This window comes from Hevea brasiliensis, chromosome 2, assembly GCF_030052815.1.
Source record: "Hevea brasiliensis isolate MT/VB/25A 57/8 chromosome 2, ASM3005281v1, whole genome shotgun sequence".
In the NCBI taxonomy this organism is placed as follows: Eukaryota; Viridiplantae; Streptophyta; class Magnoliopsida; order Malpighiales; family Euphorbiaceae; genus Hevea; species Hevea brasiliensis.
In genome coordinates, this window is record NC_079494.1 from 111059059 (window position 1) to 111201406 (window position 142348).

Here is a 142348-nt window from a genome sequence, read left to right on the forward strand (position 1 = left end):
ACGATAATTTTAATAGTAATATTTTTTATAGGATTAAAACTCAGTTTCACCTCCTTACTTATTGTAGGAGCTCAATTTAATTTATTTTTAATTTTTTATCTAATTTAATTTAAAAATTTTAATTTAAATTTAATTTAACTTAAAAATAAAAAAATAAATAAATTAAACTTAATAATTTTTAAATTTAAATTAAGAAATTAAAAATTTTTATCATAAAAAAAATTGAATTTCTTAATTTTTTAATTAAATTAAAAAATTTATCTCATAAATTTTAAAATTTAAGTTAAATTAATCTTAAATTAAAAATTTTAAAATAAATTAAATTAAAAATTTCAAATAAATATAAAGAATAAATTAAGCAGTTTGCCGTTCTTTATATATAGATAAAAATAAAGGGAAAGTGGAATAGAGAATAAGGAATGGAAGAAGTGGGTAAGCATGTGCCACACACACACTCTCAATACCATAACTTATTTGCCGTGTTGCTTTACAATTGCTTTACTTGCTTTCCCTTTCAATGCCTACCCTTTGTATCTTTCCTTATTATTATTATTATTAAGAAATAAATAAATTTTATTTTTGATTTTACGTCGGCCCGCACTAGGTTTGTCATCTTGTGCGTTAGGTCAACAACTAGAAAAAGCTTTTGTCTTCTTCTTCCGATTGGGGTCAATTTTCTCAATCCCACCATCCTTACCCCTAAATCATATATTTTCTTTTTTTTTTTTTTAAATATTATTGGGATTTATTTTGTTTTTCTTTTTTCTTTTTACTATATTTGGCTTTCATCTGTTTTATAGACATCCTTTTCTCCTCCTCCTCTTCTTCTTCTAGCTGTTCTTTATGCTATATTTAAATCGAGAAAAAAATAAGAGAAATTCACTTATTTGAAAATGAGAAAAAATTAAGAATGATAGAAAATAAAAATGAATAATAACAAATGAATAATAATATTATTATTCATTTTTTTCATTTTAAAGAGAAAATAGATAAAAAAAATAAATTTATTTTTTTATCACTATAATTATTTATTTTAATTTTAAATAAAATGATAAAATATATATTTTACTATTTAAAAAACTACTTTCTTTTCTTATTGTTCTCTCTAATATCCAAATAAAAATAACTTATACATCTCTTCCTTGTTTTCCCTCCTTTATTTTATTTTCTCTCTAACAAAACTCCCAAACATAGGCTTAGAGAAAGCATTTGTGAAGGGTAGGGAGGTTTTGACAATGTTTGAATTGATTGATCAAAGACAAAGGAAGAGCTATGGCCTATGTGCAATGAACATGGGATAGGGTTTTAATTGGATGATTGGGTCTCCCTTGAGTAAAACAAACATCACCAAACTCCTCTTTCTTTTTTTTTCTTTTTTTTTGGTCAGAATCTCACCACCAAACACAATACAGTGTATTTATGGCTTGTGAGGTCTCTGTTTAGTGATTAGGTTCTTAATTTTGACTAGAACCAAAGTGTCACATGCATGATTACTATCATCTTTGTGGGATTCTTCAGCATCCATTATTTGTGCCTTCCTTCAATTTTTGGATCATTTTACTTCAATTTTGTTCATAGCAACTTTACTTTTGTCCTCTTAATGGAATTAAATTTATTGAGAAGTTACTACTTTGGTCCATTTATTGATGCAAATTATCATTAATCCATTAAAAAAAAGTAAACTTTATGTTGCTTTCAATCATCCCTCTATTTATCACCCCTCTATTTTGCTTGACAATAAGAGGCATGTTTGCTTAGATTATGTGTATGTGTGTCTTTCATTGAACTTGCTAGTTTAAGTCCTGATTGTGATTTTCTTGCATTTTTTTTTGAAGATAAAAATTTATCTTGTAATGTTGAATTTTATTTTATGCATTGCTATCCTATTTTGTTAAGTTCAAATTAATAATTTATTGTCTTATCTAATTCACTCAGTCTAGTGATTGATTCTAGTTATTGAAGATATATTTCTCATTTGATATAATCAGATTCTCTCATTCTCTAATTTCTTTTTGAAAAAATAAGTTATTGTTATTGAATCGTAATCTAATAATTAAATTCTTATTTCGTAATATAAATTACTGAAGTTGCAACAACTTGGCTTAGTAATTTATATATATATATAGTATTGTGGTTTAAGTGCAAGCCACCTCTAATGTATAATAAGTGTGCATCTACCACCCATTTTGCAACTAGGTTTTAAATATAGATTGCAAGTTGGTAGCAATTTCGTGGTTGATGCTCTTAATTAGTGGGGGACTGTTGACAGTAAGTTTTGTCCATAATCTAATGCTTAATAAACATTTAATTTCGACAATTAATAAAGTATTTTGTTAACCAATTTTTTAAAAATAATTAATAGTCAATGGTATATATGATATTCATTTGGTTTTGGTCAGTTAGTACTCATTATCACCATTAAATTAATCCCAAAATATTTATTAATAAAATAGACCATGTGTTAGTTAACAAGAAATAGGATTATTAATGTCATTGGGTCTCAAGAAACCTTGCTATGGAGAATTTTATTATGGCTTTTGGATCCAAGCCCAGCTTTATTTTCCTTCTAGATGCATTGGATGACCACTTCTCCATTCCCTTGTTAAAGGAGTCAATAGTGCCTACGTTTGCATGATCACATCAACCCAAACCAATATAAAATTTGCAAGTGGCATAAAAAACCAACACCAAATAGGTAAGTTTTGGTCATCTCTTTCTTGCTTAAGTCAGTAAAAGGATATGAGAAAGTAAGTGAATGAAACTTAGATTTTTTTTTTTTTTTGTCGTTAAAAGGTGTATCTCAATTATTAGTCAATCAGATTAATCACCTCTTAAGTGTTCGTAATAGCTTGAAAACCACGAGAACCAGAAAAGCGAGCTGTAAGATCCCGGATCAAACGGTACGCTTATAAGCTCGAATCTGGGATCTATCTCAAACCCACCTCATCATTAACCATCAGACTAACGAATCATTAGTTAATGAAACTTAGATTTAGAAGCGTATCTATTTATCCTTTTTATATGCATTCTACAGAAATATGACCGAAAATACTAAATATGGTGGGATACGCTAAATAGTATTCATATTGAATTAGGAGTATCAAGATGTGAGGCGAGTATCATTGATCAATCCATAAGTCTCTGCAACTATCGCTTGTTGATGTTCGAAATATGATCTCTAGTTGAATCATCAAATAGTTTGGACTATGGGTGAAATAGCATCCCACTTAAGACTTTTACTATTTAGGATAGTATTTTATCACTCATTAAATAATTTAGGTAATATAAAATAAGACATATTCTTAATTATTATATTATTAATATTTATTATTCAAAGGCTATTTTTAATTGAAGAACACCTGCAGTGTAACGGATGATTGGATAAGAAGCATTGATAAATGAAATTAGAGCAACGAAAATGATAATTGACAGCAAGGATTAGTTATAAGAATGAAGAAACTAACAAGGGAAAGCATAATGTGGTTCCCTCTATTGACGCCAATCTCCACAACTTTTCTTCTAACATTCGCTCCATCCTTCTTGTCTACGCTTTCTCTTGGTTTCTGCAATACTGTTTCCTGCAATACTGTTTCCTGCAATTTTTTTTTTTTCTTTTTTCACTTTCTACAAGTGTATTCAAAATTAAATTTATTATAGAATTTATTTATTTATTTCTTTCTTTTACTATCCAAAGATAGTGAAGCAATGATAGAGCCCTAACATGTGCTAGAGGTCCAAAAGGAAGAGAAAATGGCCTTAATGCTTGTTCTGCATATGCTTATCTAATATCTTTATATTGATTTGATTTAACTAAAAAAACTAATTATTTTGCCCACACGTTACATAATGTATTTATTATTTTATTTTATTTTATTTTATATTTTTATAGTTATATTATAAAATTTTATTATGATAATTTTTTTAATTAATTATAATTTTATTCAAAGTGTTGATAAATAATTAATTTATTATTTTTTAAATTAATTAATACAATCATACATCAATAAAATGATAAACAAAGTAGGAAAAAAAGTCATGCCATGATAATTTTTTAAATATCATTATTAAAACTTTTAGACTTTAAATATGAAAAATGTTTTTAAAATTAATTTTTTAAATTATATAAATAATTTATTATATATGTAATTAAAAAAAATAATTTACCATTTTTAATCTAACCAAAATTTTAATTAAAAAATATATTATTTTTATAGATATATAATATGATAATTGTAAACTTAAGAATTTCAAAATTTTTTAAAAAGATTAGGATATGACATATGTTAATTTTTTATGTAATCTCATTAAATTATGTTACATATGCTTGTAAAGTTATTTATAAGGTTGTTGAACTATATATAATAAATTGATTAATATATTATTTTCTATTTTTTAAATTAATTGACATATATAATATTAAAAAGATAAATAAAATGAAAAAAAAAACATCTAAATCACGTGACAATTTTTAAAGTATTTTTATTAAAATTCTTAAACTTTAAATAGAAGAAAAGTTTATAAAATATATGTTTAAATTTTACAAATAATTTTTTATTGAATAATTATTTAAATATATATATTAATATAATTTTTTTAAAAAAATAAATCACCAAAAATATTATTTTTTAAAGATATATAATCAATATAATAAGCACAATTTTATAAAATTTTATAATATTTGAAGTTATAATCTTAAAAATTTTAAATTTCTTAAAAGATATAATAAAAAAAAATTATTATTAACATAAGTGGTACGCTACGCTGAAATCATTTTCCAATTTATATAGCTTGGATTCCAATTCCACCTTTTAAATGTAATTTGTACTGTTCCACCCACTCGTCTGTGACGGTTTGGGCTTCGGTTTGTAAGCCCTGTTTCTTCAGGCTTGTTTTTAACCATTTATAATTGAGATTTGGCCCATGTTTTATTTCAATTTAATGAATATCTTATCTTCTGAAAATTAAAACATAAAATTATTTGATTCGAAAATGAAATTAGGAATAAAAGTTGCTGAAAATCTCTCATTTTATTAAATATAATACAAGCATGGGTGTACACCGACTCAAAATAAGCAATAACTTTTGAATTTTTCTTGGTAAAATGTGGTCTGTTTTATGTTTGTTCCTGGAACCAATGGTCAAAATGAGGTTTATTTTATAAAAGTTTCAGGAAAAGAAAAAATGTGAGGCTACTAGTTTAGTCCAGTTAGACCTGGTTACAATCTGATTTGAAATTGAAATCAGTCTAATTTAAAATTAAATCAGATGGATCAAAATTGATGAATCGAGCCGAATCAAAATTAATTAATTTGATATGATTAGGTTTAATCAAAATTAAAATCAACCCAAAACTAAAACTGAAGGAATCTTGTGATTCGGTTCTGGCCACCCTCAGTCCACTCCATAGAATATCTGATTTAGGCAAGATTTTGGTAAACCCTAAAAGGTCTTGGTCCCTTGGAGCTTAGGAGACCGACACAAAATGTCACAGCCCAGCCCATTCCATAGAAAATTATAAAATTACAAGAATATCCCTCAAACCTGGAATAATATATTAGAGTTATCACTTGAATAAACAAAAAATGACTTAGAGATTCCAAACAGGCTTTGTCAAGTGATTCAGATCATAATTCTGAATTTTTCAATTCCTTAAAACATTTTCTTTCCTTAAGTTGAATGTTGTTCGAGTCTAATATGATAACTACCTAACCTAGCCTTGTAATATACTCTGCATTTGAAAATTCCAGCAAAATTGTAGCTGCTTATTTTTCTGCATGTAGCAAGAAAATCAGGACCTAAACCTGATTTTCTATGTGCTGATATGGTTGACTTTGAACGTGGAATAAGAAAGTTCTGTTTCAGTGACTAGAAGTTATTGCATCCTGATATATTTTCTGACAGGCCTGGAATTCATCTCACCCTTCTCAACCTTAAACACACCTGTAAATCATCCCACCTATGAAGAAAGGACCTTGGGTGTTCACACTTTCATCAGGAGCGGTTTAAAATCAACAAATCTTTTGAAATTGTTAAACCTAGCAGATTATCATCCTTTGAAATTGATGTTCATCGTTGAAAATGAATAATGTCATTATAAACATAATTGTCCCTCCTGAAAAATGTATTTTTTTTGCGCAGATGTCAGTAATCAGCTTATATTATATTCATAAAACAACTAAAGCTTTAACCCTTCAACAAGTAGCAGCCCGATTTAGAGTCAGCAAACCATTTCATGATTATAATACAGAATATTAAAATATAAGAAGCTAACACTAACAGACAAATGAGCACTTTTGGCCGTCGCAGATCAGTCTGCTTAAATTTCTTATACGAAAGGTGGTAGAATATTCCATGCAATACAGCAGGCCTTAATCCAACTAAACAAATCTGACCCTTCAACTAACACCTGTACAAAAAAGGGGGCAGTGGGTCAACCTAAGGATCCTGGTTATGAATTGATGATGTGACTAGGAAAAGCGAATAGAATGGAAGCATCGTGTTTATTTATTATAAAACGCATCGTAGAAGAGAAGCTGTCCAAACTTAAGTGAAACGGTGCGTTGAAGAAAGGGAAAGGAAGCTGCTTAAGCAGCGAAAAGGTGCGCAACTGATGCTGTAAACTTCCCGCGTGTTTTTATTATTCAGTTAGTTTGCTACACACAGCTGGCAAAGCTGTTGAATTAGTTAGAAAGTTTGTTATTCTTCTCTGCATATAAGACGATGTAAACCAGCAGTTTCAATTGATTCAATACAATTTTCTTTTGCTCCATATTCTGTTCATGGCATCAGAGCAAAAGTCCTGTGGTAACCGTCAATTAGTTCTTAATCTTTCTTTATTCTTATGAGAATTAGTATTCTCAGATTTACTTGATTGATCGTCTTTTTTGGTAGAAGATTTTTGAATGAAATGGAGACTTTTCATGATTTGCCGACTAAGGATTCAGAAGTTACTACTATAATTGATGCAGATATGCTTCAGTTGCAGAATTCTGACCATCCAGGTATGGTACTGGTCAGTGCTCCCTTGACTGCCTGTTATGTAGTAGATCTATGGCTGTTGCATTAAGGGCGATAAATTTGCATTTATTGAGGGCAACTGTGAGATACCTGAGGCGAATTCTGTGAATTTCGAGAAGTGGAGAAGGGTAGAGAGTATGGTCACATCTTGGATCTTGAATTCCTTGTCAAACGAGCTAGCTGAGGCATTTCTATATGCTACTTCTGTGAGATATCTGTTAGCATAATTACAGCAATTAGTATGATTATAGGAGATTTGTGTAGCATAATTACAGCAATTAATATGATTATAAGAGATTTGTATAGCATAATTATAACAATTATTATTTTTGTCTAAATTAGCTCATAGTCTCATATATAAATAAATGTAATATCTCTGTAAATAAGACACAGATAAATACACAATCCTTTCCTTCATTACTTGTATTCTTTCTTTTAACATGGTATCAGAGCCATAAAGCTTTTATTTTTAGTTTCTGGGGTCTCTCTTCTCTCTTTACAACCTGTTCTGGTTCATTCTTTCATTCCTGTTATTATACCATTATTTTTTTTCTCCTCATCTTATTATCAACAGAGAAATTTGATATTTCAAAACCTATTGTAACAGTTCTGACTGATTCCAACTATAATCTTTGGGTTCAAGCAATGAAAAGTTTTTTGATAGGTCGCAAGCTTTGGCGTATTGTTACCGGAGATATCACTATGCCGACGAGAGAGAACAATGAAACTGATGCAAAATTTACTGACCGTCTTGAGGATTGGGCTAGTAAAAATCATCAGATCATGTCTTGGTTTCGCAATACCTCTGTCTCGTACATCCACATCCAATTTGCTAATTATGACTTTGCAAAAGAAATCTAAGATTTTTTTGCTAGTAGATATCAGACCACTGGACTTGCCCACTATTATCAGTTGTGGACTACTCTTCATAATATGAAATAAGAAGCAGGTCAATCTGTGAATGATTTTCTTGCCCAGGTCAAACCCATTTGGAATCAAATATCTCAGGCCAAAATCAGTGAAGATCATCTTCATCTCATTCAAGTTCTAATGGCTCTTCGATCAGAATATGAGGCCGTTCGAGCGTCCCTGCTACATCGAAATCCACTCCCATCATTGGATACTGCTATTTAAGAGATTATTTTTTAAGAGACTCGTCTCAGTTTAGATAAAACTCCTTAATTTGAAACTACTCTTGCAACTACTCGATCCTCACATCATAAATCTGGCAATCAACTCTGTAAGAATTGTAATCAAATTGGTCATGCTTTTGCATATTGTCCTACTATAGAATGCAAATATTGTCATAGTTACGGTCATATTCTTGAACATTATCCCACACGCCCTCCAAGACCAAAAGGAGGGCATTCTAAATTCAAAAATGTCTCAAAGCCTGGATCTTCCTCTGTCACTGCTGTTGCTGCTACTGAGGGTTCTACTGCCATCACCATGAGTGATCTTGAGGCATTATTCAAACAAGTTATCTCTTCTAATTCTCCTGCTGCCATGTCTGTCACTCCGGGTAATTCTTATTGGCTTTTTGACTATGCATGTTGTAATCATATGACCACTAATCTTAAATTTTTGTCTTCTACAAAACCTGTATCTTCCTTACCACCAATCTATACTGCAAATGGTACTAAAATGAACATCACACATACTGGTCATGTGTCTACCTCAAATCTGCATCTCCCTGACACCTATTATATCCCTAATTTGGCATTCAATCTTATTTATGTTGGTCAGTTGCGTGAAAAAGGACTAAATGTTATTTTTTCTCCCCATGGTGTCCAGGTACAGGATCCACAAACGGGACAGATTATTGGAGAGGGTCACAGAGTGGATCGATTATTTGAGCTTGCATCTTTACATCTTCCTCAGAGATTTGTGTTTGCAGCTACAATCCTTAATTCCTCCATTCACCAATGGCATCTTCGTCTTGGTCATGCTTCTGCCAGTAAAATTCAACCTTTAATTTCTCGTGGATTATTAGGATCTACTAAGTTTGAGTTATTTAATTATTTAAATTGTCAACTTGCAAAACAACCTGCATTATCTTTTTCTCATAATAATACTACTTCAGACACTCCTTTTGGTTTAATTCATTCTGACATTTGGAGTCCTTCTCCTATTTCTTCAATAAAATAGTTTTCGTTATTTTGTGATATTTATTGATGATTATTCTGGGTTTACTTGGATATATTTTTTGAAATATCGATCTGAGTTATCACAAATTTACATCACATTTGCAAAAATGATTAAAACTCAGTTCTCTTGTGACATTAAAATTCTCCGAACAGACAATGCAATGGAATATCAGGATTCTTCTTTACTTCAGTTTCTTAGTCAACAAGGCACCGTTGTTCAACGTTCTTGTCCTCACACCTCTCAACAGAATGGGTGAGCCGAACGCAAGCATCGCCATATTCTTGATTCTGTACGTACTCTTCTTCTTTCTGTCTCATGTCCAGAAAAATTTTGGGGAGAAGCAGCTCTTCATGCTGTTTATATTATTAACCGTCTTTCTACCTTGGTTCTTCATAAAATATCTCCTTTTGAAAAGTTGTTTGGACAACCTCCTGACTATTCCATCCTTAAACCTTTTGGATATGTTTCTTTTATTCTTCTACAACCTCATGAACATACCAAATTAGAACCATGTGCTCATCTATGTTGTTTTCTTGGTTATGGCATTGAACACAAAGGGTATCGTTATTGGGATCCTGTTTCTAATAAGTTACGCATCTCTCATCATGTTACCTTTTGGGACAATACTATGTTCTCTTCTCTTTCCAAATTTCATCACTCTGTCAATACTGAGTCTCTATTTTTACTGACTCCTCCAAAGAGCTGTTTCCAAGTCCTAATCCAGGTGATTGTGATGTGCTCAATATTAGCCCAATTACACCTGCCCCTGTTGAATCTGCACCAGTTGTTGATCCAGTACTTGCGCTCGCATCTCCTCCTAGCACTACTCTTCATCGTTCTACCCGTGTAAGAGAAACTCCTCATTATCTTTTTGATTTTTACTGTTACTCTACTATTGCAACCCTTCATGAGCCTCATTCTTATCGTGAGGCAAGTACTGACCCTCTTTGACAGCAAGCTATGACTAATGAACTTCAGGCTTTAGAGAAAACTCATACTTGGGATTTAATTGATCTTCCACCAAACAAGACCCCTCTTGGTTGCAAATAGATTTACAAAATCAAGACCCATTTTGATGGAACTATTGAACGCTATAAAGCTCTCTTAGTAGCCAAAGGGTACACTCAAGAGTATGGTATCGACTATAAAGAAACTTTTGCTCCAGTGGCCCGTTTAACATCTATTCGCAGTCTCTTAGCTATTGCTGCAGTTCGTAAATGGAAACTTTTTCAAATGGATGTCAAAAATGCTTTTCTTCATGGTGATTTAACAGGAGAGATTTATATGCATCCTCCTCCTGGTTATCATTCTCCTCATAAGGTTTGTAAACTTCGGCGAGCCTTATATGGATTAAAACAAGCTCCCAGGGCCTGGTTTGCCAAATTTAGTTCCACTCTTGCTCAACTTGGTTTTCTCTCTAGTCCACATGATTCTGCATTATTCACTTGCCAAACTGACAGTGGTATTGTTCTTCTGTTGTTTTATGTTGATGATATGATAATAACAGGAGATGATTCATCTGGTATTTCAGAGTTACAACATTATCTCAATCAACATTTTGAAATAAAAGACCTGGGTTCTCTCAGCTATTTTTTGGGTCTTGAGGTTTCTCAAAATTCTGATGGCTATTATCTATCTCAAGCCAAGTATGCATCTGACTTACTTTCTTGAGCAGACATCACTGATAGCAAAACAGTATCAACCCCATTAGAGCTCAACTGCAAACTTACACCTCTTGATGGCACTCCTCTTGATGATCCTACTTTATATCAACAGCTTGTCGGGAGTCTTGTTTATCTCACAGTTACTCGACCTGATATTTCATATGCTGTTCATCTGGTCAGCCAGTTTATGTCTGCTCCTCGCTTAACTCATTTCTCTGCAGTACTTCGAATCCTTCGTTATATCAAAGGCACTCTTTTTCATGGTTTGTACTTTTCCACTACCTCCTTCCTAGTATTATCAGGCTACTCTGATGCTGATTGGGCTGGTGATCTGACAGATCGTCGCTCTACAACCGGTTATTGTTTCTTCTTGGGTAATTCTCTTATCTCTTGGCGTAGCAAAAAGTAAACTATTGTTGCACGTTCTAGCACAGAATCTGAATATCGTGCTTTTGCTTATGCTACATTTGAATTACTTTGGTTACGGTGGTTATTAACTGATTTGGGCGTCACTCATTTTTCTGCCACAATGCTTCATTGCGATAATAGAAGTGCCATACAGATTTTTCATAATGATGTATTTTATGAGCGTACTAAACACATCGAAATTGATTGTCATTTTGTATATCATCATATTGCTCATGGCACCATATGTTTGATTCTTGTCTCCTCTGTCAGCCAAACCGCTGATATATTCACCAAAACGCATCCTCCTGCTCGCTTTCAGGAAGCAAACTCAAGTTGGCACCTGTGCTACCACCTTGAGTTTGAGGGGGGGGGTGTTAGCATAATTACAATAATTAGCATGATTATAGAAGATTTATATAGCATAATTACATTAATTAGCATGATTATAGGAGATTTGTGTAGCATAATTACAGCAATTATTATTCTTGTCTAAATTAGCTCATATTCTCATGTATAAATAGATATAATATCTTTGTAAATAAGACACAGACAAATGCACAATCCTTTCCTGCATTACTTGTATTCTTTCTTCTAACAAGATCTATGGGAGGAAATCAGGCAAATGTTCAGGGAGAGTAAAGGACCATTCCTCTGTCAACTAAAAAGAGAGATAAGTCTATGTCTCAGTCAAATATGTCTCTTGTGATTTACTTTACAAAGTTAAAAAGGTTTTGGGATGAATTGATGTGTTTAAGGCCTTGATCTGTATGTGCATGTGATGAATCTAAAAGAGCTATTGAAATAAATAATTAGGACAAGTTAATGTAATTCTTAATGGGATTGAATGACTCTTATGATCATGTTAGGAATTAAACACTATTGATGGACCCACTCCCTAGCTTAAATAAAGCATACTCTATGGTTCTTACAGTTGAGAAGCAGAGGGAAGCCATACTTCTGTGAATGATGACTTTAATTATGCTATGATGGTCAGATCACCAAAAGATACAAGAAATGGTAAGCCTCAGTAAAAGAAAAAAGAGTATGGGAAAAAGGAAAATAGGTTTTGTAATTACTGCAATGCTGCTGGTCACACTAGGGACACATGTTTCAAACTGAATGGATATCCTGACTGGTATTAGGAATTGAAGGGCAAGAAAGGTCAGGTTGCCAGGTTAAGGCAAATGTAGCAGCATAAAACCTAGAGACACCACTGGATAGTGAGATCAATAGCAACCAGAAGACTGATAAATGGGGTATGCATTTTTCTAAAAGGTTTCAACAGGAACTTATGATGTATATGAAGTTTCCAAATCCAAATCTGAATGAAGCAGGATGTGTAGAGTTTTCTGAATTTTCAGGTAAACAACTAATTACTGTCCTAATAGCTATGCTGCTTTCGATAAAGGTAGATGGATTGTGGATACAGGAGCCACATCTCATGTGCAATGACTTGAAAATGTTTGTTGACCCCAAACCTTTATCTCAACCAAGTACTGTAGTACTTGAAAATGGAACCCTTAATCACATTTTTACCTTCGGGAACAGTTATCTTACATCCAAACCTTCATTTGAAGGATGTTCTTCACATACCTACCTTCAAACACATCCTATTATCAGTGAGCAAAATCACAGAGTCTGCTAATGTTAGTGCCAAAGGTCCAAAAGGGAGAGAGAATGGGCTTAATTTTTGCTCTTCATATGTTCTCCAATATTATTGATTTGGTTTTACTAATAGATGACAACTTTGATTCTAATTTCACACTCTCTTGACCAAAAAAACTTACTTAGACCCATAGACGGAGCCATGTGGTGGCCAAGGGGGGGTTGGACCCCCCTGGAATTTTAAAAATTTTCAAGGATTTAATGATAATTTTTCAAAAAAAAATTTCAATTCTTATATTAAATTTTGGTGAGTATGAGAGTTTGAGGGTTTTAAGAGTTTTAAGTGAGTTATGTAAAAAAAACTCTGAATTCTTTATTAAAAGAATGATACAATAAAATACAAATCATCGTACTAAAAAAATCCAAATCGTTATTGTTTATTGACCCTATATTTTTCATCAATTTTATTTTATTATTTTCTCATCTAACAAATTTACAGTCATCAATTTTTATTCTTTAAAATTTAAATTATTAGATAATATCATTAAAAAAAAATCTAACATAATTATCTCATATTTTTTTCATCAATTTAAAATCTTAGTAGCTTTTTTCTTGTAATCTCATTACTATTTTGAATTTTTTTTTTGCTAAAATGTCTTCGTACTCAAGTTAGAATAAAAAAAAATTATTTCATAATATTAGAAGTTAAACCACATTATTTATTTTATTTCATCTATAATTTTAACATAATTTGTTTTCATTATTTTTTATTTAATTTAATCTGTAATTTTAACTGAATTTGCTTTACAATTTTTTTATAAAGAAATAGATTTGAAATAAATTAAATAAATTTTTTAATATTAGGCCATCAATATATTTTAGTTTTAGCAATTTATAATATTAATTATTCATTATATTTTTAAACTAATAGCAATTCTATTTAATTTTTAGTAAATCAACCTTTTTAAAAAAAAAATAAATAAAGCATTTATTTTTATTATTAAATTTATTAAATATTTTTTGTAACATCCCTAATTTTCAAATAATTATTTTATATATATATTATTTTAACCCTGGTATTGTGGACTTCGCGTATGTACTTTCATTTCATGGAAATTCGATCGTCGCCCGGATCTGCAATTTCAGGCCGAACAGATAAGCTGTTGGAACCATTTCAGAATTGGGTCAAGATTATAGGCTACCCCACCATTTTCAGATGTTCTGGACGCGTTCCAGTTGTCAGATTTGGCATAGATAAACTTGAACTCTACATTACTCAATTTTTGCCTTGTACTGGGTTAAAATAAAATTTATAAAATATTCATGGATGATAAGAAAATTACGATTCCTATTGCAATAGCCTTATAATATTGTTAACGACCGCGGGGCAGGTTTATAGAATTTTTAAAGTTAGTTTGGATAGTTTTTGAAAAATATTAGTTTTGAAGTCTTATAATTGAGTTGTCTGATGATGTTGTGATTATTGTTTGGTTTGGAGGACCCAGGAGGGGCCATATAATGATGATGAAATATGAGTTGAGTTTAGAAGTGTTATTTGAACCATTTTGCAGGTTGGGTAGGTCATAGGTATAGGGGAGACTCTGCCGGATTTTCAGCACAACTTTGGGTGTCTTCGGTCTTTTCTTAGTTTATATTGAGTCAAATGTATTAAATAATTGTAATAAAATTATCAGGTGAGTCAGGACAGCCTTCCTCCTCCACTCAGCCGCCACAGTGACTTCGGTTAAGTCTGTGAGTAAAATATTAATTTTAATTGTAATTTCGATATTATTATATGTTTAAGCATGCCCATGCATCACTTATAAATATGTATCTATGTAGTTAAATACTAGACACGTTTTATATTGCATTCATAATTGTTGAAGTGCCATGGATGTTGTTTATGGTAATTTGAAGCAGTGTGTGTGCGTGGCGTGCGTGTAATATGGTATTGAATATGGACAGGACGGGTAGACACAGCTTGAGAGATACTCGGTAGACACGGCTTGAGAGACACTCGCTGGGACCCCGCATTTGGTTTATTAAGCGAAAGTCCGGCTTGAGAGACACTCGCTGGCAGAGGTTGGATTAAGAGGGTTGTATAGGGGATCAGCTCCCATATATGTATTGTTTGACAGTGTTGGGTGTGTGAGTGCTCCAATTTGTCTTTTCGCTGTTATGATATGAAAATTATGACGATATTGCATTTTACTCCACAGGGTGCATTAGCTTTAGATAGTTATAGAGATTATGGTTAAAATTGATATTTTACTATCTGAGTTGAACGCTCACTCCTGTTCATCTATTTTTTCAGGCTACAGAGGGATTATTTGTTGTGGCTAACCTGCTCTTCTTCTTCTCAGGTCCATTAATAGTATTTAATGTATTTTATTTAATTGAGTTAAATTTTAGACTCCGTGTAACATCCTCCTGGTAGCAATTTCGCATACCATCGTTCCGATGGTGGTGTTCGGTTGACTAGAACGTCCGGAAAAATATTTAAACTAAAGCGAGGAACCATAATTAACTCAAATATTAATAAGAAAAATTTAGTAAAAATGTTAGAAATAAAATACAACTAAATCAAATGAGCTGGTGCCCAAGCGATGGGTAACCAGAGGTAAGTTGCGGTTCTCGCAACGAGGAGCCATAGACCCGGGGGAAAAATTATAAAATAATTTTTGGGACTCCAGAGAAGGGTCATTAAGGTTCCTATGGCATTAGAATGCCAAGAAAATATTTAGAAAAATTTTACAATCGGTACAGACAATTTTGACCCGTTAAGCCAAACGGAGGGCATTTTGGTCATTTCGCCTTCAGAGACGATTTTTGGCCGACTTGTCCAGTCGAGTAAATAATTATTATGAACTAAAATATGAATTAATGTTGATGAAAAATTAATTTGAAGTTAGTAGAAGAGAAAAGAAAAGAAAATACAATAAAATGCCAATTATGACATATTATGAGGTCATTTAAAATTGTCCACCAATCACAATTAAGTAACCATCAAATTAACTAATAAAAAGAGTCAAAAGAGACCAAAGAATTAAAAAGCAAACAGCAGCCCTTCTTCTCCTTAGAAAAACGTTTTACACCCCCTCCCCTCTTCCTCCATTGAATCTCAACCAAAGCTCCATTTTCATCCTTATTTCACCACAAACTCTCCTAAGTCCCTTCACTAAAAACTTGTCTCTACCTCTTGGGAAGTGTTTGGCAGCCTAGAAAAGGAAGGAAAGTGAAGTTTTAGCTTGGAGAAATCTGCCCTACAAGAGGTTAAAGTGAGGTTAGTGCCTACTTATATATATACTTCTTTGATTCCATGTTAGAAGCTTGAAATAAGTGAGAAATTGTAAATTAAATGAATAAAAGTTAAGTGTATGCATCCCTTGAATTTTCGGCAGCCCTAGGAAGGAATGAGTTTGATTGTATTAATGGACTTAGAGTGAATTGGAGATTATGTTTAAAGTGTATACATATATATATACAAAGAATGAAAGAGTTAACTAAAGAAATTGTGAAAATCATGAATTTGAACTTATGGAATGTATTTTGAGGTTCATGTAAATAATGAAAAATCGTATTAATGAATGTAAAAGTGAATGTTTATCTGTGATTTATACATGATATCACATGAGATGAATGATTGAGAAATGAATGGTGAAAAATGTTGAGATTTTAATATTGAAGTTTGAGAGTGATGAGATGATTGAATATGATCATAGGAAGTGTTTTTCACAGGTTCCGAAGAACTGTTTTCTCCATTTTTAGCCGGTACTTTGCCGGATTTTCTATAAAATTCTCGGAACCTCAAATAAATTATAATTTCGATAAATGGCTTAAATAAATTATATTTCACAAGTTATATTCAAAAGGAAGAATAAAAATGAATTAAGATAAAATAGAGTGCTCGGCACACTGAGTGGCATAACTTGCTCGGCTACACTGTAGTCGGGTAAGGGTTGTCACACTCCGCATGTGTTAGAAGCACTTATTTTTATTTTGAGCCTGTATTATAAAAGTTATGTTGGACCTGTAAAATTATTAACTATATGCATGATGGGATTGAATGAGGGAACTGAGCTCCCATTTGAGTTATGACATTTTGATTATATGGAGGGTGAGCTGAGCTCTTCAATTTATTATATATTGTGTTTACAGGTCGGACGAGTCAAAAACTCCCCGTTAAATGGTCTATTTTATGGCTGGACTCTGTCCGGTTGAATTCTTGAAATTAGGCCCAAATGGGCCTTAGAGTTGGGTTGAGGAATAGTTAGGCTTACTACGGGCCTCAGGGGCTTTAGGCTGGCCCAGATTCTAGTGCCGGTCCGGCCCATAGGTTGAGTTGTGACATTTTTATTTTATAGTTATGAAACGGTTATCATCGTTAATTAATCAATCCCTTTAATAATTATTTACATGAGTAATTTATTAACAAATCATGCATTTTAATTGGGTCTCTCTAAGCTCAAATTCTGGCTTTGTCACTGCTCAGACCTTATTCATTATGATTCAAAATATAAATCTATGGATCTCAACTATTTAATATATAAGTGCCACTATATATAATGTCTTGAGTTCATAATGGATTAGTCTAGATAAAAATTTCCCTTCTTTGACATATTTGATTGACTTGAAATAGAATTAAGAATAAAAATTGCTGAAAATTTCGCTCATTTTATTAAATAATACAAGCATGGGTGTGCATGGACTCAAGATAAGTAGTAAACTCTCAGGCTTTTCTTGCCAAAGCGAGGTTTGCTTTATGTTCCCCATATATAGCTCCAGCCAATGGTCAAAATGAGGTTTATTTTATGGAAGTTTCGGGGAAAAAAATTTGCGAGCCTAGAAGCTTAGTCCAATTAGATCCGGTCATATTCTGATTTGAAATTGAAATCTGTTTAATTCAAAATTAAATTATATTGATTAAAATAGATGTGGGATTGAATCGAATCGAAGTTGATTTAATCTGATTAAATTGAATCAAAATTAAAATCAAACCACAATCAAACTAAAAGAATCTTGTGATTTGGTTCTGGTCCTTGGAAACTTGAGCCAAAATCAGCTAGGTGACCACCCTAAGTCCACTCCATAGAATATGATCTGGGCAAGAATTCTGATAATCCTAAAAAGTAGGTCCTGGTCCCTTGTAGCTTAGACCCCAAATTATTATTAGACATTGCAACCCAAAATGTCACAGCCCAGCCCATTCCATAGAAAACTGTAAAATTACAAGAATCCTGAAATAAGACATTAGACCCAAAAATCACTCGAATAAACACAAAATGACTTGCGAGATTCCAAAAAGGCTTTGCAAGTGATTTAGATCATAATTCTGAATTTCTCAGTTCCTTAAAACTCTTTCTTTCCTCAAGTTCAACGTTGTTTGAGTCAAATATGATACCTAACTAAGCTAGCCTTGTTATATACTCTGCATTTGAAAATTTCAGCAAAATAGTAGCCGCTTATTTTTCTGCAAGTAGCACGAAAATTAGGACCTAATTTTCTATGTGCTGATATGGTTGACTTTCAACGTGCAACAAAGAAAGTTTATTGTTTCAGTGACTACAAGTTAACAATCAAAGTTGCATTCTGATATATTTCTGACAGGCCTGGAATTCATCTCACCTTTCTCAACCTTAAACACACATGACACTTGTAAATCATCCCACCTATGAAGAAAGGATCTTGGGTGTTCACACCTTCAGGAATGGTTTAGAACCAACAAATCTCTTGAAATGGTTAAATCTAGTAGACAATCATCCTCTGAAACTGATGTTCATCATTAGAAATGAATAATGTCATTATAAACATTAATTGTCCCCCTTGAAAAATGTATTTTTTGGGCAGATGTCATTGCAGAAATCTGCTTATATTATTCCTAAAAACAACTAAACCTTCAACCACCCAACTAATTAACAACTCTCATACTAAATACTATTCAGTCAATTAGCAGCCTGATTTAGAATCAGCATACCAATTTCCTGATTATAATACAGAATATTAAATATAAGGACCTAACACTAACAGACAAATGAGCACTTTTGGCCGTCGCATTCTCAAGCCAGAATAGATCAGAAAATAACAGTTTTATGCGGATTCCATTGCTTGCATAGTCAGTCAGCTTAAATTTCTTGTACGAAAGCTGGTGGAGTATTCCATGCAATACCGCAGGCCCTAATCCGACTAAACAAATCTGATTCTGACCCTTTAACTAACACCTGTATAAAAAAATGGGAGCAATGGGTCAATTGTAAGGCCACCCATGGTTATCCTCCAACCTGTGGTTCCCGGTTATGAATGAATATGTAACTAGGAAAAGCTAACAGAAAAACAAGAACTTTTTATCCTGAACAGAATCAAGCAAGTGTTACAAGAAAATACTTATTTTTATGCAGATGCCACTTCTCAGCTGGTCAGCTTATATTCTTTTTAAGAAGGCTGATGAAGTATTTTGTGCAATATAAGAGGCCTATGATCAATTTTATAACACTGACCCTTCAACTAACCTCTAAAACTGTTAAACAATAATCGGTCAATTAGCATCCTACTTATTTATATTCTCTAACCAGGATTAAGGAAACCACAGCTCCTGTTAGAACTTGTTTATGATTAGCAAATATTTTTGAATTGATTAAGATTATTATTTAATGCTCTTCTGAATTCATATCTTTTACTTATTATGCCTGAATAATCTAAGCCTGAAACACTAAAAAAATTGAACCGAATTCTATTTAATTAAGCCTCATGTTTAGAAAGTATATAATTGTGATCATTCCATTATTTTGAGTTCAAAAATAATCATTTTGAAAGAAATAAAAAGTGGCATAATAAGACTACAAATAAAAACTCAAGATCCCCTATTTGAATTAAGCTCGTCTCTTGGAAAACAATAATAAAATAAGAAATAAAATATATCTATTTTTTTTTCAATTATTTCAAACAATGAAATTTAAATGAAATCTATGATTTTAAGATGTATTCCAAATATATGAATTATATTATAAAGTAATTTAAATCGTATTTTATAATAGAATTAAGTTGATTTATAATGGGGTGCAAAAGACAAGTAAACGCTTTTGGCCTTCAATTTGAAGCTGACATAATCATAGAATAAAAATCTATACAGAGGTTGAATAGCATCAATTAGACACCTTCTAGTAACTATTATTATATTGGGCGGTTTATAAGATATTATTTTTAAAGAATTTATTGCTACAAAATGTAAAAGATTAATCCTTTATTTTTTTTTTAAAAAGTCCAAATTATTGCTGTTTTAATGTGGTTGCAAACCCTTAAGAGTTTCAGGATTTATTCTGCAATTTTGAAATATGATATGAGCATCATTTCCAATTCAGTTGGGATATTAGCAAGTATTTGACTAATATTTTCTCTCAGAATTTCATTGTAAAAAACTAGTGCCATGAGGCAACTTTGTCTAAAATTTCTCCATCAATTTTAATGATTCCAGTTATGCAAATGCAAAACAAAACTTTTGTTAGTATAGGTACAAATATCCATATAAATGTGATAGAAATAAAACGGTGTCTGTGTGCTTGCCTAATGAATTGCAAGTGCCATGATGCTCCGGCTTACATGCTTGAAAATGCACCTTGACAGGCACTTTTAGTGTAAAATGAAAAAAAAAAAATGTATAAGCAGATGACTCTCTTGATTGCGAACTAAGTTTAAAAATGTAAATAAAGTCTCAACCTATTAGGAAAATGCAAACAAGCATTAGTGGGTTCTCCATTAGCACAACAAAATCCAAATTACGATTCAGGGTTCGCATCTATAGATAAGGGGAAAAAAACAACAATGGGGACATGCAAAGATGTTAACAGGATTAAACAATCTGATACAAGCATATGGTAATATTTGCCCTGTTTTCTAGCGCCAGAGTGGTCAATAAATAAGTAAAGGTAATTGTCTTCTATAGCTACAACCATCCAACATAAATGGCCCATGACAAATGATATTATTAGGATTAGTTCACTGGACTTATTGGAAGGATTGTGGTTACAGCCGATCAACCACTCACATTATTATCAGTCAATTTGGCAAGTTAATGTTTTGTATTGATAATATATTTGCAGGATCAATTTTTTTTGCACAATATGTCCCATGGAAACATCATGAAATTCACAACCCACCAAAATGAATTTGCATTGTTTATGAGTCAGCAATTTAATTTTTAATGTGGAACAAATCTTACAAAATTAAGATAAGCTATTGGTGTTGTATTTGAGGAACTTAAGAATCAAATGTTGAATCTGTATGAGTTGATCTATCTATTACCCAATACCCAGAATACGTATTTCAACGACAGCCACCCCCCACAGACCACAGTGAAGAAATAAGATGCATTTGTATCACAACAGCCTGCAAAAGTTTGCTGCAATGCTGCTACCCAGTTCCACTCAAATATCAGAATGGTGGAGTGGACTGCCTGTGGTCCTTGTTTTTGATAAGAATAGTGCAAAAACTTTCTTTCTAAACAGGACATATGTAATGGATCATCATGTATTTGAACAAAGAATAAATCACATTGCATATTATGTTTATGCATGTATTTTAAATAGTGTAAATTATAAGTTAGCCCCTATTTTCAGTAAACTAAGTTTCTCAAGTTTTGTTCAGTCAACAAAATAGTCATTCCATCTAAATTTGGTCTAATTTACTGCTAATTATAAGGTCATTTTAGTCATTTAATTTATAATTAACAGTAAAAATAAAAATAAAGAGATTGATCTGCTAAAAAAAAAGATTGATATGTAATTTTTCACACATACAGATATTAACATTTAATTAATCCTTTTAAACATAATTCCAATACCAAATCGTCCGATCAAAGAATATACTCAAGCAAAATGGCCTTACCTGGAAATTTCATCAAACTGTCCCACCAGACCAATATGAAACTAGGAAAAATTCAAAATAGCAAGTGGCAGGTCTTCATCCACCAATCAAGGATAGTACCTCGATTGTCCTCTTTTCTACCCAAGTCCTACTGCTTATTCAAACAACCCAATCAAGACTGCATCCTCTCATCGTCATTGTCCTCAACCTAAACCAACAACCAAAAAATAAATTAACCCACTAATCATTCAATCAATTAACAATAATTAAGACTAAGAAAGAATAAAACACACCAAGGCAAAAGGCAAAAGAAGCATTCAGCCAACACCATCACCATCTTCATCTGCTTTCTTTTCCTTCTCAGCCTGACAAACCCGACTTCCAATTTTCATGAGAAAGGGGGAAAACAGAGTTACAGAGAGGTTCTGTCACCATGGATAGACTGGTGAAGCCAGACGTGAAGGAAGTGGAAATTGCGTTCAAGAGAGGCCAAAAGGGCACCACAACTTTCAGGTTATCCAACCTCATGCACACCATGTCTGTAGCAGTTTCCTTGACCACCACAAATCCATCTGTTTTCTCTTTCACTCAGGCCTTCTCTATAATCCCACCCCTTTCCTCTTCATCTTATACTCTCGTCGTCTCTCAGTCTCCTGATCAACCCACTATCCGCGCTCCTCCTGATGTCATCACCGTTAAATCAGCCATGCTTCCCACCGGCAAGGCCCATGTGGAAGATCTCCGCCGCCTGTTTTCAAGACCCGGACCGCATATTTTTAAAGACGCCACCATACCCATCTCATTTGTGGGTCCCCAAGTTGCTGAATATCTAATCTCCAATCATGCCCAAATACCTGATGTCTCCTCCCATTTTAATAGGGCTATATCTGGGTGTTCGGGGTCCCAGATCACTGCCCTGCTAGAATCCGCTGTATTATCTGGTGATGCCAATTTGGTAGCGCAATTGATAGATGCCGGTGGAGATGTGAATTGTAAGGACTCAGAGGGACGGTCCATGATCACTCAGGCAGTTAAAGTAGGAAATACAGACGTCGTTAAGGTATTGATCGCCTCTGGTTGTTTGATTGATGAGTTAATAGATAAGGTTTTGTACGAGGCAGCAGCGATAAACAGAGTGGATCTGATTGAGGTTCTTTGTCGTAATTTCAAAGATATTGATGTGAATTCGATTGATTTACACGGTAGAACTCCAATTCATGTCGCTGCAAGTTGTGGGCATGTTGAAGTGATTCGGTTTTGTGCTTCAATTGGAGGAAGAGGCGACGTTGTGGACTGTAATGGGTGCACTCCGCTTCATTTAGCTGCAGAGAAAGGGCATTTAGAAGCTGTGGAGTGCTTATTAGAATGCTCAGGTTATATAAAATATGCAGTGAATAAAGAAGGAAAGACAGCTTTCGGTGTAGCAGTAGAAAATGGGAATTCACATTTATATGGGTTGCTGCAACTGGGAGATATGTTGCATAGAGCAGCGAGATTGGGCGATGTTAATGGGATAAGGAGTTGCCTTGCAGAGGGAGCGAACGTGAACGATAGAGACGAAAATGGATGGACGCCTCTGCACAGAGCTGCGTTTAAGGGGAGGATTGAGTGCGTAAAAGTATTGCTTAATCATGGTGGTCGAGTTGATGTGGTTGATGATGCTGGGTACAGCCCTCTTCACTGTGCAGTTGAAGCTGGGCATGTTCAGGTTGCTGTGTTGTTGATTTCTCATGGGGCTAAAGCCAATGTAAAGAGTCTCAAGGGTGCTTCCAATTTGAAGAAGGAATTGTGCCAAAACAAGTTATCCACTGAATTTTCTTCTTGTGTTTTGTAATAATCTGTAAAAAACCTAGATAGTATTTTTGGGGAAATTATTGAGTTTTTAGTGCTTCTTCTGCCCCCATAAACATGGATTTTTCTATAAATTATAGCGAAAGAGCACATAATCCCAAGTCCCATGTATTGTATAATTTACCTGTTTTTGCAACGCTGGGGAAAGCTTCGAGAAAAAGTGGTGAAACATGTGGCGTTGCACTCCTATTTTAGCTATGCTAATCCAATTTTCAGTTTTTCTTGTGTACCATTTGGAGGATCGATTTTATGATCAAATGAATGAGATTTAGCTTTAAAGTGGTTCTTCATTTTACTGAGTAAAGTTATATAATCAGCTATCGGATTGGAATTAGAAATTAGAAGCCTTGATTTTGGTTTAGAAGCTTTGATTTTTGTTTAGATCCAACAATCAGTATATAAAACTTTATAGTTACCAGCTAAAACATTCCAACACACACTTAACCTATTATTCTCTCTTTCAATATTTACTAACTTTATTATTAGGGTACTGCCGAAGAAATTGCTCCCTTCTAATCCTTTAACTCTTAGTCGTATTGCAAGAATAGATATTGATATTTTCCTACCAATTTAAGCCGGTCAGGCACAAACCTCTGCCACTTGGACAGCACGTTTTCTTCCAGATACTCCCTCATGTTTCCATACCCATAAACATACCAAGAGACAAACTCTTGGTATCAGAGAATGTCAATATTTTATATATTTTTTCACATAATCATAAGTTTCACTAAATGAAAATAACATACTAAATCTATTAAAATTGACCGATTTGATTAATCTCTTTTTTCACATTGATTTTTATAATTTTCAGTCGATAATTTAATTTTTATAATTTTTCTTGCTCATTTTATCCTTGATACATCTAGAATGACTAGTGTATACTGTAATCAAATAACTCGGTGCTCGAAATGTCTAAATTGAATGAATTCTCAACCCTTTTGGGCTCCTATTTATCATTATTCAAATTTGAATAATCGTGTGATTATTGCGAATAAACTTATGATGTATAATTTCATCAGATTTAATGTTTTTCATCGCTATTAAATTATATCAAAAAAATTATTCGTACAACGAGTAATTATATGAAATCATTATTGTTCTATGTAAAATGAACACATTAAATACTAAATTTATTATAAAATGACACCTACTATATATGATTCTTATTATTTTATATAAATCGCCCTATATAAAATCATAATTATATTATATAATTTATTATGTACAACAATTAGATATCATATCCCTTCAGAGTGTGTATGAATGTTATTTTTGATCTTGAAACATGTTTTTGAGACTCTTAAGTGTTTCTAAGACAGAAAATAATAATGTATTATTAATTTTAATTTAATTCATCAAAATATAAATCCAAAAGGGAGAACTAACCAAGTGCTAAAATAGGCTGTAAATGATCATTTAATACAAAATAAAAATGGCGAGACGTTGGGCTGGTTCGATTTCATTGGCCAACAATTTTCGGGCATCGGCCCGCTCCACGGCAGAGAAATTGTCCTCACAGAAAATGAACGACGTCGTTTAATATTCATAAGTCAAAAGCAATCAAGTTTTATTGCCCTCCCAATCGTAAAATTAGAAATCCATCGCCACGTTGGCAATCCTTCCCAAATTGAACCCATCCAATGGACTTCCTTCTTCCACCTTCAAATCTAAAAATTCCCGCCCAAAGTATTCTTACCGCGCTGGCGATCCTCGAGAAACTCAGGTTTGCCAATCAAAATGCTCCTCCATCACCTATTTAAACCCAAATCCCCTTCCTTCTCTTCTCAGTTCCATCCTATCAAACTCAAGTTCTCTTAGGCTTTCTAAAACTCATATCCAAAACAGCGAAGACAATGAGCTCCACTGCTGTACCTGCTGCTACTACTGCCAAGGGTGGCCGAGGCAAGTCCAAAGCCAAGTCGGTGTCCAGGTCTCTAAAGGCTGGTCTACAGTTTCCTGTTGGTCGAGTTGCCCGCTTCCTCAAGAAAGGCAGGTACGCTGAACGGCTCGGCTCTGGATCCCCTGTCTATCTCACTGCTGTTTTGGAGTACCTGGCTGCTGAGGTTTGTTAATTTCAAAATTTTTGCTTATTCTTTGCTTTTGTTTAAATTTGGGGGTTTTGTGACTGATTTTTGGGTCCTGTTTGTTTAGGTTTTGGAGCTTGCTGGGAATGCAGCTAGAGATAACAAGAAGAACAGGATTATTCCTAGGCATATTCAGCTTGCGGTGAGAAATGATGAGGAATTAAGCAAGCTCTTGGGATATGTGACCATTGCCAATGGAGGGGTTTTGCCTAATATTCACCAAAATTTACTGCCAAAGAAGACTGCAAAAGGGAAAGGTGAAATTGGGTCTGCGTCTCAGGAGTTTTAGGGTTCTAAATTAATCTATTTGTTTCTGAAGTTAGGGGTTTGTTAGGTAGGTTGCTCTTTCCATGGGATAGATTGTTGATAGCATGTAATGAAGCTGGGCTTGGATTTGTAAATCTCAGTTTGGACAATGAAATGGATGGGCTACTCTCATAATTTTTCTGTACTCTTAGGTAGCTTGGTCTTTCTGTGGGATAGATTGTTAATAGCATGTGATGAAATTGGCCTTGGAGTTTGTGAATCTCATTTTGGACAATGAAATGTATGGGCTACTGTTAATTTTGCTATACTCGTTGGCTTTCTTCGTATTTTTGGATTTGTTGCTTTGTCCTATATTGGGTTTTATGAAAAACAAAGGCGGATGATTTGTTTTTTAAGAGAAACAAAAAGAAGCTTGAAGGATAAGTATTAGCGTTGGACAATCCGTTTTTTGTTATCTGCAAATTTTATTTCAATTTGGTCAGTAAACAGGCTAAACTAGAGGGTTTTGATGCGAATCAAAAATTTACATGGTAGGACTTCATTTCATGTCGCTACAAGTTGTAGACTGTAATGGATGCACTCTGCTTTATTTAGCTGCAGAGAAAGGGGATTCAGAGATGATGTGCTTATTAGTTTGCTCAGGTCAGGATTGAGAGCGTAAAGGATCATGGTGCTCGGGTTGATGATGTTGGTTACAACCCCTTCATCGTGCAGTTGAAGCAGAGCATATTCAGGTTGCTGTGTTGATTTCTCATGGGGGCTAAAGCCATGTGTCTCAAGGGTGTTTTAATTTGACAAAGGGTATCGTTCGAAGAGTTGTCTATCGAATTTCCTTCTTGTACTTGGTAAGAATATGTGATAAAATGACTTTTCGCTCCTATTTCAGCCATACGATTCCAATTTTTAGTCTTTTCCTCTCCTGTGTACCCTTTTGATGATCGCATTACAAGCAAATTAATGAGATCTTGTAATTTACGGAGTGAAGTTGTATAATCAGCTGTAATAATCCATTTGTTTGAGTCGGAGATTACTTATAAGGCCGGCCCATGGAATTGAATTCATGACGGGCCAACCGAATGGCTGAGGAGGCCCATCGGGACAAAGTGAGTGGGTGAACCCGGAAGCATCAACCGCGTTTCACATCCCACCGCTCAAATCCTGCAAGTCGGCGATTCGTGGCCTTTACGCTCCCTCCTGCCTCCTTGTTTGCTGATTCCAATATATCTCACCCTTTCTCTCTCAAACCGCTAAAGCCAACACCGAACACCAGAGGTCTTCAATTTTTCATTTTTCTTCTGCGCAGGGTTAGGTTTCAATCCTTTAACAACTTAAGCCAGCCATGAGTTCCGCAGGGTCAACCAAGGGAGGCAGAGGCAAGCCTAAGTCATCCAAATCCGTGTCTAGATCTCAAAAGGCCGGTCTGCAGTTCCCCGTCGGTCGAATCGCCCGTTTTCTCAAAGCTGGAAAGTACGCCGATCGCGTGGGTGCCGGCGCTCCTGTCTATCTTTCCGCCGTCCTTGAGTACCTTGCTGCTGAGGTTAGTTTGACCTTGCCTTTTAATTTGATCTGGTCTTCCATTTTCTACAGACCTAGTGTATAGCAAAGAAATATATTTGGATATAAATGAGCAGGTTTTTGGGTTTCATTGTTGTTGAATATTAAATATTGAAGATCCTGTAACGATGAAATATGATTTCTAAATTTTCATTCAATCCAAGTGTAATGCAAATTGCAAAGGCCGAGTGGAAAACAAATTCAATTTTATCAAAAATCATTACTAATATTGAAAAATCAATAGGCTTGTAGCTATTGATTTTTAATGATTTTGGTGTTCGACATGTAATGCAGGTTCTTGAACTTGCTGGCAATGCAGCAAGGGACAACAAGAAGAACCGTATTGTTCCAAGGCACATTCAGCTAGCTGTGAGGAATGATGAGGAGCTTAGCAAACTATTGGGAACAGTTACCATTGCAAATGGTGGTGTTTTGCCCAACATCCATCAGAATTTGTTGCCAAAGAAAATTGGAAAAGGGAAGGGTGATATTGGTTCTGCGTCTCAGGAGTTTTAAGAGTATTTAATATGTGAGATTAATGTTTTCAAGATTTCATAAGTTGGCTGAGAGTGGGATCAGAGACCAGTTTTTGCCTGTGAATTGTGAACGCATAAATTTTTCGGTAGGGATCATGATTGAATGCAGGAAAGGAAGCGATTTTGTCATAAACCATCTATACGTGGTGGTATTGAACTTTTGATTTATATTATCAATGGAAATTATGTTTTTATGTTCTTAAACAGTCGCTGCATTTTGTTTACTAGTGTGATTTGAAAAGTCAATGTGACGTTCTTTTGCGTGGCAAGATTGTTAAACCCATCATCTGCAGTGGACAGGCATTCAAATCTTGTATTTTCTTCAAAACTGAATCTTTATTCTGATCAGAATATGAATCCCCAGGCCTCTAAGTCTTGTGCATGAAAAAGAAATTGATTTCACTCAAGAAAAACTGATTTTAAATGGAAAATCAGTTGGTGGAGATGCAGGGGATCGAACCCTGTACCTCTCGCATGCAAAGCGAGCGCTCTACCATTTGAGCTACATCCCCATGTTTGGATCATTGGCAAAAAATATTTTTATTAAAGACAATCTTAAGAGTCCGCCTCAACATTAACTCCCCTCTCTCCTCCATCGTTGAACGCGAGACTGCTTCCTATGGTTCTATCCACAATAGCAGAGACTTGCTACCAGCAGAACGTAGTGAATTTCCCGCCATCACAGTTGAAATGTCTGTTCCTTTCTTCAACCTCGCTCCTAATTTGACAGTTTCAAGGCTTTGCTTAGGTTTGATCCCTTTTTTCTTTAATCTTCTTCTCAATGAACTATATTTTTCGTCTCAACTTAATTCGAATTCCGATGAATGAGACTCTAAAACCCTTGTCCACTTGTCAGGAACAATGACATTTGGTGAGCAAAACTCGTTGCCTCAATCCTTTCGCCTTCTCGATGAAGTCTTCCATGCCGGAATCAACTTCTTCGATTCAGCAGAAATGTATTCTCCTCCCCTGGCTCTTTCTTTATCCTGTTTTGGGTTTTGAATGATTATTAAGCTTCCACTTTCTTCTGTGCTGTGCAAGCATTTTCTTCTTCTCACGTTGTTAATTGGAAATCACAGGTATCCAGTGCCTCAACGTGCTGAGACTCAGGGGAGGAGCGAGGAGTACCTTGGCCGTTGGATTAGAGAAAGGAAGATTCCACGGGACCGGGTTGTCTTAGCAACCAAGGTTTAACCTTTCAATTGCACTATGTACATTAGTTCCTGTCTCTCCATTATGTGGTTTTCCTGCTAGAAGAAATATTAAGTTTTGGCGTTGTGAAATTTGTTTGTGGCACCTGGTTGTAGCTTCAAAATATTTGTTTCATCTCGTCTGTTGTCCATAATATCATGGTGTATGCCCTTGCGCATCCCTCAATAGTCGTAGTGTGCTGCTTATCTTGTTGGAAAGTCGGTTATCGTTGATTGCATGTATGCTTTTGTCCATGAAAATTTAATTTGAATTTCTGATATTAAAAGCTCATCTTTACGCCTTACCAGTTACCGCAAACTTAAATCTTCCTATTTTTTGCTATTCCTGATTTGGTTATGATGGCTACTTTTTTTCCAGGTTACTGGACCGTCAGGACAAATGATTTGGATCCGAGGCGGACCTAAGCGTTTGGATGCCAAGAATATTACTGAGGCCATTGACAATAGGTTGGTTTGCATGTGTGCTTTCTGGCTGTTACGTCATCATTTGGAATAGATTACCGGTGCATTACTTGTCTAGTTTCAACTTATTTATGGTATGATTTGCATACCAGTTGAATTAACTATCATATCAAGCATGCTATAGTACTTTCTTTTTCTTTCTTCACTGCTTTGATCTATAATAATTTGGTGATCTCTTGTTTGACTTGACTTGTCTTTGCAAGTTCACTTTAGGGTTGCCATGCTTTGTGTTTGTTGTATATTTTACTTGTAGTAATTGGGTGCATCCATATTTTATTATGTAGTGAACAAGTTATTGCCTTTACCAAGGAAGTAGGAACGTTTTTCAAAATGATATTTTTGCTCAGAATTTTGCTTAAGACCTCAGAACTTATTAAGCTAGAGCGGGTGAAATGCTGATATTATCTTCCAAGAATTTACACTTAAAATACCAATGTTTAACCAACCAGGTTTTATTAAAAAACATCCATCAATCAAAATTTTGTGAATTTGGTGTTATTTGTTGACTATAACAAATGGTGTCTCATGGTGGTGAAGGTCATAGCATTTTCAAAGAAAGTTTGGTTTTGGGAAACATGTTGTCATATCAAATTCCATTTTATGGACCTTCATTTTGTATCTTTGCTATTATATCATATTCTTATAATTTTCTTTATTGTCTTGATGCAGTTTGCAACGAATGCAAATGGACTACATTGATCTCTATCAAATTCACTGGCCTGATCGGTTTGTATGTAGATCCTGCTCCTTTTTCTTTCTTCTGTAACTCATTAGTTTTTTGGTTGTGGATGGGAGGTGGCAGTAAGGTGGAGTGGTGTATTATTGAAAGCAGAGTAGATGTTACCAGTGAACATAATTGTAGTTCCTGCAAATAGTCTCTCTGCTATTTTAAAGTTCCCACTCTATGCTGTCTTTTTGAAGTGAATTATGGTTGTTTCTGTAGCTATGTTCCAATGTTTGGAGAAACAGAATATCATCCTACCCAACAGTTCTGTTCAATCAGTATAGAGGAACAACTTGATGCGCTTGGCCGAGCTGTTGATGCTGGCAAGGTAAGCGATAATATCATTGGCTTACAGTTATCACTATCATGACATCTCTGTAATACTGAGCTTGACATTTCATTTGTAGGTCAGATACATTGGACTTAGTAATGAAACACCATATGGTATCATGAAGTTCCTTCAGCTTGCTGAAAGGGCAGCTTGGTATCCGAAAATAGTTTCTGTGCAGGTAGTATCAGTTGTTCCTTGTCAGCGAGTGATGCTTGCTGCTCTTGTCCTTGTTCAACTGCCCCTCTCCTCTGTGTGTTTGTTTGTGGTCATGTGCGCACATGTGCATTATTCATGCTGAGGCTAATGCACAATCTATTGTCTTAATGATAGAACTCGTACAGCTTGCTCTGCCGGACTTTTGATTCTGCACTAGCTGAGTGCTGTCATCATGAGGGGTATGTTGTGTTCCTGTGAATACATACTAAGGTTAGAATTAAAATGTAGGGAAAAGTTTCATCTGCATTGTATGGAGAACATCATCATTGTTCTAGTAAAGGAATTTCTTGTGATGATCCTGAAACAAGGGAAATTTTCATTACATTTGATACTCTTTGTTGTTTAATTTTCATAGCAATTGGTGGTCCAACTTGTTTCAAACAAACATTAGGAAGCAAAACTACAATTCCAAGTTAAGACATGGTTTTTCTTTTATTATGGGTGGAGTTCAATGGGAAGTAGCTTTAGCACAATTTTTGTTCAGTAGAATCTGCTGTATGTGATCTAACATTGTGTGGGTTTTGTTATTGAAAATGGTTTCCAGAGATCCCCTCATTCTAATAATTGGACTTTCATTGTATTCTTGAATTCTTCAGGATCAGTTTATTGGCATACAGCCCCCTTGCAATGGGCATACTTTCTGGGAAGTATTTTGCACCTAATGGAGGTCCAGTAAATGCCCGGTTAAATCTTTTCAAAGGTTGACCATAAAATTTATTTTTCTTTATTATTTATGATATAAAAATTCTCTGTAGATTACAAACAATCCCTCCCACCCTTCTCTCTCTCTCTCTCTCTCTCTCTCTCTCTCTCTCTCTCTCTCTTCTCCAGTTCTTCTTTTGTAGATTATTTCTTTTTTCGCCTTTTCAGGAAGATATTCAGAAGGGGAATCAAGATACAACCTATCAAATAACATGGTAAAAGCAGCTACTATGGTGAGCAGATTCCTTTCAATTTTAAACTCCAATGCTGTTTGTTAAATGATTAAAGGAAGCAGGGGAGTCCTTTCTAAAAGTTACATGAATTATTTTAAATCTCCAATATTGACCAATGGCTAAAGACATTTAGTTTGAGGAATGCATAGTTGAATTGGAATATGGGAACTGCATCCACTACCTCTCCTCTCTCTTTCCCTCAACTGGTCTTTATCATGATACATGGTATAGGTGTATATTATCTTTTCTAAACTGATTAGAGAAATGCCCGTGTTGAAATATTGTCTAACACCATTAACTAGTGCTTAGAATCATGCATATTTTGGTTTTTAGCCCTTGAGCTGAATGTGAGTTATAGTACTAGTCCCTCAACTCCTTGATTTGGTCTAATTAATTATCAGTTTAACTCCAAGAAGTGAAATGTTGGATAAATAGCCTATGAAAGTCCATGTCAGCAAGGAAATGTATGAAAAGAATGCACAGGTGTATTTATTATTTGTTGAGGGAAAAAGAAAGTAAACTTAGAGGATGAAATGTTTAATTCGTTATTTTCGTATTTTTTTAATCCAAGTCATCATACTCAGTGAGTGACTACTTGCATTTTGTGGCATGCCTAGTAAGCATGTTCAAGGCTGGCTCAGCAGAATACAACTTTAGTTCAAGAACTTAATAGCAATGATGCACATAATTTAAAGGCTTTAAAGTTCTTTTTTTTTTTTTCCTTTATTTCTGAAAATAAGAAAACCTTTATGTGAAAGTGCAGGTGTGTATGCATGTTGTTTCTGACAATTTCGTTACTGCTTGACCTTGTATTATGGCTAAAAAAAGGACCGGATTTCAAAAAGGCTTATGGTTAACATGCAAATAATTCTGTACCCAGCTTATTTTTGTTAATTATATAACATTTCTTTACTTGAATCAGATCTCTAGTGAACTTTTAGCATTCTAATTGCTTTTTAATCTCTCCATCTCCTTATATTTCCAGGGATACCTTGATATTGCAAGAAAACATGGTCTTCATCCTGTATCTCTTGCAATTGGTATAATAGATCTCTCTATATGCTTTTGTTTTTGCAGTTGCTTGAGTGTGCATCGTAATTTTATATATATATATATATATATATATATATATATATATATATATATATATATATATATTATCTTCTAATACCATTTTCCCTAAAATACATATACTAAGTTTCCCATAATTGAATCTTCTCACAAATTAGGAAGACCTCTTGATGCATTCAAAGAAAACTAGATTTAGGAATTAATTTTGTTTAATTCTTAATTGAAAAACTAAGATATTTCATTTATATTTTATATTATAATCAGGAAGTTTATGTTTGTATTATTTAGGAAATTTAATTGGGAAGTAGTATTTTAATTATTTAGGAATTCTATTGTTAAGAATTTCTAAGTTAGTGTTGGTTTTATATTCCTAGTTAGATTAGTACAATATTTTCTTATTTTGGGATTCTTAATCCTAGAGGTGTAGTAGTAGGATTAATGTTATATTATAAAAACCTATATTATCTAGGTATTTTATTAGGGATCTTATTATTATTGATATTGACAATTGAGGATTAAATAAAATTTGAGAGTTTATTTTTCCCCCTTGGACTGTTTTTTTTGAGATCTCTCAGCGTTGGGAACTCCAACAACTTAAGTAATATTGAGTTAAAGTTCATTGATTACATAAACTCTCTTTTGATATTGAAATTAATCATTTAATAGATTTGTGCTTGTCAACGAACCTATCTGCCCTGCCAATTTTTAATCTTAACTTTACATATCTATTAATATTTCTTTTGCAGCTTTTGTTTTGAGACACCCTCTTGTTGCAAGCACTATATTTGGAGCTACCAGGTCATGGCAGCTCCGGGAGACTCTCAATGGTTGCAAGGTTGAGCTGACACCAGAAATAATTGAGGATATCAACAATGTTCATGCAAGGTTCCCTAATCCATGTCCGTGATAAATTTCTGTGCCTGTTCTATAAAGTATCTGCTCAGCATTTTCTTGAATATAGCATTTTAGATCTAACCATGAAACCATAACAAATTCCTCAAAGGACGCCCTCATTTCTTTTTTTTTGGAAATCAAAGGATGCTCATGTTGATACTGTAGTAGACAACATAAACAGCTTCCAGCATGTTGCTGCATCTTTTTTTTTTTTTTTTGAATTATTGTTTGTGTGCCGTGTTCAATATACTTGGGATTGAAGTTGATTCAGATTTAGGGGCTACCATTGAAATTGACAAAATTCAAGAAATTTCAGAATTTGTACTGAGATTAACAATGATTTTTTCGAGGGCCTGCTACATTGTGTTAATAACCTGGTTCAATGCAACATCATTAACCAGATAAATGGGTTGGATCTGCTAAAATTATATATATAGCCTTGGGTGATGCAAGACTGAATAAATATTTTCTGGGTCTATATTCACCTTGTTTTATAGTCTCGCAGTAATGTCTAAGAATGAATTGGCAACGTACGTACCATGAAAACCTTATCTAATTTGCATTGTATTGGAAGAAAAGGGTCCATCTCCATCAGGAGATTATTCTTCCCTGGACTATTGAACCTTTTCTATGCTGACTCAAGTTAATTCTCTAGAATAAAATTCCTCAATCTGGTGTCAGATATTCTAGTTTTTTGTAACATGCCAATTCAAAATCAAATATTTATCATCGTTGATCCCTGTTTATGACGTTTTCCTAAACTGAAAAATTCCATAAACATCCGTTTGCATTGAATGTTTTAGGGCTTTCCTCGTCGGGGACCATGCACACAAGTCATCATAGGTCCATTTATTTCGCATGTGCTACAGGGAATGTACACTATCGGTTTTTGAATGGATATAAATATGTATCCATCGAGATTTAATGCTCACTTTTTATATAATCGTAATTTACAGTTCATTAAATATATTTTGCATCCATTTTTCATTTAATTTATTATTAAAATTATAATGTACCATATAAATGGATGGATTATATTAAATGATTTTTAATGGGAGTAATAATTAAAAAAAAAGAAAAAAAACAGTGATTGCTTTTCCTTTCTGCCTTTGACAGTTGTATTAAATGTCAGTGAAATATCCCAGCACAGGGGGAACCACCTCAACGGTTGACTCAGGGCCCCTTTATTAATAGTTTCTTCGCATTCTCTCTCGGGGAGATATCAGCTTCGCTTCTCCAATCTTCAACCTAAGAACCCTTTTTAAATTCTATTTTATATTATTATAATTTTAATTACCACTAATTCGTAATTCCATTCCTTAATTACAATTATGATGCTTATTATTATACGCGACAAAATATATAATAATACGGAAAAGTAAGGAAAGTTGGTCCGGAGCGTTTAGCCCGGGCCGCGCCGCCACTATCACCACATCTGCCACCGTGGTTCTCCGATATTTAGGTTCTCTGTTCTGTTTATTAACGAGTCTCGGATTTCGTGATCCTTAATCCTCGTGGCCTTGCCTTGCCTTTGCAATGGCTTCGAAGCCGTGGCTTTACCCGGCTCCCTCCTATCGTCCCCTGGAGACGTTCTGGGATACAGATGAAGACGCTCCTGGTCCCCGATGCGGTCATACCTTAACGGCTGTTGCCGCCACCAGCACTCAAGGACCCCGGTTGATTCTCTTCGGAGGTGCCACCGCCATTGAGGGTGGTGGCTCTTCCTCCGCCCCCGGCATTAGTTAGGATTCCTCTCTTTCTCTCTCTCTCTTTCTGATAAGTTACACGAAAGTTGCTTGCTTGATCAATTGCTTTGTTTATTTCTTGTAGGATTGGCCGGAGTCACCAATTCGGTTCATTCTTACGACGTTCTCACTAGGAAATGGACTAGGTAGTTTATGCTTTTGTTTTTATTGGGGTTGGATGGGTTAAATAGTGCTGTTGAATTGATTTTAAGCTGCCCTTCTTGATGTCTTGTCTGATCAGAATACGACCTGCTGGGGAACCTCCATCTCCTAGGGCTGCGCACGGGGCAGCTGCAGTTGGTACCATGGTTGTCTTTCAGGTGATTGGACCAGGAATTGTGAAGGGGCATTGAAATAACTTTTATTTGGTTAGTGTGTTTTTGACATTAATAAATATTCTCTTTTCTAACACGAAAAGTGATCAATTTTAGGGCGGGATAGGTCCTGCTGGGCATTCAACTGATGATCTCTATGTGCTTGACTTTACCAATGATAAATTCAAGTGGCATCGGTGAGTTTCTCTTTTCTTATCGCTTAAGTTTTGGCTAACATATCTTTGTTGTGATTTGTGAATTGTGAACTCATTAGGATCTCTTGATGTGAGTGTAGAGTGGTTGTACAAGGACAGGGTCCTGGCCCTCGCTACGGCCATGTAATGGACTTGGTTGCCCAACGATTCCTTGTTACTGTCAGTGGCAATGATGGTAAGAAGTTTTGTTTTCCAAGCTTTTATATGTTTTTGTGTTCATGTTTATGTTGTCCTTGGCTTTACCTCTTATGGAGCACTACAGTGAAACAAAAATCTTATTTGTTTAATTACTCTTACTGAAAATAAATGTACAAGAAAATTCATTTGGAACTGAAGTCATTTTTCAATGGAGGTTCATTTGGAACAATAAATTTGTTTCCATGATATTCTCAGTTTGATCATTGGCCCTCAGTTGTGCATAGCCTTCCAGTTGTAAGAAACATCTTGGTTCGACCTATGTTCTCTGTCTGGCACGTGGATTGCATTTGCATTGATAATTTCACAATCCGTACATAAGATGCTGGGATTGATAAAAATAATTGTAGGTCTTAGAGGTTAGGACCCAAGCTGCTGGTATTTTTTGCATGTTAGTTGAGTTAACAAGAGTAGGTAGAATTCTGTCAATGTGAAGTCATTATGTAATGAATCAATATTGTTGATGTAGAAAATAGTTTTATTGGATAAGAGAAGTCGTAAACTCGCTATAACTTTGGCTAGGGAAAACGTGATAGGTTCCCATCCACTGTGCAGTGGATGTTGACCTTTCCATGTTAAATTTGCTTGATATGATTTGTCTGAGTTCTATTATTTTTTCTCTTACTAATAATAATGCGTGATTATGTCCAAGATTTCAGTGTATACTATTTTGTTAGGTGGTGTTCTAGAATGTAGTAGGCAAACTCATTAGGTTATGAAAACTTTAACCTAGCCTAAAATACTGTGTGGGAAGGGCAGTTGTTGATGCAAGCAATTGTTGGAGTAATAACTAGATTTAGATTGCTCATGCAAGGTTTTTACTCTACTTTGGTGTGGATAGGAATGTGTATGAGAAAATCTGTCATGATAGGAACTCATTCTGTTTTATGAGATCTGTCTTTTTATCTCTGTACTTCTGTGGTTAATTTTTTGCTGTTAAATTTATGGGCGATTTTGGGTTAACCAATGTGTCATCCTTCCTTTTGGTAGCTTCTGTGATGGACAATTGCATTAAATTTGTGTTCTGTAATTTTATTGTGAATGGTTTTCAGAAAATGCATCAATGCATCGAACTGATGATTTTGTATTTTTGGCTTGCATCCAAAGAAGTGTATTTACTTATTTCTCATTAATTCATAGGGAAAAGAGTTCTATCTGATGCGTGGGCTTTGGATACTGCCCAAAAGCCATATATATGGCAGCAACTAAATCCTGAAGGTGATAGGCCTTCTGCTAGAATGTAAGTTTGTTTAGTTTGCCAAATTTTCAAAATTGTCAGCTGTCTTTTCATTGATCATTATGTGTTTTATGTTTAACATGGTATAGCATTGCTTTGTAGGTATGCAACAGCTAGTGCCCGTTCAGATGGCATGTTTTTGCTATGTGGTGGAAGAGATTCTTCTGGCATGGTATGATCTCTTCTTTAGTTGTGGTTGTAAAGCAGTTGATTACAATAATTTATTTTATAGTCTTGTACTATAGCAGTTGACAGCATTGTATACTGTTTTCCGGTATGCCAACTCAGTATTTTTCTTTCTTTATTTTTAATTGTTTATCATGATAAAAAACTGGATTGGGCATGCCTAATCCTGGTGTGAGGCTGAGTTAATCAAAGTATATGAGGTATTCTGACTTCTGAGTCTAATTTGTACAATATAACATTTGTGATGCAGTCAAGGAAAACCAGCTTTATAGATTATTTTGATTTAGTTCTTAATTGTATAAGTTCAGATTTTTCTTGTAAATTTTTCTATTTAGGAAGTTCAGGGTTTTAGTATCATTTAGAAAATTTTCTTTTCATTAGGAATGATTCATAGTATTGTTTGCTTCTTATTTAGTGTTGGGCTAGAATTTTCCTAGTTTGGGGTTCCTAATCCTGATTAAGTCTCTATAATACCCATATAACTAGGTTTTATTTATGGATAATAAGTGTTTGATTTCAAGGCCTTGTTGTCTACTGTCCTTTTCTTTCCCCTCTTCTTTTTTCCTTCATCTGTTTCATTCAAGATATTGTTGTAGTGATGCTGCAGTGTGAGTTACTGTTCACAACCTCCAAAGAACCTTCCTTTTATTTATTTATTTTGTCTTTTTTCCCACTCTGATCATCTTAATTTGATTTTATAACCCCAATTGCTACCTCTTAAATCTGATGAACCCTAAAATCCTCAATTGCTTGAGATTTTCCCACCAAAGAGGCTTCAGGCAGGCATCATAAGCCGTCTTACTGCTTACGTTATTTTGACATGTTGTAACTTTTGTGTAGAACTAGAGCATTCCTAGTTAGTGTTGGTTTAGTGTTTTCCTACCTTGGGATTCCAAATCCTAGTATTAGTAGTAGTAGTTGTTAGTCTATAAATACCTATGTAATTTAGGTATTTTCCTAGAGAGTTATTATGATTATTATTGATAATTGGGAATGTTGAGATATCACTTGTGGGAACAAGTCCCACGTTGGTAGTGTACAAGAAAATTAAAGGCTATATAAGTGTTGGCAAATCAAATGGCGAGCCAGTTTCAAGCCCAGTTCAACTTGTAGCTTACTAATTTGAATTCACACTCTTGGGTCATAATTATCTACAAATCATATATATAAAATAGAACATTACATATTTATATATAAATATTCTATAATTACTCCACTAATTAAGAATATAAATCCTATCTAAATAGGGAATATAAATCCTACACTAAATAAGAATATAATATTGACTTTCCATAACGCCCACCTCCTCCTCCCCCCCCCCCCCCCAACACCCTAAAAAGGGAATCTCATCAATTCCAATAGAGAATTAATAGAAAATTTGAAATTTGTTTCGCTTCCCTTTTCAGTGTTCTTTGTGTTCAATATTAGATAATAGTTATTGAGGAACTCAAAAGTAGAACTCAGTAAAAGACATGTAATGAAATAGAAAAATGAAAATAAGTTGATTGATTGATAAAAACAAATTGGGACTCAGACAAATAGAAGTGTCGATAAAATGGGTAGAGCCTAACTCAACCCTAAAAGGTACCTTATGGGGGGAGGATTACCCAAGTCTTATATTAAGCATTTTTCTCCAATACATAACTAATGTGGAACTTTAACACACCCCCTTACTTCCAAGACTAGATATTTGGAGCAAGAAGTTTGGAGGACTGGATATATGTGTGTGGCCCAACGTTAAGATTGGGGTTGGCTCTACTACCATGTTGATAAAATGGACTGGGCTAACTCCACCCTAAAAGGTACCTTACATGGGGAGGATTGTCCAAGTCATATATTAAGCAATTTTCCTCAATATCCTGCTGATGTGAAACTTAATAGAAAGAACTGATTCTTTTTTTTTTTTTTTCTCCTTTCCAAATTTAATAAGAAGGTTGAAAAGTAACACGAAAATATGCCTACTGCTGTCTCTACTATTAGGAAATTGGAGTTCTATTCAATTTTTTTTAAATCATTTCTGATACATGCCTAGCACTCCAGTCCGGTTGACCAGGTTGGGTAAAATGGAAGAAGGGCTCTACCTCTTGATAGATAAGCTTCAAGGCTGTTAACCACCTTAATAGCCGAAGACCTCTAGGTTGGTAGCACATAATCTGGTTGCCCAGCTTAATTGAGGATCACCTTCCAAAAGCAGGTTACCTTTCATCCAAGCTTGGCAAGCGGACTTAAAGGAGATGCACACAATTATTCTTTTATCTTCCAAATTTAGGCAGTAACATATTCCCATGTTTTTAATTTAATTATCTGAATTATAGGACTCAATTAAGCAATCAATTGTAATTCCCAAAAATAAAGGATCTGCAATTTATGTATTTATACATAGAATGGAATAAGGGGATGGAAAAAAAAATTTCAGTCTTTGTTTTCTTTGAAACATGGATTAGATCTTTAGAAGTAAAGGAAGCACTTAAGAGAATGAAAGTAGGTAAAGCCTGTGGACCTGATGAAATACCAATTGAAGTGTGGAAGTATTTGGGAGATATGGGAGTGGCATGGTTAACTAAATTATTTAATAAGATTCTAAACTCAAAGAAAATGCCTGAAGAATTGAGGAAGAGTATTTTAGTACCTATTTTTAAAAATAAGGGAGACATACAGAGTTGCTCAAACTATAGGGGAATTAAACTCATGAGCCATACTATGAAGTTGTGGGAGAGAGTTGTGGAGCATCGACTACGTCATGATACTTCTATCTCTCTCAATCAATTTGGTTTCATGCCTGGTCGTTCAACTATGGAAGCGATCTTTCTCATTAGAAGCTTGATGGAGAAATATAGAGATGGGAAGAAAGATCTACACATAGTTTTTATTGATTTGGAGAAGGCTTATGATAGTGTTCCAAGAGAGGTCTTATGGAATGCGTTAGAACAAAAGAGGGTATCTATTAGGTATATACAAGTATTGAAAGATATGTATGAAGGAGCAACTACTATTGTGCACACAGTGGGAGGGGACACAAGAGATTTTCCGATCTCAATTGGATTACACCAAGGATCAGCCATAAGCCCTTACCTTTTTACATTAGTTTTAGATGAATTGACGAAACATATACAAGAGAGTATTCCTTGGTGCATGATGTTTGCGGATGATATTGTTCTGATAGATGAGACACGAGAAGGAGTCAATAGGAAGCTAGAACTTTGGAGAAGTACTCTAGAGTCAAAGGGTTTTAAGTTAAGTAGAACGAAAACAGAATACATGCATTGCAAGTTCAGTGAAGGCCAAACTGGTGATAGGGAAGGAGTTAGTTTGAATGAAGTGGCCTTTGTCCCAAAGCAATCACTTTAAATATCTAGGCTCAGTCCTTCAAGTAGATAGGGGATGTGAGGAGGATGTTAGTCATAGGATTAAAGCCGGATGGTTGAAGTAGAGACGTGCCACGGGAGTTTTATGTGATCGTAAGATTCCCAATAAATTAAAAGGAAAATTTTACCGCATGACCATACGACCGGCTATGCTATATGGTAGTGAGTGTTGGGCCTTTGAAAGAGTCCTACGCATCTAAGATAAGAGTTGCGAGAGATGAGAATGTTAAGGTGGATGAGTGGCCATACTAGACTAGATAAAGTCCGTAATGAAAGTATTAGAGAAAAGGTAGGAGTGGTGCCAATTGAAGATAAGTTGAGATGCACACAATTATTCTTTTATCTTCCAAATTTAGGCAGTAACATATTCCCATGTTTTTAATTTAATTATCTGAATTATAGGACTCAATTAAGCAATCAATTGTAATTCCCAAAAATAAAGGATCTGCAATTTATGTATTTATACATAGAATGGAATAAGGGGATGGAAAAAAAAATTTCAGTCTTTGTTTTCTTTGAAACATGTTGCAAGCTCCCTATTGAGGTTGTAGGTTGTGAGCTCCCTATTGAGCTTTTAGGTTGTGAGCTCCCTATTAAGCTTGAAGGTTGTGAGCTCCATTATTGAGCTTGTAGGTCAAGGATAGAATAAATCCAAGACCCCTTCTGCTTACGACCAATCTGTGACACGATCCATAACTTGGGGCCATATCAATTTCCCAACTGTTTCTAACCAATATTACTGTCATTCCCCTCTAGCAGTAAGCTTCCTCATAATATATTTTCAAATTATACCAACATTATGATGCTTCAATAGTAATAATTTTTTCTTGTAGCTACTTCCCTTTGAGCTACAGTTATTGATAATTGTATTTTTCCATCATGTTTAACTTTAATGCTTTATTGCTGTGTGCTTAAACAGGCACTTGGAGATGCTTATGGGCTTTTAATGCATAGAAATGGTCAGTGGGAGTGGACTCTTGCACCCGGGGTATCTCCTTCACCAAGGTACCAGCATGCTGCGGTGAGTGATCAGTAAAGACTAGAACTTTATGCCTACTAGGTTTATGTTCTCCAGTTCATCAATGGGATATTTTGAAGTATAATACTAAGTGTAGAACGTTCTCTGGGGTTCGGTCATTTGTTCAGAGCATCTAGAAGAGTGAGATTATAGGTGTTCACTCTTTTATGTGTTTAATTTATGTTTGTCCCCATAATGACATTGCTTGCTATCAGGTTTTTGTTGGTGCTCGATTACATGTTACAGGAGGTGCCCTGAGAGGGGGACGTTCAGTAGAAAGTGATGCGGCTGTTGCAGGTAAACTTTTGGTATTTTTGGCTCTTATCATCATAAAATATAAAATACAATTAACTTATTTTCTGTTTCTATTTTTGTAGTATTGGACACTGCTGCTGGTGTTTGGTTGGATAAAAATGGGCTTGTGACTTCACCAAAAACCACCAAGGGACATTTTGAAAATGATCCTGCTTTGGAGCTAATGCGTCGTTGTCGCCATGCATCTGCTTCTGTTGGCGTTCGAATATATGTTTATGGCGGTCTGAGAGGAGGTAATGATTGTATTAATTTGTTGAGTCTAGAACCATTCATCAATTGAGAATATATTTATTTAAGTTAGGAGTAGCAGAATCTATTCTGTTAAGCAGTGCAAGAAGATACTAGTTTTGATGTTTATTTGCATGTAGCACCCCTAGGTTTATGCTCCAATTCTACTAGACAATGTGACATTTGCTACTTGTGTGCACCCTCCCACATTTTATATCCCATGTCTTTTCTTTAGTTACACAGCTGACAGTAGTCATGTTGTGGCAACCATTAGAGAAGTGCTTGGATTGTGGGATTCATCTGGGAAGGAGGTGATGAGCAGGTTGGCATTATGTAGAATTACCTTAGTCTATAGGTAGTGATGCCAGATATTTTGTTGTTTTCTATGGTTAGATGTAATAATTGAGATATGAGTGGATATTTCAGTCATTGTCAATGGACTTCTGGTGAATGATATTGTTCATCTGTAAGAGATTGAATTTATCTTGACCAAAGTAGTCATTCTCCTTTTTGTATGGACTTGTGATGCCACCTCTGTGTCTGCTATCTGGTTTGATTATGCTTGTCATTTGGCTATATAGTCTGTCTTAATATTTTGAAGTAAGAATTTCCTTCCCTTACATAGCTTTTCATTCCATTCCATTGTATTATCTCAGTCTTCAGTGAATCATCAACTAAATGCATGCATATGTGCCGGGGTGTGTTTGTATACTTGGTAAAATAAACCTAAAATTAGACATGGAAAGAACACATGATGAACTTTTCTATGTATTTTGAGGGATGCATGAAATTACATCATGTATTAGAATATATAGAACCGTAAAGCTATGTGTATAACTTTGATGCTCAACAACATATACAATATGTGTGCATTGGTAAGTCCATGATCTGCTTAGTACTGCCATATACATTTACCTAAATATATTATAATGGATATTATGTTTTAATAACTTTTGTTTACTGTATGAAGAGTGGGATAAGTATGATATGGAGCCAAGTTACTCTTCCATGTAGCTCTTTTTACCACATATGGTTGCATTGAATTAGTAAACTAAAATAGAAGGCACGACAAGTGTAAAATTTGCATTATGAGTTCTGATTGTTTGCAACTATTTTAAGTAACCCCATCTTTCTTGCATTCCTTAATAAGCATTTCTGTTAGTTAACCAAAGCCAACTTGAAGACTCACATGCACTCCTGCTGCTAATCTAGTATCCATTATCGTATAACATATCCATAAATTTAAATATTTCTGATTTGGTCAGTAACCAATGAAGTTCACAACACAAATCGAAATTGAACTGAGCTAAAGAAATCAATAATTAAAACTGAAATTGAACTGATTTGGTTAACCATTTTTTTCAGTTATGATTTTGGTTTTTCCTTTTTTTTTTTTTTGCTCATTCCTAGTGGTGCTATGCTTGTCTGGCAGTTTTTGGCCAATCCCAACTTATTTGGTCTTAATTTTTGAGTTGTTAGTACTGATTATCTGCAAGTGAAGTGCTCATTTTGTGGGTTTGTTGCTGCCTAATGGTAATTGAACTTCTGTACAAGCATAGAGAAGTAATGGTATGATTGTATTTACCATATGAATTTTCATGTGCTTATGTCTTCTTGTTTGGTTGGGTAATACGCGTTCAGTAGTGTAACCTTAATTGTAAACCTCAAGGGAATTAAGTTTTGAATGTGGGGGTCTCATGATATTTAATTTGTGCAAGTTGAGATAAGATATTCATATTTCATACCAGTTTATTTGTTCTCTATAGATGTGCTGCTAGATGATTTTCTAGTTGCGGAAAGTTCCCCATTACAGTCAGACATGAATTCTCCTGTATTAACATCTGAGAGAGCCTCAACTATAACAAGTCCCAGAATAAATCATTCTAATGCTAATGCTTATGAAGCAAGTTCAGATGTTGGGCCAGAGATCCCTTTGTCTGGTGGAGTCAGGTTTTAACCATCTCTCTCTCTCTCTCTCTGTTGCATGTATTTCTGTGTGTGTACATACGTGTGTGCAAGGGTGTTTTATCATTGTTCAGCTTCTATAAAATTTCACTGATTTACATTCTTCTCGAGTAGCATGGACAAAAATTCTATGGAGAAACTTAGGGAGGCTTCTGCTGCTGAAGCCGAGGCTGCTAATGCTGTTTGGCAAGCAGCTCAGGCAGCATGTCTCAATTCTGCTGAAGAGACATCTGTATCTGATGACAACTCACAAGCTGCAGAAGCAACTTCAGATGGTAGTGATGCAGAGGCTGATGTTCGCCTTCATCCTAGAGCTGTATGTCCTCTCATTTTCCTTATAACTGATGGTACTTTAAATGGAATAGCTGCAAAATTATACTGCCTCACTGTTACAGGTTGTGGTAGCTAAAGAGGCTGTGGGGAACCTTGGTGGGATGGTGAGGCAGTTGTCACTAGATCAATTTGAAAATGAAAGCAGACGGATGGTACCTATGAATAGTGACACACCATATGCTGCCAAAAAGTTCACCAGGCAAAAGTCTCCTCAGGGCTTGCATAAGAAGGTAAGTTAGCAACTTTATTTTTATATGAAAGTTTAACAAAATTACGAGTATTCTTGATGTTTAAGGGCTAGCTCATAATTGTTTGTTTACTTGCAGATAATTTCTACATTGCTTAGGCCTCGGAATTGGAAAGCTCCTGCTAATCGGAGGTTTTTCCTGGATTCTTATGAAGTTGGCGAGCTTTGCTATGCAGCTGAACAGATCTTTATGCATGAGCCCACTGTTCTTCAATTGAAAGCCCCAATTAAAGTTTTTGGTGATCTTCATGGTCAGTTTGGTGACTTAATGCGTCTATTTGATGAATATGGATTTCCTTCCACTGCAGGAGACATCACGTGAGTGTCACACTAAACTAGAGCCTTAGCATTTACTTGTGGGAACAAAACTGCACAATGCAGGGAACTGATTAAATTAATAGCTGCTTTAAGTTTGATGCACTCTTGCTGCTTCCATTTTTTCCCCTCTTTTTTTGTGTGCATTGGCGGATACTGTTGCAATTTTCTCGAGTCTCATTGAGAAACTAAATGTTCTGTTTTATGATAATGTTATTCTGATTTTCTTTTTGAATCAGGTTTTTGTATATGTGGAATTGTTTAAACTGATCGGTTAACTGCTTTGGGGTGGTTTCTCTATGATCACGGATGTACATGGAATTGTTTAAAGTTTGGACTTTACCAGCCTAGGTAGCTGGATTCAAGCCTGTTGATTAATGAATCACATGGAAGGAAGCAAATTGCATTTGTCTTATCTATTATTTGGTGCTTCAATAAATTTTCAATGCATAGGCACTTTATAATTAAACTTCAAGCAATGCAGATTAACGTGCAATTAAAAGATATTAAATTCTTGTTGCAAAGAACGAAATTGGCAATAATAATGATACAAAGCAATAAAAACCTCTCTATATTCTATTTGCAATTTTGCACAGCAAATTACTCTTTTTGTGGCCCTTATTAATAGGTTAGGAAGAACATCTAAAAAACCATGTGCCATGTGTCGAACATTCATCTTTGCATATTTTCTGGTAGTAATTAGCTCATTAGAAGTGGAAAAAGCGCATGCATTTGCATGGTTTGCTCCTTATGGCACAATTGTGGTGGATTGTACTTTGATTTCAATATTTGGTTGTAGTGTATTCACCATTAATTTGGCTTTTTACATTTAGCTTCATGCCCGGTCGTTCAACTATGAAAGCGATCTTTCTTATTAGAAGTTTGATGGAGAAATATAAAAATGTGAAGAAAGATCTACATATGGTTTTTATAGATTTGGAGAAGGTTTATGATAGTGTTCTAAGAGATGTCTTATGGAGAGTGTTTGAATAAAAGAAAGTATCTATTAGGTACATACAAGTGTTGAAAGATATGTATGAAGGAGCAACTACTATTGTCCTCACAGTGGGAGGGGACACGAGATTTTCCTATCTCAGTTGGATCACACCAAGGTTCAACTGTGAGCCCTTACCTTTTTACATTAGTTTTAAATGAATTGACAAAACATATGCAAGAGAGTATCCCTTGGTGCATGATGTTTGCGGATGATATAGTTCTGATAGATGAGACGCGAGAAGGAGTCAATAGAAAGTTAGAGTTTTGGAGAAGTACTCTAGAGTCAAAGGGCTTTAAGTTAAGTAGAACGAAGACAGAATACATGCATTGCAAGTTCAGTGAAGACCGAACTGGTGAGAGGGAAGGAGTTAGTTTGGATGGAGTAGTATTGCCCCAAAGTAATTACTTCAAATATCTCGGCTTAATCTTTCAAGTAGATAGGGGATGTGAGGAGAATGTTAGTCATAGGATTAAAGTCGGATAGTTTTCCACGGGAGTTTTATCTGATCGCAAGATTCCCAATAAGTTGAAAGAAAAATTTTACCATACAGCCATACGACTGGCCATGTTATATGGTAGTGAGTGTTGGGCAATGAAGGAGCCGTATATGTCTAAGATGAGAGTTGCGGAGATGAGAATGTTAAAGTGGATGAGTGACCATACTAGACTAGATAAAGTCCGTAATGAGAGTATTAAAGAACAGGTAGGAGTGGTGCCAATTGAGAATAAGTTGAGAGAAGGGACATTGAAGTAGTTTGGTTATGTGAAGCGTAGACATACAGAGGCTCCAGTTAGACAAGTAGAGCACATTGGGTTAGAGGATAGAAAGAAAAGAAGGGGTAGACCTAATCTGACTTGAAGGAGAGTAGTACAACATGGCCTACAAGCATTACACATTTCCGAGGATTTAACTAAAAATCGTTTAGAGTGGAAAAAGAGAATCCATATAGCCGACCCAATAAATTTTTTGGATAAAGATTTAGTTAAGTTGAGTTGAGTGCATCTCAGTGTTATTAAAGGCGCCAAAAGGCGTCGGGCGAAGCGCCACGCAGTGCCTTGCTTGGGATGAGAGAGGCAGCGCCTCTCTTATATTATCTCTTTTTATTTATTTATTTATTTTATTTTTGTATTTTAAAAGGAAAAATACTCTACCTTTTCTCATTTCCACACAGCAGCAGCAAAAGAAACAGTAGTTTTCTGTGAAAATTAAAAAAAAAAAAAAAAAGAAAGGAAGGAGTAGATGGAAGAAGAAGAGAAGAAACAGAATGAAATGCAGCAGGTTGGTGGCAGTAAATTGATGGCAATAAAATGGAGTGAGAGTAATTGGTGGAGTAATTAGGTGACTTTACTTTATTGGTGGCTGGTGACAATAAATTGGAGTAATTGGTGGAGTAATTAGTTGACTTTACTATGTTAGTGGAGTCATTAGTGGCAGTAATTATAATAAATACAATTCCATAAAATAATTATAATAAAGACAAAGTAATTTATAAGCAGATTTGAAAATTATATTATTCTAGTAGTTAATAATAATAATAATAATAATAATAATAATAATAATAATAATAATAATAATAAAATGATTTTAAATTTACAACTCAACTCAACTAAGCCTTTATCCAAAAAAATTTGGGGTTGGCTATATGGATTCGCTTTCTCCACTCTAAACGATTTTGGGTTAAATCCTCAGAAATGTGTAATACTTCTAGGTCATGTTGTACTACTCTCCTTCAAGTCAATTTAGGTCTACCCCTTTTTTTCTTTTTATCCTCTAACCTAATGTGCTCTACTTGTCTAACTGGAGCCTCCGTATGTCTACGCTTCACATGACCAAACCACCTCAATCTCCCTTCTCTCAACTTATCTTCAATTGGCACCACTCCTACCTTTTCTCTAATACTCTCACTACGGACTTTATTTAGTCTAGTATGGCCACTCATCCACCTTAACATTCTCATCTCTGCAACTCTTATCTTAGACGCATACGACTCTTTCAGTGCCCAACACTCACTACCATATAACATAGCCGGTCGTGTGGCTGTACGGTAAAATTTTTCTTTCAGCGTATTGGGAATCTTACGATCACATAAAACTCCCGTGGCACGTCTCCACTTCAACCATCCGGCTTTAATCCTATGACTAACATCCTCCTCATATCCCCCATCTACTTGAAGGACTGAGCCTAGATATTTAAAGTGATTACTTGGGACAGTACTACTCCATTCAAACTAACTCCTTCCTTATCACCAGTTTGGTCTTTACTGAACTTGCAATGCATGTATTCTGTCTTCGTTCTACTTATCTTAAAATCCTTTGACTCTAGAATACTTCTCCAAAGCTCTAGCTTTCTATTGACTTCTTCTCGTGTCTCATCTATCAGAACAATATCATCCGTAAACATCATGCACCAAAGAGTACTCTCTTATATATGTTTCGTCAATTTATCTAAAACTAATGTAAAAAGGTAAGGGCTTATGGCTGATCCTTGGTGTAATCCAATTGAGATTGGAAAATCTCTTGTGTCTCCTCCCACTGTGCGCACAATAGTAGTTGCTCCTTCATACATATCTTTCAACACTTGTATGTACCTAATAGATATCCTCTTTTGTTCTAACACATTCCATAAGACATCTCTTGGAACACTATCATATCATAAGCCTTCTCCAAATCAATAAAAACCATGTGTAGATCTTTCTTCCCATCTCTATATTTCTCCTTCAAGCTTCTAATGAGAAAGATCACTTCCACAGTTGAACGACCGGGCATGAAACCAAATTGATTGAGAGAGATAGAAGTATCATGACGTAGTCGATGATTTTAAATTTAAATATGTATATATGCTATTATATATGTGTGTGTGTGTGCGCGCGCTAAAAAATATATATAATTTAGGCTATGTCACAACGGGGCGCCTCACTTTCTCTCGTCTCGCAAAAAAGGCAAGGCGAAACCTTACGTCTTAGTGTCGCCTTTCGCCTTAATAACTATGGTGTATTTGCCATTAGGAGCAATCTATCAGTTCAATTCTGTGATGAAGTTGAAGGCAATCTATCCATTCTAGTTTGTGTTTGACATTGTATGTGCCCAAATATTAGGTGCTTTAATTATATCTTCCTTGATAATTAAGTATATGATGCATGGTTAACTTATCATGGGCTCCTTGCTTCAAAATTGAGCTGTATGTTTGATTACATGCCTTTTGATAGTCTTGTTTATGTAAAAGTTTTGCCTAGACCATGTCTAATAGAATGAACCAATGATATTGCAACATTTTACATCAAAATCAAAAGGTTGTATTAGAATAAAACATGAGTTGGAAATGAAATTCTAAATCCTGCAAGATTATTGGTTTGGTCCATATGTAAAGATAATATAATGGGTTTAGGCAAGTAAAATCCCTGACAAAGCTTTGTGCATACCTCTAGACATTTTTAACCAGCTTTTCCATTTTAATGTTGCAGGTACATTGACTATTTGTTTTTGGGAGACTATGTTGATCGAGGGCAGCACAGTTTAGAGACTATAACTTTGCTTCTTGCTCTTAAGGCAAAGCATCTGCTTTGAGGGAATGCTTAACTATATTTCACCTCTGTTCTAGTGTTTGACCTCATTGTGCCTTTGTTATGTCTTTGCAGATTGAGCATCCTGAGAATGTTCATCTGATTCGTGGAAACCATGAAGCTGCTGACATAAATGCACTCTTTGGTTTTCGTCTTGAATGCATTGAGAGAATGGTATGATAAACATGTCACATGCTGTTCTGTACTGTGTATTGCAAATTTCGGTGTTGCTGATGACCAATACTATTTTTAGGGAGAAAGTGATGGAATATGGGCATGGACACGTTTTAATCAACTTTTCAACTTTCTTCCCCTTGCTGCACTTATAGAGAAGAAAATTATATGTATGCATGGTGGCATAGGGAGATCTATTCATTCGGTAGAGCAGATAGAGAAGATTGAAAGGCCCATAACAATGGACGCTGGATCTATAATTCTAATGGATCTTTTATGGTATGTTTCTCTTTGATTTATCCATTCTTTTGCTGTCTATTATTGCTTTCATTAATTTGTCTCATGGCGTGTCTTTAAACAGGTCCGATCCAACAGAAAATGATAGCATAGAGGGTTTGAGACCAAATGCTAGAGGCCCTGGTCTTGTCACTTTTGGGGTATATTTGTCATCATTTATAGTTTTTTTTTTCCCCTTAGGTGCCTGTTTCATGTTAGTTGCTGTAAAAATATAAAAGTTCTTATTGCCTTACATAATTGTATTAATTTCTTGGCATACTATTTTCAGTAGTCCTTTGAAGTCTGATGCTTTTGAAAATCGTACAAGAGCCTAAGCTTTGCATAATGTTTCTTATTTATTTATTTATTATCATAATTGCAGCCTGACCGTGTAATGGACTTCTGTAAGAAAAATAAGTTACAACTGATCATTAGGGCACATGAATGTGTCATGGATGGGTTTGAACGGTTTGCTCAAGGTCAATTGATTACACTTTTTTCTGCAACAAACTATTGTGGTGAGTGAAAATAGCTTGAGTTGTCTGCTGTATTTTTATATGCTTCCTGATTTTATATATCGGTAATATCCATATAGGGACTGCAAACAATGCTGGAGCTATACTAGTGGTTGGCAGGGGTTTGGTGGTGGTTCCAAAATTGATTCATCCCTTGCCACCTCCTCTTCAATCACCAGAGACATCCCCAGAACGAGTCGTGGATGATACATGGATGCAAGTAAGTTTTCTTGCATTTTCAATATTGAAAATTGTCTCTTGGTGTCTAAATCGATTCATGGGTGGGCTAATATTTCTATCCTGTATGTTTTTGGTGTCTTGCAGGAACTTAACATCCAAAGGCCCCCTACCCCAACTCGGGGTCGCCCACAACCTGACCATGACAGGAGTTCACTTGCATATATATGATGTTACTGCCCATTTTTCATAATTCGTGAGATTCATTCCATGTTAGCAAGGAGGCTGATATGCGCTTGTGTTGTACTTTAAGACGTACAAGTTGCAAAAGATGAAAACGTTGCCTAGTGTACGCAGCTCAAAGATGATAGAAGGTTTAGCTATTAAGCGGTGAGTGTGACATATGTAAAATTACTATGAGAAGGGATAGTGTTTGTAATTTTTCTGCTGTTTATAGTTCATACGGAGGGAAGTTGGGTTAGTTTGTGCATTGTAATACCAAGGGGATGACACGAGAGGCTTTTATTCTACTTTTGCTATTTATTTATTTATTTTTTAAAGTGATTTCAACAGTTATATGTGTGTTATAAAATTTTGTTTTTTTAAAGTGATTTCAACCGTTATACTCAACTCAACTAAGTTTTTATCCCAAAAATTTGGAGTCGGCTATATGGATTCGCTTTTTTCATTCTGAACGATTTTGGGTTAAATCCTCAGAAATGTGTAATACTTCTAAGTCATGTGTAATACGATTTTGGGTCAACCGTTATATACATTATAAATCTAACAATAAAAATACCTTAGAAGAGTCGAATCTTATAAATAGCTCCTATTTTATGATGGCAGGGTAAGTTGACTGATCCATGTTCTTCTGATTTTTCTTTCCTAGAGGGATAGGAAGAGAGAAATTATTCCTTTAACATTCATTTTACATTTTTATTAAAATTAAGAAACAAAATGATTCCTCGTAATATTAAAACAAAATAAAATCATTTTATTAGAAAAAAATTGATTTAAGAAAATTTTACAATTTATCTCATTATGATATCTCTTCAGTAAACGAAAAGTTTTAAAAATTTAATAAAAAAATAAAATTTATTCAATATTTTAAATTATTATATTTTTTGAAATATCTTAAATTTTAATTAAAATAACTATTAAACGTGAAACGCTAAATAAATATATATTTTTTTTAATTTTATTTATAATATTATATACATTTCTTTATGTGAAGAAATTTTATTTTTTTAAAATAAATAATTTTTTTAATTGATTATTTAAAAAAATTATTTTGTAAAAATTTAATAATATGAATTATAAAATTTTGTTAAATCGTATTATTTTTTGTAACAAAGTAATATTTACTTTATATTAAAACCAAGTAATAATAGAATTTACCTAATCTCAATGTTTGATATTTATTTATTTTTTTAATAAAATAAAATGAAGGATAATAATGATAATAATAATATATTTTTTTTCAAATACAAAAGTGTCTGTCAACTTCAATTGTGTTTAAATTTTTGACAGGATAAAACTCGACGAGCATAAATCAATCGATATATATATATATATATCAAGAAAGCAAACATGTTATCGCAATTTTTTTAACTCAACTCAACTCAACTAAGTTTTTATTCCAAAAATTTGGCGTCGGCTATATGGATTTGTTTTCTCCACTCTAAACGATTTTGGGTTAAATCCTCATAAATGTGTAATGCTTCTAGGTCGTGCTGTACTACTATCCTCCAAGTCAATTTAGGTCTATCATTTTTTTTCTTTCTATCCTCTAACCTAATGTGCTCTACTTGTCTAACTGGATCCTTCGTATGTCTACGCTTCACATGACCAAACCACCTCAATTTCCCTTCTCTCAACTTATCATCAATTGACACCACTCTTACCTTTTCTCTAATACTCTTATTACGAATTTTATTTAGTCTAGTATGGCCACTCATCCATCTTAACATTCTCATCTCTACAACTCTTATCTTAGACGCACACGACTCCTTCAGTGCCCAACACTCACTACCATATAACATAGCCGGTCATATGGCTGTACGGTAAATTTTTTTTTTTAACTTATTAAGAATCTTGCGATCATATAAAACTCTTATTTTAGACGCATACGACTCCTTCACTGCCCAACACTCACTACCATATAACATAGCCGGTTGTATGGCTGTATGGTAAAATTTTCCTTTCAACTTATTGGGAATCTTGCGATCACATAAAACTCTCGCGGCACGTCTCCACTTCAACCATCCGACTTTAATCCTATGACTCACATCCTCCTCACATCCTCCATCTACTTGAAGGACTAAGCCGAGATATTTAAAGTGATTACTTTGGGACAGTACCACTCTATCCAAACTAACTCATTCCCTATCACCAGTTTGGCCTTCCCTGAACTTGCAATGCATGTATTCTATCTTCATTCTACTTAACTTAAAGCCCTTTGACTCTAGAGTACTTCTTCAAAGTTCTAGCTCTCTATTGACTCCTTTTCACGTCTCATCTATCAGAACAATATCATCTGCAAACATCATGCACCAAGGAATACTCTCTTGTATATGTTTTGTCAATTCATCTAAAACTAATGTAAAAAGGTAAGGGCTTATAGCTGTCCTTGGTGTAATCCAATTGAAATAAAAAAATCTCGTGTCCCCTCCCACTGTGCGCACAATAGTAGTTACTCCTTTATACATATCTTTCAACACTTGTATGTACCTAATAGATAACCTCTTTTGTTCTAACACATTCCATAAGACATCTCTTGGAACACTATCATAAGCCTTCTCCAAATCAATAAAAACAATGTGTAGATCTTTCTTCACATCTCTATATTTCTCCATCAAGCTTCTAATGAGAAATATCGCTTCCATAGTTAAACGACCGGGCATGAAGCCAAATTGATTGAGAGAGATAGAAGTATCATGACGTAGTCGATGCTCCACAACTCTCTCCCACAATTTTATAGTATGGCTCATGAGTTTAATTCCCCTATAGTTCGAGCAACTCTGTATGTCTCCCTTATTTTTAAAAATAGGTACTAAAATACTCCTCCATTCATCAGGCATTTTCTTTGAGTTTAGAATCTTATTAAATAATTTAGTTAATCATGTCACTCCCATATCTCCCAAACACTTCCACACTTCAATTGTTATTTCATCGGGTTCACAGGTTTTACCCACTTTCATTCTCTTAAATGCTTTCTTTACTTCTAAAGATCTAATCCTTCTAGTATAATTCACATTCTTTTCTATTGTTTTATAGTCTATATTAACGCTATTACCATTTTGACTATTATTAAAGAGATTATTAAAATAATTTCTCCATCTTTCTTTAATGTCCTCATCTTTCACTAACACTTTTCCTTCTTTATCCTTAATGCACCTAACTTGATTGAGATCTTGACATTTCCTTTCTCTCCTCCTTGCTAATCTATAAATATCTTTCTCTCCTTCTTTAGTTTCAAGTTTCTCATATAACTTTTCAAAGGCCTGTGTTCTTGCTTGACTAACTGCCTTTTTTGCCTCTTTCTTTGCTATATTGTACTGTTCATATGCCTCATTATTTTCACATTTAGGTAATTTCTTATCCCATTCCCTTTTTCTCTTCACTGCCTTTTGTACTTCCTCATTCCATCACCATCTCTCTTTTGAGGGTGGTTCATGTCCTTTAGCCTCTCCAAATACTTTTTTAGCTACTTCTCCAATCTTTGATGCCATCTGTATTCACATATCATTAGTCTCCATATCCAGCTTCCATGCTTCGGACTCAAGAAGCTCATTTTTGAACTTCACTTGTTTTACTCCTTTGAACTCCCACCATTTTGTTCGAGCTACACTATTTCTTCTGACCTTACTTGAATTGTTCCTAAACTTGACATATAAGACCACTAACCGATGTTGACTTGTTAAAGCCTCTCCTGGAATGACCTTGCAATCCTTGCATAGAGCTCTATTTGTCTTCCTGGTTAAGAGAAAGTCAACTTGACTTCTATGTTGCCCACTTTTGAAAGTCACTAAATATGACTCTCTGTTTGGATCTTCATCACTAAAATATTGCTCGGTGTTGGATTTCATTTTCATGGAATCCATGAAAATCAAACATCAGCAATAGTGACACAGCTAGATTGTCACCTTTTACACTGCACTATTAGTCCCATAGCCAACTACAATTTTCCATGCAAATTACAATTGCAGCCAACCTTGTCAGGCTTATTGTTCACTTTTAGCCAAAATTGCAAGTTTGCCGATCCTAATAGAAATCCAAAATTGCAAACCAAAAGAAAAGATGATAATACCATACCATAAGAAACTCAAAAGAAAAGCAGCAACAAGTCAACAACTCAAATAAGTGAATAATCAAACTTCATTTATTTGTTAAAACAAATATGTGCTCCACATCTTAAAACAAAATATTTATTCTTCAAATGTTCAAACTGAGTATGCTCAACTTAATAGCCAAACAAGGTGACATCAAAGATCGGGATACTTAACATCATCATAGATGCATAAAAGAATCTATTCTTCTGCAACAACACTTATTTCGCCTTTTTCTAGCAAGTCATAGAACGCTCTCGCCTTCCTCTGCTCATTCCAGTGATGCATCTTCCAAAGACCACCAGCAGCCAAGCCAAGTGCAATACCCATACAGATCTCCTTGACAACACTTGGCCCTTTCAAGGTGGCATGAGCAATTCTACCAGCAGCCATTCTGCTTCTCTAAACTAAATGCTAATTAACCTGCAGGCAACATTTGCCAAAGGCTATTAAAGGAAAGTTGTGTAAATTTTCATAATAAGGAAATCTAAACAAAAACAATACTAAGCAGCACATTCAAACTCAGACGAAGAGTATTCTCATGCCTTGCACAAAATATGAGTATTGTAAGTGGCTACTTGCTACTCCAAACAACATATGAAGTTGGATCTTCCCTCTAAGTATAAGCACAAGAAGATTCAACAAAAAAAAAAAAGAAAAAGAAAAAGAAAAAGAAAAAGAAAAACAACTAATGCAATTCATAAACCAGTCAGAAATATAAACAATTTAAGCAAACAAGAAAATTCCGAAAAAAAGAACTACCTAACAGCTATTAACCAAGCCAGCAAAAGGAAAAGCTAATATTATATAAATCACAACAATTTAATTACATTATTCAGTAATTGAAGCAGCAAAAAGGAAAACTTACATTGCCACCTGCGAAAATATTCAGTTTGATTGAAGCAAAAAACAAAGAGAGATGAACAAAGTTGAAAATTTGATGCCATTTTAACACATCACCTCTGGTAAAATATATTCCCTTCATTAATGTAGTGTCTTAGTACACATTATTAATTCATACATCTGATCACTCATTTTTGTTTAAAACATCATACCAAAAATCAACATCAGAGGTCATCTTCACATAATTGACACTACTTTCACTGTATCGACATTACTTTCACTATAATTTAGTGTCTTTAATTTATAAGATCATTAAGCTATTCTCAAATATTTTAAAAACCAAACAAATTATCAAACCAGAGGAGATGTGGTCATTAGTAACCACTGAATTCTTACTATACATATATATATGTTAACACAAATAGCACATATTTATTCACAAAAATACTAATGCTTCTCCCTCCTCCTTTGATTAAACTATCTAGTATCTAACTTTCACAATCAGCATCCTCAGGGAAATTTCTTTATCCCCCACCATCTCCCAAGAGCAGGACGTAACATCAATTTCAGATGTTGTCCTGCAAGATTCGAAAGGGTCATGGATCTATTGAATTAAGTGGAATTCAATTCATCAGACCAAATTAATGGCTTCAAAGAACATAAATATCTAACAGTAGATTGGAACGGATGTAAAATGCAACGCAATGCAATAAAATCGTTCAATACCTGCGCAAATTAATGGTGAGTGCACCACCTTCATCAATTGATAATTTTTTAATGTGAAACAAACAACCCAATATTACAAGACAACTCAACAATCATGTTTAATTTTCAGCATAAGCAAAACTGGGGAAAAAACGAAACTAGAACAGATTATATACAGATATATTCGAGGAAGAAATTTCAAATCAATGTTTATGCAGGTAAAGAAAATGAATCGATGATAAAAATGAACAAAAATACTAACCGAGATCGCTTGACGTGAGAAACACTCGATTCGACTTGTGAGGGAAACTCTGACTCGGAAAACGCTGCCAGTTCCAGGTAAAACACGGGAAGATGGCGATCGTTCCCCTTAAAAACGATGTCGTTTATAAAGCGTAGTTACAAAAGAAATGGGAGAAAAGGCAGTGAACTGACGCCGTTTCCTTAGTTGGAGCTCAAAGTAAAAGTATTACTTTGACCCTATTCGGCAAAAATAACGTTTACCCTTTGTTATTTATATCATCCAATAACGTAATATTTATATTATTTTTTTAAAGATTAATAAAATATATATTTTTTTATATTTAAAAATTAATTTAATAATTATTTTTAATAAATATCTATACTCTAAATTATAATATAAAATATTAATATTTAATAATTATTAAAATAATTAATATTATCTAACGGAACTTTTATCTAATGATAGCAACGACGCGAATCCAGGGAGTTGTATCGATTTTCGCCCTGCAGAGGATTAGGTCAAGTAGGACATTTTCCAATAAGAGCTTGGGAAATTTCCGTGAATAAAATTCTTTTATTTTTTATTTAATTTATTATTATATAATATAAATTTATTTATTAAAAATAAATTATAAGTTAAAAATATAAATTTAAAACATAATTTTAATAATATATTTAAAAAATTTGAATTATATAAAAATAAATTTATTTTTAATAAAAAATAATAATATAGTAATATCGGGACAGAAATGCCAAATATCATTATATAAGCTAGACTAGTACCGTTGACATTGAGAAGCATGCAAAGTCGCTCTCCATTGTCAGAGTGGCGGACGATGACACAACAGAGGCAACAATGCAGCAACAGTATCTTGTCTCCCTTGTTGATTGAAGAAGCAACAAGTGACTATGATCAGATTGAAGAAATCAGAATGTGGGAACTTCGTTTGATTTAGATTTCATTTATGATTTTGGTGTATCATGTATTTTTGTTGATTTGTGAATTGTGAAATTGTAGCAAGAATGGAACCGTGATATGAGATACATGTAGCTTTGAATTTTAATGAATTTAGTTAACGAACTTAAGACAAATTGAAATTAATTCAGGATTTTCTGGTTTCGAATGTTGTACCACAAATCGATTTTATTTTAACTTTTCATTGTATACATAATTTTTAAAATTTAATTTAAATTTTTTTCGGATATCTAATTTCAATTTTTATATTTGATTCACAGTTGAACTGACGATTTACACACCCCAACCAAAAGATAAGCAGATAACGTTGGTTTTTATGTTAAATAGGTATTTTTTTTATTTATTAGAAAAATATAGGTATCTGTGTTATGTTTTAGAAAAATGGAATTAGTTTCTATTTTGATAAAAGTACAGCGATTTTGTATCACCTGTTCAGGACAACATTCAGGAAAGTTCACAAAAACATTGGAGAGAACTACCCATTAGTGGAGATTTACTGTGTGGTCAGACAGATACCAGTACAGCTATAGTTTACAGAGTTTTTTATTACTCTTGGTCTGGAATGTTTATCTGAGATAAGCTTTCCAGTATGATGCAGAGTCAAGAGGGCATCCATCCAGAAGCAGTTCAGGAAACTATTTGCATTCATCAGCAGGCATACATAGAAATTCCTACATACATTCCAATACATACATGATCTAACCCTAGCCTCTAACATATGGAGAAGAAGAGCTCAAGATTTCCAAATCAAATCTCATCCACAACTAATGAGCTCTGCTTTTAATATACACCGCAACTTGGACAATGGCAATCACTAGTTTGATGCTCCTGCAAAATTGATATATTCATCAGGTTAATAGCTATAAAAAAAATTGAAACAACTTGGAGACTGGAGAGATCACAACTAGGCCGAATTTGAGTAATGAATCAGAATCAACATTAACTGCAAATAACAAGCATATTTCCATATTATCATATGTGGTATGAGTCCATGCTTAGGCCCTAATAGCAAGTCACATGGTAAAGACTCCATTGTGGTATTCAATCACAAGTATGTGCAGTGTTATCAAATAGGAAAATTTCCAATCTACTACATATTTACCAGTCACAGATTGCCACTAGGAAGGTGTTGTATCAGCAGACATAACGTTATATTGAAGGCACAATTTTCCTTGTCAAAAATGATTTATGGGAATAAGACTCTTCTTTCTCACACACACATGCCTCATTTGCTCAAATTTGCACTGTGTGGATTGTTGGATATTATGTAACAAGTGCTAAATCTCATCTTAGAGCCATACAAGCAACATGGTCTGAACTACACTATTATACTGACACCTAACCAAAATAGAAAAGAGACAATCAGGTTATGCCTGAAAAGGATAAATGCATTTCATACCAGAAGTTCTAGAAACTCCTGTCCTTGCCTGGCCTTTATTTTCATCTCTTGAAACCTTAAATGACCTCAATTTGGATGCTTTCAATGAATGTATCAAAGGAGCCTCCTCTTCCTCCTCATTTTGCTTTTCTTCTTCCCGTGCATCTTCTTGATCAGATCCACTAATTGAATCCTCCTCTTCACTTGAACCATGCTCACCAAAGAGTCTCTTTCCTTCTATGTTTTGTTGCTTCCTTGGACGACCCCTGCGTCTTACAGCAGTCCCCTCTTTCTCATCTGCAACATATCAACAACATTGGCATCGGAATACATTCTTAAAGCCAAAGTGCAATTTCATTATCCAAAGCATGACCAAAAATTCATAATAAGATGTAACAACATCTATAACAAATTTCAGCCTCATTCTGAGGTTCTTAATAACTGCCAAAAACCCCATAAACAGCCTCAAGCTAAACTACTTTCCGTCTTTGGTATCCAATGCAATGAATGAAGACGAATGCCCTCATCAGCTACTGCAGGATAAAGTGGATCTTAATTTGTTGTAGTAATAGAGTGAAAGGGTGAGCACAATGGTAAAGCCTCTCCATTGTGATTAACAGTTCATGGGTTCAAAACATGGAAACAGCCTCCTTGCAATGAAAGAAAAATTGTGTACATTAGTACTGGCACCTCACAAAGATATGTGGACATAACAAAATGGCATTAGATTCCAGTGAAACATCTGGCTCTAAAATCACCATCATTGCAACAGTTTGCCCCTCATCACAAAGATGCCAAGTTGCCAACAGCACAATTGCCAAATCCAGAAACTTAAAACTAGTGGAAATGGGATGCATGAATAAACTAGTGAATTGACACATTGAAATTAGAAAACTTCTAAAAAGATTAGGCCCCAAGTCCAATCCATGTGATTGATGAATTCTATTAATATTACCAAGTGTTTGTCCATGAAAAGGCTTAGAGCAATATGTAAAAACCAAAGAGTAGTTTCTTCCTTAAAAATAAAGCTAAAAACTTGAACCGGCATTGTTTCTTACATTTCAAGAAGAAGAAATTTTTCTCTAGAAAATGTGATGCCAACATGGAAGGGAAAATAAATGAAACAAGGTGCATCCAAGCAGTCAAGGACACACACACAAAGTATGCATGTGCACATACATAAGCAAAGAAAGAAAGACCAACATGGGCATTTGATTAAAAATAAGAATAGCAGCCATCTATCTTCATCTGGAAAAAAAAATTTCAAACTCAATAAAATTGTGGCTCAGAGGAAAACCATAAATGTGCACACATTAGATTCCAGTCATACAGAAGGTCAAATTACAGCATTACCTGGGAAACCTTCATTCTTTGCATACTTTTCTCGCAAGTTGTCCACAAATGTGTAGTAGGGGCGCCAACCACTGGGATCTTCATCAGTATTTACATTCTCTATTCGGCTTTGGACATCTTTTAGACTACTTGCAAACCAATGATAGTATTAGTGCCAATAAGTTTTCCATAACATTCTACTATCTGTTTGGCCAGTGGCCACATAAAAGGAAAAGCACAGTTGGGTACACAGTGCCCTAATCAAAAAGAAATTAAAGATGCTAGAAGTCAGAAGATACCAAAACTAGAGAGTAATTCTTACATTTCCAGGACATCAGGTGTCGGCAATTTGGATACAAAATAAAGCACTGCACTTTCCAGAAAAGACAACTGTTTTGGAGCTTCTATGAAAGCATATTCAATACCTTCCTTGACAATTTTTAAGATTTCTTCTCTATGCTTGTTCCGAGCAGCACCCATGAATGTTCCAGAAAGTCGAGCAGCCAGGTCCTTACACTCCTGAAAAGATTTTCCTGTGAAGGCTCTGTCATCGCTTCTACAAAGTTCCTCCAAATGCCAGTGATGGGCCTAGCAAAAATAGGAAAATCATATAACTATGTGCATCTTCACATGCACTTTTACTGAAAATTTCAAAGAAATATTTTATATCCAAATACCCTTAAGTTATTTTTGGTACAAGACTAAAAAAATGAAGGTTAAGTGTTACTCTTGTAAGTTTTAAAGGAGTAATTGTTAAAGGAGAAAAAATAATTATGTTATAACAGTTAATGATGTTTGGTTAAAAAATAAAAATAAAAATGTCTTATTAGCACCTCTTAAGCTTGTTAGCCTAGTCCCCCCAAAGTTAATATTTAACCTCTGAGGAGAGGATAATAGTAACTAGGTTCAAAATTAACCTAGCCTCTTATTAGCATCCAAACAAGAGTAACAAGAGGTTAAAAGTTATATGGATAGTAATTATCCCTTATTAACTTTTTACCAAATGCCCCATTAATAGTAAGCCTGAAAACATAAAAAATCTAATAAACTCACAGCTGTGAGCTCATGAAAGAGAAGTATTTTAAAAAAATTTTATGTTTAGATACATGATGAATATACCAAGAGCAAAACAAGGTGTGTTCAAGCAATAAAATAAGGAAAAATCAGTAAAGTCATATAAGCCTTCTGTCTTTTTCAATTTCAACGAATGAATCACGTGATCAACATCACTCAAAGGTACAAGCTATACCCTTTTCAATGCTTTTAAAAAGATATTGGAAATATCTTCTTCTTTTTTCTTTATGACAGTGATTAGATGCTTAACAATCTCTGCTACACTTGTTCCATGCATCACAAAATGAGAAATGATCTCTGGAGCAAGAGATTCCTGCATTAAAAGTAGAACAGACAGTAAGCAAACGTGCACAAAAATGGAATCTAGTCCAAGGGTAGGAAACTCTAAATCACCATAATTACACTTCACAAGATTCCACCCTTTGACGTCACGGGAAAGGAAGAAAAAGAGTGAGGAGTGTGAGCAAGAAGAAAAGAAAAATCCATCAAAGAACATGGATACTACAACCATTGATTAAGAAGAATACTCAATCTGTTGATCGCAAGCTAAATTATCATCATACTCTCAACATCCATCAGGTGCATGCTCACCTTGGTAACTGTATCACTAGCAACCAACTTTGCTGCAGCTATCATAACTGCATCTCTATTTGTCTCCTCAATGTACTCTTTGCTTGAGTCTTCATGTTCTGTTTCATCTGTGAAATATATTGAGATAAATATAGAAACAGAGTTTTTTTTTTTTTTTTTTTTTGAGAAATGTAAAAACAGAGATTAAAAACAAAGTGCACCACAAAAGCATATACATGGGACCATGCATTTAAGCATCAATTTGTTCAAGTAAGCAATCCATTCCTTCTAAACAAGTAAAATTGAGTAAAAAACAAACACGAGCAAAGATGGTAGATGAACCACCAACCATTTATCGTACAATCACTATGATGGGCTGTCAAGAACGTAGAGGAGGTAAGATGGCAGTTGGTTAGATCTGGGTTTAGTGTGTTAAACATTTGGCACAACAAGCAACAAGAACAAAAATAGAAAAAGAAAAAGAAAAAGAAAAAAGTCACCTGAAATGTTGAGCTGCTGTTCGCAAAGTCTCCAGAATTTGCTAAGAACAGATGAATCCGGACAATATCCTAAGTTTTCCAGCTTTGTTGAAGAAAAATTTGTCTGTCTGAACAAACACCATGTCTCTGCAAGTATAATACAAACCTGGGTATACCCACCTTTTCATCAGACCAAGATTAGAGCATTTCATAAACATTCAATACAATATATTTTTACAAAATGCTTATGATTAAAATCATAGATAAAAGAAAAAATAAGGAGCTTACTCTGCACACTAGATGATTGGCATATTTATTAGCTCTCTCTTCTTCAGAAGGGGTCAGAAGAAAGTACTCAAGTTCCTCAAACAAGATATTGCGTTTTGAAAGTAGAGAGACTAAGCGTCCTTTGGAGACAGTTTCACTGTTCACAATAGACTGCAGAGACCATGCTACATGCAAATACATATTCAGAAGCAGAAAACTGGCAACCTGGATGAGCAACAGCAATTAGACAATGAAAAAATGCAAGAGCATTTAGATTATGGCTAAGCCTAAGTAAGGAAACAGATTTGGAAAAATACACATCTTATAAAGTTCAATTAACACACCTCATCATCCGCATTTCTGAAATTGTGGAGATTCCTAACAAAATCATCATATAAACTCTCAATTGGTACGGCCCTTGATAACTGAAGCTCATATAACCTTTTCAAATTTACGAGAAGAGAATATTCATCACCATCCTGCAATTTAAAGCTTGTCACATCTCATCCACTTTGTGATCATTGGATGATAAAAGGCAAAGATAGAAATATACCGCTGCTTCTTTCATCGCAGATCTAAGCTTAGCAATCAGCTCATCTTCAAGATTCTTTAATATATTATCCGCAAAATCTTTTAGCTCTCCTTGACTCTCAGTAGAACAAAACTTAATAGCCTTCACACAAGATCTCAGTGCCTCCTTCTCACCATGTTTAAAAAACGCCTCTTTAATAAGCTGAAGAACATTTTTGAAATTCTGAAAGATGAAAGAATAAAATGTTAATATCCAAGATTTGATTAGTTTACTAAATTACTATGCAAGCTAATCAGCAGTCACCATCAAACTAAGTTGAAAACAAAATCTAATGAATTGAACAAACAAGAAATTCTTCCACCCACCTGTTCCTGTCTCTTTAGGGAATAAAGCTCTAGGTTCATGTATACGATAATCTCAACCAGTGACGGTACTTTTGCTTGGTCAGCCATGAATTTACGTAAGAGGAGAGGATAGTTCTTCATCATGGCAATTGTAACATCTCTTCTATTATTTTCAAATATTTCCTGACAATTTAAAAAACGATTAATATTTTCTTATAAAGTGACAGTAGTACAAACACCATGGCACTGAGGTGACATGTACCCATAAGAGAGAAACAGAATCATGAAAATAAAACACAATAGAGTCTGAATCCCTAAAATCAGTTTTTCTAGATGGTGGATCATTCAAACAGAATCTAGAATTTCGAAACAGATTGCAACATAATAATAATAATAATAATAATAATAATAATAATAATAATAATAATAATAATAATGTAAAAAAGCCGAGGAATTACACACTTTCTGAGCTTTATTATAATATTGCTTTCGATTATCAGAAGCAGGAACTATCCTCTCTCCTACAGCCTTCCGGACTGATGCAAAAAGAAGTCTAACCAAATTTGCTGCATCATCATCATTAAGCTCAACCAATGGATTCTCATCCAACAGCATGGAAATAATGCACTTCCAATCCTGCATGCAGAGAAAAGATTTGCCATCTTGGAAAGCAAATTGGATATTTACAGCACAAAACTTATTAACTAGGGAAAAAAAAAATTGTTCAGAAAGTTATCTGGTGCAGAGTGCAATTACAGTGCAAGATGCACACAAGGAACCAACTGAAGGTTGGCCAAGGACTAGCCTTTCCACTAACTACATTCTGAGATTTCTACCTTAGCACTTCCTTTCCACAAATCCAAGTTTCCTCAAATATTTTTGAAAGCAATAACTATGTACCTTCATTGCTTTCATGTACTCCCAAACATCATCAATAACATAGATACAGAGGATAGGATCTGTTGAAAACTCCCTTAAAATTTGCAACATTCTGCCGAGATGGACCTCAGAAGAACCACTGTCATTACCTGGGAAAAGATGGTTATGACCAAAAGTGCTCTAGTGCCATGCAATTTTGACAAAACATATTAAAGTAGAATAAAAAAACAGAGTAAAGTAAAACCTCTAGAGCCAGATTGAGAGCTATTAAACTTTTGAGCAATCAAGTGATCATACACCAATTCTCCTATGGCAAGCCTGATGTCTGCAGGATCATCAATAAGTAAATCATATAAAGGACCCAAGTCATCATCAGGCAGAAGCTGATGCCTGCAATACACCACAAGACCCAATTTTGTTTCATAACCCTTTTACATAAACATAAAAAGGATTTGAATATAAATGCATATATAAAATTGACAGAAAATAACCTTAGTAATTGTTTTACAAGTCCAATGGCGCATACAGCAACAGAGACATCAATGTCGTCAGCAAGCTCAATCATGCGGTTGGAAAATCGTTCAGTGAATAGACTAAGAGTGGGCACATTATCATCCACATCATAAAGATTTTGCAAAGCAAGGATAGATGCTTTTCTTACACCAGCACTCTTCAAGCAAAATAAGATAGAAGCTAATTACAATTGAGTAGCTCATAATCATAAATCAAAAACTAAATTAAATTGTTTAGCATAACTCACTTTATCATTCAATGTCCATCCAAGGTACTTTAAGTATAAATCCTGTAGGAAAAGTGATGGATATGACAAAATCCACACACCAAGTGACTCTATGCATGACATTCGAATGTTAGGATCAATATCTCGGTACCGATGCACAAATAACCTACACAAAATAATATATAGGATAAAAAAAAAAAAAACAAACGGCTGTTTAATAAAACAGGAAATTTATCATATCAGATGCCTTTCCTTTTAGTAATAATAATGACAAGGAAAAACAAAATCCTACCCTGTAAAAATTTTGCGCATCATGTCCTCTAGCACAACTATCATTTCATGAGTTGTAGATAACCTTTTATTTAGTGACTCAAGACGAGGTCCCTCAGTTCGTTTCTTCTTTTCAGCATTTAGCTGTCTCTGAGTAGTTTCTCGCTGAGCTCCAAGTGTTTTTGCAACTGTTATGAATGATGTTACAAGTTGAAGGCCCATCAACGAAGCAATTTGTCGGTAAACTCTTGGAGGAGTGCTGCTTAGTGTTAACACCATAAAAATTGAACCAAATTGATTTCATAAACCCAGCCACAATTTTGGGACATCAAGAGAGAGAGAGAGAGAGAGAGAGAGAGAGAGAGAGAGAGAGTGCTAACCATGACAATGCTATTATGTAATCCATGCATTTATCAAACAAAACCTTATCAAATAGGGGTCCATTCTGGCACTCAACTACCAGATTGTCCCAAAATGAGACAATGTTCTCTTTGAAGTTCTTGAAATCCTTCCTCTTTGAACTTTGATAATCTTCAACTTCTCCCTAATTAATCCAGAAAGGAATTAAGGAAACACACTAGGCAAAAAATCTGAATGTTTTTTTAGTTGAATTTTCAGAAAAGGATTCTACAAAGAGGTTTAAAACAATTAAGAAACAGGAAAGGGCATAATGAAATTAAATAGAAGATACTTTTCTAGCGAGATTGACAAGAGCAACCACAACATCATCAACATCAGTCTCATCAAGCAACTCTTCCTTGATATAAAATTTAGCTCCACATGCCTGTACACACATGCTATTAGTACAATGTCAGAGAACAGGAGAAATAAATTCAGTAATGAGTTTGAAATTCCCAAGCAAAGATCTTATTACAATTTATAATTCTTTTATAGGGTCACATTTATATATCTATTTCTTTCATCATCTTCAAATTAAATGAATTTCAATTGGTAGATGGTAGTTCTTATGTGGTTTCACATTTGCATACTTTTAAAATTACCTCAAAAAGCATGGTCAAGAGTTCAACCATTGCAGGTTTTGGATCCTTTTCATAGTGCTCAACCCAAAGCTTCACCACATGGGGGATTTGTTTCCCATTGCCTTTGATGACCTCTACAGAAAAGTGATCAACATGCAAAAACCATAAAGCAAAAGGGGAAATTTTAAAGCTACACAAGAACAAATAACCAATTTCTGGCAAGCAAAGCGACTTAAAGAATGTTTGTAAACTTAAACACTACAGTCGACAGACACAGTCTATCTGGAGGATCACATCAGCATTCAGCACACATTAACTACAGCCACAAAACTCGTACCAATGACATGATGATGCTAGGCAAACAATACAACTAATTGTAACCTGTCAGCATCTTTTGTAACTGGGGAATATTCAATATTGCATAAATACATGTCTATGATCGAGTGGCAGTTCTAAGAAAGAAGATCTGTTCCACTTGGTGGGTAATGAGACAAAAATTTTCCTGAAAACTCACTGCTAAAGTGCTACGTCAGTGACAATCAACCATCTGTTGTTTATTGAGATTCCCTTCCCATTTTTATAATCACAAAGAAATTCGCTCAAAATTTTGCTTAAATCATATTATTTTATGAAAACTCCCGTTACAGCAAATACAAACCGCTCATGTTCCATGATTATTCAAATTAATAGTCCATGAACATTGGGACACATGAGTGAGTGGACGAAAAAAGCTCCCCAGTGTTATGACTGCAGAGAAAATACTCATAATGTATATTATTCATTAAAACCACTAGTAATGGCGAATTAATTTCGCCCCAAACATGATCGCAAAATCAAGTAGCTCAACTTTTTTTTACTCCTAGTTGCAAAAACCAGGTAAACAGGTCTGTAACTAATGACTTCTCATCAAAATTGAATGCAGATTTCAAATTTGAAGAACTGAAAGCAATAAAAAACAAGAGCTAAATACCAATCAAGCTTTGGTCGGACTTTTGCTCCTCCAGAGGTCGGCTGCGTTTAGCTTTAGGACGGACCTCACTGAAGTTGTCAGGAGAAGCCTCTATCTCCGCTTGGTTGGGGCCTTCATCACTTGTTTCTTGGTTCTGAATGCGAGGCCTACCCCTCTTCTGTTGAGAGAGACAAAAAGAGTTCAAAATACAGGCACATACGAAAAATGCAAGTATTGAAAGAGAATTAAGACTCACAGGGCGGGCACGGGAAGTTTCGGCGTCTTTGGGTGCGTTGTCCATAAGCTAGGGTTTAGGTTTGGGTAAAAAGAAAAAAGAAATTGAAGTCGGAATGGAAAATTTTGAGGACGAGAGGAAGTGAGTGAAGTGTGATCAGAAGAGCGAAAGATTTGCCCTAGTTTTGCGGAAAAAGAAATGGGAAATCTCCCGCCAAATGAACTTCTCGGCTTCTCGCCTTTGTATGAGGATTTTGAGCGCTGCCGTTGGGACTTGGGAATGGCTTGTGTCAGTATGCGCGCAAGTGTAACGCCTCGTTTTTATTTCTTTGACATGCAGTAAAGAACAAGATTCGCCTCGTTAATTATCCCTCTTTTTTTTTTTTAATTTGATCGAATGCTGTGATAATTATTTTACATAAAAAAGATATTCATTATAATTTTATTTTACTTTTTTTATATTTATATTCGAGCGACCTCTAGACGAGAAATTTCTGAATTCTACACAACCCAGACTTCCTAACACAAAATTGAAGTACTCTCTGATTTCCTGTTTTTTCAAAAGGGTATTTTACAGATACAGCAAATCCCACCGGTAAGTTTTGCCACTCCCCAGGACTTACTTATAAATTACCCTTTTCAAAACAACGGTCGTACCCATGTAAATACCAACTAATTGCTTAACAATTAAAGCACGTCAACTAACAAACACAACCTGATTTCAGCAACACAAGAAGATAAACATCAAATCCCGGACACCTTAATTTAAATAGATAAACTGGCAGTACATATAGACATTGTGTAATTTAAGTTGCTGGGGCATCTGTGCCCCTCCTTGCCACCAAGTGGCAGCACAAATAAATTCAGATTGCTCCAGGGCCCAATTTAACCAAATGCATAGTTCCAGGTTTTGCGATTTTGTCTGTATGTATCTGTGCAGTTCAAGAAGCATTTGCCATGGAAACAATTATGAGTTGGTAACCTTCTGGGACTGTTGCCTGTGTTTGCACACACTCTGCTAATGCAGGAACATCATTGAGATCTAGAAACCTGGCCACAAAGAGCAGCAGATGAAAATCAGAAATTCTTTTCACAAATGGAAGATTCTTTGTACGGTCCAGATGATTCTTCAACGCCCTCTCTGTCACTTGGTTGATCCTATTCTCAATGGGAAAAGATGATGAAAGAGGACCCTGCATTCAATAAGCCATAAAAAATAAAAAATAAAAATAAAAATAAAAAAAAAGAGGTCAGCAAAGCTCTCCAGAACATGCAAAGCAAATAAGTAACATCATCAGAGCAATAGATGGAATCATCCAAGTTTGCGATGTTGGTATTAATATCTTGCACAATCAATATAATACAGAATGAGAGAAGAACAGAAAAAGGAATTAATAGAGAACGATGCAATCAAATGTTTAGTATTGTTCACTCTTTTTGAACATCATCACATTAACTCAATATTTTCTTTCTGCTTTGCATCTCTAATTCTCTATTAACATTATGGATTCCCCAACTCAACTCAATTCAACTCAACTCAACTCAATTAAGCCTTTATCCTAAAAATTTGAGGTCAGCTATATGGATTCTTTTTCTCCACTCTAAACGATTTTGGGTTAAATCCTCGAAAATATGTAATGCTTCTAGGTCATGTTGTACTACTCTCTTCCAAGTCAGTTTAGGTCTACCCCTTCTTTTCTTTCTATTCTCTCACTTAATGTGTTCTACTTGTCTAACTAGAGCCTCTGCATGTTTATGCTTCACATGACCAAACCACCTCAATCACACTTCTCTCAACTTATCCTCAATTGGCACCACTCCTACCTTTTCTCTAATACTCTCATCACGGACTTTATCTAGTCTAGTATGGCCACTCATCCACTTTAACATTCTCATGTCCGCAACTCTTATCTTAGACACATACGACTCCTTTAATGGCCAATATTCACTACCATATAACATGGCCGGTTGTATTGCTGTACAGTAAAATTTTCCTTTCAACTTATTGGGAATCTTGTGATCACATAAAACTCTTGTGGCTCATCTCCTCTTCAGCTATCCGGTTTTAATCCTATGAGTAACATCCTCCCCACATCTCTCATCTACTTGAAGGACTGAGCCGAGATATTTAAAATGATTACTTTGAGACAATACCACTCCATCCAAACTAACTCCTTCCCTATCACCAGTTCGGCCTTCACTGAACTTGTAATGCATGTATTCTGTCTTTGTTCTACTTAACTTAAAGCCCTTTGACTCTAAAATACTTCTCCAACGCTCTAGCTTTCTATTGACTCCTTCTCGCGTCTCATCTATTATAACTATATCATCCGCAAACATCATGCACCAAGGAATACTCTCTTGTATATGTTTCGTCAATTCATCTAAAACTAATGTAAAAATGTAAGGACTTACAGCTGAACCTTGGTGTAATCCAAATGAGATAGGAAAATCTCTTATGTTCCCTCTCACTGTACGCACAATAGTAATTGCTTATTCATATATATCTTGCAACACTTGTATATACCTAATAAATACCCTCTTTTGTTCTAACACTCTCCATAAGACATCTCTTGGAACACTATCATAAACCTTCTCCGAATCGATAAAAACCATGTGTAGATTTTTCTTCACATCTCTATATTTCTAATGAGAAAAATCGCTTCCATATTTGAACGACCGGACGTGAAGCCAAATTGATTGAGAGAGATAAAAGTATCATGAGGTAGTCGATGTTCCACAACTCTCTCCCACAACTTCATAGTATGACTCATGAGTTTAATTCCTCTATAGTTTGAACAACTCTGTATGTCTTCCTTATTTTTAAAAATAGGTACTAAAATACTCCTCCATTCATCAAGCATTTTTTTTTAGTTTAAAATATTATTAAACAATTTAGTTAACCATGCCACTCCCATATCTCCCAAACACTTCCACACTTCAATTGGTATTTCATCAGATTCACAGGCTTTACCCGCTTTCATTCTCTTAAGTGCTTCCTTTACTTCTAAAGAACTAATTCTTCTAGTATAATTCACGTTCTTTTCTATTGCTCTGTAGTCTATATCCACGCTATTACTATTTTGATTATTATTAAAGAGATTATCAAAATAATTTCTCCATCTTTCTTCAATGTCCTCATCTTTCACCAATATTTTCCTTCTTTATCCTTAATGCACCTAACGTTATTGAGATCTTGATATTTCTTTTCTCCCATCCTTGCTAATCTATAAATATATATCTTTCTCTCCTTCTTTAGTTTCAAATTTCTCATATAACTTTTCAAAGGCCTGCGATCTTGCTTTACTAATTGCCTTTTTTGCCTCTTTCTTTGTTATCTTGTACTGTTCATATACCTCACTATTATCACACTTAAGTAATTTTTTTATACCATTTCCTCTTTCTATTCACTGTCTTTTGTACTTTCTCATTCCATCACCATCTCTCTTTTGAGAGTGATCCATGTCCTCTAGACTCTCCAAATACTTTTCTAGCTACTCCTCTAATCTTTGATGTCATCTGTATCCACATACCATTGGCCTTCATATCCAGCTTCCATGCTTCAGACTCGAGAAGCTCATTTTTGAACTTCACTTGCTTTATTCCTTTTAACTCCCACTACTTTGTTTGGGCTACAATATTTCTTCTAACTTTACTTGAATTGTTCATAAACTTGACGTGTAAGACCACTAACCAATATTGACTTTTTAAAGCCTCTCCAGGAATGACTTTGCAATCCTTGCTTAGAGCTCTATTTGTCTTCCTGGTTAAGAGGAAATCAATTTGGCTTCTATGTTGCCCACTTTTGAAAGTCACTAAATGTGACTCTCTTTTTAGAAAGTTGGTATTTGCTAGTATTAGGTCGTATGCCATAGCAAAATCCAGGATGCTTTTTCCCTCCTCATTTCGGATGCTAAAACTAAAACCTCCATGAACTTTCTCATAATCTTGCCTATCACTTCCTAAATGTCCATTCAAATTTCCACCGATGAAAACATTCTCTTCATTCGGTATGTTTTGCATTAGATCATCCATATCTTCACAAAATATTTATTTACTCTCACTGTCTAGTCCTATTTGTGGGGCATAATCACTAACTACATTTATTGTTTCTCCTTTTAGTACTAGCTTTACTAATATAATTCTATCTCCTACTCTTTTCACACCTATTACAGCATCCTTCAATGTCCTGTCTATGATTATGCCCACTCCGTTCTTGTTTCTCTCCTTTCTGGTAAACCACAGTTTGTACCTTGAATTACCTACCCACTTCTTTGCTTTTCTCTCCTACCCATTTAGTCTCCTGAATACAAACAGTATTCACCCTTCTCCTTTCTAAGGTATCCACAAGCTCCATTAATTTTCCTGTAAGTGATCCAACATTCCAAGTATCAATCATGATTCTCCTCCTATCCTGCTCCTTCCTAATTGATCTCCTTTTATAATATCTTCTATTGTTCTCTATGCCTATCTTGTGTTCTATTTCACTATCTATTCTACTATATGTCCTATGGACTAACTTCTTTACTCACACCCGTCCATGATGTGGGAACCCTTGCTCATTTAACACCACACCCAGGCGCCGGCATGGGGCGTCACTTTTGGTAAATGCCCTACAACCTTGCATATTTCTCACTACACTTGGGCTCCGATGTAGCGCGTTGTAAGTAGAGAATAAAATGGTTACTCCTACTTAATGTTTGATGATAAAAATCTAAAAGAAGAAGTGTCACAAACTTATAAAGTCATAGTGTTCTCAAGTCTTGTTATACAACAAACTAGAAGTGTATTTGCATTAAGGATACATGCATGGCAAATTGGTCTTTATAAAGGCCCACTAGAGTCACGTCCCATTGGTTTTCTCAATGGATCAATTCATTTGTGCACTTGAATTTCTACATTAAATATATGGAACCCAAATTGCATGTATGATGAAGACACCCAATTTCCATTTCATGCAGTGGCCAAATTTAGAGTTCCAACCTCCATGTCAATCCTATTGCCAGGTGAGGTGACCAGGGGATTGGTCCTTCGAATGGACTTCATGCTATGCAAATAGTACTGCATTTTTCCCCTTTCCCCTACAAATGTAATGGATAGACAACTTTGTTTTACATGGTATTTTCAAGGCAATAAATACAGCTCCACAAAACACACATTGGTCATTTTATTCCAAGCTAAAGAGATGGATCAGAATCTGATATTTGCATCGCAAGAAATGGACAGAAATGCAAATACCAAAATTTTGATTCACCAATTTCATACAAAATTTTAGCCTTGCATTTTGAAACAATTGATTTCGAAAGCCTATGTGTCATTTTAGCGCAGATAGAATGCCTCCTGCATCACCACTGATGTTTCTATGTCATCCCCTATGTGATTTCACTTGGCTAGGAGAAAGAATAAAGTTAAGACCAAACTCAATAAATTTTAAGGCGCACTTCTTAACGACTAAGTAGCTTGGATACTCATATAGGCAAGCATTTATTTCCAGATAGAATTGCATATCTAATATTTTCAGTTGTACTGTCTAAATCATCACAAGCAAATACTTAGTGAGTACACCTTAAGGATCAATATTCAGCTCAAGGTGGTTAAAAGCGCAAGGCAGACTCAAACCGATGCATCAACCCATTGCTTAAAGTGCAAAGTGCAAAACAAAAGCTCACTTCATTGAAGGAAGCACAAAATTATTAAAAAATTAACTAATAATATAATATGGAAACAAAACACAATCCTCTATATAAAATTTAACCCCTTAAGAAATCATCAAACATCTAAAAGTTTTTAGCATTCAAAATCATAGTTATGACCTAGAGATTATCACTACATTTCCCATCAAAGTCCTCAACACTTTCAACCTCTTCTCCAAAATAAGATCCATTTCCATCAAAACCATCATCTAAATTAGTCTAAACATCTTCCAATGCTGCCCTTGAAGTTGAGGCTCTTTGCACTTCACTTTTTTTTTTTTTTTTTTTTTGCGCGCTTTGCTCTCTAAGAGCAAAAAACCCTCGCTTCACTAAATGCGCTTCACTTTGCATGTGTAAAAGCACTTTCCTATTAGTCGCTACACTTTGCGCTTCTGTGCTTTTGACTACACTGATGCAGCTTGATTTTGGCATAGAATAAAAACATAATTGTAACACCACACATGCAGATGCATGCCTAACCAATAATCCCATGATACAGTTACACATATCTTATTTTTGGATTTCCCACATTGCTGCATCTGCTATCTGTCAGATTTACATCTGGCATTCCTAGCAACTCTTCATACCATGAATATGATTGAATCAGTCACAGGATTTAAACTGAGCGAACATAATCTCCTAGACACCAACTGATAATTCCTTTTATCATGATTAACTTGCTAACTACTGCCATTATTTTATCCCTCTCCCTCCCTCTTGACTATATCCAAAGCCAACCTTTAACCCTAAAAAGAATTATGTCCCAACTAGGTCTGAAGTGAGGCACAAAGAACATCACACAATGTTCATCATGCGACCCTCAACTTGATCTAACTTTTTTTAACTACATTTTACTATTTTTATTTGGTAAGTTTTGAATTCTTTCCTTTACTACAAATAGGATGTTAGAGTCTTTAATGATGTGAAATAAATCAAATATCAAGGAAAGCCTGGAATGATAGGAAATAAATCCAAGCAACCTAAGCTAATGAAACTAGCATCTATACCATCATCGTTATGAAGCTACATGTCAAAATGCTCAATAAAGCAAAGAACATGGGCAATCAATAAACGCCAATCGGCCCAATCCTAGAAAAGTAGGATTGAGCTTACCAAGAACAGAAAATGTATGCCCCAAAATAGAAATCATCAAAAATACCAAAATCATAAAATAAACATTAAATGATAGACAAAGCAGAATAGAGAAGCAAAACTAACCGCATGATCGAGAATCTTAACTACGGCCAAGAAAAAATCATTATCAACCTCCCTAACATCCTTTCCTCCAACAACAACATCCTTATTCATTTTTGACAACTTAGGATCCATATCCTCCCCAATCTCTGTCTCAAACCACTTTTCCTTAAACAGTTTAATACAAGTATCACTCATCTGAAACGCCTCAAAATGCACATCGGCTCCACCATCTTCATTCACTTCCAGTTTCACCACTGCTGTCACCCACTCCTTCAACTCACTCTCTGCATGCAGTTCTGCAGCCTGCAGAACCTCTCTGTTGGACAAAGTGTAATCTTTCTTGTCCTGCGTTATCGTCTGTGTAAATATAAACCCCACTCTCCTCATCCCTAAACCCGCTGCGATCGCATCCACCAAATTCTCTTCATGGGGATCCCTTAAAAGCATGAGAATTTCCTCTGTGCCCTGCTGGGGCGGCTCATATATAAAATTCACTTCCACTTTCCCTTCCTCAGACACCGTTCCATACATAAACCCGCCCCTTTTCACAGCAAATGCAAGCGTCTCGTTAACATACTGCTGGAATGCATTGGCACATTCCCGATCGAAAGACACCGAATCACAATGAGGATTTTCTTGTCTGGTAACTCGCATTTGTTTGGCAATTAGGTCATCCATAGTCATCTTGCGGCCGAAGGATCCAGCGGGATGAATAGCGGGTCCAGCTATGGTCCTCTCGCCCTCATAGGCCAAGAAGACAATAGAGCCATGCACAAAGTTGAGGGCAGACAGAGGGGTATTGGGGTCAGACATGTCAGAGAATTTGAGGAGATCAGAAGGGGTTTTGGCCAAGAGTAGGTTTTGGTTAGTAGACAGGGTTTGGTTATGAATTGGAATTTGAAGCTGGTTTTTAATTAGGGTTTTGAGCTGGGAAACGGTAATGTTGGAGTTGTCGACGGAGACGCGCTCAAGGCCGTCTCGGCTACGGATTCTAAGCATCATCATGGCAGGTGAAGATCAAAAGATGCGATCCGTGAATTAGGAAATTTTGAAGAGTTTTGAGGGATTTATGGAGGGAATTGAAGAGAACTAATGCTTGGAGTGCAGAAAACGAAAGCTTTTTGCACAGCTTGCTTAATGTGAAAGACGGCATAGAGGACACGGAAGTTATATTATTTCCTGAAGAATGTGGAAAACGATACCGTTTGCGTGTCTTTTTCCCGGCTCCGCTGGAAGTCTGGAACGCACAAGTGAGCAACTGGGCCCAATAAACCCAAACTCTCTGAAACCGCATTAGGCCCAATGTGAGGCTTAAATATTTTTATCCTTTTTTTTATAACAGAATTTGCAGTCAAAAGGTTGGATATCATGCACTTGTAATTATTAGATTTTAGTATAATTATTGATTTTAATTTTCATCATAAAATACTCAATTTTAGTTTTTTACTTTAATAAAATCGCTAAAATTATATTTATAAGGACCTTGTTACAATAAAATTTAGCGTTGGTAACTTAATAAAAATATAACGACATTTTGAATTATATATAAAATTGAAGAAAACGCAGGCAGGCAGAAGGAATCTCTCAGGAATTGACCACACTGCACTTGTTCCTTATCTCCCCTTCAGTGCCAGTAAGAACCTGAATGGCTCCCAACCTCTTCATTGACTCTGCAAACTCTGTGAAGAAAACTCGCGAGTCAACCAACTCTCCAGCAATATTGCTTGCGATCTTGTTTGTTAGAAGGGCTGCATCGGATTGGAATAGACCCTTGTGCTGGTTAAGGATAACAAAGTAATGACTATCGAAGTTTAAAGAGCTGCCAGGATCCATCTCTACAGTGGTGGTCGTGTCACTAAGACTTTGACATTTGGTCTTCAAAAAAGCTGCGTAGGTGGAGTTCAGGGAAGGGTCTTGGTCGCCTTTGCCTGTGAAATTGTAGAGCCTGTTGCTGAAGAGATTGCAGTGGCCTACGCCAATGGTGTGTCCACCTACAAGATTCCAATGTGTTTGTTAGTCCCCGATCCATAGATATGTGATCACTTTTTAATTAATATCCTGGCAATATCAATATATAAGATATACCTGATAGTACAACTAGATCATGGACGTTGAGACCCTTGCTGTTGAAATTTTGCAAAAGGGAGGAGAAGTTGAAGAAGGGCGAAGGAATGTTAGAAAAGACATCGGAAGCTAATGAAACATTGCCGTCTCTTCTGCCAGTAAGCACTTCCCACATTGGTTTTTGGAACTGCACGAGAAGAAATGGATGCATTTAATGTTATGGGACACACAACAATTTGTATAAACATGAAAAGACTTTTTGTTTTCAACTTATTACTTGGAAGGAAACCGAGTCCCTAGCAGCCAAGGCCAAGATGTCAGCACAAGATACAACTCCTGGACACGCCTTCTCTATATCTGATTTTATGGCATCAATAACATCAAATCCTGCCAAAGATAGGTTTGGAATTGCATCTTTCTCCGCAGTGCTATTTGCAGTGGAATTTAGTAAAATGGAGCCATCGCAACCCTAAAATTTAATTTCCAAAAGTGTGCTAGAAGTTAGTGACAAATTCTTTCTGTTTGGATAACAAGAAAACTTTCATGGAACATCTTATCTTCTAGTGAAAGACTAACATAAGCATGCATGCATGGAGAAAATTGCACGTCTTACCCTAACAAAACAGTCATGAAAATGCATTCTTAAAAGCTTTGCAGGCAAGATGGGGTTGCTTGAGACGTGGCTCCAGGTCACACTTCTGACAATATCCTTTGCTTGAGGACAGGATTTCTTGTAGAATTGCTTCCTCAAACCACCTCCTTGACAAACCCCAATCACACTCAAAACAACCACCCAAACAAAGAGTAAAAGGGTCTTCATGTTTAAGACTTTTGAGTGATTAATTCTCAAATTCAGCTTCTTCTAGTATACGAAAGCAATCGTGATTCAAATTGTATATCGATCTACAATGCAGTGGTACCAACTCCTTGTTCCTTTTATACTCGTGTAATGGAATCTTTGTATCTGAACTCCAGATAATCAATGCATATTCGACATATAATCTAAGGGGGGCTGAAGTTGAAACTTGGTTTTCGTATTTATATAATTCCATGAATCCACCACAACCGATATCTCTTTTTCAAAACTAAAGATAAGCATCGACGCTCAGGGCAACTATTTAAAAAAAGTCGAAAAGCATTATCCATGCTGTGATTAGTTAGTTTAGCATGACCTTGAGCACACAATATTATGATAATCCGTTCCAGGTCAAACTTCTACATACGCACTGAATTATTATTTTTCTTTTTTGTTCCTTCCCAATACACGAAATTTGACTTAAGGATACAAATTAAAGTAAAATTTAATTTATTGTCTCCTTATTCATTTAAAATAAAACTTAGGATAAGGATAAACATATATTTTTGTTTTTAATAATTTTTAAAAATTAGTATATGAAGGCAAAATATTAAAGTTTTTATATAACCTCAAGACCAATGCTACTACGAACCTGCATACTTTAGTCTTGTTTGACATTGAATTTCAGAGCCTGAAACTGTTTTTCTGAATAAAAATATCATTTTAAATGCTATTGAGAAAAATAATTTAGAAAAAACTATTTTATTATTTTAGTGTTCTTATAACTAAAACTGATCAAATTTAATTTTTAATTATTTTTAACACTCTCTAACTAGTATATTTAAAAAAATAATTTTTTGAACAGCAATTTCCACAGCAATGCCAAATAGGCCCTTTGATAATGATCATCAATGTAAAACTCTGCATGCTCTTAAACCCTTTCCGTGATTACCCTATAACCCATATATGCTGAAAGTATTGTGCACTTTGAATCACTTTAAATTTATCTCTAATTTATTAACTCTTAAACATTGCCATTAACTTAAATATTGAAGTTAAGGAAGCTCAATTTGTCTCTTTGACCATTACTTGCCTTGTAGATCAATTCCTATCTACTCATAAAGACCCCTTCAGCCCATATAGTAGTCGTCACTAATAACTAGTGATTGTAGGAGCTCGATCATTATGTATTTTAAGCCATGTGACACTCAATTAAGGGCTCACTAGATCACACAATTATCAAGAGTAATTCAAACCGATGTCATAAACTTAACTTTTAGATTTTTCAGTTAACTAACTCGAATTGATTCGAAAATCAAAATCATGATATAAAGAAAACAATAATATTTAATTCATTTTCATAACTTAATTATAAAGATAGAAACTATGACATGAAATTTTATCCACACAATTTATAAAAATAATTTTTTTTGGGAGATAATTTTATGGTTTCTTTACCCATAATTCTTGTAGTGTCATTTCATATACTCATTAGAATTGCAATTTTTGTTATTAAATTAAGTCTGCCAATGTTAAGACAGTTGCTCCATTGCCTTTGTATTTGCTAGGACAAGGAATTAATAAAAGTGAAACTTGCATAGACAGAAGTTGAAAGCATTAGGGATTGGATAATGCCCTACAATTATAAACAACTAATATAATATTATGCTCTATGGTACATGGGCTGGCGTGATTTACTAATGGTTTGCATATTACCCTTACAGCTGATTAATTAAATGAGTACAATATTATTTCCTTAATGGGTTTGCTAAATTTGGAGTATTTATCTGATAAGGTCAAAGTGCAGTGCCATTGTTAGCTTCAATAATCTTCCTCCACACATGCCGTGAAATTTGTGTCCAATGAAACCTGGCAGACCAAAATTTGTTAATACAGCATCTGTTTCTATTATTCTTACATCCTTGTCAATTGCTTACCTGGATCATAGCTCACCGCCTGTGTACAGCAGGATTTTAGTGCCTTGGGGGAATGAATGTCATAGCTTCTTGTCTGTGTACAGCAGGCTTAGCCATTCAGGATTTTAACTAATTTCTAAATGAGTAGAACCTTTTTTTTTCCTTGCCCCTTCCCAATTATATATATATATATTGGAAGCTAGGGGGAAGCATGGCTCAAATAACATTTTGCACTACAATCATGCACCCAATTGCGCAACTATACTGTAACAACCCAAAAATTTAAAACAATAATAATAATAATAAATAAATAAATAAATAAATAAATTAGAGTTAATTTGGTAAATGAGAATAAAATAATTAAAATTTTCCTAGACTATATTTATTTTTATCATTATTAGAATTTTATCAAATTTTAACATAATAAAAGATTATTTTGGACCTAATTGTAAACCCCTGAAAAGTTGGAGGACTAATTGTGTAATTAGAAGTTAAAAAAAGAAAACAAAAAAATTTTTCTCTCCGTCACCCTCTCCCCCTCACCTTCTCCCTCTCACTCCTCACCTCGGAGGAAGAGAAAGAGAGAGAAGAAAGGGAAGGAAAGAAAGAAGAGAGAGAGCGATCCAAGGTGCCACCAACCCCCCCCCCCGAACCCAGCTCCATTTTCCGACCAGCCATGCCCAGAATGGTGGAGTTTCCGGCGAGTTTCGAAGAGAGAGAAAGAGGAGAGAGAAAGTGACGGCAGTAGCTTTCCGGCCACTTTTACGACGATCCGATGAATCGAGGCCACCGATGGACTCGAGATCTTCGAGATAGGACTAGTCCCGTCCGACGGACACCGCTTGAAAAAGGCGATAATCAGTGAGATTTTCCAACTTTTTCGATTTCTAAAATTTAAAAATAATTTTATGATAATTATTAACAAAATTTGGACTTAATTTAGGTGCGATCGGATCGAGGATAGCTCAGCATTTTCAACAGATCCGAACACGGTCAATATTACAATCCTAGCATTTGTGTCGAATTGGCATAGGTAAACCCGAACTCCAAGTTGCTCATTTTCGATGAATATCGATTTAGAATAAAATTCATAAAATATTCGTGGATGATTGAAAAATTATAATTCTTTTTGCAATAGTCTTATAATATTATTAAGGACCGCGGGGCAAAATTTTAGAATTTTCAGAGCATGTTTGAGTGGATTTTTGCAAAATGTCGATTATAGGGACTAAAACGTAATTTTTAAGATTTTGAGTATTATCTGATTTGGAGGGCCCAGGAGGGGCCATGTGATATTGATGAGATGTGATTGTGAAAATTGAGAATCTAGAAGTGTTATTTGAGCCTTTGTTAGGTAGGTCTAAATCTCACGGATTTTCTGCATGAAATTAGGCATCTATTGCCTCTTTAGAGTTTTATCTTAACTTAGTACTAATAAATTTATAATTTAATTATTAGGTGATCGAGTTTTTACGCATCCAACAATAGTCATCGATTGAGTAAAATATTAATTTTAATTGTAATTTCGATATTATTATATGTTATGCCCATGCATCACTTATATGCATATATTTATGTAGTTAAACTCTAGGCACGATTTATGTTGCATTCATTGATGTGCCATGGATGTTGTTGTGGTAATTTGGGTGATGTGGTGTGGACTATGGATAGGATCCTTCGAGGGGTAGTCACGGCTTGAGTAATTGTTGGGACCCTCGATTTGGTTATTAAGTGGAAGTCCGAGCTTGAGTAATGTTGGATTTAAGAGAATATGTTATGATTGATACTACAGGTGTGTGAGTGCTCCAAATTACCTTTTGATGTTATGATGTGAAAATGTTGTTGATGTTGCATTTCACTGTGCATTAGTTCTAGATAGTTATAGAGATTATGGTTAAAATTGATATTTTACTCTCAATATTTTGAGGAGTTATTTTTTCTTCCTCGCAAGTTTAACGTCGATTATTTAATTGTATTATTATACTCAAAATTTATAATTTAGGACTCCGCATGTGATAGTATTAGCATTAATGAATTCAAGTTTTCATATTAATAAATGAAAAGAAAAAATTTTTATGAGTTTTAAATGGTTATAAATGAGGTAATAGGGATTTTAGTTAAAAGTTAAAATGAAATTATAATTTAATTTAAATTATCTTATATGCATATTGGGTCTAAATTGTAGGCTGGTTATGGATTTGAGGAATATAGGTTGGGTCGTGACATATACCGATTCAATGATCTATAGTTTTGAACTTATTTAAGCTGAAGTACACCTAACTATTTATAATTAAGTTAAAAGTCAATGGTTGAGTTGAGTTTTGCAATGGCCACCCAAAAACGTGAAGTTTTAGACAATTATACTTGTCAACTTCTTTTTTATAATTTGATACTTTATTTTAAAATTTTAATGATTTAGACCTTATATTTTATAATTGTTAAAATTATTAGATTTTATTTTTTTTATTAACTTTGTCTTTATTTGTTTTTTTTTGAATTTTTTTATAAAACAGAAAAAAATAATTTATTTTATAAAATTAATTTTAATTGAAAAAAAAAACTTAAGTGAAATATTAAATTGTTTAACTTTTAAAATATAGATATCAAATCATAATATCAGTTAAACTTTAAAAGTCAAATAGTAAATTTTCTTTTATATTTAAATTAATGATAATATTAAACAAAATGACATTTAATTTTGATTAAAGCATAAGCGAGTGATTAAATCATTCAATTTTTAAAATATAAAAATTAAATTATAATATCGATCAAAATTTAATTATTAAATAATAAATTTCTTTTTTTAAAAAAAAGCTCTAATATTACTGAGATAAAATTCATATTGTAAAAATGTAAGACTAAATTTAAAATACAAAAATTTAGTCAATTAATTTTTAAGTTGGCAAATTAAATTAATTTGCTCTAAATTTTAGTTTATAAAGAAACATTACCACATAACTAAAATAATATTTTTGGCATTTTATAATTTGTTTTCAAAAATTAATATAAATTACTTCATCTCTTTTTTATCTCTTTTTTTTTTCCTTATTCTCTTTATTTATATATTTTTCCTCTAAAAAAAATACAAATAATAATAAAAAAAATAAAATTGAAATTTAAAATAAAAAATCCAATCAATTCATTTTTATCTTCTGATGCTGGTTTCAAAGAGAGCAGGGAAAAAAAAAAAGAAAATAAAATAAATAAAAGAAGGGAAAAAGACAGAAAGAGAGCAACGATCAACTACTGAGTAGCATTCGAAATTCAAATAGTGCCTTTTTCTGAATAGAGAATACCTGATGCTTACTGGCTAGCGATACGTAGGGGCCCATGCAGATGGGACCCACTTTCCACCTTTGCGTCTTGTCCTGTGTGAATGTCCGTGACACGTGAAATTTTCTTTTGATTTTCTAATTTTTGTCTTTGTACAGTGTAACACCAAAAATTAATAAATGAGGTCCGTAATATTTTAAACGGACTCAATCTCATCCGTTCCTTACACGTCTCCTTCCTTTACCTATCACAAGTCGTGAAGTTCATTCCCTATGGTAATGGCAAATTCATACCCTATTTTATTTTTATTTAATAATATATTATTTAAATATTATATTTTTTTAAATATAATAAATTAATTAAATTTTTTAAAATAAAAAATTAATTAATAAATAATTTAATAATTTAACGAAAATAATATATTTATACAGTAGTTTTAGATTTTTATATATATATAATAAAAATGTAGAATTTATTGAAAGTAACGTGAGCCACTCAGAAACAGGTCAACAAAACCGAGACCAGGTGAGGAAAAGGACACTTACACCCTTGGGCCTTGAGTTCTGGGCAAAACTCAAAAATATGATCCATTTATCTATCTTTCCCATCGATCACGCGAAAGAGAAAGGCCTAAAAACCCAAAAAAAAAAGAGTAATTTATTATTGGAAATATCAAAGTTGTCCTGACAGATTTGATAGCTAAGTCCAAGATTTTTCCAAACCCAACGGTCCCCTTGTTCGCAAATTCGAATTCCCTTTTTCCACCCAAGGTGAGAAATGACACTATTGCTCATCATTTCTTTTGCCACCTTCCACTGTTATTTAAATGTGGATGTTGGACAATATAAGGAAAATGATAACTAATTAGGTATATCAATCTTTCTTCTCAATCAATCAATGCTTGATGAAGAAAAAAAAATTGTGATTAATTTATTTCTAATTTTATAATGATTTTAATAATCTAATAATGAAAATTGATGAGAGTGGCTGTGTTTCGTTATTTCTGGTGACTAGATTTATGTTAAGTTAAATTTACTGGATAATTAATGCAACTGCAATGGCGTTATCGATAAAAAGAGAAAATTGAAAGGACAAAACTGTCCATTAACACAGATAAAGTGAAGTGTCCTTAAAAATTTGAAAGGAGTGGCCGTTTGAGTACCAACTTCAAACTTAAAAAACCCCTTCGTCCCTTCGATGCAATCCTCTCGTGACACCGACCATAACCACAGATTTCTTCACTTCACTGCGCCATAGCCATTCTAGAGACTCACGCTCACTGCATTCCCATTTTGTCTGAGAAACTGCTTTGTTTGAGAGAATTATGACAGGCATTGTCATGATTACCAAGGGAGGTGGCTGCGCTGGTGGAGTTAGGGGGGCAAAGGGTACCAGAGCGAGCGAAGACGAGCAAAACCAGTTGTCAATGGTGGCGATTCTCTTGGCAGCTATAAGGAAATCTTTGGTGTCTTGCCGTTTTGAGGAGAGAGAAGATGTGATTCCTGCCGTTCATCATATGGAGATCGGGTGGCCTACAAATGTTCAGCACATTACGCATGTGACGTTCGATCGCTTCAATGGGTTTCTGGGTTTGCCCGTGGAGTTCGAAGTCGAGATCCCGTGTCGAGTCCCAAGTGCTAGGTAGTGTTTATCTCCTCTCGTAGTTATTGTCTTCTCCGTTTTGTGGGGGGTCTTACATTCACGAGACTTGAACTGAGTTTTGCTTAGAATTATTTGAGTATACTTGATTCGGTGGGAGATTAGATCTGAGAGATAGCAGAAGCAAGTTGTGTTTGTTTTAAGGAAAAAAAAAGTTGAGGAAGGGAGATTTGAAAATGAGCCCAGATTTTAACTGCATTTGGACTAAATTTTCTCTTTTAGCTCAGGTGTTGGGGTTATATACTTCTGGCTACTAAGGAAATAAGAGGACTAAAACCCCAGTTAGAAAATATTCTGGCTTTATGAAGTGAAATGAAATTCAAGAAACATTATTTTGTTTAATTAATCCGTGAGAAAATTTTGTTTCTTTTGTAACCTCACAATGAGGTTGTTAGACAAGTCAGTTGAGGTGGGTCGGTCAGCGTAAACATGGAGTCTCCAGTTAGACAGGTAAAGCACTCTAGGTTAGGGGATAGAAAGAAGAAAAAAGGTTTAGACCTAAACTGACTTGAACTAGAGCAGAACAACATGATTCAGAAGCATTAAATTTGCTCAATGATAGTCATTATCATTGGATTCCAGTTAGTTAGCAAGTCCTGTATCAGTTCAATGTTATCATAAATAAGATGGGGATTGTTATAGGATAAATTACCCCCTGCTCTGCTACAGAAAGAAACAAGTCAGAATTATCCAAAATAGCAGCAATTAATTGTATTTTGTGCTCTTTCCTATAAATATTATAGGATTGTTTGCTTTTCTCTATTTCACTTGTCAATTGGATTAATTTTTTACTAATTTACGCTGGTCCATATTTTCTATGTGTCTTTAACTTCTATGCATAAAATCCTGCAGTGCTAGTGTGTTTGGAGTCTCAGCAGAATCAATGCAATGTTCTTTTGATTCAAAAGGGAATAGTGTCCCAACAATTATCTTGCTAATGCAGGAGAGGCTGTACTCACAGGGAGGCCTAAAGGTATTGATTACTCAGCTTCTATTCAGTTGATTACTGTTATTTTACCTTGACTGAAGAGTCTTACGGTCTCACTTTGGGTGTTTTTTAGGCAGAAGGGATTTTTCGCATAAACCCAGAGAATGGCCAAGAGGAGAACGTGAGGGACCAGCTGAACAGGGGAATTGTGCCTGATGATATTGATGTACATTGCTTGGCGGGCCTTATAAAAGCCTGGTTTAGAGAGCTTCCTTCCGGAGTGCTGGATGGGCTTTCCCCTGAACAAGTTCTCCATTGCAACACAGAAGAAGAATGTGTTGAGCTTGTGAAGCAGCTAAAGCCAACAGAATCTGCGTTGCTCAATTGGGCCATTGACCTCATGGCTGATGTTGTCCAGGAAGAAGAATCCAATAAAATGAATGCCAGAAATATTGCAATGGTTTTTGCTCCAAACATGACTCAGGTACACATTCATTATTTGTTTAGCACATATCAGTACATTTCTATCTTGCTAGAGGAAAATTATACAAGGAAGCTAATTTTGCTTTTAAAAGCAAGAATTCTGTAATTTCCTTTTCTCAGTTTTTTAAATAAAACTGATGGGTTTTCCTCCTCTTCCTCGATTAGATGTCTGATCCATTGACGGCACTGATGCATGCTGTACAAGTAATGAACTTGCTTAAGACTCTAATCACGAAAGTACTAAGAGAACGTGAAGAGACTGCAACTGGAGGATATTCACCGATGTCATATCATTCATCTGGTCAACAAACTGATGAGGATTTTGACAGTCAGCAAGAGATGGATACCAGCTGTGAACTGAGACATTCACCATCAGATTATGATGAAGATCAGCAGGCCCATTACGATCCACACAATGAAGATGATGATGATGATGATGATGTTGAGTCATTGAGTGAGATAGAAGATTGCTTCTTGAGGCAATTGGATGAGAACAAAAGCACCAGCAATATGTTCTTTAAGCAATCACCAAGTGATTTACCCAGAGAATTTGGAAGTCCCAGAGCTTGCTCAGGGTTTAAAGCAGAATCTGGCATTTCATTTACTGAGAGCAAAAATGAGAATTCCAGTTCAGCTACAAGTGATGAAGACTCCAGGGCAAGTATCACAGATGTGGTTCAAGAAATTGATAGAAGTAGCCCATCAAAAGGATGTGAAAACTCTGATGATGTGGAGATGGTTGACAAATTAGCCGAGTCTGTCTTGCCCACGCAGTCGACCCTCTAGTATTTTTCTCAAAGTGCTTAGGAGAGTACTTCGTTTCCAGATTTTGGTTTGGTCTCTACCGTCACGGTTGCTTCTGTACATTAACACTGCATTAACTGTGTGGGCTTTGCTTGAACTGAGCATCGGAGTATTCTAGTAGTGTTGATTATTGTTAGAGAGTCATGGTTCAGCTTTGGGCTGAACTGCTGCTTCTTTTGTGAGTTTCAGCATAGAGCTGAGAACTTACTCTGTGTTTCTGTAGTGTGGATTTCTATTCTAACCTTGACATTATTAGGCTGGAATGATTCATTATACCTGAGTCTAATTCCATGTCTGTATCAAATGGATTTGCAGATGTCTATGATACTGAATTCTACATAGCTTCGTTCAACTTTACCTTGAAGTCATCCATGTTGCATGTGTTTGATTTCAAATTGTATTGTGGTCCATTTTTCATTCAAGATGAAATTATACAATTAGCTGTGGCTTATCTTGTCATTCTTAAGACTTGAATGATTCATGTGCCCAAGTCTAATTCCGTGTCAATATGCACAAGTCTGTGATGCTGAATTCCTACACTTAGCTTCATTCAACGTTTTCCTACTTAGTTCGTTTTTGCTTTGTTGTTTAAGTGGGTCTTTAATTAGAAAATCAAACAGAAAAGACTATCCACGTATATATATATATATATATATATATATATATATATATATATATATGTTTATTTGCATATGAATAGTTAGAAACTTCTGCTCAAAAAAGATTAGTGAAAATGATCATTCTTTTTCTCTCAAATTTTCTGTTGAGACTGGAATCTGATCCCATTTTGGTCTACTATCATCAATCTTGTCTTATTCTAGCTAAGGGCAAGAAAAATCATCGAAAGATACTGCACAATTTGAAGTGCTTATTGGAGCACTAAGTTAATTATACATAATTCCCAATTACCTTTGACGCTTTGGTGGCTGCTGTCGCTTTTGAGAAAAAGTTGCAATTCCATTACCCTTCTCATTCTGCAATTTTATACTGAAGAAAAGTTTTTTGCATGCAAGCATTCAAGATCTAACAACCTAAGCCAAATCATTATCAATCCATTGCATTCCTATTACTAGAGCATAAAAGAAGCTGCCTTAACACCACAGAAAAGAACATGAAGAACACAACCTCAGAATGGAATGAAACCAAGTGTATACTTTGCAGATTATCTGCACGCTTCCACAAAATTTCAAAAAGGAAAAAAGCATTAAGCAGCGTATAGATCATCTGTACAATTGTTTATCTATCAAGGATTTGAAGTGCGCTTAACCTCTTGATCCCCTCTTTCTCAGCCCCGGGAAGCTATGAAAAAATAATTATGGTAATAAAAAGAAAACCCAGAAAAATATATGGAGAAAAATAGTGATGCAAAATGAATGACCCTGGCTTCAGGATGCCAAGCAAGTCTCCCAGAAAAGCCTGTTCTTCTCCATCTCATTCATCGGTTCATTGGTCGATTCAACAGAAACACAAGATTTCTGATCTACTGTTAACCCAAGATGCCCATTGGCCCATTCTTGATAACCATGAACCTCCGGCTCCTCTTTCTTGTCCTGCTTCTCTTCCTCGTCCTTATAATCATCAACAACATGATCAATAGATGCTTGTTCAACTTCATTACAGGCATTGAGATCAGCAACACAAGAATAACAATCATCTGACACATCACAGCTGCATGATTGTGCATCATCATCATCATCCGCAAGATCTTTATTAATGGCTACGTTGGGATCAAAATCAGCCTCAGAATCACCAGAAGCTTCCACGAGCAAGCAAGAAAATAAATCAACATCTTTCTTGGTGTTGATTTTGGAATAGAAAGACCATGAATTTTCCATGAGTTTGATAGTTTCAGAGAGTTAGGTGTTGGAAGAAAAAGATTTCCCTTACACAGGCATGGCTAAGGACTTTATATGGAAATAAACAAAGAGTTTGAATTTGTTAAGGGTAAATTTCTCGGTGGGTCGGCCTCAAGATTCAAGAAAATGAATAATTTATAGACGAAAAAAGCAGGCAAAAAGAGACCATACCGAAGGGAGGGAGAGAGACAGATGACAACCATCATCAACCATTTGCCTAATCTTCTAGAAGGAAAAGATTGATTTAAATGGAACAAGTCGGGCATCTAGAAGAAGTAAATTCTCATTCCTGTGATAGTATGCCCCTGGAATGTCCACTTGTACCTTTTTACGCGTTTGGGTTTGGCTTGGCTGCTTCTTTTGTTTATTTTTTTTTTCCTTTTTAGAATTTTTTGCATGTACAATAGTCAGTGGTGCTTTAGGGATAAATGTGAAAAAAAAAAAAAAACTCATACTTTTTAAATTTTTATAATTTTATGTACATTAAAAAATTATAAATTAAAATCTAAATTTTTTAATTCTTATTAATTTTATTCTATCATTTCTTATCTTATTAATAGAGATAATTAATAAAAATAAAAAAAACATAAAATTTAATTAGTAATTTAACCAAGGCATAATTAAAAAAAAATAAAAGTATAAAGCTCTTTTATAATTTTTTTTAAAATTATTAAATTTTTAAATATAAATTATTAATTATAAATATATTTTATGTAAATTATTAATTAAAATATATAAATTTAAATGATTTCAAATAATTAAAATATTAATTAAATTCAAAAAGAATAATTTTTAACAAGTATTTTTATGCTGTTATTTCTAATATAATCTAAAGGCTAAAAAATAAACTTTCCTTAAATATTTGCTATAAAAAATTATATATAATTAATTAAAATATATACGACAATAATAATAATAATTAAATCTCTCAAATTAGTTAAAATTGACTATGTATATCGTTTTTCACAATTGAATTATGTTTGAAACCAATTTCATATCAATATTTAAAGGCTATAAAATTTTTTAATACTACTTATTTTTATATCATTCTAGGCATCTCCCTTTTTATTTTATTTTTTTATCACTGTTTTATCATATTTACTGGTTAAACTTTTATCAATTAAACTAATTCAAATTGAATTATTAATTTTAAAAATAATTTAAAATTTTATAAATTAAAATGGATTGAGGAATTTAAAAAAAAATGTACTTTTAAATTTATTGCAATTATACTCATATTAAAAAATTACTAATTAAATTATGTACTTTTTAATTAATACTAATTATATCTTTGACATGGCAGTTGACATAGCGTCTCCATTAATAAATTAATGGCTTATTTGATAGAAGGATATAATAGACAAGAGTTTAAAAAATATAGGGTTTAATTGGTAATTTTTTAATATGGTGTAAAATTATAAAAATTTTAAAAATATAGATTTTTTTGACATTTTTTCCTTTGTTTTATTCATTTTTATATTTGTTTTATATAATTCGTGCAAATACTTTGTTATATTTAGGGCTATGTGCTATTCTTTTGTAAATGAATAATTAAATCAAATTGACGAAATTTAATTATTTTAATAAAATATATTCAATTTAATTTAATGATCAATTAATAATTTTTAAAACTTATGATATTCAATTCAATTATTTTTAATTTAATAATTGAATTATTGAAATAATTAAAATTTTATTAATTAATATATAATTAAAGTTTTATCAACAATATTTAATATACATAGTTATTCTTTTATTAAAAAAAATATATTTATTATTTAAATATACTTTATTTATATTATATTAAATAATAATATAAAATATAAATTATCATTTTTTAATTAATTCAACTATAATTGATTATTGACTAAATATTTTTTTTATTTTAATTAGATTTAATTTTCTCTCAACAATTAGTATTTTAAAATCAGTTAAAAATTCAATTAGTTAAAATTTTAATTATGTTGAAACAATCAAAATTTTAATTTAATTCAGTTGGATAATTACATCATCAAAACGCTAAAATCATACTTCCTCCCGCATGTAAAAAATAAATAAATAAATAACAGTTTATTAAAAATAAAAAAGTGTTGTACATAGTTGAAGCGTGAGGCTGTTATCATAGAAATCATCTAACTGCGAGCTTGAGTCTAAGGACAATAACTGTCACATTTAGAATTTTTTTTATATTTAAAAAAAAAAAGAAAAAAATTTAAATGCATGTCAAATAATTAGAGGGCCTAACTTATTTTGCAATTAAAAAACAGGAACGCGGAACAAGTTACTCTTGTTAATTAATAAGACGTGAAGACTGTGCCTGCAACTGTCAAAATCTTCTAGAAGAAAAGAAATTTCCCAAATCAAAACCCTAATTGCTATTCGTAAATTTCAAATAATACTCCAAACTTACTAAATATTATTCAAATGATATTTTAGTTTGGTAAACCCAAGAATTTTTTATTAAGCAAGTTTGAAGCGTGGAAGATCTTCCAAGTTTACTTTGTATTTTCCAAACAAAACGACAATCTATTTTCTACTTCTACTGCGACGCCATTGGAAAACCTATTGGTGGACTAAGCTTAGCCTTGAGAAACGGCTACTCAGACTCTCACATTAGATTGATTTTGGTTAACCTTAATCACGTGGATTCCACTATTCTAAACCTTCTAATGAATGCTACTCTTTACGTTCAATTACGTGGTGGATCAGGGATGGATGATGGTCCCACCATTAGAAATTGCCAATGCTGATTAGTCCTACATTAATCACAGATGATTGAACATGTGTTCCTATGATCTCTCCTGCATCTGATTAGTTTCATTTTGCAGAGTATGATATTATGGCTTGCCTGAAAAGATTGATGATCATCAACTTGCAAAGTGGGCCATTGTCTATAATTCCTAATCAAATATTAAATTAATAGAGCCGTTCTGCTCTGGTTTTAATATAGCAGCACTCAATTGACTGCCATAGCATCACCATCCATCACGCAACCATTTGACAATTCAAATAATGGGCGCACAACTTAACACTTCACTTAAAAGTGGGTAAAGCCCAAGTATAGACCAGTTAAATGCATTTAGTTTGTAAAAAAATAAATTAAAAAAAAAAACCATCAACTTACTTCATAGAGATAAATAAATTTTACTTCCTTAATTGAAGAAAGTTATTTCCTTCCCTCTCAAGAAGTGAAATCAAAATGACAATCAAATAAATTGAGCTTACCAACTTCCTGAGAAGTTCGAAATTTCCATATTGAATTTGTTAACTTCCTTGAAAGTTAAAATTTCTAAATGAACTTACCCAACTCAACAATGCTTGTTTTAGGTAAATCATCAACTAAAAAAAACTGTGACGGGCTTTTAATCCAGTCCAGTAATTGCAGATTTAGCCTGTTCTACGTTAATTTTTAGTAGTCTCATACAAAGGAAACAATCACCATCCACTCTCGCTCAAGATCAAATTAAAATACAAGGCCTAAAGAAAAGAAGACGAGCAAGGCTCGGCTAGGACCCTCAAGGGAAATTCAGTCAATGTTCTCTCCAGTTTAAATCACAAAACAAGATCAATTAAACCATCTAATGTTCTAATTTTAAGACTTGGAAGAAGTTGAGATTTCAAATTCAATATTGATGCTTTCAGATAAGCGCTTTGATCAAACCATTTCAGAACTCAAAAGAGTTGTGTTTATACTTTCTTTTTAAGCAGAATTCATGACCATGTGTCATGCTCTCCATGGCACAGAATTATTACATCTTTCATTTGATAATCTTCTGTAGAGTACAGAAACAAATCTGATAGGTGCAACTTGGCAGATATTCAAACTGGCGTTTCTTTTAAGTATGTTTTTGCCAGGTGGAGCCTTGCCCATGGGCTACCCCAACTCAATGACCTCATCATCTCTGAAAGCAGCTTCCTTGAGTTTCATGGCACCATCTCTTAAGTTTCTCCAAAGCCCTGTAATCCGCTTGTTCTCAGCTGTTTCATAACTTGCAGCAATGGGATTAGTATAAAAAACATGAAAGGAACAATGATCAAACCTATAATTAGAACTTACTAAGTGGGAGGGCGGCCGAATCATGTACGCATCAAATATGTCAACACACTAATATAAGATTTTCATTTTGCAGGCTAGCGGCCCTTTCTCGGTTCTTTGTGCATGCATATACATTCACATCTACAAGATGAATTGAGACATCAACCGATGGATATAACAAGCCATCAATCACCTTTGAATGTAAAGTTTCAGTCTCTGCAATTTTCCAAAAATCATCTCAGATGGTGGAAAGCACATTCAAGCAAATGCAGCAAGAAAATTACCTACCTTGAAGTATGACCGCAATCCAATAATGCCATACACTAGATCCCAGTTACAAGAAATGTAACAGGAAATATACCAAAATACAAGATTGTTACGTTCCACATAAAGCTAATTCAACTTTTTCAAGAAAAATGGAAGAGAAAAAGTAATATCATAACAGAACAACACAGAGGAGCATGAACAGTGTTAGAAGATTGGACACAGTTGACTAATCAGGTAACTGGGAAAACATGGGCACATAGCATACTAATGTCAACCAATGCTATTGAAGCTGATCAACCTTAAATAATAAACTGGCAAAGATAATTTGGGTATAAAACAAAGTCCAACATTAAATCATGGTTGCAATTAACAAAAACTGAAAACTCTTTTGGTTCAACTGTTTGTTTTTTCTTCTTACTTTATAAAAAAAATTATTTTAATTGAGAATAAATGCCATAACTTCATATGACTAATTGGGTAAAGTTCAAGGAGAAGAAGACTAAGAAAAACCGACCACAAATCAAGCATTCCATATCGCCTTGGTGTGCAATCAAGCATTCCCGATAGCCTTGGTGTGCAAGCTGGACCACTAAAATTGGCGTTCCGGTTATTGCTTTCCATTTGATTTAGTGACAATGCTGATAAAAAAAAAAAGGAGAAAGCTGATAAAAAAGAAAGGAGGACAATGAAGTTTTGATAAGGGAAGGTAGCAGTACATTGAAGAAGAAGAAGAAGAAGAAGAAGAAGAAATAGAAGAAAACAAGAAAAGCAGAATATGTAATGGAAGTGGGACTCTCTGCTTAAATTAACATAAGGTGAGATTCGGTGAGATTTATTGCTTATTATTTGTTATGGGGAAGTGGGAAGGGTTAGTCATGTGGCTGTTTCTACTAATTTTTTAGCAAGATTAAAAAAAAAAATTTAGTAATTTATTGAGCTAGAGGCCAATTAATATGTTAACTACTAATTTGTAAAATTTTGAAATAAATAAATTTTCAATAGGCTAAGTATATGTTTTTGGACTTATGGATTATACAAGTTAAGTGTAATTCATGTACTGCAAATAGAATCACACCACAAACCAAAATTTAGTGCACATACTGCATTCCAAATTGGAGTACCAACTAAGCCTACCCACATGTACCAATGTATCATAAATCTAGATAAGTGGCATACCTTACACCTGTACCCCGTACCAGGTAACCATAGTCCTGAAAATACAATATTTCTATAAACTTAAGCAATGCCTTTAGAGGGTAGACTACATAAGGATATAAAGTGATTTGGTAAAATTCAATTACTTCATTCTTCATTCTTTCTTTCTGGCCAGAGCAAGTCTGTAGTAGCAAACATGGTACAGATATATAATTACCAAGCTCCATAAAAGACACATAGATAACTTTTTGTGGTGTTTTCTGGGCCAGTCTTGATATCTATCAGTGAGATAAAACGACAAAAAGGGTTCTATGAGGGGCTACTGCTATGTTTTCCAAATCATAAACACATTTTCAATAAGAAAGTAAGAAGATATCATCAGAAAGCCAGGAAAGATATGAATGCAATTTGTCAAAGATGTATTCTAAAATATATATTAATCAAAGTGCACATATAGGGAATAATTGAGACCAAAAAGGCTAAATACCTTTACATCCAAAATCTCATGTGGGCAACAATGTCTCTTCATTCTTATCTCCTGCTTTGGTAGGATAGTCCTTGTCAAGAAAGCAGTGGCTGAAACCTGAGACACAGAATCATTTTGCTCTCCTTGGAATCTGTTTACCCTAGCAAGAGAAATGTTCATTTAGTTAAATCTAGTAAAGTGCAAAAAATTAAATGTATGCAACAGCTTCAAAATTCAGTACCTGAATCACAAGAAACAAACGGCTAGCAACTCCAAGCTTTTGGGATGAATAACTGAAAGAAATTAGCACAAAAATGTTACACAAGTATAGCATCTTTAACTCCTTGTGATTTTTCCTAGTGAGATTTATCAAATTAAGTTCGAGAAAGGAAAATAAGTATATAATTTGACCACATCACCTAAATTGCCACAAACAAATATTTGCATGAGACTAAGCAATCAGCACAGGTAGAAAGTACAAAATCTGCTGCGAAATGATAAGATATCAATATGTAGACAGCTATCTCAATACCTGAATACTCACTGGGCATAGGTACACATCTTCAGCATTAACAATAAAAACAAGCACTTAATATAACCTAGATTTGATACACCACTTCAGGACATGGAAAGGCCAAATGCGTATATTCACTAATCCATATCTACAATTTCACTGTCATCTCACCCAGTTTTGAAAGTGTAATGCATAAAGAACAGGAGAAGGAAAAATTAGCACAATGTACAAGATGCTCATGTAACACATAGGAAATAACATGCTTGATACTTGACACTCTTAAAGTATCTTCAACACGGCATATACTGTCTCCCTATGATTCATATAGTTGATGACAGAATAAATTTCTCTTTGAAAAAAAAAAGACCTTGAACAACAGGAATGGGTGGAGAAAAAAAAGAGACAGAGTCAGATGTTTCCACCAACAATATATTAACAAAGAATCTTGGGGGAAAAATAAAAAAATTAATAATTGATCCCTAAAGAACCTCCATGGTACACAAATTACAAATCATATGGGTGCAGAATGCACCATGAATTACAAGTTTTGGGAATTTAAATCCCATGAAGCAATTACACAGAAGGAATATGCACATAGCCTCAGATTATCGATCCGCTCCAAAGTGTTGATACTGCAGTCACCCCCACAAATCCAGGTTACATGCGAGCACATATCAAATAGAATTCTGCTCGCTTCCATGATTCACCTTCTGATCAATAGGGTTTAGTTTGTTTATTGTCCCTCTTAAGCTGAACTTTCAATTTCTTACCACCTAATTGGAATCCATTCATCATGTTAATAGCATTTTGTGCAGCTGCTGGTGAGTCATAACTAACAAAACCTGCAAATAAATGCCTATTAGAGATAAAGCTCCTCACATCAAATATTAGATTCTAAAGTACCCAGAAAATCGGCATACCAAAACATTTGCTAACACCAGTTGCTTTATCGACAAAGACCTTAGCACTCAAGACTTTACCAAATTGCTGAAAAGCATTGGCAAGCTCTTGGTCACCAAATTCTTGAGGTATGTGATATATAAACAGATTAGCACCAGGTGGACCTAAGTCAAAGAAACTAGAATAGTTAGCATAATACCAAAACCAAGAATACCAAACAAAATAACAATATGTGGAATAATGATGCAGAACAAACCTTCTAATTGACTGCCAGAATTTGAACTGACACCTGAAAATGTTGCAGAATTACTGCTTGCAATTGCAGCAGGTACCGTACTAGGCGACCCACTCAAAGGCTGGTGACTCATCATTCCTCCAGGATATGCCATGGGATACTGAATACCTGGCACCGCAGGATAAGCAGAGCCAACATAGCTTGCAGGAGGCATTGCATAATTTCTAGGGGTCATACCGGGGCCAAGATCAGGTCTGATTCCACCACGCAATGCATTTCCTTGATTTACAGGAGAAATCATACTATGAAAAGCAGGTTGATTCTGCAAAGGGGGCAAGCGGTATGGCATAATTCCATAAGTTCCAGGGGCCTGCCAGACAACATCACCACAGTTGGAACTACAATTTGGTTTTAGAAAATGAAAGAAAGTTCGAATGAGAAGGAAAAAGGAAAAAAAGGCAATCAGGATATTCAAAGATGGGGCAATGGTAAAAAGGGTACTGATGAATCCAAAACAATTGCGAGGCAAGGGCGCAAGGCAAAAATTTGAACCATTTGCTAACAAATTGGAGGCAGAAAAACTGACCTGGTATCCATACCCATTATAGGGAGGAACATACCCCATTGGCAAGGCTCCAAACAATGAAGGATGTTGTGAATCAGCATTCGGAAGACTAGAAGCCTGAGATTGTGCTTTCTGAGCCCTTCGTGCCTGCCTTTCCTTTTCTGTATCTGCCCATTTGACAACCAAAGGAACACTTGAACCCTAAAAGAATCAAAGATAACAGTTAGGCTGCAAATCACAGAAATTACTCAAGTTTGGGAAGAGGTTGAGCAGGCCTGTAAACTCACTGCAATACAGATTAAAGAGAGTAATAGTTAGTATTACAGCTACATTCTCCTACCACATGTAACTAACCTTGCATAAAATCTATTACTGAGATGTGAAGAGCAAAATTTTTAATAGATCAATACATTTATCATGCAACTGTTGCATTGCAGTTAATCTGGAGGAACAAATCTCCAGAACCAATTGCAATAATCCATTCTGATTTTTTAAGATGAAAATTTCAAAAGCAAAAACAAATAAAACCATAAATAATCACAAACCTCCATTTTGTGCTTTCCGTTGACAGCCTCCAGGGCAGCAAGGGCTTGTTCTTTAGTATCATACTTCAAAAAGGCACATCCTACCAAATAATTAGTTGAGACCAGCTAGAACATTAGAGTTTAGTACTTTGAAAACCATAACTTGAAAGCAAATCGGGTTTGTTAAATCAGTACCTTTGCTTGTCTGCTGAGAACCTCTTAGAATTTGTAAATCCTTTACAGTTCCATATTGGGAGAATAATTCAGATACCTCAGCTTCAGAAACATTTTTTGGAAGCATACCAACAAAGAGTTTGTGTTCTGGATTGCAAGGAGAGCATAAATCATTCAAAAATACACATAAGCATAACATAGAAAATCAAATTGATCAAAACAATGAATACAAAAGCAGCATCAGATAAGGAATAAGAACAACGACTGCAGCAATTTACAGCAACCATCTTAAAGACAACTACATAAACAGCCAATGAAATTATATTACACCTAGCCTTTCCAACTCGCCATCTGCATACTTCACTTGCAACGGACTAGATGCCTGAATTGGACAGAAAGAATAGGGTGCATTTTAATTAGAGAAATAAAGAAAACGATGCATCAGAGTAGTAAGAGTAAGAAACATAACTTGGCATTGATATAGGACAATATATATGAGTTATTGGAAAATCCAATTAAGTGGATTTAAAATTTCCCTTACGCCTTCTGAAAAGAGATTGCATTAAGAATTAACCCTTAATGACAACTGGTTAAACAGTAAACTGGTTCATATGAGCTCCTTGATTCACATTAATATCTAAGTCAACAAACCACCAAGTTGCATAAGAGTGCACCTATGATGGTAGCTGTGGACATATTGTGCATTAATAATGATTTTTGCAGATCAATTGAGGTTTTTTTTTTATCCCCCACTTTTGATGCAAGAGGAGATCACAATAATATGAATCTATATATCTACCCAAAACCTCATCCAGCTGACAACCTAAGCTAAGTCTAGATGGCTAAAAACTCAAACATTATACCACAATATGATAATAAACTACGAAAGGTCCATCTCTTCTCCATTAATTTGTAACCTTGTTTTGTAGTCATTAGCACTAAATCCAAATTTGAAGTATTTAAAATGTCCAGCTAATTCTACAATTCCATCATAACTTATTCCCATGGAAAGAGTATTTTTTTCCCCCATTGCAATGTTCCATAACACATGCTTAAAAACAACAGGTATTTTTTGTTTTGAAAGGAATCTAGCATTGTTCTGAGCAAAAAGCTTCACCCGCTTCTCTTTCAATCATTATCTTTTTTGATAGTCAGCTCCCTGATCATCTGATCATAAGAATTGCCTTTCCAACCACCAAATCTATCAAAATCCTAATCTTGTGGCTCCTTTAACAAAAACTTTTCTTATGCAATTAGCAAACTAGCTCACTACCATTGTGAATGGGGAATGGGCACCCCGAATCTCACAGTAATTAATTGTTCCACACATCCTAAAACTGCAACATGCATGCGTACTTTATGTTAATAGGTGCAAGAGTAAATAAGATATTCTTGTGAGAGCTTTACTGAATTCTTGCTTCATATTTAGAGACTTAAAGACTGTTTTCAGAGCATTATTGACTCTGTAATTACTAACTGACTTGACAATTAGTGAGGCTGCTAATTCATCATGCTTACGTCATACATTAAATAAGTTGTGGCCACGTATCAAACAATGCAGAAATAATTCCATTTACCCAAGTAATTCTCTCTACCTCACTGCTAAACTACGGTTGGCAATTGTCATAAACAGCCATTTTTAAAGACTACTCAATAAATATTTCTTAGTAAGATGCAGAGATCAGTAAATGAAACTATAATGGCTGAAATTCCCACCAACTTTAATCTACAATGTGCAACAAAATCAATAACAAAATGTGAAGAACAAGTAACAAAGCTGAAAATTTGCACTCACCCCAGGCAAAGTTTTCTTGTTATGGCATGCATTAACGGCCTTATCTGCTTCCAGCCGGGAAGGACATATTACAAAACAACACCCTACACACAGAAGCACAAAATTAGGGTTAAAAACACAACGAATCTAGAACTAGACGGAAAAAATGGGGCAAATCAGGAAGAAAAATCAGAAGCGGAAAGAAGAGAAGAAAAAAGAAAGATTTGTTGAATGTGAAAAAGAAATGAACAGAAAAAAGAACCTCTGGAGGCGCGCGTGGTCTTGTCTTTGATGATGTTGACTTCGTCGACCAAAGCGAACTCTTTGAACATTGCGAGAAGCTGAGCTTCGGTCATGTGCTTGGGCACTTGACCTACAAACAGCTTAACGCACTCTTCGCTCGATTTATTTTCCTCTTTACCCTCCGCCATTAATGCCTATAGACCACAGACACCTCAACACACTCCCTCTCTCTGCTTGCGTAGAAGAATTGGCTGGCTGGCTGTTTCTCTCTCTAGATTCTTGCTGGCTTCGTGTTTTCTATTTTTTCTTCGAGGAGTCGTCGCTGGGGGAAATTGGGGGATTTCCGAATGGCAAAGTTGGATCTTCGATAGATAAATTATAATTAAACGATTCGTAAATGGGCTCGACCTTCGCCTGATTTACGGGCGTGACCTTACAGCTGTTATGGTTCTAAGCTTGGAAATGGTTGTACTCGTACAGTTGCCTTGCGAATAGAAGCAAGAGGTTGTACTTTCAACGATTTGTGTAATGAAAAGACGAAAATGGGCAACAGGTTTCTGGTCTCCGAGATTAAATCTTGCATGGAAAGCCTCGAGTCCTTGTCCCCATAACCCGAAATGGGAAAGTCTGATGAGAAAGGGACAAGTAAAAGGAGAATACTAAATTTTTATAAAAGTGGACTCTTGGGCTGAGTGGGACAATACTTGAGTTTACCGCAAGGTATCAACACAATCCCTTCTTCTTGCTACCTTTATATTTTCAGAAAAATTATTTAATAATGAAAAATAATTCCCCAAGCAGAAATTAAGATTATCTTACTTTGATTCTCTACACCCTGCAAAAAAATATTATACGTGCATTCTCATCGTACTTAAAAATTTTGATATATAATTATTTATGATGATATATGAGTTTTTGAGAATATATAATTATATATATATATATAATCCACTGATGAAAAAAACAAGTATCTCTCCCATTAAAAAGAAAAAAAAGCTTTCCCTCGTTCCTTTTGAAAAATTTGCAAATACTTGTCTTTTATCCTTTCCCAGAAAGGGACTGCCCATCCAGGCTTTGCATTCATTTTTATACACACACTAGTGAATAAGCACTGTGGATCTTCTGTTCAACTTTATATATATATATATATATATATATATATATATTTGGGTCTAAACTTTAGAATATTAATTTGGAGGCTGGAAAGGATGGCCAAAATCCAAAATCCTGAAAGCAGCCTTTCTTTTACGGGAGAACTTACTCATCATTTGTTAATAAAATAATTGAAAATTTAATTTTTATAAATTTAGGCTATGTTTAATAACATATTATTTGGACCAACATTTAAAAGTTAAAACAGTAATTCATTTTTTTTAACTTTTATAAAATAAGTGAGTGTTCATTATTTTTGTATTTAATAATTAATTTAATATTTATTTTTATTAAATATATTTATTTTAAATTACTATATAAATAATTAATTATTAATTATTAACCATTAATAAAATAACTAACTAATGCTGGAATGATTAATAGTCTGAATAGATTTTTAGTAATTAAATTAAAATTAAAATCCAAGTAATTTCATTTATTTAAAAAAAATTAATAAAATATTGTCAGCACAGGTAATTTCGAGGATGTTCCCATGCATGGACAATTAGTTATAAAATAAATAAAATAGTAAAAACCGCGTGAAAAATGCGAGCAAACTTGCTTAATAATATAATTTAATTTAATCTTACACGGAATATAAGTTGTTGAACTAAAAATTGCGCCTGCAGTTGTTTTCACCGGAAAACGTACGGGATCCGTCATTTGTTGCTAGATGCAGTAGCCAGGCCAGGCCCCATCATTCAAGTGGAATGCAGGGGTAATATTGTAAATCTAAAGGAGAGGGATATGATGGGTAGTTAAGTGTAAACCACGAGGCCCAAAAATAACAACGCCGGCCAGACTGTCCCGCCAACGCTCAAGCGCCCTGCTCTCTTCCTCCAATTTCCCAACACTTGCCTTGCTTGCCTCTTTTCTCACTCCCTCAACCAAGTCACTGGAAAATCTCGAGACTGATCAATATCTTAATCAGAAACATTGAATTAACTCATAATTAATCATGACATCGAAATAATTAGTAGTTGAGGCAGTAGGTGTAAAATAAGCTTTGAGGCGTGATGAATTTAATTGCCCCTACTAGATTATTGCAAGGTTATGGCAATATATCTCAAGAATATAATAAAGCCTGAAATCTACAGAAAGCAAGTCCTAAAGATTTCCCTTAAGAACTCTTTATATGAACTGAATTTAGAGAGACTATAAGAAAAGAAGAAGAAGTATAAGTAGTATATATCTGGATTAAAAAACTCATCTATATTTATAAAGAATGAAAAGTCATGGCACCTTTACTAGATAGATACATCTGTTTATCTCCAATAGATACAACTATTTGTGTAATTGAGATGTTTGTTTATTAAAAGCTACCTATGTGACTATTTGTATAGACATATCTGTTTATTAACAGACGCCTATACAAATAGTTATGACTTTTTGAATAGAATGGATATGTCTGTTTATTAACAGATACTTATACAAACAGTTGTGACTGTTTGTATAGAATTGACATGTCTGTCTATTAACAGACACATCTACTTATTAATAAACACATATGTTCGTAATTTATTTACGAAAATTACAATACAATAATTATTTTATTTCACACATATACGTGCCAAGTGCCATAATAGAATAATATATATTAAATTATATATATACAATTCTATACATATTTCACTCTTGTCATTCCTTCATTTTCTTATATTTTAACAATATAGGAATTCTTTCTCTCTATACTGTCTAACATACAAGCTATTTATAATAATCCCTCACTTAGCTTGTATTGTTAGATCTCATTGTTTCATACATAATGAAAAATATCTTTCGATTAAAACTTTTTCTTAGTGTAAGTATTTCAAAGTTCTAAAGAAATCATGGTGGCCTTAGCTTAAACCTATATTCTTATTTAATATAACCGAAAATACTACACACACGAATCAATTAGTTCGACTCAAAAAGTTCACCAAAATTTTAGCACGAATATGGCATTGTGCTACCTCCTGTTTTCATGAACATTTATAAAAGTTATTATCGCTTTTGTTGAAGCGGCACCACTTCCTATGTTCATATAGGTGAAGTTTCCTTTGTAATAATTTTAAACTTCATTAAGAGTATAAATACTCATCCTCGTTCCATTAACTTAGTACACTAAGTACTTAATTATAACATTTACTAATGACTTGTTGTTACCCTTTAAACTTTATTTAGTAATAATACTATAAAGTAGGGTTTCCATCATTAGTAAATTTAATGAAATATTTTTAATCATAATCCAGTACACGTATTTTTTATCATATCTCTCGAGAGCCCTTTTGTAAACAGATCTGCCAAATTATTACAAGACTTGACATAAGTAATAGTAATAATTCCATCAGAGATTAATTGTCTCACATACTCATGCCTTAAGCTAATATGTTTAGACTTTCCATTATAAATTTTATTATAAGCTCTAGACATTGTTGCTTGACCATCACAATGTAAGGAAACAGTAGGCATCGGTTGTGGCCACAACTTGATATATAGTAAAAAATTTCTCAGCCATTCTGCCTCCTTACCGGCTACTGCTAGAGCTATAAATTCTGATTCCATTGTGGAATGGGTCATACAAGTTTGTTTCTTTGATGCCCAAGAAATAGCACATCCTCCTAAGGTAAAAACCCAACCGGAAGTTGATTGATTATCATTAATACTAATTATCAGCTAGCATTTGTATAACCTTCTAACACAATTGGAAATTTATTATAAAATAAACCAAAGTTTATAGTTTTTTTAAATAATCAAGAAATCTTGAAATTGCTTTCCAATGTTCAATACTAGGCTTACTAGTGTATGTTGATAATTTACATACTGCAAAAGCAATGTCAGGTATAGTGCAATGCATAGCATACATTAGGCTACCAATTGCACTAGTATCCTCAATTTGAGTAACTGCTCTGCCAGAATTTTCAGTTAATTTGGAAGAAACATCATACAGAGTTTTTGCTTCTTTGACTTTTAAATGATTAAACTCCGCCTAAGTAGTTTGTGCTTAGCTAGTCCCAAGCCCGGATAAAGGAGGAGGGTTGCGGTAGGTGACAACCAGCGTAAAAATTTTATCACACCCTATGATATGGATTCAAATGATATAAACGTTGGGGCGTCCTCTACTAACGACGCGCTACATCGGAGCCCGGGTGTAGTGATAAATATGCAAGGGTGTAGGGCGTTCACCGAAAGCGACGCGCCATGCCGGCGCCCGGGTATGGTGTTAAGTGAGCAAGGGTTCCCACATTATGGACGGGTGTGGGTAAAGAAGTTAGTCCATAGGACAGATAGTAGAACAAATAGTGGAACAGAACACAAGATAGACATAGAAAACAATAGAAGATATCATAGAAGGAGACCAATTAGGAAGGAGCAGGATAGGAGGAGGATCAGGGTTGGTACTTGGAATGTTGGATCACTTACAGGAAAATTAATGGAGCTTGTGGATACCTTAGAAAGGAGAAGGGTGAATATTGCTTGCATTCAGGAGACTAAATGGGTAGGAGAGAAAAGTAAGGAAGTGGGTAATTCAGAGTATAAACTGTGGTTTACCGAAAAGGAGAGAAACAAGAACGGAGTGGGTATAATCATAGACAGAACATTGAAAGACGCAGTAGTAGCTGTGAAAAGAGTAGGAGATAGAATTATACTAGTAAAGCTAGTACTAGAAGGAGAAACAATAAATATAGTTAGTGCTTATGCCCCACAAATAGGACTAGACAGTGAGAGTAAACAAATGTTTTGGGAAGATATGGATGATTTAATGCAAAGCATACCGAATGAAGAGAATGTTTTCATTGGTGGAGATTTGAATGGACATGTAGGAAGTGATAGGCAAGGTTATAAGAATGTTCATGGAGGTTTTGGTTTTGGCAGCCGAAATGAGGAGGGAAAAAGCATCCTGGATTTTGTTATGGCATACGACCTAATACTAGCAAATACTTACTTTATAAAAAGAGAGTCACATTTAGTGACTTTCAAAAGTGGGTAACATAGAAGCCAAATCGACTTTCTCTTAACCAGGAAGACAAATAGAGCTCTATGCAAAGATTGCAAGGTCATTCTAGGAGAGGCTTTAACAAGTCAACATAGGTTGGTGGTCTAGGATGTCAAGTTTAGGAACAATTCAAGTAAGGTCAGAAGAAATAGTGTAGCTCGAACAAAGTGGTGGGAGTTCAAAGGAGTAAAGCAAGTGAAGTTCAAAAATGAGCTTCTCGAGTCCGAAGTATGGAAGCTAGATATGGAGGCCAATGATATGTGGATACAGATGGCATCAAAGATTAGAGAAGTAGCTAGAAAAGTACTTGGAGAGTCTAAAGGACATGGACCACCCTCAAAAGAGAGATGGTGGTGGAATGAGGAAGTACAAAAGGCAGTGAAGAGAAAAAGGGAATGGTATAAGAAATTACCTAAATGTGATAATAATGAGGCATATGAACAGTACAAGATAGCAAAGAAAGAGGCAAAAAAGGCAGTTAGTCAATCAAGAGCACAGGCCTTTGAAAAGTTATATGAGAAACTTGGAACTAAAGAAGGGGAGAAAGATATTTATAGATTAGCAAGGAGTAGAGAAAAAAAATGTCAAGATCTCAATCAAGTTAGGTGCATTAAGGATAAAGAAGGAAAAGTGTTGGTGAAAGATGAGGACATTAAAGAAAGATGGAGAAATTATTTTAATGATCTCTTTAATAATAGTCAAAATGGAAATAGCGTGAATATAGATTATAGAACAATAGAAAAGAATGTAAATTATACTAGAAGGATTAGATCTTTAGAAGTAAAGGAAGCACTTAAGAGAATGAAAGTGGGTAAAGCCTGTGGACCCGATGAAATACTAATTGAAGTGTGGAAGTATTTGGGAGATATAGGAGTGGCATGGTTAACTAAATTATTTAATAAGATTCTAAACTCAAAGAAAATGCCTGATGAATGGAGGAAGAGTATTTTAGTACCAATTTTTAAAAATAAGGGAGACATACAGAGTTGCTCAAACTATAGGGGAATTAAACTCATGAGCCATACTATGAAGTTGTGGGAGAGAGTTGTGGAGCATCGACTACGTCATGATACTTCTATCTCTCTCAATCAATTTGGTTTCATGCCCGGTCGTTCAACTATGGAAGCGATCTTTCTCATTAGAAGCTTGATGGAGAAATATAGAGATGGGAAGAAAGATCTACACATGGTTTTTATTGATTTGGAGAAGGCTTATGATAGTGTTCCAAGAGAGGTCTTATGGAATGTGTTAGAACAAAAGAGGGTATCTATTAGGTACATACAAGTATTGAAAGATATGTATAAAGGAGCAACTACTATTGTGCGCACAGTGGGAGGGGATACAAGAGATTTTCCGATCTCAATTGGATTACACCAAGGATCAGCCATAAGCCCTTACCTTTTCACATTAGTTTTAGATGAACTGACGAAACATATACAAGAGAGTATTTCTTGGTGCATGATGTTTGCGGATGATATTGTTCTGATAGATGAGACACAAGAAGGAGTCAATAGGAAGCTAGAACTTTGGAGAAGTACTCTAGAGTCAAAGGGTTTTAAGTTAAGTAGAACGAAGACAGAATACATGCATTGCAAGTTCAGTGAAGGCCAAACTGGTGATAGGGAAGGAGTTAGTTTGAATGGAGTGGTACTGTCCCAAAGTAATCACTTTAAATATCTAGGCTCAGTCCTTCAAGTAGATGGGGGATGTGAGGAGGATGTTAGTCATAGGATTAAAGCCAGATGGTTGAAGTGGAGACGTGCCACGGGAGTTTTATGTGATCATAAGATTCCCAATAAATTAAAAGGAAAATTTTACCGTACAGCCATACGACCGGCTATGTTATATGGTAGTGAGTGTTGGGCACTGAAAGAGTCCTATGCATCTAAGATAAGAGTTGCAGAGATGAGAATGTTAAGGTGGATGAGTGGCCATACTAGACTAGATAAAGTCCGTAATGAAAGTATTAGAGAAAAGGTAGGAGTGGTGCCAATTGAAGATAAGTTGAGAGAAGGGAGATTGAGATGGTTTGGTAATGTGAAGCATAGACATACGGAGGCTCCAGTTAGACAAGTAAAGCACATTAGGTTAGAGGATAGAAAGAAAAAAAGGGGTAGACCTAAATTGACTTGGAGTAGAGTAGTACAACATGACTTAGAAGCATTATACATTTCTGAGGATTTAACCCAAAATCGTTCAGAGTGGAAAAAGCGAATCCATATAGCCGACCCCAAATTTTTGGGATAAAGGCTTAGTTGAGTTGAGTTGAGTTGACTTTTAAATGATTAAATTTATTTAATATTTTCTCAATATAATGAGATTGGTAAAGAGCAAAACCCTCACTATTTTTTTTTTTTACTTTGATACTTAAGATTGTATCTACCTCTTTTAAATCTTCATTTTAAATTTTTAGGTTAGATACTTTTTTGTATCATTCACACCTTCCATATTTGTTCCAATTATAAGCATGTCATCAACATAAAGATAAATTATCACACCAAAATGATCTGTAAATTTGGAATAAATACATTTATCAACACTATTATGTTTAAAATCATATTCCAAAATTGCAGAATCAAATTTCTCATGCCATTGTTTCAGTGCTTGTTTTAAATCATATAAATATTTAATTAATTTACAAACTTTTCTTTCATTCCCTGGTAAAACAAATCCTTCTGGTTGCTCCATATATACTTTTTATTCTAAGACACCATTTAGAAAGGCTATCTTAACATCCATTTGATGTACATATAAATTATATATTGATGCTAAAGATAAAAGTACTCTAATAGATGTTATTCTAGTAACTGGTGCATATGTATCAAAGTAGTCAATTCCCTCTTTTTGTTTAAAACCCTTTGCAACCAATCTAGCTTTAAAAGTTTGAATCGATCTATCTGTGTTATATTTTCTTCTAAAAACCCATTTACATCCTATTGGTTTGGAACCAGGTGGCAAATCAACTATAACCCATGTATTATTAAATAACAATGAATCCATTTCATCATTGATTGCCTCTTTCCAAAAGGCCACATCCCTTGTAGTTATTGCCTCTTGAAACGTTTTAGGATCATCTTCTACATTTAACAGAATTGATATTTTGTTAAGTACAACTGACCTATTGCCTTCTACTAGAAAAACAATAGCCGGAGAAGATATAAAATCTTGATATAAATTCTTTTCTTTATAATACGTTGACTTCTTCTAATTTTATTAGAAAAATCTAACTTTCTTTTGTTGCTAGAAGTCGATTCAAAATTAATATCAATACTATAACCATTGCTTTGACTTGAACTATTCACGGGCTCATGTATAGGGTCATTATGAAATTTATTTTCAATAAATTCAACATCCCTAGGTTCTACAGTTACATTTAAGTCTAAATTTAACATTCTATAAGCTTTGAAATTTTCAGCATAACCAACAAAAACTCCTTTCAAAGCTCTAGGACCTAATTTAGTCCTTTTAGGATCTGGAACTCTATAATATGCTAAACAGCCCCATACTCTTAGATAGTTCAAGTTAGGTTTTCTATTTTTCCATAATTCATATGGAGAAATCTTAAATTTTCTAGAGGGAATTCTATTATGTAAGTGACAAGCAGGAAGTAAAGCTTCTCCCCATAAGTTTGTTGGCAAATTAGATTTCACAAGCATAGAATTAAGCATATCCACTAAGGTTCTATTCTTTCTTTCTGCCAACCCACTTTGCTGTGGTGTACAAGGTGCACTAATTTGATGTATAATTCTATTTTCTTCACAAAATGAAGAAAATTCAATAGAAAAATACTCACCACCTCTGTCACTTCTCAAAATTTTGATTTTTTTTTCTTTTTGATTCTCAACTTCAGATTTATAAATCTGAAACATTTGGAATGCTTGATCTTTATTTTTCATTAAATAAACATAAGTATATTTGGAGAAATCATCTATGAAAGTTATAAAATATCTATTTCCTCCTTTAGTCAATATTCCATTTAATTCACAAATATCAGAATGCACAAGTTCTAATAACTTAGAAGATTTTTCAACTTTTAGAAAAGATTTCTTAATCATTTTTGCTTGTATACAGATTTTGATGCATGCATTTTATATCATCATTTAGGTATAATTTTTACACATAATTTACCCTTATTCATAGCTATTATTTTAGATATTAGTATATATTTAGTCAATTTTACAATTTTCACATTTCTTAGTTTAATTTTTGGAATTTATTTGCTTTGTAGGTTAAATCTGGAGAAATTTGATGAATTTTGATCAGAGTAGCCATTTGGAGGAGATTAAAGTCGAATTGCAAAAATTTTGAAGTTGAGTTAAAAATGGCCGAGAGCGACACAACCTGCAGCACAACCGAATTAGCTTATGTCGCAGGTTGTGTCGATCGTCAGATATTCACGCCGAGAGCGACACAACCCGCGACACAACTGACTCGGCTTATGTCGTTTTTACTGGAAAATTGTTGACGTGGCATTTCCGTTACTCCAGCCTTTTTACCTCACTTTCTCTGGATCCTTCCACCTTTTACCCATTCTAGAACAGTTCCCTCGCCTATATAAAGTGCCCTTTATCACTTTCTTTCCATAGAGAGCAAGGGAGGCATTTTTAGGAAGATAGAAAGAGGGAAAGGGAGGAGCATCTTCTGCATCTTCTTCCAAAGAAGAAGGATCACGTTTACGCACTTTTCTGCAGAGATCCTTCGCAATTTCTGGGGTTTTTCTACCCCTTTAGCTTACATTTCGATTATTTCTTCATTTCTTCATTTGGGTTTGTCTTTAAACAATGATTTGTGAGTAGTTTATTGAGATTCTAGAGATGGGTTTGTAAATATTGATTTGTTTTGTGGTTTTGAACTGATTTAGCCATTTAAATGAAGATTGTTATATTTTGATTTATTGCTTGTGTGCTTATTGCCTTGCTTGATGAATGGGCCCTCATTAAGTTAAGTTTTAATCCTTAATAGATGGACTGAAAAGTGAATATTGGGGATGGATAATCTTGCAATAAACTTTATTTTCTTGGTGTTAGAAATAAGCTAAGAAGATTAAGGGGAACTTTCCAAAAATCAATTAGAGCATTAATTGGGTTTTTGTTAGATTTGAAATACCGTGAAAACAGGGTTTGATTTAATGAAAACCAATTTTGAGATGCTTGAAAAAGGTTTCAAAAATTTAAGAATTGATTTCCCTCAAAATTGCAATTCTCATGTGTTTGGCTAAATTAGGGAAAAATCACATGCAAACAATATTGAAAAAATCCAATCTCTAGAATCAATTTAATTTTCATTGAATTTAGATTTAAATCCTCCAAATCTCATAAATAGCAATTTCAATTTAAATCTAATATCTAGAATTACTTTATTTTTTTTTAGATTTAATTCTTCTTAATTTCATAAATAGAAATTTCAAATTAATTTTTGGTAATCTAGTTTAATTAATTTTAGTTAATTGTTTGATTTAGCATTAATTCCTTAAATACCAATTTTAATTCCAAATTTCATTTTACATCTTTAATTTTTGTCTTAATTTTAATTTTTAGATTTTATTTTTAATATCTTTTAATTTTTGTCATTCTAATTAGCTTATACTTTTATTTCCAATTTAAGCACAATTCCCTGTGGGATCGATATCAATTTTTAAAACTATACTACTGTGACCCGTGCACTTGCGGACAACACAGTTACCAAGTTTTTGGCGCCGTTGCCGGGGAATTGTTTGTTTTTAAATTGGATTTTAATTGTTTTAAGCTAATTAGAATTTTTATTTTCTTTTATTTTCACTATTGTTCCTTGTGTTTTTCAGGTATTTTTCTTGTTTATGAGACGATCGAAAAGCACAAGTGACACTGAATTGTTGTTCAATCCTGAAATTGAAAAATTCTGTCGAGCCAACAAAAAGGAATACAAAAGAAGAAAAGAAGCAGAAAAAGAAGAACAATAAATATTTGAGCAAGAGGAGACAATAGAAAATATGGAGAATCAAAATAGAGCTATTGGAGGAGATAATGGAGGAAACGAGCAAAACGGGCAAAATGCTGTTGTTAATCAAAATGATCCTCAAAGAAGATCCATGTTAGATTATGCTTTTCCTAGATGTACTGATGTGAGAGATAACAGACCTATTATTGGAGCTAATCAATTTGAATTAAAAACTGGTCTTATTCAAATGGTTCAGAATTCACAATTTGGAGGTAGCCCACTTGAAAATCCTCATTCTCATTTGAAGAAATTTTTGATGATATGTGGTACACAAAGACAACCTGGAGTTTCTGATGAAGTTATTCGACTCACCTTATTTCCATTCTCTCTTCGGGATTCAGCATTGGAGTGGTATGATTCACTTCCACAAGCTATTATAGCTACTTGGGAGCAGCTATCTCAAGCTTTTCTATCTCAATTTTTCCCACCTGGGAAGACTACTCATTTGAGGAATTTGATGGTAGCTTTTAAACCAAGGGATGATGAAACTTTGTATGAATCTTGGATGAGATTTAAGGAGCTTGAAAGGCAATGTCCTCATCATGAAATACCCAAATGGATGATTGTTCAAAATTTCTACACCAGAGTTACTCCAGCCATAAGAAACACAATTGATTCACAAGCAGGAGGAGATTTCATGAGAATGACAAGTGAAGAATGCTATGATCTATTAGAGAAGATTGCTCATAATACCCATTTATGGGGAAATCCTAGAGCACTTGAGCCAAAGAAAGCTGGGATCTATGAACTAAACTCAGTTAGCTACATGAATGCAAGATTTGACCAGTTGACTCAGCTTCTTAGTGATTTTTGCACAAAGGCAACAACCTCAACTCCTACAACTATGCAACAAGTTGCCTTCACAGATGGAACTCAAAGTTGTGGAGTTGATTACTCTTCTTATGGAGATGATTATTTGCAAGAACAAGCTGCTTATGCAGGAGGTTATCAACAAAAACCTATGGGAAATGCTTACTCTAATGTGAACAACTCAACATGGAGACCACAAGCAACTTTTGCTCAACAAGGCCAAAGCTCAAATTATGCTCATAACCAGCAGTTTATGCAGCAAAATAGGCCTCAATTTCAGCCTCAATTTCAGCCCACAAGGCAGCCACCACCGGGATATCAAGCAAGAGCACAACAATCCTTTCCATCCCATGAACCGAAGCCATCTTTGGAGAACATGATGGAGAAATTTTTTGCTGAACAAAGCAAGATGAATAGCAAATTGGAGGAAGAAATGCAACACATGAGACAGACCATGGATCAATTACAAGTCCACAACCGCATGTTGGAGACTCAATTGGCGCAACAAGCAAGCTCATCAGGAAGCAATTCCTATGGGAAACTACCTAGCCAACCACAAAACCCTCATGAACAATGTAAGGCTGTAACCTTGAGAAGTGGTAAAAAAGTTGGTCAAGAGAGTGAAAACAAGAGAGAAGAAAAAGAGAGCACAAAAGAAGAAAATTTAGTTGAGAGCAAGAAAAATGAAAAAGAAGAAGAAAGCAAAAGTGAGCAAGATGAGGGAGAGAAACCATACATCCCACCTGAACCTTACAAGCCCACCCTTCCCTACCCTCAAAGATTCATCAAGCATAAACTAGACAAACAATTTGGCAAATTCCTTGAAGTGCTAAAGAAGTTGTATATCAATGTGCCATTCACTGAGGCACTATCCCAAATGCCGAGTTATGCCAAGTTTTTGAAGGAGATTCTTTCCAACAAGAGAAGGCTAGAAGATTATGACACCATCAACTTTGGAGAGCAATGCAGTGCTATAATCCAGAAAAAGTTACCTCCCAAACTCAAAGATCCGGGTGTGTTTTCCATTCCTTGTCATATTGGTGATAATTGTGTGGCAAATGCCTTATGTGACCTTGGAGCTAGTGTCAGCCTAATGCCTCTTTCAATATATGAGAAGTTGAATATGGGAGAGTTGAAGCCCACAAACATGTATCTTTCATTGGCTGACCGTTCAATTAAGTATCCGGAAGGCATTCTTGAAAATGTGCCTATCAAGGTTGGGAAATTCTACATTCCGGTAGACTTTGTCATTTTGGATATGGAAGAAGACACAAAAGTTCCTATCTTATTGGGAAGACCCTTCTTGGCAACAGCTGGTGCATTAATTGATGTGAAGGGTGAGCAATTGACGCTTAGAGTGGGAGATGATCAAATGATATTCAACATCAATCCAGCCATGAAAAGGAAACATGAAGAAGTTGAGTCTTGTTTGCGGGTAGACATTATTGATGAGATTGTTCAAGAGCATTTCAGACAAAGCTATCCACAAGACCCACTTGAAAATTGCTTAGTCCATGGTGGGAGCATTGATGATGATAATCATAACATGGCTACTTTTGCACAACACTTGGAGAGCTCTCCACCACATCCTGAAGCCACAATTTTTCAACTTGAAGGAGTGCAAAATTTGGAGATCAAACCACCATCATTAAAGGTAGAGGATGCCCCAAAGGTAGATCTTAAACCTCTTCCTTCCAACCTCAGGTATGCTTTTCTTGGACCCAATGAAACATATCCTGTTATAATTAACGCATGTTTGACTGATATTGAGAATGAAAAATTGTTGAGAGTTTTGAGGGAATATAGGAGAGTTTTGGGTTATGCAATTGATGATATAAAGGGAATTAGCCCAACAGTTTGTATGCATAGGATTTTCCTTGAGCCAAATAGTAAACCTTCCATTGAACACCAAAGAAGATTGAATCCTACAATGAAGGATGTTGTGAAAAAGGAAATCCTAAAATTACTAGCTGCTGGAATTATTTACCCTATTTCTGACAGTGAGTGGGTTAGTCCTGTGCATGTTGTACCAAAGAAAGGTGGGGTGACAGTTGTTAAAAATGAGAATAATGAATTGATACCCACTAGAATCAAGTACAGTTGGAGAATGTGCATAGACTATAGGAAGTTGAACAATGCCACAAGAAAAGACCATTTTCCCCTTCCTTTTATGGATCAAATGTTAGAGAGATTAGCCAAGCATTCATTCTTTTGTTACTTAGATGGATATTCTGGTTTCTTTCAAATTCCAATCCATCCTGATGACCAAGAAAAAACTACCTTTACCTGTCCCTATGGCACCTTTGCCTATCGAAGGATGCCATTCAGATTGTGTAATGCACCTGGCACATTTCAAAGGTGCATGATGGCCATTTTTTCTGATTTTATTGAAGAAATTATGGAGGTCTTCATGGATGACTTTTTCGTATATGGCACTAATTTTGATTCATGCTTGACTAATTTGTCTAAAATCTTGCAGAGATGTGCTGATAATGATTTGGTGTTGAATTGGGAGAAATGCCACTTTATGGTCCAAGAGGGGATCGTTTTAGGGCATTTAATCTCAAATAGGGGAATTGAAGTGGATAGAGCCAAAATAGAAATTATTGAAAAAATGCCCCCTCCAACCACTGTCAAAGGAGTGCGGAGTTTCCTTGGACATGCCGGGTTTTACCGGCGATTTATTCAGGATTTTTCTAAACTTGCTAAACCCTTAACAAATCTTTTGAATCATGATGTTAAATTTGATTTTAATCAAGATTGTATGGTTGCTTTTTGTAGGTTAAAGACGGCATTAACAACAGCTCCTATCATGCAACCCCCAGATTGGACTTTGCCATTCGAAATCATGTATGATGCAAGCGAGTTTCTTGGAGCCGCCCTTGGCCAAATAAAAGATAGAAAACCTTATGCCATTTACTATGCAAGCCGAACCCTTGATGAAGCTCAAGTTAATTATGCCACAACTGAAAAGGAGTTCCTTGCGGTAGTATTTGCACTCAATAAATTCCGTTCTTATTTGGTCAACTCAAAGGTAATTGTTTTCACTGATCATGCAGCAATAAAGTATTTAATGAGCAAGAAAAAAGCTAAATCTAGGTTGATTAGATGGATATTGTTACTTCAAGAATTTGATTTGGAAATAAGAGATAAAAAGGGTGTTGAGAATGTGGTGGCTGATCACCTTTCTAGGATAAAAACTGAAAATAAAGATGATGAAATTGTGCCAATTGATGAATTTTTCATGAATGAGCAGTTGTATATGTTGAATTCTGCACTTCCATGGTTTGCTGATATTGTGAATTTCTTGTCTTGTGGTGTCTTGCCACCTGATTTGTCTTGGCAGCAAAAGAAAAGATTCTTGCATGATGTTAAATTTTATTCTTGGGAAGAACCTCTTTTGTTTAGGAGATGCAATGATGGAATAATTAGGAGATGTATACCAGAGGAAGAAATGCATGATGTTATTTACCATTGTCATTCCTCTGAATATGGTGGTCATTTTAGTGTCTCAAAAACTGTTGAAAAGATCTTAACATCAGGTTTCTATTGGCCTAATATGTTTAAACATGTGAGAAATTTTGTAAGCAAGTGTGATAGGTGCCAAAGGGTAGGCAACATTTCCAAGAGAGATGAGATGCCTCAACAATCCATATTAGAAGTTGAATTGTTTGATGTGTGGGGAATTGATTTCATGGGGCCATTTCCATCTTCTTATGGGAATAAATATATCTTGGTAGGGGTGGACTATGTATCTAAATGGGTAGAAGCTATTGCTACACCTACCAACGATGCAAAAGTTGTTGTGAAATTTCTGAAAAAATTTGTTTTGACCAGGTTTGGTGCCCCACGTGCCATAATCAGTGATGGTGGTAGCCATTTTTGCAACCACCAATTTGAAAAATTGATGAGAAAATATGGGGTAAAGCATAGGATTGCCACACCATATCACCCTCAAACAAATGGCCAAGTAGAAATCACAAATAGAGAAATCAAGCAAATCTTGGAGAAAGCGTCAATAAGTCCGTAAAAGATTGGTCCCTTAAATTAGATGACACTCTTTGGGCATATAGAACAGCATTTAAAACCCCCATAGGAACTACACCTTATAGGTTAGTTTTTGGGAAATCATGCCATTTGCCCGTAGAGTTAGAACACAAAGCTTATTGGGCCATTAGAGCAATCAATTTTGATTTACAAGCTGCTGGACACAAAAGACTTTTGCAACTTGATGAATTAGATGAATTGAGACTTGATGCTTATGAAAATGCTAGGATCTATAAAGAAAGAACTAAAAAATGGCACGATAAGCGTATCAAGAAAAAGGACTTTAAAGAAGGAGATTTGGTTCTCTTATTCAATTCAAGGTTGAAATTTTTTCCAGGAAAATTAAAATCAAGGTGGTCAGGTCCATTTAAAATTGTGAAAGTTTTACCTTATGGTGCTGTGGAAATTTTTGGTGAAAAATCTGGTAATTTCAAGGTAAATGGGCAAAGGTTGAGGCCCTATTCAGTTGGTGAGCCAATTGAGAAGATAGCAACTTGCTATCTTTCTCATTCTCCATAACATTTTGAGTGAGTATGGTCAAGCTAAAGACCTAAACTTAGCATTTTTGTGCATAACTCCGAATTTTTCATTGATTCTTTATTTCTTTCATATATTTGTTTTAAGCTTTTCTATACTCCTTATTCAGAGTTTAACATTGTTCTAATTTCCTTGTGCAGATGGGATACAATGCATTGCAAGCAAATGAGCATAAAAAAAAAAAAAAAAAAACTTTTCATGTCTTTAATTTCGTTGCTTAATTACTTAGTATTTTTGAACTTATTTTGCTTGTGTTGTTTTACTTGAACCATTTACTTATTCATTTTTTTTTTAGTTCCTCATAAAATACATTTTTCTTTTATGTTTTTAGTACATTGCTCACTTGCTTTTATGTGCTACTTCGAATTTACACTTGATGGTTACATTTTTTGAGCTTAACTTCCTATTTCAACTTTTCGAGTTTAATTGATTTAATGGATTCCATTGCACTGTTTCTTTTGCAATGAGTGCAGCAGCTGTCCAAATTTTATCTAATTAAATTGGCTGCACTTCAATGAGGTAACAATTCTCATCTCAGCTTGTGTCACTGTCAACACAAGTTGTGCTATCGCTTATGCAACAGGGTAATAATTCTCTATTCACATATAGCCAAATTATCCCATTTCTTGCACTCTTTTAACATTGAGGACAATGTTCATTCTGAGTATGGGGGAGAGGGTAAATTTTTTGCAAAAATTACTTTTTCTTTTTTTCAATTGCATATAGTGACATTACTTCATACTTGTACATATTCACATACATACACTTGCATATAGCTTCATATACTTAGTTACGCATACTTAGTTGCATATAGATTGACTTGACATTTACACTCATGCATTTCGTTCATTTAAAATTTTTGGATTTTTTAAACCAGTCTTTGGATTCCATAAGCCACTTATTCAAGCAATCCAACTTGCTTTTAGATGGTTAGTGGAATGAAAGTTCCAGCTGGGTACAAAGTCTTAAGCATTATTCTTTCTCTTACTTAATAGCTGAAAATTAATACATTCATCTAGGTATGCAGATTATGATTAGTTATTTTGAGTTTTGAGTGTCTGGATAAGCCTTTAAGGAAGAAAATAGTCATTGTCGTCTCACCATTCCTAGAACAAGCATCTTAGATCTTTCAAAGCGAAATTTTTAACTTGCATTTGATAAGAATATGATTTAGGCATTTCTTCATATTTTAAACCTCACATTTAGCCTTAACCTACCTTAATTTCATTTTAACCCTTGCAAACCCCCTTGAACCTTAAATCCCTAATTTCTTTGGAACCCAAATCATTTACCTAGCCATTAAACCTAAACACTACCACCTATTATGAGAATAATATTTTAGCAATTAAGTGCATAAAAAAAAAACTTGGAGGATTGAAACATCTTGAAAAGTGCTAGAGTAATTGTGAAAAGTTGATAAAAAAAAATAATAAATAGTCACAAAAATATCCCAAAGGTAATTTTGGGTGTGACGTGAAATAGGGACACATACAAAATAAAAAAATATATTATAAAAGTAGTCCCTTTGTATAATCATTGTGATAGGACTTGAGATTCATTGTGAATTTCTTTCCTCTTGATATTAAAAAAAAAAAAAAAAAAAAAAAAAAGATGCACTTTGAGTTTCATGATTAATATTATTCTCATATTTTGTTTACCTTATTCCCTTTCTTTGTTAACCAAAATTTTACCCTATTAGACCCCATTACAACCCTTAAAAAGACCTAATGATTCTTTGAAAAATGCTTGTTACATTAGTAGAGTTAGATCTTTTATGCTTGCATATGGGTTTGGCAATATAATCTTCCATACATTACTCACCATCTATTTGAGACACATTGGCTATCTATTTCATTTATGTTTGTTTTGGCACAATTGACTCTTGTAGCTGGTTGGTATTTGTTGCTTGGGTTGATTGGTTAATTCTTAGCTATTCTGTAATTGTTGAGAGTGCTTGCTTCATTCTTTGTGCTTTTGCTGGTGGGAACTTGGAATGTTGGTGGCTAGAGGTAAGTTGGTGGTTTGGATTAGTGAATTTTGTGTTTTCAAAGACTGATTCTATTCCCTTCCAAATGAGTTTCAATGAAATTTTTGCTTGAGGACAAGCAAGAGTTTGAGTATGGGGGAATTTGATGCATGCATTTTATATCATCATTTAGGTATAATTTTTGCACATAATTTACCCTTATTCATAGCTATTATTTTAGATATTAGTATATATTTAGTCAATTTTACAATTTTCACATTTCTTAGTTTAATTTTTGGAATTTATTTGCTTTGTAGGTTAAATCTGGAGAAATTTGATGAATTTTGATCAGAGTAGCCATTTAGAGGAGATTAAAGTCGAATTGCAAAAATTTTGAAGTTGAGTTAAAAATGGTAGAGCGACACAACTGCAAAGACAACCGAATTAGCTTATGTCGCAGTTGTGTCGATCGTCGAATATTCACGAGAGCGACACAACCCGCGACACAACCGACTCGGCTTATGTCGTTTTCTTGGAAAATTGTTGACGTGGCATTTCCGTTACTCGACCTTTTACCTCACTTTCTCCGGATCCTTCCCCCTTTACCCATTCTAGAACAGTCCCTCGCCTATATAAAGTGCCCTTTATCACTTTCTTTCCATAGAGAGCAAGGAGGCATTTTTAGGAAGATAGAAAGAGGGAAAGGGAGGAGCATCTTCTGCATCTTCTTCCAAAGAAAGAAGGATCACGTTTACGCACTTTTCTGCAGATCCTTCTACAATTTCTTTGGGTTTTTCTACCCCTTTTAGCTTACATTTCCATTATTTCTTCATTTCTTCATTTGGGTTTGTCTTTAAACAATGATTTGTGAGTAGTTTATTGAGATTCTAGAGATGGGTTTGTAAATATTGATTTGTTTTGTGGTTTTGAACTGATTTAGCCATTTAAATGAAGATTGTTATATTTTGATTTATTGCTTGTGTGCTTATTGCCTTGCTTGATGAATGGGCCCTCATTAAGTTAAGTTTTAATCCTTAATAGATGGACTGAAAAGTGAATATTGGGGATGGATAATCTTGCAATAAACTTTATTTTCTTGGTGTTAGAAATAAGCTAAGAAGATTAAGGGGAACTTTCCAAAAATCAATTAGAGCATTAATTGGGTTTTTGTTAGATTTGAAATACCGTGAAAACAGGGTTTGATTTAATGAAAACCAATTTTGAGATGCTTGAAAAAGATTTCAAAAATTTAAGAATTGATTTCCCTCAAAATTGCAATTCTCATGTGTTTGGCTAAATTAGGGAAAAATCACATGCAAACAATATTGAAAAAATCCAATCTCTAGAATCAATTTAATTTTCATTGAATTTAGATTTAAATCCTCCAAATCTCATAAATAGCAATTTCAATTTAAATCCAATATCTAGAATTACTTTATTTTTTTTTAGATTTAATTCTTCTTAATTTCATAAATAGAAATTTCAAATTAATTTTTCGTAATCTAGTTTAATTAATTTTAGTTAATTGTTTGATTTAGCATTAATTCCTTAAATACCAATTTTAATTCCAAATTTCATTTTACATCTTTAATTTTTGTCTTAATTTTAATTTTTAGATTTTATTTTTAATATCTTTTGATTTTTGTCATTCTAATTAGCTTATACTTTTATTTCCAATTTAAGCACAATTCCCTGTGGGATCGATATCAATTTTTAAAACTATACTACTGTGACCCGTGCACTTGCGGACAACACAGTTACCAGATTTCACAATATTTTTTATTGTCATCTATATATGAAATTAAACAATGTTTAGCCATAAATTTTAAAGATCTAAAACTAATATGTGCTAAACGCTCATGCCATAAAGATAAAGATGACTCAAAGTATAAATATAAATATTCATATTATTATTAATACTGAGTTTAAACATTCCATCACATGAGTAACCTTTTCCCATAAATAGTCCATTTATGGACACAATTATTTTATCTGATTCCTGAACAACCTTATAACATTTCTTACACAATAGACTAGCAAACACAAGATTTTTCCTTATTTCTGGTACATACAACACATTTACTAATAATAGCTTCTTTCCAAAAGTGAAGTTTAATTCAACACTTCCTTTTTCCACCACTTTAGTGGAATCATGATTGCCCATTAGAACTTTCTGCCCATTTACAACTTCTTCATAATTTTTAAATTGAGTATTGTCATTGCAAACATGAATAGTAGCCCCAAAATTATACCACCAATCATTGGATTTGGTTGTTGTAGCCATATTGAGTTCTATTATCATTCCAATATGCAAATCTGATATCATTGCAATAAATTCAGTAGTTTGTTCAACTATATTTGCTTTATTGGAATTCTGAGCACTATTATTCGTATCTTCTTTCTTATATTTCTTTAGAAACCTGCATTCACGTTTGTAATGCCCTTTCTTGCCACAATTGTAACAAGTTCTTCCTTTCTTTGATTTGCTGTTGCTGCAATAACTAGTACTGTTGCCTGCTGCTTCAGAAAACTTTCTCTTACTTTCAGAATTTTTCTTTTGAAAATTCTGACTTCCTTGCACAAAATTAACTTTTGTAGTAGATTCAGAAACACATTTCTTATCACGATTTCTTGTCTCTTCTTCAATACGCAAGTATTTTTGAATCTGTTCAAGAGAAAAATCTTATGTGGTATGTAGTAATTTCTTCTTATAATCATTCCAACTAGGAGAAAGTTTTGCTATTATTCCTCCTACTTGCAACGATTCAGGAACTATCACTTTCAAATCTTTAAGTTTTGAAACAAGGACGTGTAACTTATGGAATTGATCCATAACAGATATATTGTCAACCATTTGGAATTCAAAATATTTCATGATGAGAAATTTATCCACACCTTGTTTTTCTAAGTTGTATTTGAACTCCAGTGATTTCCAGATTTTCATTGGAGACTTGACAGAAGTAAATAGATCATATATGTCACGACCCAACCTATGGGCCGGATCGGCACTAGGACCTGGGCCAGCCTAAAGCCCCCAAGGCCCGTAGTAAGCCTAACTATTCCTTAACCAAACTCTAAGGCCCATTTGAGCCCAATTTCAAGAATTCAACCGTATAGAGTCCGGCCATAAAATGGACCTTTCAACGGAGAGTTTTTGACTCACCCAACTTGTAAACACAATATATAATCAATTGGGGAGCTCAGCTCACCCTCCACATACTCATAACAACATAAAAATAAATGGGAGCTCAGCTCCCTCATCCAGCCCAACACACATGCATAAAATAATAAGTTTACAGGTCCAAAATGACAATTTATATTACAGACCCAATTCAAATAAATATTTCTAACACATGCGGAAATTCTAAGAGTTAACAGGTTTATACAAACATTAATAAATGACCTGCGAGGGAGAAAATCAAGTTAACCTCAAAAATATCCTCCTGTGGCTTAAAAAAATATTGAATAGGAGTGAGCGTTCGACTCAGAGAGTAAAATATCAATTTTAACCATAATCTCTATAACTATCTAAAGCTAATGCACCCTATAGAGGGAACTGCAACATCAGCAATATTTTCACATCATAACAGCAAAAAGGTAATTTGGAGCACTCACACACCCGATAATGTCAAACAATACATATATGGGAGCTGATCCCCTATACAGCTCTCTTAATCCAACTTGTGCCAGCGAAGAACTCAGCTTGGACTTCCACTTAAATAACCAAATCGGGGTCCCAGCGAAGAACTCAAGTCTTGTCTACCCCGAAGAACCGGGTCCCAGCGAAGATCTCAAGTCGTGTCTACCCGTCCTATCCATAGTTAACACCACATCACACGCACGCCAACGCATGCACATTGCTCCAAATTACCACAACAACATCTATAGCACTTTAACAGTTGTGAATGCAACATAAAACGTGCCTAGAGTTTAACTATATAGATACATACATATAAGTGATGCATGAGCATGCTTAAACATATAATAATATCGAAATTATAATTAAAATTAATATTTTACTCACAGACTTAACAGCAGTCACTGTGGTAGCTTGACGAAGGAAGAAGGCTTTCCCGACTCACCTGACAATTTTATTATAATTATTTAATACAATTGACTCAATACAAACAAAGAAAAGACCAAATACGTCATAAGTCGTGCCGAAAATCCGACAGAGTCTCCCCTATACCTAGGACCTACCCAACCTGTAAATGGGTTTAAAATACACTTCTATATCCACCAACCATACACCCACAACTCAATCATATCACACAGCCCCTCCTGGGTCCATCCAAATAGTCATCAATCACAATATGTAAAATTACAGTTTAGTCCTTATAATTGACCCTTTTTGCAAAAACTATCCAAATAAACTCTAAAAATTCTAAAACTTTGTCCCGCGGTCCTTAGCAATATTACTAGGCTAATGCAAAAAGAATCATAATTTTATGAGCTACCACAAATATTTTATGAATTTTTAATCTCATTTAAACACTAGAAAATTATGAAAAAGCAAGGTTCGGGTTTACTTATACCGATTCCGATCTCGGGAACGCGCTCGGGGCATTTGACAATAGTGGGATAGCCAAAATCCAGATCCAATTCCAAGACTTTTTCGATAGCCGGTCTGTCTGGCCGGAAATTCACAAACCCAAACATATGTCGAATTTCCACGAATTGAAGTTATCTACACGAAACCCACAACACAGGGGTTAGTACATAAATTTTACAGAATTTTCTAAGCTCATTTAATGTTCGAAAAAATATTACGAAGTTTCATAGGACCCACCGAAAAATGGTGTCAGAAAATTTCGAAATTTATATTGCTGCGAAGCTCTCGACGAGTGGAGCGCTCTGGTACTCTCGGTTTTCTCGTGGGGTTCACGGTTTGCGAGAAATTTAGCCCAAAAGTCAAAATGGGCTAAAACTTCCCAGACAAAAATTAGACAAACCGCTCAATGGATTTTAGATTTCTTGGTGTCTATGGAAAGCTCTCGAGGTGTAGATGGTGTTTGACACAAGACCTGGCCCAATTCTTTGGCGGATCAGTGGATTTAGGGAAGGCGAAAAGCGCGTTGCGGCGTCGCGTTTTCCAATGTTCGATTCAGGATACAAAATTTTAAATTTTCACTATTCCTTGGGACCGAAAACGAGACCTAAAAATTTTAAAAAAATTTTAGAAAACTCAAAAAAATTCATAGACTCTAAATATATTTTTAGTTTTATCACGTGATCTTTAAATTAATTTTTAAAAATCATCAAAGTTTTTATTTTCGAAAAATCGAATCCAATTTCTAAAATCCGAAAAATTTCAAATAATTTTCTAAAATTCAAATAAAATAAAATAAAATATGAATGTTTATCAAAAAATAATAAATTTAAAAATTAGGGGTGTTACATTATTCCCCCCTTACAGAAAATTCGTTCTCGAATTTTACACAAGGCAGAATAAAGTACAGGATTACACATTAAATAGATAAGGGTACTTGCTACGCATGTCCCGTTCTGACTCCCAGGTGCACTCTTCTATTGACTAGCTCCTTCACAAAACCTTAACCATAGGGATCTGTTTTGATCTTAGCTGCCTCACTTGGTAGTCCACTATGGCTACAGATTGCTCCTCAAATGTCAAGTTTTCTTTCAGCTCTACTACATCCGGCTGTAGCACATGAGAAAAATCAAGAATGTATTTCCTGAGCATGGAGATGTGAAATATAGGATGAACATGAGAAAGGTTGGGTGGTAGCTCCAACCGGTAGGCAACTGCTCCAACTCTATCAGTAACCTCAAAAGGTCCAATATACCGAGGTGCCAACTTGCCCTTCTTTCCAAATCTCATAACTTCCTTCATCAGAGAAACCTTCAGGAATACATAGTCACCTACTACAAACTTTACATCCCTCCGTTTGGGGTCTGCATAACTCTTTTGCCTACTGAAAGCTGTTTTCAATCGTTCCCTTATTAAAGGAACTATCTTTGAAGTGTACTACACTAGGTCTACATCATGCACCTTCGCTTTTCCCATTTCCATCCAACATAGAGGAGACTTACACTTTCTGCCATACAATGCCTCATAGGGTGCCATCCCTATGCTGGAGTGATAACTGTTGTTGTAGGCAAACTCCACCAAAGGTAGCTGATCATACCATTGACCTCCAAAATCCAAAACACTCATGCGAAGCATGTCTTCCAGTGTCTGAATTGTCCTTTCGGACTGTCCGTCTGTCTGAGGGTGAAAAGCAGTACTAAAGTTCAACTGTGTGCCAAGTGCCTCCTGCAACTTTCTCCAAAATCGAGAAGTGAACTAGGGCCCTCTGTCAGATATTATGGAAGCCAAAACTCCATGCAATCTGACTATTTCTCGAATATAGAGTCGGGCGTACTATGCAATAGAATATGTGATCTTCACCGGTAAGAAATGAGCTGATTTAGTTAGGCGGTCTACAATTACCCATATCGAATCATATCCTCGCATGGTACGAGGCAACCCGACAAAATCCATAGTAATCATCTCCCACTTCCATTCTGGGATAGGAAGCTCTTGCAGCTTCCCTGACGACCTCTGATGTTCAAACTTCACCTTCTGACAAGTCAAGCACTTGGTTACAAAGTCTGCTATGTCTCTCTTCATGCCATTCCACCAATAGCTATCTTTCACATCATGGTACATCTTGGTGGAGCCTGGGTGGACATTGTACAATGTATAGTGTGCCTCTTGCATGATTTCATTTCTGAGATTGTCCATATTGGGCACACATATCCTAGAACCTTGTACTAGGGCGCCATCATTGGCAAGTCCAAACTCACCACCTTCACTCTGCTGTACTCTTTCTATGATCTTCATCAATTGTTGGTCTCTGTGCTGGGAAACTCTAATCCTGTCTCGTAGGTCTGGTCTCACTGAAAAATGAGCCAACAATACCCCCTCATCTGAAAGATCTAGGATTAGACCTTGATCCATCAACTGATGTACTTCCTGAATCAACGGTCTCTTCTCTGCTGATATGTGTGCTAAGCTGCCAGAAGATTTTCTGCTCAAAGCATCTGCTACTACATTAGCCTTCCCAGGGTGGTACTGGATGGTGCAATCATAGTCCTTTAGAAGCTCCATCCATCTCCTCTGTCTCAAGTTTAAATCCCTCTGTTGGAAGATGTACTTCAAACTCTTGTGATCGGTGTATATCTCGCATACTTCACCATACAGGTAGTGTCTCCAGATTTTTAGTGCAAAGACTATAGCCGCCATTTCCAAATCATGGGTGGGATAGTTCTGCTCATGCCTTTTCAGCTGTATCGAAGCATAAGCCACTACTTTTCCATTCTGCATCAAAACACACCCTAAGCCAACCCTGGAGGTGTCACAGTACACGGCATATCCTTCACCACTCATCGGTAGTGTCAACACAGGGGCGGTGGTTAGACACTCCTTAAGCATTTGGAAACTCTTCTCACAATCATCTGTCTAAATGAATGGAACATTCTTCCTAGTTAACTTAGTTAGGGGAGCCGCTATCCTTGAAAAATCTTGCACAAAACGCCTATAGTAGCCAGCTAGACCTAGAAAATTTCGCACCTCAGTGATTGTTGTAGGCCTAAGCCAATCAGTTATAGCTTCAATTTTCTTGGGATCCACTTGAATACCTTCACTAGAAACCACGTGTCCCAAGAATGAGATGCTCTCTTGCCAAAATCCACATTTTGAAAATTTGGCATATAGCTGGTACTCCCTTAAAGTCTGTAATACTATTCTCAAGTGCTACACGTGTTCTTCCTCAGTCCGAGAGTATACCAAAATGTCATCTATAAATACGATGACAAAACGGTCTAGGAATGGCCTGAACATCCTGTTCATCAGGTCCATGAAGGCTGCTAGTGCATTAGTTAGTCCAAAAGACATCACCAAGAACTCATAATGACCATATCTTGTCCTGAATGCTATTTTGGACACATCCTCATTCCTGATTCTCAACTGATGGTAGCCTGATCACAGGTCTATCTTGGAAAAGAATCTAGCTCCTTGGAGCTAATCAAACAGATCATCGATCCGAGGAAGTGGATACTTGTTCTTCACAGTCACCTTGTTCAGCTGTCTGTAGTCAATACACAACCTCAATGACCCATCCTTCTTTCTCACAAATAGAACTGGAGCACCCCAGGGTGAAGTACTCGGACGTATAAAACCCTTGTCCAAAAGCTCCTGTAGTTGCTCCTTTGACTCTTTCAATTCTGCTGGTGCCATCCTGTAAAGCGGCATTGATATAGGGTTTGTACCCGGCACAACATCAATGCAGAACTCTATTTCCCTTCCCAGTGGCAAACCTGGAAGCTCCTTAGGGAAAACATCCATGAATTCTCTGACAACAGGAATATTTTTCATGTTGACACTTTCTACAGATGTATCTCTCACAAATGCCAAATACCCTTGACATCCACGCCTCAACATTTTTCTAGCACTAATTGCTGATACCAAATTATATGGAGCCACGCTGCTGTCACCATCAAAGCTAAATTCTTTCACACCAGGTATGTGGAAATACACCTTTTTGTTTCTGCAGTCTAAAGTGGCATAATGAGTTACCAACCAATCCATTCTCAGAATTACATCGAAATCCATTACTGGTAGAGGAACCAAGTCTGCTGGGAAGATCTTTTCATCCACTACTACTGGGCTATCTGGAAAAACCATATCTACATCTATGCTGTCACTAAATGGGGTAGTTATAAACAAAGGGCATTCTAAAGTTGTAGGGTTCCTATCCAATCTCATGGCAAACACTGAGGAGACAAATGAGTGCGTAGCACCCGGATCTATTAAAACATGAGCCTCATAGGAACAGACCAGAAGAATACCTACCACAACTGCATTGGAAGCCTGAGCATCCTGGTGGGTCAGGGTGAAAACTCGACCTTGACCCCTACCCTGGGTGGCAGAACCCTGATACTGACTTCTACCTCCTGATCTGCCTCCAAATCCATGTCCCCCTTGTCCTCGGCCCTGTTGGCCACTGAACTGACTGCCTGCCATGTTGGAAGCACCAGGATACAACTGACGAGGAACATTTGCAACAGAACCCTGCGACCCCATCTGTGGCTCGCTGAACACGGGGCATTCCCTAGCAAAGTGACCTTGTTGGCCACATCTGAAGCATACTCCTGAACCCATCATACAAGGTCCTGAATGTCCTCTTCCACACTGTGCACAAGGTACAAAGGAGGATCCTGAACCAAACCTAGAACTGCTATACCCCGAACTGTGACCACTGCTGGATCCGTACCCTGGTTTGAATCCTCGAGATTTGTGTCTAAAACCACTCCTGTTATTCCTGCTTCTTCCTCTGTAATTTATTTGGCCATCACTATCTGTAGTACCCATGTGGGGAACACCTGAAGAACCCTCTGCTCTATTTTTCTTTGCCCTTTCGCTGTCATCCATAGCATAGCTAATCTCAATCTGTCTGACTCGATCAACTACCACATCAAAAGACTGATCAGACATCATGGCCAAGTTTGCATACCTCCTGTCAAGCCCCTTTAGGAACCTCTTCACCTTCATAGTTTCTGTAGCCACTATTGTAGGGGCATACCTACTTAATTCCAGAAATTCTGTAGCATACTCATCTACAGACCTGCCATTCTGCCTTAAGGCCTCAAAGGCCCACTGCTTTTGATCTCTGAAACTTTCTCGTACAAACCGGTTGATGAACAGTTTCACAAACTGAGTCCACGACAAACCCTCCATCCGAGGTAATATGTAGTTATTCATCCATTGTCTAGGCATAGGCCCCATGACATGCTGCACACACTCAATAAGTCTTCTGTTAGTCAACTGCAATTCTGTTTCTGCCTATCTGCAGGAATCCAAAAATCGATAGGCATCATCTAACACATCATAAGTACCAGGCACCAACTTCTTGAAATTGATTATCTGTTTGTAAGGTTCCCCTCTTGGTGCGGTAGACTGCTGCTGCTGGGGAGGGTGGACCATATACTGTGCCATCATATCGATGGTTCTCTGCAAACCAACTAGAGTAGCTGCCATTGGGTTCGTGGGACCCTGTGCCATAAAAGACTAATCCTGAACTGGTGGCAGCTGCCCTTCTACTTGAGCAGCTCTAGGCCTCCTACCCCGCCTCCTCGGGGCAAGCGCCTCATCCTGTGCCGACACCTCGTCAGGTACATTTGGTTCTGGTGCAATAGCAGCTCTCCTACTTCAACGCATTTTCCTGAAATTCAGCAGCATTAGCCCACAAAATTTCAAAACTACATATTACACAGCTCTATAAACTCATATTTACACACAATATATGAAGCAGAAACTAGAAGCAAAGATGACAATGCAAGACGAATGTGGACCCTATTTTTCCGCATGTGACTCCTATTAGACTCTTTCTAACACTTTAGACAATTTTTCCTTATGAATTTGGAGCCTAAGCTCTGATAACACATTTGTCACGATCCAACCTATGGGCCGGACCGGCACTAGGACCTGGGCCAGCCTAAAGCCCCCGAGGCCCGTAGTAAGCCTAACTATTCCTTAACCCAATTCTAAGGCCCATTTGGACCCAATTTCAAGAATTCAACTGGACAGAGTCCGGTCATAAAATGGACCTTTCAACGGGGATTTTTTGACTCACCCAACCTGTAAACACAGTGTATAATCAATTGGGGAGCTCAGCTCACCCTCCACATACTCATAACAACATAAAAATAAATGGGAGCTCAGCTCCCTCACCCAGCCCAACACACATGCATAAAATAATAAGTTTACAAGTCCAAAATTACAATTTATATTACAGACCCAATTCAAATAAATATTTCTAATACATGCAGAAATTCTAAGAGTTAACAGGTTTATACAAATATTAATAAATGACCTGCGAGGGAGAAAAGCAGGTTAACCTCAAAAATATCCTCTTGTGGCTTGGAAAAATATTGAACAGGAGTGAGCGTTCGACTCAAAGAGTAAAATATCAATTTTAACCATAATCTCTATAACTATCTAAAGCTAATGATCAACAATATTTTCACATCATAACAGCAAAAAGGTAATTTGGAGCACTCACACACTCGATAATGTCAAACAATATATATATATGGGAGCTGATCCCCTATACAGCTCTCTTAATCCAACCTGTGCCAGCGAAGAACTCAGCTCGGACTTCCACTTAAATAACCAAATTGGGGTCCCAGCGAAGAACTCAAGTCGTGTCTACCCTGAAGGACCGAGTCCCAGCGAAGATCTCAAGCCGTGTCTACCCGTCCTATCCATAGTCAACACCACATCACACACACGCCAACGCACGCACACTGCTCCAAATTACCACAACAACATCCATGGCACTTTAACAGTTGTGAATGCAACATAAAATGTGCCTAGAGTTTAACTACATAGATACATACATATAAGTGATGCATGGGCATGCTTAAACATATAATAATATCGAAATTACAATTAAAATTAATATTTTATATACAGACTTGACAGCAGTCACTGTGGCGGCTGGGTGGAGGAAGAAGGCTGTCCCGGCTCACCTGACAATTTTATTACAATTATTTAATACAATTGACTTAATACAAACCAAAAGAAGACCAAATACGTCCTAAGTTGTATCGAAAATCCGGCAGAGTTTCCCCTATACCTAGGACCTACCAAACTTGCAAATGGGTTTAAAACACACTTCTATATCCACCAATCATACACCCACAACTCAATTATATCACACAGCCCCTCCTGGGCGCATCCAAACAGTCATCAATCACAATATGTAAAATTACAGTTTAGTCCTTATAATTGACCATTTTTGCAAAAACTATCCAAATAAACTCTAAAAATTCTAAAACTTTGCCCCGCGGTCCTTAGCAATATTACTAGGCTAATGCAAAAAGAATCATAATTTTCTGAGCTACCACGAATATTTTATGGATTTTTAATCCCATTTAAGCACTAGAAAATTATGAAAAAGCAAGGTTCGGGTTTACCTATGCCGATTCCGATCTCGGGAACGCACTTAGGGCGTCTGACAAAGGTGGGGTAGCCAAAATTCCGATCCAATTCCAAAATTTTTCGGTAGCCGGTCTGTCTAGCCGAAAATTCATAGACCCAGAAAATTATCGAATTTTCGCAAATTAAAGATACCTACAAGAAGCCCACAACATGGGGGTTAGTGCATAAATTTTACGAAATTTTCTAAGCTCGTTTAATGCTCAAAAAAATACTACGAAGTTTCGTGAGACCCACCGAAAAACCGTGTCAGAAAATTTTGAAATTTATATTGCCGCGAAGCTCTCGACGAGTGGAGCGCTCTGGTACTCTCGGTTTTCTCGTGGGGTTCACGGTTTGCGAGAAATCTAGCCCAAAAATCAAAATGGACTAAAACTTCCCAGACAAAAATTGAACAAACCGCTCAATAGATTTTGATGTTCTTGGTGTTTATGGAAAGCTCTCGAGGTGTAGATGGTGTTTGACACAAGACCCGACCCAATTAGAGGCCGGATTTCGGCCGGAAAGATGAAACGGTGGGCTACGGGCCGCACGGGCTTCGCGCGCGTTTTCCCTGCATTCTAGGTGGCGGCCGGTGAAGGGGGGAGGCTGGGGTGGCGCGCCGGCGAGGTGGGGAGGGCTGAGTGGTGGCGGCGCGGACTGGAGAGGACGGAGGAGAGAGAAACAGGAGAGAGAGGGAGGATGGTCGAGACGCGCGGGGAAGAGAAGAAGAAGAAAAGAAAGGCCGGTCCGATTCAATCGGTCTGATCCGGTCTGGTTCGATTCGGTCGGTCCGATTCAGGATACAAAATTTTGAATTTTCACTCTGCCTTGGGATCGAAAACGAGGTCCAAAAATTCTGAAAAAATTCTAGAAAACTCAGAAAAATTCGTAAACTCCAAATATATTTTTAGTTTTGCCACGTAGTCTTTAAATTAATTTTTAAAAATCATCAAAGTTTTTATTTTCGAAAAATTAAACCCAATTTCTAAAATCCGAAAAATTTCAAATAATTTCCTAAAATTCAAATAAAATAAAATATCAATATTTACCCAAAAATAATAAATTTAAAAATTAGGGGTGTTAAAATATAGCCTATCTGACAAGTTGTTAAGAATATGATCTCTGCATAGCAATTCATCTTCTTCATGTTTGTCTTGATCTGCTTTCACTTGTTCAGAATCTTCTGGAGTTGGTGGTGAAATAGCAAGCAGACTTGGATCAAGTATATAAGAAATCTTCAATGTGGTGAGTAAGAATAAAATCTTGTCTTTCCAGTAAACATAGTTTGTCCTATTAAACGATCAAGTTTCACAAACTCTTGATTCATCACGGAAATAGCCTTGGACTCCATTGCGATTAATACCTTAAAATTGTTGAGGCAGTGGGTGTAGAATAGGCTTTGAGGCGTGATAAATCACTATCTTTAAGGTATTAATTGCCTTCACTAGATTGCTGTAAGGTTATGGCAATATACCTCCAGGATACAATAAAGCCTGAAATCTGCAGACAACAACTCCTAAAGATTTCCCTTAAAAACTCTTTATATGAGCTGAATTTAGAGAGACTAGAAGAAAAGAAGAAGAAGTAGAAGTAATATATATCTGGATTGAAAAACTCATCTATATTTATAAAGAATGAAAAGTCATGGCACCTTTACTAGATAGATACATCTGTCTATCTCCAATAGATACAATTGTTTGTATAATAGACATGTCTGTTTATTAAAAGCTACTTATGTGACTATTTGTATAAACATATCTGTTTATTAACAAACACCTATACAAATTATTATGACTTTTTATATAGAATAGATATGTTTGTTTATTAACAGACACCTATACAAACAGTTGTGACTGTTTGTATAGAATTGACATATCTGTCTATTAACAGACACATCTACTTATTAATAAACATATATGTTCGTAATTTATTTACGAAAATTACAATATGAAAATTATTTTATTTTACACATATACGTACCAAATGCCATAATAGAATAATATATATTAAATTATATATATACAATTCTATACATATTTCACTCTTGTCATTTCTTCATTTTCTTGTATTTTAACAATATATGAATTTTTTCTCTCTATACTGTCTAACATACAAACTATTTATAACATCTTAATCTACTTTACAGTAATTGCGATATATATATATATGCTGTAAGGTTATGACAATATACCTCCAGGATACAATAAAGCCTGAAATCTGCAGACAGCAACTCCTAAAGATTTCCCTTAAAAACTCTTTATATGAGCTGAATTTAGAGAGACTAGAAGAAAAGAAGAAGAAGTAAAAGTAATATATATCTGGATTGAAAAACTCATCTATATTTATAAAGAATGAAAAGTCATGGCACATTTACTAGATAGATACATCTGTCCATCTCAAATAGATACAATTGTTTGTGTAATAGACATGTCTGTTTATTAAAAGCTACCTATGTGACTATTTGTATAGACATATCTGTTTATTAACAGACACCTATACAAATTATTATGACTTTTTATATAGAATAGATATGTTTATTTATTAACAGACACCTATACAAACAGTTGTGACTGTTTGAATAGAATTGACATATCTGTCTATTAACAGACACATCTACTTATTAATAAACACATATGTTCGTAATTTATTTACGAAAATTATAATATGATAATTATTTTATTTTACACATATACGTACCAAATGCCATAATAGAATAATATATATTAAATTATATATATACAATTCTATACATATTTCACTCTTGTCATTCCTTCATTTTCTTGTATTTTAATAATATATGAATTTTTTCTCTCTATATTGTCTAGCATACAAGCTATTTATAACATCTTAATATACTTTACAGTAATTGCCATATATATATATATATATATATATGCTGTAATGTTATGACAATATATCTCCAGGATACAATAAAACCTGAAATCTGCAGATAGCAACTCCTAAAGATTTCCCTTAAAAACTCTTTATATGAGCTGAATTTAGAGAGACTAGAAGAAAAGAAGAAGAAGTAGAAGTAATATATATCTGGATTGAAAAACTCATCTATATTTATAAAGAATGAAAAGTCATGGCACCTTTACTAGATAGATATATCTGTCTATCTCCAATAGATACAACTGTTTGTATAATAGACATGTCTGTTTATTAAAAGCTACCTATGTGACTATTTGTATAGACATATCTGTTTATTAACAGACACCTATACAAATTATTATGACTTTTTATATAGAATAGATATGTTTGTTTATTAACAGACACCTATACAAACAGTTGTGACTGTTTGTATAGAATTGACATATCTGTCTATTAACAGACACATCTACTTATTAATAAACACATCTGTTCGTAATTTATTTACGAAAATTACAATATGATAATTATTTTATTTTACACATATACGTACCAAATGCCATAATAGAATAATATATATTAAATTATATATATACAATTCTATACATATTTCACTCTTGTCATTCTTTCATTTTCTTGTATTTTAATAATATATGAATTTTTTCTCTCTATACTGTCTAGCATACAAGCTATTTATAACATCTTAATCTACTTTACAGTAATTGCGATATATATATATATATATATATATATATATATAAGGTTATGACAATATACCTCCAGGATACAATAAAACCTGAAATCTGCAGACAGCAACTCCTAAAGATTTCCCTTAAAAACTCTTTATATGAGCTGAATTTAGAGAGACTAGAAGAAAAGAAGAAGAAGTAAAAGTAATATATATCTGGATTGAAAAACTCATCTATATTTATAAAGAATGAAAAGTCATGGCACCTTTACTAGATAGATACATCTGTCTATCTCCAATAGATACAACTGTTTGTGTAATAGACATATCTGTTTATTAAAAGCTACCTATGTGACTATTTGTATAGACATATCTGTTTATTAACAGACACCTATACAAATTATTATGGCTTTTTATATAGAATAGATATGTTTGTTTATTAAAAGACACCTATACAAACAGTTGTGACTGTTTGTATAGAATTGACATATTTGTCTATTAACAGACACATCTACTTATTAATAAACACATATGTTCGTAATTTATTTACGAAAATTACAATATGATAATTATTTTATTTTACACATATACGTACCAAATGCTATAATAGAATAATATATATTAAATTATATATATACAATTCTATACATATTTCACTCTTGTCATTCATTCATTTTCTTGTATTTTAACAATATATGAATTTTTTTCTCTCTATACTGTCTAACATACAAGCTATTTATAACATCTCAATCTACTTTACAGTAATTGCGATATATATATATATATATATATATATATATATATATATATATATATATATATATATATATATATATATGCTGTAAGGTTATGACAATATACCTCTAGGATACAATAAAGCCTGAAATCTGCAGACAGCAACTCCTAAAGATTTCCCTTAAAAACTCTTTATATGAGTTGAATTTAGAGAGACTAGAAGAAAAGAAGAAGAAGTAAAAGTAATATATATCTGGATTGAAAAACTCATCTATATTTATAAAGAATGAAAAGTCATGGCACCTTTACTAGATAGATACATCTGTCTATCTCCAATAGATACAACTGTTTGTGTAATAGACATATCTGTTTATTAAAAGCTACCTATGTGACTATTTGTATAGACATATCTTTTATTAACAGACACCTATACAAATTATTATGACTTTTTATATAGAATAGATATGTTTGTTTATTAACAGACACCTATACAAACAGTCACAACTATTTGTATAGAATTGACATATCTGTCTATTAACAGACACATTTACTTATCAATAAACACATATGTTCGTAATTGATAATTATTTTATTTTACACATATACGTACCAAATGCCATAATAGAATAATATATATTAAATTATATATATACAATTCTATACATATTTCACTCTTGTCATTCCTCCATTTTCTTGTATTTTAATAATATATGAATTTTTTCTCTCTATACTGTTTAACATACAAGCTATTTATAACATCTTAATCTACTTTATAGTAATTGTGATACATATATATATATATATATATATATTTACTTATATTTATATATAATCTTGTAATTGCGTAGCTCAAATTGTTGTGGACCCACGACTATGAGAAGATAGAAGCTATCCTGTTTACTCACAAGGCTACTAAAATTTCACCCACTTGAAGTTGTCTCCAATTATGTGGTGAATACTAAATTGATCAAAAAGGTAAATACTAAATTTTCAACAAAAGATGCCCCCCATGGCCTAACCAGCAAAAAGGGTTATCTATTTATATATATCTGGTGCATTTAATTTTTTGATTGGCAGCCAGCAATAACCAGCAAGCCACTCAGATGGGGCCCTTGAGTCTGTCTACTCTACACTTTTTGTGCCATCTCTCAATTCAAAGAGATATAAGTGGATTTTTTGATGGATTCAGCTGTTTTTCAGAGTTATTGATCAGATTGCTTGACCACTTCTTCCCTGGAAAAGCAATCAGCTAGAGAGAATGGATTCCTCGTCCTGTCCTATGGCTCTCTTTGGCTCATAATGGAAGCCAATTTTGTAAAGCCTAGTCGAGTAGGTCATGCAAATATGTGGTACTGGATATGACATTTTGAGAAAAGGGAGATTCTTCCCATTTTGTCAAGCTCCAATGAGTTGGAAGGGACATTTTCTTAATTTAGGTTTTTTTTTTTTGACGGTTCAAAATAGCTGTGACTTAATACAGTAACACAACCATGGTCTAAGATAGAAGAAGAATGTGAGTACAACCAGGTCAAATCAAATCATGATCAGGATAGAAAGAGAAACTGATATATGAGAATCTTATTGTGGAGACTAAAGGCTATATTATTAGTAAAATCTTGCATTGGAACTGTCATTAGGAGACCTGAGGAGCTTTTTTTAAGAAACACCAATAAAAACTCAAATGAAATTTAGTTGTACCTAAGATTTTAATCAAGGGTGCCTCGATCAAACCCATAACAATAAGTCTGGGTGAGTTCCAGTTTCAAGTTGCTTGGAACAGTTTCCCAAATGATCTAGGTCAAACCCAGAAATGGTAGGCTGTTCCACAGGATGTCTCAATTCTCAACCATAATTTAATCTCAAGGACAGCAAGAGAGGCATAATGAAAGGAAAAGGCACCACAAACATTGCTAGCTGAAGAAAAAAGAAAGGTTGCTGATATTTGCAGAAAAACCAAATATATTCAAGATCCCCATTTGACAATCATCCAAAAAAAAAGGTACAAGAATGTGTAAATATGACAAGAATACATTCTGCATTTCTGCTTGGCAGTAATACATGGTTGACACTGAGAAAAATTGGGGATAAAGCAAAAATGATTATACCACAATTCAATAAAATAAATGGACTCCTTCCATGACAATTGATGAAGTCTTGACCATTCTCACCAGATCCTACATAAGCCCAGTTTCCCAATCCTATATTGGCACTCAAATGGCCTTCTACGATAAGAATGACCTAATAGGCTAATATATTCCCTCATTCTGTGCTTGCTGGCAAGGAGGGCAGCTTTTTGACACTTAAAAAAAAAAAAAAAAAAGCTCATCAGTATATTATTGTGATTTGTGAGTGATTATAAATGGACAAATCCGCTGCTAGATGGCATTCAATCCGGCAAGCTTGCGCAGTTTCTCACATAGTATAAATGTGATTGTAGTTTGAGGACCCAATCTTGCAAAAATTGCAAAGCCCCTGACAAAAAATTAAAAATTAAAACTCTGAATGCATGGACAAGGACGCAGAAAAATTCATTTAAAATGTATTTCAAAATGGGTCTATATGTTATTAGTGTATTTTACAACTCCAAAAATGAGTCTATGAGTTACTATTTTTACAGCCCAAAGAAGAAGTAAGGTGCCTTTGACATAAGGGTATAAAGATTACAATAAATGACAGTCTACTAGTAATATTAAAAAGCTCAAATTAAATGAGCTGCCTTACTAAAGACTGCACTTGTTGATGTAGAAGACATGAATTGTTCATTACACCTTAGTCCCTAACATTTTTAATTTGACCACTTTTTAATCCCTGAAAATTCACAAATTTATTGCACATTAATCCTTGAATTGCCATATCATAAATCACTTAAATCCCTTGAAATCTCACACTTTCACTAATGGTTGTATAAAGACTCAGATAACTAATTTTGAAGCAGCAAGAACAAAATGCATGTTAGACCAAACCTTAGGGAGTTTTCAGTAATTTAGTCTAATGACTGGACAGCAGCAAACTAAGCTGCTTCCAGATTGCATAGAAAGAAGCATGCCTTATAATTATGATTAATTAAAAAACACTGGTCATAGAGACCCAGACAGAATGTTACCCCTTGTAAAGTGCACTAGGGCCTTCTGTAAGCATAACCTGAAACCAGAAATTAAAAAAAAAAAAAAAGAATTAGACAAGAAAGCACTTTTTATTAATTCATTTACGCATACAGACACTTCTACATAGCCTCATCCACATATCACAAATACTTCACACAAACACTCATAAAAGGGAGAAATCAAAAGGAAAACAAATGACAATCTGACATACAAATTCTTAGCAATTTTTATCCTCTTAATCATAGAATTTCATAACTAGTAAAGTGTCCATAAAGCCCAAGCAATAAATAAAGAGACATGTAATTTGGACATCTGATGTGTGAGAAGCCCCAACTGCAGGACTCTTAAGTTGTAAGGTCCGCAGTAAAAGCATGAAGAACATAAAGAATGGAGAAATTCCATTTCCCACTGGACATAAATTATTCAAATACTCATCAGATGAAAGCATTCATTTCAACTCAATATAGGTAAAAGAAAGCACAAAATTATCTTGTCCAACTCCAGTTGTTCATTATTGTTGGCTGCAACCTCTCCCTCTTTCTACCTCTTCTCTTCCTGTTTTAGACATCAGCACATTTACACAATCCCCTTCCAGTTAAATAATGTTTAGCCATCCCCTTCAAAGCAAAACTAACTAATTTAGACAGCATTGAGTCAAAATGACACAAGTAATATAACAAAAGCTAATGATCATAAATTAATGTGAGATGGTAAACAAGAGAAAAAGAAAGAGTTGAGTATATGCCTGATATGCACAATGAAATCCATTTTTATAGCTTTGAACTCTTTTAGATTCCCGTTGCAGCATGAGGCGGGTTTTAATCATATCCATGGGTGCAGTTATAAGGGTACTCACTGTCCCTGCTACTGTACTTGAGCTTCATACACAAAGTGTACATTTAATTAAAACTTACGTGAATCAAAGTAGAAAAATGCATATGAAGTTTTGCTTGTACTTAATACATGTCAAACAAAGATCAATATGCAAGTCACCCTGAAATAGCATCAGGGAGACAAGGCCTTAACAGTTTATGGGTGTGCTCATCTACACATAAGATATTGTATGATTTTAATGCTTTATTAAAAATATTACATTTTCTCAACTAATACGTCCAAGAAATAAATTGACATAATTATTTCGGAGTTTATCATTTTCATAATTCTTCATAATTCTTCTGTTTATAGGGAATGGAAGAACTATTTGTTCAAATTCCTATAAAATAAACTTTTTATGTTTCTTTTTACTATAATTAGCATCATAGTGAAAAGATAATAAAAACACAGCAGCAGTGCCATACACCAAGTGTAGATGAAATCCTTCTTCCAGAGGTGTCCACCTAATAAGAACCTGCACCGATGGAAAATCAAAGAAACCTTTAACAGAGAAGATAAAATGAAAAGAAATGAAAAGAGAGAGGATCGATTTATACTGCAATCAACGTAAATCAACCATTTAGAAAGCATGCAAAATTACTTCGAGTATATTCAAAGTGAAAAAGAGCATGCTTAGAACTTGACCCGCTTGGTTTCATCATACGTTGCCAGTTGTGATGCAGTCAAAGCAGCAGCTCTGGCCATAGCAGGGCCAACCCCCTTCCAGAGAGCTCTTATTCCCTCTTCAGAAACAATTCTACGCATTTCTGCAATTGGTCCTCCTTGGCTTGGGCTAGGGTTTGTATTCACCTGCAACCGAACCTGATACAAAATAAAAAGAAAGTCCATATGTTAGCTCAGAATTTAAGAATAAATTTCCTGAATGTCTAAGATTATAGCATACCTTCAGAACTTCAACAGGATTGGTCAGTGCAGTTGCAATTGCACCGGCAAATGCACCTGATGCAATCTTGACCAGTATATTGGTGGACCCAAAACACAAAGCACAGGCATGCTTTGAGGGTTCATACAGCCCTAAACGGAGACCTCCATAAAGAACTGACCTTGTTAATGCAGGTGTCAATCCCAAATACAAAGCTTTTGGCCCTTCATTTTTGAATAGTTGAACAAATAAACGTCCCTGTATATTGTATAATGATACCTCATTTGAAAAGAATCTAATAAACCAAGTGATCGTTATAAAGTAATAATAAAAGCATATCACACCATTCCAGTCAAAGGACCCTTCTGGCCCACAAGTTGCATTTGCAGCCGAACTTTGAGTACGTCTGCATTACAAGTTGAAGAATTAGATATTTATTGGATTCAACAGTGCTAAAACAATTTCCATATTCATTTATTATTTGTGCACATCATATACTCCATGAATAACCTTCTCTAAACCCTACATAAAATAGTAAAATTATGCAGTGCCACTTCCAACTTCTATGTTCATCTACCATTCAAGATAAAATTTGCAACATCTGAGCTCAAATCAACCCTAGTCTCCATTTCTTATGTATGTGCCTTTTGATCACAACAACTCCAAGTAAGTAACTAACCTACAACACTTCTCAGCAGCTCAATTACAATTTCAAACAAATCTAACTCTGATACTTAGGCCTGAATTTTGTTCAGCTTCATTGCACTGAGATATATTTTCTCATAAAAAATACATATGACGAGTTTCTGGCAATCTACAGCAACAATCCAGCGTCATCGACTCAATTTCTTTCTTGCTGATTGAGATTAAAATAGGCCATTGTCACACTATTCACCTAATTCAACCAGATTTTTGTTTAGGATTCAATGAGTGGTTAATTTGACAACAAAAAAAGAAATAAATGCAAACCAGCCCAAACAAAAAATGGAACAAAAGCAGCACGGCATAAGTTCTGATAAATAAATTTAAAAGGAAAACATTATTTGTCTAATGAAACCTAGGAATAGGAAACCACAAATTATAATATACCAGTATCATAATTCCCAGCTGTCCCCTATTTATCCTCTTCATGAACACTAATACCTGTCAATTATAATTAAACAAAAAAAGCGCTTACCTTTATGCATCTTCTACCAACATTTAGGGCATGAAATACAATTGAAGGCAAACATAACCAGATCTCACACCAGCTCACATATGAACATGATACAAAAATCAAGCTGGAAGAAAAAAAAAAAAAAGAAAAACCTAAAGGATGTGTGACGCCTGTAGCAGCCGCCACGGAGATTCCACTAGTGGCGAAATGATAAATGAATTTGGACGGTGAGGCTGCCCAATTCTGCTTCGCATTGACTTTAGCAATAGGCTCTGTAATAATCCAAATTTCACATCAAATTTCTTTTTCCATTTTCAGTGAACAAGAAGACAAGCAGAAAACGGTGAGGAAGATCTAATAGAGGATGAAAAAGAGACCTGAAGGCGAGGAATTGCTGGAACCTGAATAGCCCTCCATGGTCCTGGCTTTCTGGTTGCTTGCTCAAATGAGTAGTGTAATGTAGTAAGCTAGTGCATCAAACGACAGCGCATTTCCCTTCCTTATAAAACGGCAGCTTTAGTTCTTAGCCCAAAATTGAAAACTACACGTCGTTGCCTTAATAATTGAAAAAACAAAATTGTTACTGAATATTTTAAAAAAATAATATTTAATTTTTATACTTTACTTTCATTAAATTAATTAATTTATCATCAAATTTTCTGTTAATTATATATAATTATTATTTAAATTTTTTATTTAATAAAATTAATTAATTAATTAATAAAAAATTAAATTATTAAATAAATAAAAAATAAAAAAATTAAATAATTAATTTTATTCAAATATATAACGAAATAATAATTTTTCATGAGTGCGCCCGCCTGTTCCAGTGGGTTCCGGCAATTCTCGTTTTCTAGTTGCCCTCGGAAAATGAGCGACATGCCGTTTTTCTAATCAATGATATCTAAGATGTCACTGCTAGGCGAGATTGCCAGACAACTTTTATACGGTTAATGGCGTGCGTATGTCGTTTTACCTTATAAACAAAAGATCCTTTTCTATTTCTGCCTTTGTACTGGGGTTTTGCCTCTGATTCAACATTCTAGGGTTTTTGATCTGCTCTCTGATTGCTATTCAATTTGCAAAATAGCCATGCCTCGGTACGACATTCATGTTCTTCTTTGATAAAAGCGTCTTTTTATTTTTATTTTTATTTTCGCTGGTCATGGAGGATTACTTACCAATTGTTTTGGGGTAATCTGGCTGGTTCCATTCTGCAGGTATTACTGTGATTATTGTGACACTTATTTGACCCATGATTCTGTAAGTATTTTTTTTCTGTGTTTCAGTTCCTTTTTTATGGTTTTTTAATGGCTGTTTTGGAGGCATACCATCCTATTTGGTGAGCTAAAACTTACAGTAATGCATATCGTCTCTGCCTGTATTTAATTCTGCTACTTATTGAAGTGCTAGGAAGTTCCTTTTAACCTAATAACCGATTATTCAATGAGAATGAAAAGTGAGTTTTCTTCTTGTAGCAATCTCCTTTTGAGTTGCCTTCTAAGTTTTAGTAAAACATTCTATAGAATGCCTGCTAATTTTGGTCCAACCCAATGTTCGTGCTAAAATTCAAATTCAACGGGCAACCTTTCCCCCTATACTTATTATTAAATTTGGAGACATTGCTGGGCAAATTACAAATCAATTCTTTTTAAAAGGAGTTTATATGAGTTGTTGAGTTGCTTTACACGTCAAAATGTTTATATTTTGCCCTTTCATTTTGTAAATTCTCAAAGT

General features: G+C 34.6%; 14 protein-coding genes, 1 long non-coding RNA gene and 2 other non-coding genes across 31 annotated transcripts in view; 7 read left to right on the forward strand and 10 right to left on the reverse strand.

Moving 5' to 3' along the window:
- The first annotated feature begins 21719 nt into the window (after positions 1-21719).
- On the forward strand, positions 21720-23828 carry LOC110665533 (protein VAPYRIN-LIKE). Its single transcript, XM_021825701.2, has one exon. It carries the CDS (start codon positions 22132-22134, stop codon positions 23530-23532), a length of 1401 nt encoding a protein of 466 aa, XP_021681393.2. The 5' UTR covers positions 21720-22131; the 3' UTR covers positions 23533-23828.
- Positions 23829-25323: 1495 nt separating this feature from the next.
- LOC110665535 (histone H2AX) lies at positions 25324-26207 on the forward strand. The gene is made up of 2 exons (XM_021825705.2): positions 25324-25612; positions 25701-26207. Exons 1-2 carry the CDS (start codon positions 25403-25405, stop codon positions 25920-25922), a joined length of 432 nt encoding a protein of 143 aa, XP_021681397.1. The 5' UTR covers positions 25324-25402; the 3' UTR covers positions 25923-26207.
- A 784-nt stretch (positions 26208-26991) lies between these two features.
- LOC110665536 (histone H2AX) lies at positions 26992-28194 on the forward strand. The gene is made up of 2 exons (XM_021825706.2): positions 26992-27437; positions 27749-28194. The coding sequence occupies exons 1-2, from the start codon at positions 27240-27242 to the stop codon at positions 27968-27970; spliced, it is 420 nt and encodes a 139-aa protein (XP_021681398.1). The 5' UTR covers positions 26992-27239; the 3' UTR covers positions 27971-28194.
- A 153-nt stretch (positions 28195-28347) lies between these two features.
- On the forward strand, positions 28348-34174 carry LOC110665534 (uncharacterized). 2 transcript variants are annotated; one of them, XM_021825702.2, is made up of 12 exons: positions 28348-28738; positions 28847-28946; positions 29070-29178; positions 29560-29648; positions 30333-30389; positions 30607-30715; positions 30795-30896; positions 31049-31113; positions 31531-31634; positions 31805-31869; positions 32855-32909; positions 33687-34174. In XM_021825702.2, the coding sequence occupies exons 1-12, from the start codon at positions 28681-28683 to the stop codon at positions 33845-33847; spliced, it is 1074 nt and encodes a 357-aa protein (XP_021681394.2). In that variant the 5' UTR covers positions 28348-28680; the 3' UTR covers positions 33848-34174. The 2 variants fall into 2 exon arrangements, with proteins under 2 accessions (XP_021681394.2, XP_021681396.2); XM_021825704.2 differs by lacking the exon at positions 32855-32909 and having other exon boundaries at positions 33687-33839.
- Positions 28430-28502, reverse strand: TRNAA-UGC (transfer RNA alanine (anticodon UGC)). The gene has a single exon. It is a non-coding gene; the product is annotated as a tRNA-Ala (tRNA).
- An 814-nt stretch (positions 34175-34988) lies between the features above and the next one.
- Positions 34989-51817, forward strand: LOC110665538 (serine/threonine-protein phosphatase BSL1). The gene is made up of 21 exons (XM_021825707.2): positions 34989-35575; positions 35665-35725; positions 35821-35899; positions 36011-36090; positions 36189-36283; positions 37444-37543; positions 37643-37712; positions 42011-42112; positions 42325-42406; positions 42487-42657; positions 44419-44602; positions 44732-44933; positions 45013-45180; positions 45277-45515; positions 49970-50054; positions 50144-50242; positions 50322-50521; positions 50604-50679; positions 50901-51036; positions 51114-51253; positions 51358-51817. The coding sequence occupies exons 1-21, from the start codon at positions 35371-35373 to the stop codon at positions 51439-51441; spliced, it is 2658 nt and encodes an 885-aa protein (XP_021681399.2). The 5' UTR covers positions 34989-35370; the 3' UTR covers positions 51442-51817.
- Positions 51818-55569: 3752 nt separating this feature from the next.
- Positions 55570-57522, reverse strand: LOC110665539 (cytochrome c oxidase subunit 5C). 4 transcript variants are annotated; one of them, XM_058138593.1, is made up of 3 exons: positions 57349-57522; positions 55757-55984; positions 55570-55717 (listed from the first exon to the last, which is right to left on the reverse strand). In XM_058138593.1, exons 2-3 carry the CDS (start codon positions 55929-55931, stop codon positions 55695-55697), a joined length of 198 nt encoding a protein of 65 aa, XP_057994576.1. In that variant the 5' UTR covers positions 55932-55984; positions 57349-57522; the 3' UTR covers positions 55570-55694. The 4 variants fall into 4 exon arrangements, with proteins under 4 accessions (XP_057994576.1, XP_057994569.1, XP_057994582.1 ...); XM_058138586.1 differs by having other exon boundaries at positions 55757-55961; positions 57349-57504; XM_058138599.1 differs by lacking the exon at positions 57349-57522 and adding an exon at positions 57108-57286 and having other exon boundaries at positions 55757-55961.
- Positions 57523-58758: 1236 nt separating this feature from the next.
- Positions 58759-68640, reverse strand: LOC110665540 (sister-chromatid cohesion protein 3). 6 transcript variants are annotated; one of them, XM_058138605.1, is made up of 22 exons: positions 68355-68637; positions 68120-68276; positions 67171-67283; positions 66861-66953; positions 66550-66713; positions 66192-66428; positions 65921-66065; positions 65652-65830; positions 65405-65550; positions 65182-65309; positions 64744-64917; positions 64303-64464; positions 63959-64159; positions 63750-63884; positions 63427-63630; positions 63160-63304; positions 62681-62787; positions 62265-62402; positions 61338-61603; positions 61037-61164; positions 59705-59980; positions 58759-59133 (listed from the first exon to the last, which is right to left on the reverse strand). In XM_058138605.1, exons 1-22 carry the CDS (start codon positions 68397-68399, stop codon positions 59120-59122), a joined length of 3357 nt encoding a protein of 1118 aa, XP_057994588.1. In that variant the 5' UTR covers positions 68400-68637; the 3' UTR covers positions 58759-59119. The 6 variants fall into 6 exon arrangements, with proteins under 6 accessions (XP_057994588.1, XP_021681404.2, XP_057994606.1 ...); XM_021825712.2 differs by having other exon boundaries at positions 61037-61161; positions 68355-68636; XM_058138623.1 differs by lacking the exons at positions 58759-59133; positions 59705-59980 and adding an exon at positions 59987-60333 and having other exon boundaries at positions 68355-68639.
- A 430-nt stretch (positions 68641-69070) lies between these two features.
- LOC110665541 (NPL4-like protein 1) lies at positions 69071-76375 on the reverse strand. Its single transcript, XM_021825715.2, has 2 exons — positions 75244-76375; positions 69071-69525 (listed from the first exon to the last, which is right to left on the reverse strand). Exons 1-2 carry the CDS (start codon positions 76225-76227, stop codon positions 69274-69276), a joined length of 1236 nt encoding a protein of 411 aa, XP_021681407.2. The 5' UTR covers positions 76228-76375; the 3' UTR covers positions 69071-69273.
- A 309-nt stretch (positions 76376-76684) lies between these two features.
- On the reverse strand, positions 76685-78332 carry LOC110665584 (peroxidase 3). The gene is made up of 4 exons (XM_021825783.2): positions 77900-78332; positions 77564-77755; positions 77308-77473; positions 76685-77213 (listed from the first exon to the last, which is right to left on the reverse strand). Exons 1-4 carry the CDS (start codon positions 78104-78106, stop codon positions 76807-76809), a joined length of 972 nt encoding a protein of 323 aa, XP_021681475.2. The 5' UTR covers positions 78107-78332; the 3' UTR covers positions 76685-76806.
- A 6074-nt stretch (positions 78333-84406) lies between these two features.
- On the forward strand, positions 84407-87604 carry LOC110665542 (rho GTPase-activating protein 2). Its single transcript, XM_021825717.2, has 4 exons — positions 84407-84912; positions 85783-85903; positions 85992-86342; positions 86507-87604. The coding sequence occupies exons 1-4, from the start codon at positions 84596-84598 to the stop codon at positions 87125-87127; spliced, it is 1410 nt and encodes a 469-aa protein (XP_021681409.2). The 5' UTR covers positions 84407-84595; the 3' UTR covers positions 87128-87604.
- Positions 87605-88530: 926 nt separating this feature from the next.
- On the reverse strand, positions 88531-88980 carry LOC110665591 (uncharacterized). Its single transcript, XM_021825790.2, has one exon. It carries the CDS (start codon positions 88978-88980, stop codon positions 88531-88533), a length of 450 nt encoding a protein of 149 aa, XP_021681482.2.
- A 3630-nt stretch (positions 88981-92610) lies between these two features.
- LOC110665545 (uncharacterized) lies at positions 92611-94933 on the reverse strand. Its single transcript, XR_009144980.1, has 2 exons — positions 94481-94933; positions 92611-93942 (listed from the first exon to the last, which is right to left on the reverse strand). It is a non-coding gene; the product is annotated as an uncharacterized LOC110665545 (long non-coding RNA).
- Positions 94934-95852: 919 nt separating this feature from the next.
- LOC110665543 (RNA-binding protein BRN1) lies at positions 95853-100316 on the reverse strand. The gene is made up of 9 exons (XM_021825718.2): positions 99874-100316; positions 99633-99715; positions 98168-98219; positions 97859-97984; positions 97685-97764; positions 97161-97340; positions 96596-96944; positions 96360-96503; positions 95853-96281 (listed from the first exon to the last, which is right to left on the reverse strand). Exons 1-9 carry the CDS (start codon positions 100040-100042, stop codon positions 96154-96156), a joined length of 1311 nt encoding a protein of 436 aa, XP_021681410.2. The 5' UTR covers positions 100043-100316; the 3' UTR covers positions 95853-96153.
- Positions 100317-111400: 11084 nt separating this feature from the next.
- On the reverse strand, positions 111401-111507 carry LOC131178113 (small nucleolar RNA R71). Its single transcript, XR_009147246.1, has one exon. It is a non-coding gene; the product is annotated as a small nucleolar RNA R71 (small nucleolar RNA).
- A 25003-nt stretch (positions 111508-136510) lies between these two features.
- LOC110665546 (uncharacterized) lies at positions 136511-141113 on the reverse strand. 5 transcript variants are annotated; one of them, XR_009144981.1, is made up of 9 exons: positions 140989-141028; positions 140764-140883; positions 139800-139861; positions 139477-139713; positions 139218-139394; positions 138998-139047; positions 138445-138577; positions 137699-138254; positions 136511-137067 (listed from the first exon to the last, which is right to left on the reverse strand). XR_009144981.1 is itself a non-coding variant. In XM_021825720.2 (9 exons), exons 1-9 carry the CDS (start codon positions 141026-141028, stop codon positions 136971-136973), a joined length of 954 nt encoding a protein of 317 aa, XP_021681412.1. In that variant the 5' UTR covers positions 141029-141113; the 3' UTR covers positions 136511-136970. The 5 variants fall into 5 exon arrangements, 4 of the variants coding, with proteins under 4 accessions (XP_021681412.1, XP_021681416.1, XP_021681413.1 ...); XM_021825720.2 differs by having other exon boundaries at positions 137699-137736; positions 140989-141113; XM_021825724.2 differs by lacking the exon at positions 140989-141028 and adding an exon at positions 140545-140598 and having other exon boundaries at positions 137699-137736.
- Positions 141114-141432: 319 nt separating this feature from the next.
- LOC110665547 (U1 small nuclear ribonucleoprotein C) overlaps positions 141433-142348 on the forward strand; it is a 4061-nt gene continuing 3145 nt past the window's right edge. For both annotated transcript variants that reach the window (XM_021825725.2, XM_021825726.2), the window contains exons 1-2: positions 141433-141711; positions 141832-141874. In XM_021825725.2, the coding sequence (XP_021681417.2) occupies positions 141704-141711; positions 141832-141874 (51 nt within the window). In that variant the 5' untranslated portion in view covers positions 141433-141703. The remainder of the gene's footprint in view (positions 141712-141831; positions 141875-142348) is intronic.

Excerpts from the sequence above, each read along its gene's own strand:
- LOC110665533 (XM_021825701.2), top strand. The coding sequence starts at position 22,132 with ATGGATAGACTGGTGAAGCCAGACGTGAAGGAAGTGGAAATTGCGTTC.
- LOC110665591 (XM_021825790.2), bottom strand. The coding sequence starts at position 88,980 with ATGGAAAATTCATGGTCTTTCTATTCCAAAATCAACACCAAGAAAGAT.
- LOC110665534 (XM_021825702.2), top strand. The coding sequence starts at position 28,681 with ATGTCTGTTCCTTTCTTCAACCTCGCTCCTAATTTGACAGTTTCAAGG. Across the intron at positions 28,739-28,846 it reads AGTTTCAAGGCTTTGCTTAG|GAACAATGACATTTGGTGAG; the intron begins GTTTGATCCCTT and ends TCCACTTGTCAG. Across the intron at positions 28,947-29,069 it reads TTCTTCGATTCAGCAGAAAT|GTATCCAGTGCCTCAACGTG; the intron begins GTATTCTCCTCC and ends TGGAAATCACAG.
- LOC110665536 (XM_021825706.2), top strand. The coding sequence starts at position 27,240 with ATGAGTTCCGCAGGGTCAACCAAGGGAGGCAGAGGCAAGCCTAAGTCA. Across the intron at positions 27,438-27,748 it reads TTGAGTACCTTGCTGCTGAG|GTTCTTGAACTTGCTGGCAA; the intron begins GTTAGTTTGACC and ends CATGTAATGCAG.
- LOC110665541 (XM_021825715.2), bottom strand. The coding sequence starts at position 76,227 with ATGATGATGCTTAGAATCCGTAGCCGAGACGGCCTTGAGCGCGTCTCC. Across the intron at positions 69,526-75,243 it reads TTAAGATTCTCGATCATGCG|GGTCCTCTTTCATCATCTTT; the intron begins GTTAGTTTTGCT and ends TATTGAATGCAG.
- LOC110665543 (XM_021825718.2), bottom strand. The coding sequence starts at position 100,042 with ATGGCGGAGGGTAAAGAGGAAAATAAATCGAGCGAAGAGTGCGTTAAG. Across the intron at positions 97,985-98,167 it reads TGGCGAGTTGGAAAGGCTAG|AACACAAACTCTTTGTTGGT; the intron begins GTGTAATATAAT and ends CTTGCAATCCAG. Across the intron at positions 97,765-97,858 it reads TTCTCAGCAGACAAGCAAAG|GATGTGCCTTTTTGAAGTAT; the intron begins GTACTGATTTAA and ends ATTATTTGGTAG.
- LOC110665546 (XM_021825720.2), bottom strand. The coding sequence starts at position 141,028 with ATGGAGGGCTATTCAGGTTCCAGCAATTCCTCGCCTTCAG. Across the intron at positions 138,578-138,997 it reads GGATTTCATCTACACTTGGT|CTCAAGTACAGTAGCAGGGA; the intron begins GTATGGCACTGC and ends TTGTGTATGAAG. Across the intron at positions 137,737-138,444 it reads GATTTCATTGTGCATATCAG|GTTATGCTTACAGAAGGCCC; the intron begins GCATATACTCAA and ends TTCTGGTTTCAG.
- LOC110665538 (XM_021825707.2), top strand. The coding sequence starts at position 35,371 with ATGGCTTCGAAGCCGTGGCTTTACCCGGCTCCCTCCTATCGTCCCCTG. Across the intron at positions 37,544-37,642 it reads GATAGGCCTTCTGCTAGAAT|GTATGCAACAGCTAGTGCCC; the intron begins GTAAGTTTGTTT and ends ATTGCTTTGTAG. Across the intron at positions 51,037-51,113 it reads TTCTGCAACAAACTATTGTG|GGACTGCAAACAATGCTGGA; the intron begins GTGAGTGAAAAT and ends ATATCCATATAG.
- LOC110665539 (XM_058138593.1), bottom strand. The coding sequence starts at position 55,931 with ATGGCTGCTGGTAGAATTGCTCATGCCACCTTGAAAGGGCCAAGTGTT. Across the intron at positions 55,718-55,756 it reads AGAAAAAGGCGAAATAAGTG|ATGTTAAGTATCCCGATCTT; the intron begins TTGTTGCAGAAG and ends GCATCTATGATG.
- LOC110665584 (XM_021825783.2), bottom strand. The coding sequence starts at position 78,106 with ATGAAGACCCTTTTACTCTTTGTTTGGGTGGTTGTTTTGAGTGTGATT. Across the intron at positions 77,756-77,899 it reads TTCATGACTGTTTTGTTAGG|GGTTGCGATGGCTCCATTTT; the intron begins GTAAGACGTGCA and ends ATTAAATTTTAG. Across the intron at positions 77,214-77,307 it reads TGATCTAGTTGTACTATCAG|GTGGACACACCATTGGCGTA; the intron begins GTATATCTTATA and ends GGAATCTTGTAG.
- LOC110665540 (XM_058138605.1), bottom strand. The coding sequence starts at position 68,399 with ATGGACAACGCACCCAAAGACGCCGAAACTTCCCGTGCCCGCCCT. Across the intron at positions 68,277-68,354 it reads AAACTTCCCGTGCCCGCCCT|AAGAGGGGTAGGCCTCGCAT; the intron begins GTGAGTCTTAAT and ends CTCTCTCAACAG. Across the intron at positions 64,160-64,302 it reads CCCTAAAGAGACAGGAACAG|AATTTCAAAAATGTTCTTCA; the intron begins GTGGGTGGAAGA and ends TTCATCTTTCAG.
- LOC110665542 (XM_021825717.2), top strand. The coding sequence starts at position 84,596 with ATGACAGGCATTGTCATGATTACCAAGGGAGGTGGCTGCGCTGGTGGA. Across the intron at positions 84,913-85,782 it reads TGTCGAGTCCCAAGTGCTAG|TGCTAGTGTGTTTGGAGTCT; the intron begins GTAGTGTTTATC and ends AAAATCCTGCAG. Across the intron at positions 85,904-85,991 it reads ACTCACAGGGAGGCCTAAAG|GCAGAAGGGATTTTTCGCAT; the intron begins GTATTGATTACT and ends GGTGTTTTTTAG.
- LOC110665535 (XM_021825705.2), top strand. The coding sequence starts at position 25,403 with ATGAGCTCCACTGCTGTACCTGCTGCTACTACTGCCAAGGGTGGCCGA. Across the intron at positions 25,613-25,700 it reads TGGAGTACCTGGCTGCTGAG|GTTTTGGAGCTTGCTGGGAA; the intron begins GTTTGTTAATTT and ends CTGTTTGTTTAG.